Raw genomic sequence first — 144,179 nt, 5'->3', positions numbered from 1 at the left:
AAAAGAAACAACCATGAAATAATTATCTGAAATTTATATTTGGTAACATTTACTTCTAATCTGAAATTAATGCACCGTTAAGGGTATATAAGCAATTTTGTAAATATGGTCATACGACCTATAGAGTCGGCTATTGACATCGTGGTTAGTGTCCAAGCTAGTATCAATTTTGCGTCAGGACGACCTTGAGACATGCATGCCAATAACTTACCATTGTTCATTTTTAAACGCCTACGCCTTGTAATGTCAAAAGTATTAAAACAACAACAAGCCTTGCTCATAAATATTTTCATCTGATTTCAAACACAAAATAATGAACTATTCCGGGGATCACATTCATGTCCACAAGAAATATTTCCAAATTTCACTTCAACACTATCACTTGATATTCCCGCAACAGACAAATAGATGGTTCGCTATATTACATGAAAGTTATTATAATTAGGCATTCGTTTTTGGTGTTATGAGAGACTGAAAATGTACAAAGTAAATTTACTAAAATACAATTGAAAAACAAACAAACATTAAATGGATAATATGCACAGGTAAAAGTACTTTATGGTATATAATATCCTTACGTAAATTTAGATGGCTTTGCAGGTTTTGGCACTTACATGTACAACATTAAGGCCGGCCAGGATAAAACTTAACATCACCATCTTGTAGATTGCCATCAGGCCACTTATCATTACATTTAGTGGAAACATTGTTAATAAAAGATCATTATAAACAGGGCATTAAAGTAGTACATGTATATCATCTTCTACACAGTCGGTAAATTAAAACACATGACTCATTGACGATCACGTTCGTGTAGCACCCAGTTTAAAGTCTAATCGGTGCAACCCCACATCTGAATACTTCATGAGATCTTCAGTTTGGTCTCACGATTCACGACTGACGCATCGGCATATAGGTCGCTGGCGACAAGAACGGCAGCGTTGGACCAATCATAGTTGGACAGACGTTGTGTATTCGGATGTTTCAGGGTTTACCTAGGACTGTTGCAGTGCAGGGTAGAAGGAATGTTGTTATCATAACACAGAAGAACTTTTCGCTAATAGCTCAGTAATGGAGAAGGATTGGATCACTGTGGTTAGCAGAACATCTATGATTTACGCGGTTGGCACTGCCACGATGACAACATCCTGGAGGCACACGTGGTGCAATTTACACGTCCACATAGACGTCGGTTTCTCTTTTTGGACCACAATGGAAGAGTGAGTAAGCATGGTTTAAAATAAACTAAGTTGACATGATACTTTTGATTTGGAGTATGTCTCTGCATTGTCTTGAGAAAAGAAGCGCATTCAGGCGATATTAGTTTTTTGGACCACGCCCTAAAATTAGAAACGGGTGCAATCATATTGTGGAGTGTTTGATTTCAGTCCTTACCCCTGGATATGTAACTGCTGTTGACCATTATTTCCTAAATAGACTTCATTCATTCAGGGCATAGATGCAGTCTGCAAATACATTTCTCACCCATCGAATGGATACCTTCACACAATAACTTTCAATCTGCAAAACCTAAGGGTGATCTTGGACTTGTAGCTTCATTGGTTCAAAGGGGGCACCAGCCACTGAATATACCTTTTCGACTGGAATTTTCAGAGGGTTCTTTGAGTACAGCAAAGTAAACGTATGCCCATAGGTAAATCCAGTTTCTCTATATAAGACAATCGCCGCGTGATTCCCTGAGTATGGATACACAACCATGTCGTCTCCATCATAAAGCGTTCTGAAAGGTTCGTATCTCACCTCATCATTATCAGCGTACGTTGGTCCCAGTTTCCATCCCTCATTGGTTTTCTGAAGAACACCATAACAGATGACGTCACCAGAACTTTTATCTAAGGCTACAAAGACAGTCGCCGCTCTTGCAATGGTGCACCTGTAGAAGTAAGTAGTTCTCTTCTCTGTAGGTATCTTTGCATTGTATTCCTCGACACCATTCAGGGATATATCAGTTCATGGAGGTATGTAAATCCGAGTTTTCAGTGCAGGAGGAAACATCATACTGCTTTTTTCTTGTTCTCAACATCAAAATTTCACAAAAAAAGGTCTGAAAAGTTTAACGTTATTGTGAATAGTAAGTATTAAAACGTTTCTCCGTTGAGGCTTTGATAATGCTGTTCCCACCAACGTCATGACTATCCTCCGGTGGTAATGCATCTTCTCTACCACGCCTAACCCAACTTGAGAAGTCTCGTTGTCGATGACTTCAAAATCGGCAAAACAACCTAGATATGCAAAAATGTCAACAGATTACTTCGTGTAATAGTATGTCATTGTTTGTACAAACGAATAATACATAACATGATAGGTGTAACAGGGGTTTTAACGTCACGTCAAGTTAATTCATTATTAGTGACGTGAATGCACACGCGAGTGGCTTCTTGCTGTCACATGAACTTAAACCGGTTTCATTGTGCTCGTCCAGGATAACATTCAGATGAGCATCTAATCTAATCGAGTCAGTAAGGAATTGAGTCAGGGATGTTACTGTAGGTGTTTACACCAGATATTGACATTATGGTCGGTTATTGATACCAATATGATTTCTTGTGACGTGCACGCCAGAATGTTGCATATAACGTCGTAATGGATACGTCACTTTGATATGGGTGACCGGAAGCTTAACGCCTGAGAATGTCTAGGAATTCTATCCCGCCCCACAGCAAAGCACATGACGCATGTGGTCTCACCTTAGGCAAGTGAGTTTGTTCAAATTTGCCTCTGTTCACCCAGCAGAAAATGGTTATGATATGCCTGCTTTGTTAGCGCTATAGGCATTCACCTCGTGAGTGGAGTTTGGCGCAATAGAAATGCACTTAATATTATTATTATTCATGATAACAGTGACACTATGAAAAATACCAGGTGTGTATACCTTTAATCTGATCTTTGATCTATTAAAATATTTTGCTCACAAATAATCCTGCCGTCGGCTCCCTCAGCTGCCCACCGGCATCAAAAGCTTTATTGAGATATTCGAGGGATAGGTTCCACCCTTCTTTGTTGACCAGCTCAGCCACACGTTTCACGTCAGACCGAAGTGCCAACCGCCTGATGAGATAGCCAGCGATCATCAGTGAGCAGTACATCAGAAAACGTTAGAACTAGCTCTCTTGTTGACAGATAACAGGTGTAACAGTTTTATACTTGGGTGGCATATATATTCAAACAGTTGCTACGTTTAGCAATACACATAAATATGTAGACACTATGATCTCATAGCTATGGCAAGAACTATAGATTCAGCTATAAAATGCCTAAAGACTGAAATCTTAACTCCAAACAGCTTACCACTGCTATTGTATGACTGTTATATGATAATAAAGGTAGGATGCACACATATATTTCTTGCGACTCAGTTGAACGTCGGGTTAACTAGCTCTTTAAAAAATCAGTTACATTTGATAAAACACATTGCTGCATATGATTTGTTTGTTGTGATATGGTGCCCTCAGTAACCTTCTAGCTATATGGCGGTGGGTGTCGTATGTTAAAGTATCAAACATTTGAATATACAGTTAACAAGTACATCATGCTACCTTTACTTCGTGAGCAGGTTTAACCTTACTATCAAGGTTTGTCTCTTTGGATTTGGTGATTAGAAATTATCCGTGTCAATTAAGGTCACAATATTGATTTCGATTTGAAAAATATATTTTGAATCAAATTTAAGCATGTGGCATATTTATTCGTGATAAGTGCAGGAATAAGCTATATTTTGTATTGTCCATTTGTGCTTTATATCAATGCAACTGCTTCTGGTGCATGGAGAGATGAAAGTTGATCATGTGTAGTGTGTTTTCTTTTCACTGTCCTGTGTCCAGTGTCCTATATCCAACCAACTAGGAACCAATCCTGTATAGAGCTTCACTCACCTGAATCCTCCTTGTTCTAGGAGTCACGAATTTATATTGACTGTTCTTTTTACTGCTAGTATGGCAAGCATTTCAAAATGCATGTACATGTATAAGTTCTATCCACAAAAGCACAAATATGTTTCATTTCTCCCCTCTCACTGTTCAAGTAATTAAAAGTAACCCACGGTATGAACTAAACAAGAATGTAAGAGACCCATTGACTGACTGAACAGGTTGTATTACATGTGTTAAAACTGATCCTGTGCCATGACGTAATGGTCGTGAAGCCGAATTTTGTTATTACAGAAAGGAGAATAAGAAAGGTATTTTAAGCAAGTCTCACACACTTCATTAATGTATGCGGCTTGCATTGACCTATATACCTATATATTTGTGCCAGAAAAACAGACGTCTTGCCTTTGTTCTAGATCATCAACACAAGCTCATTCCGGTGATATTATCCCATGAGGAAGAAATATTTTTAACGTCTCACTCGTATACAAATACAATTCATTTCAACATAAAATTTGACCCAATGAAATTGTATACGACCAATCTTGTATTAGATGTATAAGAGACACAAAACTATACACGCAAAAAAAATAAATATTAAAATGCATATATACAATACAATACAATATGAAAAGGTAAAGGTTAATTATACAAAATGATCATTTTAAAAAGAATGATATTACAGGTTCTGGCCGTTTCAAACATCACAATTGGACTTGATAATATATAATGAAATTTACCACAGTCAGATAACATGTTAAAAGTAGGACAGACAGTCATTAAGCAGTCTCTCTTTCACTCTTATACAGTGGACAGTTTAGTAGGGTGTGGATCTCATCTTCAATCTCATCAGGGCAATTAAAACAACGTCTTCCACACAGTGGGATGTTTTCATAGCGTCCCAGTCTCAATCTTAAGTGGGACCACTCCAGTCCGGAACTTAGCAAGGGCACTCCAGTGGCACGAGGCATTTAAGATATTCCTCAGTAGAACATTCAGATTTAGATATTCAGATACGCAACTTATTCCTTCCATTTTGTGTGAAGTCAGATTTAACCCGATTGTTCCACGTCATTACATAGTCGTCAAATACAATTCTTTGCACAGCTCTAGAATTCTTTTTGCAAGAATCTCTATATCACCGTGAAGATTATAAATATAAGATAAATTATTCCTTGTCATAAAATCTCCAATTCCGTTGGTCCAGTTCCGTTTCCATGTATGGTGAGTCTAAATAAGAACGCGTCTGTTAATGTCGTCTGGGTGCATATTACCACTATAATTCTCTACATTCTCCGTATAACACCTGTCACAAGACGATTTGTGTTGGTGCTCATTAACAATGTTATGCCATTGAAGCTCATAAACGTGTCAGTAGATTGGCTGTGTTGTCAATACGTGTTGGAGCAATTGGAGCAAATACTCAAACGAATTGATAAATTAAAAGATTAATATAATCATATTCAAGACGTATGTTACAGAATGTTTAAATGGTGTCCGTGCGCACGCGCGCGTGTGTGTGTGTGTGTGTGTGTGTGTGTGTGAGAGAGAGAGAGAGAGAGAGAGAGAGAGAGCGTTTGGTAACTGCGTAAATGTAAGAAATTCATAAAGTGCTACACAATCATACATCATCAGTGTCCACAATAATAGTTCATTTCATACATAAATTGACTTTAAAGTCAAACAAGATGGGGAAACGCTTTTCCATACTCTGTCACGGTCTTCCTCTCTGCTTGAAGATGTTGTCTCTTGTCTTTAGTCTATGGTGACTTCGGTGAGCATCCACAATTTTACCATCAAGACACCAAAAATAATTAACTTAACAGTAACATCTTCATAAATGTTCCATATTGCTACATTTAGTTTGTTACCTCTTTGTATGGAATATTTAGGAGGGGAGGTTAGATGTAATATGTATATAAATGGTTGAAACATATTTAATCGTGAAGAGGAATGTATTGGTAAACAAGCTAGAAGGTTATGTTTTGATACCTAAATAAATATATAAATAAATAAATATATGAACACCCGATGGGAAAATGCAGTTGATCATTGCACTCCAACATCCAGACCTTTTTGCTATCGTGAATTTGAGACTTTACATCTATAAAGCCGTTCAGAATGTCTGTCAGCGATATTTCTTAAGAGGGCACATTCAGCTCAGGTGAGTGTATCACATCTAACGCAAGTATATCATTTGTAAAATCAGTAAGGCAATCCTGATGATGCCATGCGTTCCTTCAGCAGCAAGGTTGTTGAGAAATCTTACACTCAAGACTACCATATCATTTATATTATAATTAGCAGGGAACTCAATACACAGAGATGTAGAGTATCCCTGCATTTAGTAAGTGTTCAGTATATTGAATTCACGACGTGAGAACAACAGACCGGCTAATTCGATGATCAATGGTTTATTACATGTCATCCGTCCTAGGTCTTAATCAGGCTATGGGGTGGAATATATTCCCCAAGCTGTGGTTGCGCTGAAGAATGACATGTTGCGTGTAATTTCACGAAGCAAGTTAACATTCAAATTTTGTGTTTTTGATTGTTTTGATGTATCTCTGATAATAACGTGTAAGATATTTTCCGCAAATTTGTAAATGCAATGTTTTTGCATGAACTGCAAGTTGAACATAGGCCATCCTGTGTTTTAAGCGGCACAAGGTGGATAATAACTGATCAGTATTTGGTGTTACCACTATTGATCACGATATAAACCAAAACATTATATGAGCTACCAATATGCCAAATATTCCACCACTATCATTACTAGAAACATATATTCCATTACATTCCATTCACTTCTGATTGTTAAGTAATTTCTTTCTCAATATCACTACAGAGTCACAATTCATATTACATATATTACATTATTTTAAGAGAGTTTCGTTCCACGAGATACCCGAAGTAATACAACATATCAATAATGCCCTATGTTCTAGGGTGGGCAGTTCTCTCTGGAGGTCTTGGTATTTCTTTTTCGTTGGGAGTAGTGTCTGGCCAGCACTATATTGCACCATTTTCAGTTTATTGATTTGCGTCTCCAGATCAAAATGAAATTTATCATCTCGAAAGCGTTGGGGTGAGCCTTTCCAACAAGTTACTCTAACCTCCCATGCCAACCTTCCAAACTGTTATTTGTCCTGTGCACATGTTGTTCCATTCCTGAAGGTTATTGTTTAGTTATGTTAAATATAGCAGTACGTGTTAACTGCAACTAGCCCATGTACAACAGGTGTAGTCCCACGAAACCTAAAAATATTACGTTAGGTAGGTACAGTTCATTAGGCTGCATGGGACTTCACGCCTTAATAATTTTATGGGATTATGATTATTGTCAAAAGAAACAGTAAAAATCAAATATAATTGTGAAATATACTGAAAGGTGACCTATCCCATCTGTATGACTGGTTTTATTAGTAACGGTTGGATCGACCACAAGATCTACTGCAACATATATTTCCTGGTGTTATGTGATCACAACACAATCTTTTCTTAACAGCTTGTGCATAGTGAAAGGAACACCCATGCATCTTCACTTCACCGAGCACAGTAGTAAGAGCATCAGCATCCAGTATCCTACCCCTAACAGAGTGATCCTGTCCACTGAACAGTGATCTGTCCCACTCGTATTTCACGCCCCAATTACCTCGTTAATTATGTCATGTGGGCACACTGTAATTAGCCTTTGGGGTTTACTAGGTGTGAATTTGAGGCCCCGTGAACCGTTTTACCATCACCCACCAGTTATCTCTCCTTGTGGATATTTACAAAATTTAAATGTCTTGTAAACATCATCTTTTCAAAATTGTAAATATATTGTAAACATCATCTTTACAAAACAGTTACAAGCTCATAAATGTGCACTTTTTTCCAGTGCTGGTTCTCTTTGTGAACGCCAACTTCCGATGTGCGAGACGGGGTACAGCTTACACCCTGTTCCAGATTTCCTGTGGCAAGCATATATTCATTAAACATATTGGTGCTTCCAAATTGCGCAACCGCCAAATAAGACTTCTGAGACCGGGCCCCAATTCCTCGGAACAGGCTTAAGTCTGAGTTTTGACTTTAGAGTTTTAGCTTAAATTGAGAAAACGCATGAACTGAAACAGGTATTAAACTAAAATATAATAGACAATTGAGCTTGGTGAATTGAATGCCTAAGTTGTTTGGACGTATATATTATAAAATGCATCTGAGTTAAATATTCCACTGTTTGAAATTGTCTCTGTTTCAGACTGAGTAAAAACTGAAGATCGTTTCGAGAATTCGGGGCCTGACAAAGAGTCACCAGTCTCGCAACGTGCCGCGACCTACTTATGAGCCCTACAGCGACAGGTTTTTCACTGCAACGGGTATGAGGCGTATTCTCTTTGATCGCGATTTAGAGATTTGCTTCAAAGTTGGCATTCAGATAAAATGTATGGACTAGACATTTGATTGGTCAAACTGTATCCATTAACGAGCATCTTCCAAACTGAAATATAAGAGTCCTCTGACTGGTCAAAGTTGTGATAATTAGCCATACTCAACAACTGACCAGCGTAAACCCATGATGTCCACGTTGCTCTTGAATTCCCCAAGAGCAAAGTCCAGTGTAAACTTGTGCGACGTCGTCATTGAAACAGGTTATGCATCAATCATTAGGTAGACTTGAGAGTGAGTGAGTGAGTGAGTGAGTGAGTGGGTGGGTGAGTTAAGATTTAAGATCAGCTATATTGTGACTAAAACAGAGTATAGATTTATGATGATTTATTGGTAAAGATAATGATAATGATAACGAGCAGACATTTAACTGAACGATTCAGCACGGCGTAGACAAAATTCGAGGAAGACACATCAGAGAGAAATGTATATTTTGATGATATAATATACAATTATGAAATACACATATCATAATAGTCCGCTTTCGAATTCTAAATTTAATTTCCTGAATCCCAGCAGATGACTAATGATTTGATGCTAGCATATTTGTGAAACATATTACTAAAAGTACTGTAGTGTTCAGCCGTGGATCATTGCATTTTATGGAGAAATAACATTCAGTTACAATGTGTTTGTGCATAATTAATGACTCAGTTATTTGTCCTTGACTATCAACTCCTACAAATGTAAATAATGTGAACTAGAGTTGAGGTGAGGTAACATCTTTTCCCTCTTCTGTCAACCAGATATTCCTTTCCCCTCCTTGAGCATTCATGTAGACATGCAGGAACGTTACATGAAGACATTCTCGAATGGTACATGTAGACATGCAGGAACGTTACATGTAGACATACTGGCGCGTTCATGTAGGCATGCTCGAACGTTACATGTAGACATGTTAGAATGTATATGTAAACAAGCTGGAACGTTCATGTATACATGCTGGAACATTTATGTAGATATACCGGAACATTCATGTCGACATACTAGAACGTTACATGTAGGCATGGTGGAATGTCCATGCAGACAAGCTGGAATGTACATGTAGACATGCTGGATAATTTATGTAAGCATGCTGGACCGTACATATAGACATGCTGGAACGTTAGAGGTAGACACACTGGAACGTTACATGTAGACATGATGGCACATCCATGTAGACATGCTGGAACATTATATCTAAAGTACACAAGTACACATGCTGGGGCGTTCATATGTACATTCTGGAATGTACTTGTAGACATGCTGGAACGTTTATGTTGATATGCTTCAAAGTACATATAGGTATACTTGAACGTTACATGTAGACATGTTGGAACGTACATGTAGACATGCTGGAACGTTGCATGTAGACATGCTGGAATGTACACCTAGACATACTGAAGCGTTCAAGTAGACACCCTGGAACGTTAGATGTAGACAGGCTGGAACGTTACCTGCAGACATGCTGAATCGTAACTTAGAGACATACTGGAATGTACATGTAGACATGCTGGAACGTACATTCTGGATCATTACATCTAGACATGCTCTAGCATTCATTTAAATATACAGGAATGTACAGATAGAGCTGCTGCAGCTTTCATGTAGATATGCCGGAATTTATATGTAGACGTGTTTGATCATTACCTGTAGACTTTTTAAAACGTAGTATGTAGCTATAGGCATGCTGGAAGGTACATGTAGGCATTCTGGAACGATACATGTAGATATTTTGGAAGATACTTGTAGACATGCTACAAAGTCACATGTACACATTCTAGAAAAGTTACATGTATACATACTGTAACTTTCATGTTGACATGCGGGGACGCTTCATGTAGACATGCTGGAATATACATATAGACATGCTGGAACGTACATTCTGAATCATTATATGTAGATATGCTCTAGCATTCATTGAAATATACAGGAATGTACAGATAGAGCTGCTGCAGCTTTCATATAGACATTCTTTGATGTACATGTAATCATGCTAGAGCGTCCATGTAGAGATGTTGAAACAGTGCATGTAGACATTCTGGAATTTTGCATGTAGACATGCTGGAACGTTATATGTACACATGCTGGAATGTTAAATGTAGATATGATGGAACGTTCATGTAGACATGCTTTATCATTACATGTAGATATACTGAAATGGCATGTAGGCATGCTGCAGTCTGACATGTAGTCATGCAGGAACGTTTCAGGTAGACATACTGGAACGTTACATGTAGCCAAGCTGGAGCGTTCATTTACACATGCTAGAACGTTACATTCAGACATGTTGGAGCGTTCATGTAGACACGTTGGAACGTTACATGTAGACATGGTGGAATGTACACGCTGGAAAGTTCTTGTAGACAGAATGAAATGTTACATGTAGACATAATGAAATGTTACATGTAGACATTCTGAAATGTTTATGTAGACATGCTGGAGCATTACATGTAGACATTCTAAAACGTAGACATGTTGGAGAGTTCATGTAGACGTGCTGGATCGATACATGTAGACATGCTGGAACGTACTTGTGGACATGCTGGAATCTATATGTAGACATGCTGGAGCGTTCATGTAGACAAGCTGGAATATTCATGTAGACAAGCTGGAATATTCATGTAGACATGTTGGAACATTCATATAGACATGCCTCAAATTTACATGCAGACATACTGGAATGTGCCTGCAGAGAAGCTAGAATGTACATGAAGACATACTGGAACATTCAGGTAGACATGCTGGAACGTACATGTAGGCATGATGAAAAATCACATAGAAACATTCTGGAAGGTTGCGTATAGCCATGCTGGATTGTTACGTGTAGACATACCGAAACGTTTATGTAGACATGCTGGAACGTTTCATGGAGACATGTTGGGATGTACATGTAGACATTGTTGAATGTACATGCTGCACCATTGCAAGTAGACATACTGTAGAGTTCATGTAAACATACAGGAATGTACGTGTAGACCTGCTGAAAGATTCATGCAGACATGCAGGAACGTACAGGTAGACATGCAGGAACATCCATGTTGACATGCTGGAACGTAAAATGTAGACACCCTGGAACGCTGCACGTAGACATGCTGGAATGTTACATGTAGACATGATTCAGCGTTCATGTCGACATGGTGAAATTGTCATATAGACATGCTGGAACGCTACATGTAGATATATTGGAGCGTACATGTAGACAAAATGGAACGTTCATGCAGACATTCTGGATGGTTACAGTAGACATGCTGAAACGATACGCGTAGACATTCTGAAGCGTTATATGTAAAGATGCTGGAAAGATACATATAGACATGCAGAAATATTACATGTAAACATGTTGGAAGATTCATGTAGACATGCTAGAGGGTTCATGTAGACATGCTGGAATGTACATGTAAACATTCTGGATCATTATATGAAGACATGCTGGAACGTTACATGTAGACATGTTGGGATGTTCATGTAGAGATGCTGGAACGTAACATATAGACATGCTAAAACGTTACATGTAGACATTGTGGAATGCTACGTGTACACTTGCTGAAATGTTATATGTAGACATGCTGGAGAGTCACATGTAGACATGCTGGAACGTTACATATAGACATGTTGGAACGTTACACGTAGGCGTACTGGATCGTTGCATGTAGACATGCTGGAGTGTTCATAGAGACACGCTTTAAGGTTACATGTAGACATGTTTAAACGTACATGTAGACATTATTTAATGTACATCTATATATATTGGAAGGTTACTTGGAGACACGCTGGGATATTCATCAGACTTGCTTAATCGTTACATATAGGCATGCTGGAATGTACATGGAGACATTGTACATACTGGAAAAGCACATGAAGACATGCTGGAGTGTACATGTATATATGCTGAAACGTTACATGTAGACATTCTGGAACGTATATGTAGACATTCTGGAACGTTAAATGTAGAAATGCTGGAACACTCGTGTATACATTGTGGAAGGTTACAAGTAGACATGCTTAACCGTTATATGTAGTCATTCTTTAACGTTACTGAAACGTTACATGTAGACATGCTGAAACGCCACGTTTAGACATACTGGAAAGTTACATGTTGACATGATGGAATCTACCTGTAGACATGCTGCATTGTTCATGTAGACATACTAAAATGTACATGTAGACATGCTGGATCATTATATCAACACATGCTGAAACGTTACATGCAGACATTGTGGAACGTTACATGTAGACATGCTGGAACGTTACGTGTAGACATGCTGGAACATTCATATAGACATGTTGGAACGTAACATGTAGACATTGTGGAAGATGACATGTACACTTGCTGGAATGTTACATGTAGACATGTTGGAACGTACATGTAAACGTGCTTGAACGTTGCATGTAGACATGCTGGAATGTATATGTAAACATGCTAGAATGTATATTCAGACAAGCTGGATCATTACATGTAGACATGCTGCAACATTTATGTAGACTTGGTTGAAAGTACATGTAGGCATGCTGGAGAGTCACATGAAGACATGCTGGAGCGTTGCATGTAGGCACGTTGGAAGGTTACCAGTAGACATGTTTAAACGGATTTGTAGACATTGTGGAATGTACATCTAGAGATGCTGGAACGTTACATGTAGACATTCTGGAACGTTGCATATAGGTATGCTGACACGTTACATGTAACATTCATATAAACATGATTTATATGTAGGCATGAAGAAACATTACACGTACATCAATACATGTAGATATGGTGTAATGTACATGTAGACAAACTGGAACGTTACATGTAGACATGCTGGAACGTTACATGTAGACATGCAGGAATGTACATGTAAACAAAGTGGAACGTTATATGTGTAGCAGTGTCGCATTTTTTTGTAAATAAATTTGGCATAAAGTTAGCATGTTTGGTTATACATACTACCTTAAATGTCAATTGGGTGCTGCAATAACACCCATGTCATCCATGTCATTGTGGTGTCTTTTCTATGTTTACTAGCACTGGCCTCCATCTTGAATTTTCTAAAAATAACCACCAGCTTTTTCGGAATTGGGAATCATCCTAATTCACTTCATTTCCTGTTTTCTGCCCATAACCTTACTTCCTTCTTAGTATTTACCTGTCCTTGATTGGCTCCTTATGGCAACAACTGTTTTTGCCCACCTGTATGTTGCCTCTCAGTGGGTGCCTGCTCCTTTGAGAGACCTTCTCTTTTGTACACGTGAGTCAATCTTCTTCAATGATTCATCCTAAATTAGGTTAGGCATCAGTTAAATTCATTAAATAGCAACATATAGTTAACAGTAAATATTCAAATTTATTAGCTATTAATTACAACATATAAAAACATTAACTTATACAACTGTCTGGTTATTTGTTTCACATGCAGGCTGTTTGAGTTGTGAATCTGACCATGACCATGTGCTTATTTTGTCGACCATGACAGTAATCCCATTACTTGGTACAGTGACAGACTGTCTATGAATTAGTGAATTAAATGTCTGTGATATTGACATAATGTCGTGATATTTAACCATGAGATTGTATTATATATATTTTGGCCATATTGTCCATATGTCCATATATTTTGCTCATCAGTGGGTTCCTGCTCCTTTGGGAGACCTTCTCTTTTGTACAGTTTCCCCACAACACCTCATCACCATTGCAACAAACTGTAGAATGTTGGTTAGACTTTCAGACTTTCATTTTTTTCGGCGTCGTCCAGAGACCCGAAATCACACCCCTGGACCACGGTCGCATATGTATACAAGCTGGAATATTTATATATACATGCTGGAATGTTACATATCGACATGCTGGAATGTACATGTAAACATGCTGCAATGTACATGTAGGTATGCTGGAGCGTACATGTAGACGTTCTGGAACGATACATGTAGACATGCTGGAACATTCATGTAGACACGCTTTATCGTTACATTTAGACATGCTGGAATGTACATGTAGAGATGCTGGAGCAAACTTGGAGTGAGCAAGTGTTGAGGGCGTGTGAAATGTAAATTGACCTCTATATTCTTATGCTTAATTTATGACAATGGAAATTAGGAAATTAAACGGCGTTTTCAACTGTTGCGTTTCCAATAGATTCCAGCACATAATGAGTTTACACTATGTATATGTAAGTGTCAAATGTTCCATACAGTCACATGAACTAAATCACTTATTCAATTTATTGTACAAAATGCAACGTAGTTCCGTCTTTGTGCACAGATGTACACATAAAATATAACATAATGTATTTCACATTGCTGCAATATTGCACCAAATGAGGAATATTTAAAAGTTTTAATAAGATATTATATATAGGTGTCGTCAGTGTCGATTCATGCACTCGTCCATGATAGGAGAGCAAACAGACCAGTAACATGGTCATAATACAATGCTCACCTGAATATTTGAATTTGAGCAGAATAATCTCTGGACGTCTGAAGTATGAATACTAGCATATATGAAAACGAATCGCCGTACAACTAACAAAGTGCAAACTTAGAAACATTACCAACATTCGATTCATTATCAACCTAACATTTCTCACAGGGGGAAGTGTAATTACATTTATACTGGGTACAGGAACACTTGAGACCCTAGGACTGCCTAGTGTTCCTTATGACACGACATCGACGTAGGGGTAGCCTAGTGGTTTGAGCGTTCGCTCGTCACACCAACCATACGGGTTCGATTTTTCATATAGGTAAATTGTTTCAACCTCATTTGAGTCGTTCCCCGCCGTGATGTAGCTGTTATATTGCTAACAGCAGGGTGATACAAAAGTCTCTCACATCGGTGTGAAGGAAGAACCAACTGCAACACCTTTTTGACTGGAATGTTCAGAGGATTCTTTGAGTACATCAAGGTAAAGGTGCGCTGACAGCAAAATCCAGTTTCTCTAAATAAGGCAATCGCCGTGTGATTCTCGACGTATGAATTCACAACCACGACGTCTCCTTCCGAGACTTCATCATAGAGCGTTCTGAAGAGTTTGTATCCCAATTCATCATTATCAGCGTACGTTGGGCCCGGTTTCCATCCCCCATCGGCTTTCCGAAGAACACCATAACCGATGACGTCATTAGAAAATGTATCCACAGCTATGTACACATAGGCTGCACTTGCAATGATGCATTTATGAAAGAAAATAGTTCTCTTGACTGGATGTATCCGTGCATCGTACTCCTCGACAGCTCCAAGGAGGGCACCAGTTACCGGAAATACGCGAAACTTTGTGTCCAGTAAAAGTGGAATCTTGACATTCATCTTTTCCTTTGTCAGCATTTGTATTTCATGTAAGGGTTTGAAACCTTCTTGAAATTTAGGATTCAGCGGCAGGATTGAAATGTTTTTCTCCCTACATTTTGATAGTGATGTTGTTTTCAGTTTCTTCCCGATCATTTGATTGTGATAGTCTTCATCAACGTCGTGACATCCTCCGTGAGAAGCAGTATCGTCGAAGTCAAACACGGTACAACAACATAGACTTATGAAGAAAACACATGTGACTGAATGACTGAATTAACATTTAAAGTAATATCCGTAATTGTTCTTACCTGTGAAGGTCCCGGGGTAGAATAGGCCTTCAGCAACCCATGCTTGCCATAAAAGGCGACTATGCTTGTCGTAAGAGGCGACTAACGGGATCCGGTGGTCAGACTCGCTGACTTGGTTGACACATATCATCGGTGCCCAGTTGCGCAGATCGATGCTCATTTTATTGATCACTGGATTGTCTGGTCCACTCGATTATTTACAGACCGCCTTACCATATAGCTGGAATATTGCTGAGTGTGGCGTAAAACTAAATTCACTCACTCACTCACTCCGTAATTGTTCTGCCGAAGAGAGTAAAGTGAGTGAGTTTAGTTGTACTCCGCACTCAGCTACATGCAAGCCATATTACAGCCATATGTAAATAATCAAGTCTGGACCAGACAATACAGTGATCAACAACATAAACATCAACTACAACTAGGATACGATAACATGTGTCAACCAAGTCAGCGAGGCTGACCACCCGATCACGTTAGTCGCCTCGTACGATAAGCATGGGTTGGTGAAGATCATTTGTAACCAGGACTTTCTTTCGAGAGTTGAACACAATATACATTAATAGTGAACGTAAACATCGTGCAAGTTATAAAATAGACATTGTGACAAGTAGGACCAACCTGTTATTAGACGACAGTCCAGAGCCATTCCTCATAGAAACGGTCTACCGTTCAGTAGCATCTACAGCCAGGTCACCATGCTAGGGACGTCTTTTAGCTGCGTTTTACCCTAGCAGTATGTACAGTATGTATTTAGCCACTTATTGATGGTGAGGAATCGGAGCCAAAAACTGGGTACATGGATCAAAGCTGTGGTAGATGCAGGCGTTGCATGTAACAATACACGAGATGAAAAGTTCATTGCGGCTTCAATTTATTCAAAAATAGTGCATTACTTCCTCTACTGCCACACTCAGCCATCCATCTCATTCCAAATGTGTTTGAATGCAGTCAAGCCGTATGTAACGGCGGAAGTGCGTCAGAGCTGCAGTGAGAGATGTGGCGTTGTCATTGTTATAATTACAAATGTCAGCCTACAAAGTACTGGGGTCAAAACAATATCGAATGACGGGAGTTCGACCGTTGCCACAAAATGATCCCCAAACCATTACGTCGTTGTCCTCTGCGTCCTCTACGTTTGGTTCAGTCTAGCCTGTTTCCTCACTCATCTCATCCCTAGAGTTGAGCACTACGAAACGGAGTCAGGATAGGTCTTGTTTATGGTCGACTGTGTTGGACATGTGTGCAGTGTGCAGACGATTCCTGATGGCCTGTGTCAAATCTGTAACTCTACTAGTGAATATTACAGGCACAAATCGTGGCGGTGGGGTAGAGTTCGCTCGTCACGTCGAAGACCCGGGTTCGAATACTGCTGCCCATTTCTGGTGTTCCCCGTAGTTATATTGCTGGAATATTGCTAAAATGCTGGAATATTGCTACAAGTGGCGTTAGCAATAATTCCGTCAGTACATGCACACATCTGTGGCGCTGATTCGTACGTCATCTTGCCATGACATCACACGCAACGCCCCAGACCTTAGGCGATCTACAACTGCGCCCATTTCTTGCCGACAGTATTGTCCTACAAATTTAATCCAGATCGTGTGCAACTGCTTCAAGGAAGTGTTCACCATTTAGTCGATCCATGGCATGCTCTCGCTGCTGATTTGTGGAGTACTCGCGTACTTATTAAGCGTTTGAAGAGTGCCTTTGTTTTGCCTTTTTTATTGTATGTGTGTTTACTGTCCGAAGCAAGTGCTTAGGGTTGCTTCACGTGATTGTTGCGAATACGTCATGAGAGAGAGAGAGATACAGACAGACAGACAGACGGGCAGACAGAGAGACAGAGAGAGAGAGACAGAGAGAGAGAGACAGAGAGAAAGGAAGAGAGAGAGCATATCGGTTGAAAGTGTGGTAAAGGTTGCGAGAAGGTATTTGAATTCTAGCCAGTTGTTTTCATAAATCTCGCAATATCGCAAACGAGCATTTGTGCTCTTTTATCTAAAGAAGCATATTTTATTCATCGATAATCTGGCCGTCGACTACCTCAGGTCCCCACCAACATGAGGGATTCGCATCAAATGCATTTTTGAGATATTCGAGGGACAGGTTCCACCCTTCTTTGTTGACCAGCTCAGCCCCGTGTTTCATTTCAGAGCCCATCAAACGTCTGATGAGATAGCCAGCCATCGCCAGTGAGTAGACAGGAGTATCTAGCGTGCAGACACCTGCTTCAAATCTGTGAGTGTAATTGAGAATATTATGACCCACGTGATGAAGATAAATATGGTAACAGACCCAAACAGACTCACGTCATTCTAGTCGTTTGATTGGATAACCGTCACCTTGATCACATTAAAAAACTTATGTATGTATGAAAGCAAAACGAAATGTCACTGACATTTAATAACGGAAAACGTAACACTCACTCACTCAATTACCCTGAGTTCTCTCCTCCAGAAATTGGTAGTGCCATGTGCAAATTCAGCTAACAGATGAAAGAAACCATTTTGACTACACAGATGATTTTTCGGTCGTGTTGTCGGTCCGGTGTTCAGACCTCCTTGAGGTGCTTTCTAACACGTTGACCTGCCCACTCATAACACTGTCTACCATTGTTAAAAATATTATGCAAAAACATCTTCAGCATCATTGCTGTCAGCTTTGCATAGACATTAGAAGAAACCACAGACGCCATCAATAAAAACAATATTGTAGATTTTCGACCTTATTTTCAAATACAGAAACCATTATAAAGAAAATAAGCCTCGATTTAACTAAAACGTCATACATTTGGTGCCGTGAAAAAGAGCTCGGGATCACGGAAACCAAATGATATTCGTGACTGAATACAACCAGGCGACCAAAGAGGAGTGGGATAGACTCCCTCATTTAACGTACAGTCTGAGAAACCTTTTCTGCCATCTAAAATTTAAGAAATTATAATTATGAGCTGGCTTGACTAACCTTCGTACTTGTTTTCATACTATACATATATTCTACAGTGTGGTACAGGACAAGAATTATGTAAAGACAACTATAGCATTGCGGAGGCTACAAAATAAAATGAATGCAATCATTCAATTCAGAGATTCTGTTTTCTAGTTTAAACTATCCTATGATTAACTAAAACTATATGGACTTTAGGTTTTGTTTTTACTAACGTCACACTCAGCAATATTCCAGCTGTATGGTGGCGGTCTATAAAGAACGAGTAGGATCCAGACAAGTATATATTGACAATAACATAACCAGTACACACAAATATATTTGTATTCACAATTATCTCTGTTGTGTTTCATTTAATATTTGCACACTTTACGACAGGCAATAATCTGTATTTGTCTCAAAATTCATTATGTTTGAGAGTTTAGTAGGCCATGTAATATGCTGTTAATTAACGTTCAGATATTAAGCTGATGATTTCTTGAGAGCCCCGGGCTAATGGGGTTGGGTGGTCAGGCTCGATGACTTGGTTGACACATGTCAGTTGCGCAGATCGATGCTCATGCTGTTGGATTCCTGGATTGTCTGGTGGTCCAGGCTCCATTGTTTACAGACCACCGCCATTCAGCTGAAATATTGTTGAGTGCGGCGTAAAATTAAACTTACTCACTCATTCACTTGAGAGAACTGGTTCCGAATAATCTCTGTAATCTGCAGTAGAGATATGTGTTGGTGAAGGCGTTCATCGTCAAACAGTGTGGAAGGACAGGGATGTGTCTGAGCTCCATATGTCGAACATTGTCAGACAGATCCATGTAAACATCACAAGGTCAAGTCGTAGTGCAGACTGCTTTCCCCAGAAATGCGTATGGATTCAGAAAAAAATGTTGTTTTTCTATTTTTGATGATTATAAGTGTCATTCTGAGGTAACTGAATATGGATACCAATAATCGAGCTGTAATGCCAATGTGAGAAAAACATATCTTTATAAACCTATCACAACATAGGCAAGTATATCCAAATTACTAGGTTCACAGTGCCCACCCCCCCCCCTCTCTCTCTCTCTGTCTGTCTGTCAGTCTGTCTGTCCCTCTTACAATTCGAACTGGTTCCCAAATGAACATGTAATAATTTCCATAGCATTGAAATGCAGGAGGTGTCAGTACAGTCTAGTTAACGTGTGATAATAATATAAGGAATCTTTGTGGAACCAAACTACTCATTCACCGTGATATATTTCTTTAGATATATTGCGAATGTATAATCGTATTGATTGCACTAAGATCCACATTATCAGAGTGGCGCATATGCATGTCTTTACCTCACTGTTTACACATGCTGTACTGTTGGCCTCATGACCATCTATGCGTAATAAAAAATCAGAATGAAAAAATCTGCCTTTTTATGCGTTCTATTCCTCACATGAGCACAATGGGTAAAGGCAATGTCCACAACCGTGATAATGCTTGAATATTGCTAAATGCGACACCACACTCACCCATATCTATCCACTGAATTCAACTTTTTTTTTCATTCAGGGAACTTAAGAGGCTACAGGCCTTTAGTACAATACATGTGTGCACACACATATAACATTTCAAACAGATTTGCTATTGTTCAATTAAGGATAGGTATACCTATAGAAATTTGACTATTTGTAAATTTGTTGCTTTCAAGAATGCCTCTAATATATATTCACTATGATTGATACGGCAAAATGGTGGAATATATATTGTTCTTGAATTGTGAAAACGGATATAAAATGATCTTCTATGAAAATATGAATATGAAAATATCGTCTAGCACCTCATAACATTCATAGTCTTTTTTTCTGATGGAACATTATTTTATCTGGCTTTTTCCTGTCTTTTTGTTGGATTCATTTGATGTGCATCGTGCTGTTGATGTCCTAAAAGTTTAAAATGCAATGTCGACATCAACGACGTAATGCTCTCTTATTAGGTCTGATTTAAAGGGGCTGTGGGGTAGCCTAATGGTTTCAGCATCTGCTTGTCACGCTGAAGACCTGTGTTCTAATCCCAACACGTGAAGCCCATTTCTGGTGTCCACCACCGTGATATTGTTGGAATATTGCTAAATGCGGCATTAAACCACGATCACTGATTCTACTATAAAAGTTCGGTATAATTTTAGGTGATAGAGGTTGCAAGGCAGGCCAGAAATGCAAGTAAATGTTTTTAAACCTTTGAGTTACAGATTTTGATAAAAATAGATTAAAAACTAATGACATCTCGTCGCCTCGTCTCGTTGACAGGCAGTACTGACACTTACACTATACCGTTACAGACAACGACGAGAGACAACGACGCCACAGTCGAAAAACGCTGTGGTACACGCTGTTCAAGGCTGTTACATATTTCATATATAGTATAAAACAGCGTTGGAACCATCTGTTGTGGCAAGTTTTACCAGCCACCTCCACATCAAAAGGCCTCGGTCAAGCATTGAAATCCATTCAGGTTGTGCTTACCCGAAAAGGGCTGGTGTTTTCAACTATACTATCATGGCAGGAGTTGTGATCAGACGTTTGGTTGGCCGATCTGAAGTGAAATATGTAGCTGTGCTAGCTAAACATGAAGGCTGGAGTAGTTCACTCCCATATCTGCTCAAATGTTTTGATATCGATCACTCGATTTGGTGGGTAGCAGAAAAGAAAGATGGAAGAACCGTTGGTGAGTCAGTTGTCTCTGTGACGAATTGTGCTAATTATTGCTAGGTCTGATTATCAGGAGTGATAATAATGATCTACTGCTGGACGGTACAGCGATGGGAGTAGACCAGGTGAGGTCCTTCAGCAAGTCTGCCCAGAGTCGGCCCTTTGTGGAAAAGCTGTCTGAGAAGCCATTGCATCGTATGTGTATGCAGTGCGTGGAACAGAACAGCAATCCAACCGACTCCTTCACCTGGATGAAGTCGGCTGGTCTCAAATGTGAAACTGAGGGCTTTCTTTTTGCTGCTCAGGACCAGTCACTTCCCACTCGCAATCGCCATAATGCGATTCTTAACCAAAATGTGAACGAAATGTCGTCTTTGTAATGAATTTACAGAGACTGTCCAACACCTTGTCAGTGGATGCCCTTCCTTGGCACAAACACCATATCTTAAAAGACATGATGGCATGGCTCGCTGCTTTTATTATTGTCTCCACCATGTCTGTGGCTTTGACCCCTGGGTCCATCCATGGTACGACCCTTAACATGTCCACGGCGTCCTGGAAAATGATGTTTTTAAAATTCTCTGGAATAGGCCAATATGCAGCCTGAGACGAATTCAGCCAACAAACCTGATCTTGTCCTGTTTGATAAAACCAATGTAATTATTTATATCATTGAATTTTCTGTCCCTTTTGACATCAATATGATTGGCAAGATTCAGGAAAAGCATGATATATATGCGGACCTCGCTTTTGAAATGTCTCGCTTGCATCCCATGTACACTGTCGTTAGGCTACCCATTGTTCACAGTGCCCATGGTTTGGTACCTCCTGATCTCTTGGCGCAGATCAGGAGCGTGCCCGGGTTCTCCATCAGGAGCACAGCCCTTCTGACAATCTGGGTAATGCAGAAGGCTGCAGTGTTGGGGAGCCTCCAAATTATCCGGAAAGGTCTTGGTGAGTTTGACTGGGCAGTGTTTTCTGGGAGAAGTCTCATTCGCTGTCTGGGCTGCGTGTGGAGGGGGCAAGGGCACTGAGCTGATGATGAGCTTTACCAGCCTGACTGTGCCAGGATCACCCGAACCCTCTCTTCTGCATTTCTATCTCAATCTGTAAAACATAAAAATGGCCAGATGATGTACGCCTCTCCGTGGTGGGCCTAGATAGGGCAATTTTATTTATTTTTTTTATCACCCAGCTAAGGCTGATCCCCCGAAGCTTGTTATCTAACGACTTTACAGACAGATAAGGGGAAAATATTCTTTAACTTCCGCAGCCCAGTCAGCCTTCCTCCGGTAGTCAAACTTACTGGAGATGGGACTTGCCCCAGGGGAAGGCACAGAACCCGGCCAAGTATATCTTGGTCAAAACATCTCAAATCCACACTACTTGAGTGTGCGATGGCGGCTGGATGGCCTGATAATCCACGTATTAATGGCAAGTCGCTTAAGCTACATTGGGACAATGCCATGCCCATGTATGCTTAACTGACGGATCAAAATCTCCCAGATCAACACCGGCGGTCTAAACATCTTATGCCCCGTGAGCCAGTTCAACCTAAAACTGGTGCCTATCAGGAACCTTTGCATGAGGAAACTGCTCAAGTGGCAGCAGATCCAAAACATCTGATGGACGTCATCGTGAACCTCTTTCATCTTTCCAGAAACAAACTCTTCCAGCGTCGAGCCAATTGACCCCGACCGAAATTTTGGACCCTCACTCTTCCTCTTCCTAAATTGCTGACCTCCAGAAAACCCTGTGTACATTTTGTTTCACTTTGTTTATGATGAAATATCTGTTACACCTTTGGAAAGACGGAGGCCAATTAAACAAACCAGTCAATCTTTTCCCAAAACTGGAACTGATTTATTAAATGACATTATTTCCTTGAAACATTCTGTCGACTGTTCATTAAATGAAGTAAACTGTTGTGTTTATGTTGCCGCTCGGACCTTGTAAGAACTTCACGAGGTTTCCAAAGAAAGGTCTTCTAATACTAAGAACAATAAACCAAGGGAAAACCGGTTTCAAGTAAAATTAACAGAAACTAGAAAATCGCTTTCCTGGATAGAGTTGTGCCTGATATTACTTTTCTGCAGTTATTACATAGAAATAAAATACATGGATACCATACTACTATGTGTAGCGTGACTGCTACCACTATACCACAGTTATTCCAAGAAACTCTAAGACATGTTTACTTCTGCCATGTGTGGCGTGACTTTCTACAGTTATCACATAGAAATACAATACATGGATACCATTCTACCACGTGTAGCTTGATTTCTACTACTTTACTAAAGTTATTACATGAAACCCTGAATTATGTACAGGATTCTGACATGTGTGGAGTGACTAATTTCTGTATACCACAGTTATTCCTTGAAACACTAAGATATGTATACCGTTCTGGTAAGTGTGGTGTGACTTCTACTACTATTCTCCAGTTAAAAAGTGAAAATAAAATACATTTATACCATTCTTCCACGTGTAGAGAGACATCTGCCACTTTTCTACAGTTATTACATACCAATACAATACATGGATACCATTCCACCATGTGTAGCTTGATTTCTACCACTCTAACACAGTTTTTACATAAAACCGTTATCTATGTATACCATACTGCCATGTTTGACATAACTTCTTTCACTATACCACAATTATTCCATGAAAGACTGAGATATGTATACCGTTCTGCTAAGTGTGGTGTGACTTCTACTACTATTCTGCAGTTAAAACGTGAAAATTAAATACACGTATGCCATTCTTTCATGAGTAGGGAGGAATCTGCCACTTTTCTACGGTTATTACATAGAAATAAAACACATGGATATCATTCTTCAACGTGTAGCCTGATTTCTACTACTATACCACAGTTATTACATAAAAATCTGAATTATGTATACCATTCTGACATGTGGGGAGTGACTGCTTTCAGTATACCATAGTTATTCCATAAAACACTAAGACATGTATATCGTTCTGCTAGCGATACGTCTGCCACTGTTCTACAGATATTACATAGAAATACAATACATGGATACCATTCTACCATGTGTAGCTTAATTTCTACCACTATCCCAAAGCTATTACATAAAACCCTAAATGATGTGTGCCATTCTACTTCTATTCTGCAGTTAATGCATGAAAATAAAATATGTAGGTACCAATCTTGCATGTGTAGCTTGATTTCTACCACTATACCACAGTTATTACATAAAACCGTTATCTATGTATACCATTCTCCCATGTGTGGCGTGACTTCTTTCACTATATCACATGTACAGTTATTCCATGAACCTCTAATCCATGTATACCATTCTGCCATGTGTAGCGTGAATTCTAACACTATACCACAGTTATTACATAAAACCCTAATTTATGTATATCATTCTGCCATGTGTGGCGTGATTTCTAATGCTATATCACACTTATTACATGAAACTCTAAGGCATGTATGCCATTCTGCCATGAGACAGACTCATTCATAATGATGATGCTGACAGAGACAAGATGATCGTCCTGGCAAACAAGAGACATCGTCATCCAACTTGACGATGGAACGTTCCGGTCCTGCCCGACATCTTCAACTAGATTTACATCATCCAAACCCATGTCAACACTACAACGTTTCCCGTAGCATATGCTCTGTGTGTTGACAAGGACAGACAATACATACAACAGACTTTTCCACACAGTGAGAGATGCGCTGCTGCCAAACCAGTCGCTATGTATAGTTTTCATGGACTATAAACTCAAGAAACAGTGTTAAATCCGTATTCCCAAACGCTGAGATAAAGTCCTGTTATTTTCAGGGCGCTCAGATTGAGGAAGGTCAAGGCAGTTGGCGTACGAGAGACTTACTACAACAACGTCGTTGCACACAGATTCGCCAAAAGAGCTGTAGCTCTGCCGCATGTTCCGATCGATTTAGTTGAGGACGTTTTGTTTGAATCCCCGAACAACGCGCCACCACAACATTCTGTCTGAAACTATGCTGATTGTGTAACTGAGCGGTGGACGGAGGTGTCAGTTGTCAAGAATGGCGTAGTACCATTACGAGACGCTGGGTCCATGCACCACATACCACGTTGAAGGGTGGCACAGTAGGTTGAATAGGATTGTTGGCCATCCCCACCCTAATTTGTACCAACACTTTTGCAGGGAGAGCATGCCTATGTAGAGGCAAGATGATATTTTTGTTGAATACAACTGTTGGTATCCTTTGGGTCATCAATCATTAAATACAACTAGTATTAAAGTAGTTTTGACGAAATCTTGTTCTGTCGTGAAAGCGAGGTAGGTGTCGAGCCATCCTATTCCAATTTATCACACGATATTTCGGTTTACGAGTTGGCCATCAGGGCCTGCTGCCACATGCAAACTTTAAAAGCCCACGAATCAAATCTGTAGGCCCAGAATGTGGAAGTCAAACCAGTTAAAACAAGTTAAACTACGGAAATCTGTATTTAAGTAAAGACTGGTTTTGCCATTCCTCTACGCGAAGCTCTGAAATACCAGGAAGAACTGTTAGTTATCGTAACGTGATGAATCATGGGTGGTTCTCGAACGTGAATAAATAGATATGGGAAAGATTCTTTTGAAAAAAAATGACAGATAATTTACTTAGGGACACGATAGGTTCGCCGGCGATTATCTCAAACGCTGTGTGCAAATCTTGAAATCTGTGCATCACACCATCACATGACCCCTGGCAGCAATTGACGGCAATGCAACAATTTGGCATGTCTTTGTTGACGTATAGAAATCAACAAAATGACGAACGTGCTGTATACAACTAGCTGGGAATGCTACCTCATATTACGTCAATTCCGGATTGCTGCAGTGCTCTGGCGACAGCGTTATACCTTGTCCATGGTGTCGTTGGCAGACGAGAGAGAAGCAGACGATGTTTGGGCAGCTCGCTCGGTATGTATTAACCACAAGTTTTAAAGATGTATTATAAGAGCAACTGAAAAAATAAATACAGAACAGTTTTCGATATGGCCGTGATACATTCTATGTATCTCATTCCCAGTAAATAATCCAGTCACGGGGTATTTCGATTGTTCCACGCTTGACTGAGGTGGAAGAACGCATGTCCTCGTCCGTTTCGGGAACCTCCTTACCTGGGCATCATATACATTTTCTCACGTACAGTCTTAATTGTTGTTTGTTCCTCGTCTGTATTACCTTCTTTATACATTGTTCAAACCTCACATGTCATCAACTCTGTCTACACACAGGGAGAAATACAGAACTTTGAATTTATTCCGAAGATACAAATGTAAAGACAATCTTAGTAAGTATGTGGAAGCTAAAGCTAAGTTTAAAAAACTATGTGCTGTAAAGAGGGAAAATCATGAAAAAAGCTTAGCCGAGGATCTGTGTAGAGCGGCTAAGATTGGTGACTGTAAGTCCTTCTGGAATAGTTTAAAACATTCATTAAGGAATAAAGTTAGAGGATGTCCACTGTCACCAGACAATCTTTATAGTTATTTTAAAGATCTCTTTAACCCAAGTAAACCCCAGGCAAATGAGGATTCCGATTAACATGTGTTTGACTTTATATCTAATCACGCTTGTGATGAGTGTGTAAATTCATCCGGTGTGGATCAACTGTTGTCGGATAGTATTTCCGATTATGAAATTACTGAAGCTATACAGAAGCTAAAAGCAGGAAAATCCCCTGGGGAGGATGGCATTCCCCCAGAAGTTTTCAAGATTGGTCAGTCTACTTTACTAACTTTCCTAAAACCTCTATTTTACGCAATATTTGACACTGGAATATTCCCAGAATCATGGAACTCTGCCTTAATTATACCTCTATTTAAGTCAGGCTGTGCAACCGACCCCAACAACTACAGGGGTATATCTCTCTTGAATGTATCAGGAAAAATATTTGTATCAATACTAGATAAGCGCCTGCGAACATGGATAGAATAGAATGATATTCTTACAGAAGCACAAGCGGGGTTCAGACCTGGGTACGCAACTACTGACAACATATTTACCCTCCAGGCTTTATGTTCTAAGTATTTATCAAAACCTAAAGGTCGATTCTTTTGTGCGTTTATTGATTTTAAAAAGGCTTTTGACTTTGTTGACAGAACCAAACTTTTATATCTATTACTTTAGTCAGGTTGCCATGGTAAATTATATAATCTTCTCCACAGTATGTATTCATCTGTAAAATGCTGTGTGAAAGTTGGAAATTGTTACAGAACTAATATGTTTTCTACAAGTACTGGGGTGCGCCAAGGCTGTATTTTAAGCCCCATTCTCTTCATCGTCTTTATAAATGAACTTTGTTCAGAAATTTGCAAATCTTGTAAACATGGTGTTTTTCTATCACAGGACATTGATGATATTATGATGTTATTATTTGCTGATGATGTAAACATGTTTTCCTATACTGTGGTTGGCTTACAGCAGCAACTCAATGTGTTACATCAATTTTGTATAACCTGGGGTTTGAGTGTTAATATTGAGAAAACGGATATCATTGTATTTAGAAATGGAGGTGTATTAAAGAAAGATTAAGTTTGGTATTATGGTAATACACAGCTTAAATGTGTTTCATATTACAAATACTTGGGGTTGATATTCTCTTCCAGACTGAACTGGACAACAGCCTGTAAAAGTTTGGCGACTCAAGCAGCTAAGGCTACACAATCTGTTTACCAGCTTTTAAAAAAAGAAATCAACAAAATGACGAACGTGCTGTATACAACTAGCTGGGAATGCTACCTCATATTACGTCAATTCCGGATTGCTGCAGTGCTCTGGCGACAGCGTTATACCTTGTCCATGGTGTCGTTGGCAGACGAGAGAGAAGCAGACGATGTTTGGGCAGCTCGCTCGGTATTTATTAACCACAAGTTTTAAAGATGTATTATAAGAGCAACTGAAAAAATAAATACAGAACAGTTTTCGATATGGCCGTGATACATTCTATGTATCTCATTCCCAGTAAATAATCCAGTCACGGGGTATTTCGATTGTTCCACGCTTGACTGAGGTGGAAGAACGCATGTCCTCGTCCGTTTCGGGAACCTCCTTACCTGGGCATCATATACATTTTCTCACGTACAGTCTTAATTGTTGTTTGTTCCTCGTCTGTATTACCTTCTTTATACATTGTTCAAACCTCACATGTCATCAACTCTGTCTACACACAGGGAGAAATACAGAACTTTGAATTTATTCCGAAGATACAAATGTAAAGACAATCTTAGTAAGTATGTGGAAGCTAAAGCTAAGTTTAAAAAACTATGTGCTGTAAAGAGGGAAAATCTTGAAAAAAGCTTAGCCGAGGATCTGTGTAGAGCGGCTAAGATTGGTGACTGTAAGTCCTTCTGGAATAGTTTAAAACATTCATTAAGGAATAAAGTTAGAGGATGTCCACTGTCACCAGACAATCTTTATAGTTATTTTAAAGATCTCTTTAACCCAAGTAAACCCCAGGCAAATGAGGATTCCGATTAACATGTGTTTGACTTTATATCTAATCACGCTTGTGATGAGTGTGTAAATTCATCCGGTGTGGATCAACTGTTGTCGGATAGTATTTCCGATTATGAAATTACTGAAGCTATACAGAAGCTAAAAGCAGGAAAATCCCCTGGGGAGGATGGCATTCCCCCAGAAGTTTTCAAGATTGGTCAGTCTACTTTACTAACTTTCCTAAAACCTCTATTTTACGCAATATTTGACACTGGAATATTCCCAGAATCATGGAACTCTGCCTTAATTATACCTCTATTTAAGTCAGGCTGTGCAACCGACCCCAACAACTACAGGGGTATATCTCTCTTGAATGTATCAGGAAAAATATTTGTATCAATACTAGATAAGCGCCTGCGAACATGGATAGAATAGAATGATATTCTTACAGAAGCACAAGCGGGGTTCAGACCTGGGTACGCAACTACTGACAACATATTTACCCTCCAGGCTTTATGTTCTAAGTATTTATCAAAACCTAAAGGTCGATTCTTTTGTGCGTTTATTGATTTTAAAAAGGCTTTTGACTTTGTTGACAGAACCAAACTTTTATATCTATTACTTTAGTCAGGTTGCCATGGTAAATTATATAATCTTCTCCACAGTATGTATTCATCTGTAAAATGCTGTGTGAAAGTTGGAAATTGTTACAGAACTAATATGTTTTCTACAAGTACTGGGGTGCGCCAAGGCTGTATTTTAAGCCCCATTCTCTTCATCGTCTTTATAAATGAACTTTGTTCAGAAATTTGCAAATCTTGTAAACATGGTGTTTTTCTATCACAGGACATTGATGATATTATGATGTTATTATTTGCTGATGATGTAAACATGTTTTCCTATACTGTGGTTGGCTTACAGCAGCAACTCAATGTGTTACATCAATTTTGTATAACCTGGGGTTTGAGTGTTAATATTGAGAAAACGGATATCATTGTATTTAGAAATGGAGGTGTATTAAAGAAAGATTAAGTTTGGTATTATGGTAATACACAGCTTAAATGTGTTTCATATTACAAATACTTGGGGTTGATATTCTCTTCCAGACTGAACTGGACAACAGCCTGTAAAAGTTTGGCGACTCAAGCAGCTAAGGCTACACAATCTGTTTACCAGCTTTTAAAAAAAGAATCCCTTTATTTCATTTAAAATTGCCTGTACCATATTTGATTGTAAAACTTTACCTTTCCTTTTATATGGATCCGAAATTTGGGGAACTAAATATTTTCACTGTTTAGAAAAGGTACACGCTTCATTTTTTAAACATTTCCTAAAGCTTGGAAAATTTGCCTCTAATAAGGCTATCTTGGGTGAAACTGGGCGCTGTAATATATTTGTGTCAAGTAGAATAAGAGTAATAAAATATTGGCTTAAATTATTGAGAATGGAACCATTTAGATACCCAAGGCAAAGTTATATTTTCTTAAAAATGCAGGATGATAACGGCAGGCGAAATTAGACATCAGAGGTTAGACAATTACTTTTTTCAACTGGCTTCTCTTATGTGAGGATATCGCAGGATGTTGGAAATGAACAGAGTTTTCTATGTATGTTTAAGCAACGCCTTGAAGATATTTTTCGACAAGAATGGTTGATGTCACTTAATGACTCCAATTTTTTAGAATTTTATACCTCCCATAAAACTTTGTTAGAGCCTGAATTTTATATCACACACTTGCAAGATAAAGGTCTGATGAGGGCGTTTTGTAAATTACGAATAGGTGTCCATGATCTGAGAGTTAATCATGTACGTAAATCCAAAAGAGACTTGCCAGATCTAAGTGTATCCATTTGTAGACACTGTAATCTAGGGTATATTGAAAATGAATTTCATATATTGTTTGTGTGCACAATGTACTCCGACTTAAGAGCCAAATATCTGCCATTTATTTCATTGCCTGTTACAGATAAGCACACACTGTCCAATCTTATCAATGCTAGAAATATTGATGTTATTAAAGCAACCGCATTGTACTTAAAACATGTATTCAAAGCAAGAACTGTAAATCACAACACGTGAACTGCATAAAATGTACCTGTATTTGTACTGTAGGCCTCAAGGCCCTAAATACTGAATAAACAGAATTGAATTGAATTGAACTCTGTCTATACCATATGCTACGTTACAGTGTTATGCATCGTTCTGTTTTAAGTACACTCTCGTTTAGTGAAAGATACAAATATGGCATCCTTTACTTCCCTCCGTTTTGAAAACAGTATGTACTACTTTACAGTGTTCAATCAAACTTTATTCATACTGATAGCCACAAGTACAAAGTACGCTATATCATAGAAAGGAATAATATAGTCACAACACGTCATATCGCATCAAATGTATCACATCATATAACATCACATTACACATACTTTGTTGTATCACATCATATCATAACACCCCATATCATCATATCATATCATATCTCACATCATACCATACAATATCATGTCATAACACATCGCACAATATCATACCATATCACATCATATCGTTCCGTGTCATATCACACCACCTTATACCATATCATATCATATATACCAATATAAGTACATACTTTCTATACGTTAATATTTCTATTTCGTAGAGACAACGGCTGGTAGATAAATGTTGACAACTTACGGAGAAGGGCATTGTAATCAGTACTCATTAGCAAAGACAATTCAGGATATCCACAATAATACTTTCTTAACTCCCAATAGAATGGACAAATTAAAAGGAAGTGATATGAATCTTCCACACAATAAAAATCACAAAAATGGACAAAGTTTCTCTCTCTACTGTATGGTATCCCCCTGTTTTGATTACCAAGTCATATGAAGAACGCCTAAACCGATCAAATGCCTGTCGAAGTTTCTTGAAAACAGGACTTTCTGTACATAGGTTCTCCTTGAGCCTAAGGATGAGATGAGTGAGGAAACAGGCTAACGTAGAGGACGCAGAGGACAACGACGTAATGGTTTGGGGATCATTTTGTGGCAACGGTCGAACTCCCGTCATTCGATATTGTTTTGACCCCAGTACTTTGTAGGCTGACATTTGTAATTATAACAATGACAACGCTACATCTCTCACTACAGCTCTGACGCACTTCCGCCGTTACATACGGCTTGACTGCATTCAAACACATTTGGAATGAGATGGATGGTTGATTGAGGCAGTAGAGGAAGTAATGCACTATTTTTGAATAAATTGAACTTTTCATCTCGTGTATTGTTACATGCAACACCTGCATCTACCACAGCTTTGATCCATGTACCCAGTTTTTGGCTCCGATTCCTCACCATCAATAAGTGGCTAAATACATGCTGTACATACGTTCACTATTGGCACCCATGAAGAGCCACCTCCTCGTGGTGGGTGCTGGGTAACGCTAAGTGCTCTTCTCCCGTGTGGACCCGGGACAGAATGTGTCCACAGCACCCCATTGCTTGTCGTAAGAGGCGACTAAATTGGGCAACCTGTTTGCCGTGTCGGTGGAGGACGGGATCCTGGTGGTTGAGGGCAGTTGGGCTTTTAACTGTGTTCCATTTGCCCAACACACCACTTCGGCCCTTACTTCACCTAGACGGGTGGTTGAATGGGCCCGATTCAACCAATCGGCTGGTCATGCCAAGCCCTGTGCATAGACTACATGTGTGTCATTGCAGAAATCTCATTTGGAATTATTTGGAAGTTTGGTCTTGGCACTATTGTTAATCTGTAAACTTAAGTATTGTGAATTATGATCATATGAACTTTGCCTAGAGTCTTGTGCCAGAAGGCGATGGCTCAAGGGCCAATCTGGTAGATTAATTTCTTATAATTCTTCTACTAGATTATATCATCCGGGTATCCTTGGTGCTGCAGGCTGGAGGCCCGCTTGCTTTAGCATTGTCCTTGTGATACTCCGTGGTGGGTGGGGAGCTCGGATGATGAACCGAATTAAACTAACCATGGCTTATGAAATTCCACCCAAGAAAACAAAACGTTTACTTGAAACTGACCCTTGTGATACTGACCATAGACCGTCTGCATTGATTGAGTATTGGCCGCGTTTCGTTGTGATTGAGATTCCTGACAAGACACCTTTAAAGCTTAACCCCTTTGCTGTCTCCAAAGGTATTCAAGGTATTGCTGGGGATGTGAAAAATATTAGACGATTACGTTCGGGTGCACTATTAGTTGAATGTAGTAAAAAACAACAATCCACCAACCTGATGAACATCAAATCTTTCGTGGGCATTCCCGTCACAGTGTCTGCTCACAAAACCCTGAACACAAGCAAAGGTATCGTTAGGGATCGAGACCGATTGTTTGACGATATGTCGGAACTTGATATGGGATCAGAAATGAAGGATCAAGGTGTACTCCACGTCAAGCGCTTTTCAACCCGGAGAAACAACGAAACCATCAAAACCAATACGTATCTGTTTACGTTTTCCTCTCCAAATGCACCCAAATCAGTGAAGGCAGGCTACTGTAATATTCAGGTTGATACATACATCCCCAACCCGCTCAGGTGTTTTAAATGCCAGAAATATGGACACGGTGTATCTACCTGCACATTGTCTGTTGTGTGTGCAGAAGATTGTGACAGTGACTTTAGAAAATGTACCAACTGCTCAGGCGACCATTCATCTTCGTCAAAACAGTGCCCAATATGGAAAGAGCAAATGGAAATAAACAGAATAAAATATACCCAAAACATCTCTTTTTCTGAAGCAAAAAAACTGGTGAAGAGATCTGACCATACAGAAAGTTACGCTACAGTCGCAAAACCACCATCTGAGTCCAGATCTAAAATAACAAAATCATCTACAGGCTGCCAAACTACCTTGATTTGGGTCAACTGCGATTCTCCCCAGCTTTTATCCCCTACTACGTCATCTCAGACTGAGGAATCACTTCCTAGTACCTCAAAGTCGTCTTCTGATCATAAATCATCATCTCAGTTATCACTAATATTGTACAGTGGAACTGCAGAGGATTAAGGACTAATTTACATGAATTACAGCTATTAGTCCAAGATTTTATACCTTCAGCGATATGTCTCCAAGAGACATATTTAAAACAAACAGATACATTTAACCTTCGTCATTTTAATGCATATCACTGTTTTGCACCTCCGGGTGATCGGGCCACTGGCGGATCATCCATTCTAGTCAAACAAAACGTTATTCAAAGCCCTGTTTCACTTAATACTAATATGCAGGCTGTTGCTGTGAGAATTACTTTACATGTAGCGTTTACGCTATGCTCTCTTTATATTTCTCCGTCGACGACGTTTGCCAAAACTGATCTTCAAGCTCTATATGATCAGCTCCCGAAGCCCTGTATTATAATGGGAGACTTAAATGGGCACAACCCACTCTGGGGTAGTGTAACTACAAACACTAAAGGTAAATTGTTGGAGGACTTGTGTTCTGACAATGATTTATGTATTTATAATGATGGTTCCAACACATATTTACACCCCGGTACAGGGACTTATTCTGCTCTTGACTTGTCACTCACAAATTCAGAACTACTAAATGAATTTGAATGGTCAGTCCACGATGACCTCTGTGGAAGTGACCATTTTCCTACTGTACTAAAATCTGTAACTCCAACTGATGTTCCTCCATCATCAAGGCGGAATTTTAGAAAGGCTAACTGGGCTTTATATGAAACACTGTGTGCTGAAAAACTTAAACCTGAACGTTTTATTGACGTTCTTGATGCTATTAAATGCTTTTCGGATGAATTGAACTCTATAGCTGATGAGTGTATACCAAATTCCTCTGCAGTTCCCCATATTTGAAAACCATGGTTCAACGATGAGTGCAAACAAGCTAGGAAGGCAAGGAAAAAAGCAGAACATTATTTCCGTCTCCATCCTATGGTGCAAAATTTAAATAAATTTAAAATTGTAAATGCTAAAGCACGGCGTACTTTTAAACAGAACAAACGCCAATCTTGGCAAAATTATGTATCTAAAATAAACTCTCGGACACCCATGTCCAAGGTGTGGAACATGGTCCAGAAAATTAAAGGTAAAGGTACTAAATCTACTGTCCGTAATCTTAAACATGGAGATCAATTGCTTACTGATAAATCAGATATTGCTAATAAACTGGGTGAAACCCTTGCTAAACATTCTTCCTCTTCAAATTATGTACCAAAATTCCAGCAATATCAAAAACAAGAAGAAAAGAAAACTATTAATTTCAATTCCGATAACGGGGAAGATTATAAGGAAACGTTTTCTATTCATGAACTCCATACTGCTCTTGATCAAGCTCATGATACTGCTACAGGAGCTGATAACATACATTATCAACTCCTGAAACATTTACCAGAATCCTGTCAAGAAACTCTCCTACACAGCAAAAATAACTTGGTTTCCGTTCTTGCGGAAACCTGATGGATACTGGGTAATGTAGGTTTCCGCTAGGTTTCAGTTTCAGGAAACGCGCAATGAGAGTTTCCGCATAGTTTCCACAACTGAAACAAACAAGTCTTAGTTTCCGTCATGTTTCCGTCAACTGAAACTGTAGTTGGAAGTTTCCATTTAGTTTCAGTTTACTGAAACCTTTATAGCTGGAGTGAGTAAGTTTCTGGTCTTGCGGAAACCTTGTGGATCTTGGGTAATGTAGGTTTCCGCTAGGTTTCTGTACAAGGAAGATGACAATGAGAGTTCGGTTAGTTTAGAAAGCTGAAACATGTTGTATTATCTTGTTATACTTATTACATATTTATTTGAACAAAAAACAAACGCTGGAAATATTATGATCCAACTGTTTCATTTCTTAGAAAAGCTCACATTTTAATGCAACAGGGCAGTTGCAGTAGTACACAATTCGCTGTATTAAGAAACTGGGGCGCTCAGAGAAGAGTAACAGAATTCTCTGCACACAAGCATTGCTCGGGAAGTAGGCACAGTGAATGAAGACGAGCTAGCCAGTACACAAAGTGCTTTGTTCTTCTGTAGATGTTTGTTGGTGTATGCGAGTCCTGGTTAATATCTGGCGAAACATCTGAATCCGAATCAATCAGGCTCTCACATTGTGGTGCTACTAGCTCGCAAACCTTGAATGTGCTGTTAATATCTTGGTCACTGTCAGTGTCTGGAAAGGAAAAGGACATTCAGTTTGAATCATCAATTCAACTGAGAGACAATTCAATGAATGAAACACAGCAATATATATGATAAGGCAGATAACATGTATTACAAATATTAAATACGTATTACCATTTGCTCACTTTCAGTTATTACAGTTACATGTATGATACATTCATTAAATATATTAAACATGGATAGCAAAGTGACAGTGCAAACTCGATTTTTAGTGAAATCTAAAAATTCTTTGATGACTAACCTGATGAAACATTTGTCATTCACCCGAAAAATCTTTACAAACTAACAAACATCTTGTTACGGAGATGGAGATAACGTGTTTTTCTTGAAACAGACGTCTGGCAGTGAGGACAGAAAAGCCGTATTTCTCCTGGAATTTAAAATATATGTATATATTATGCTTGAATCCATGTACAGTTACACTTTGAGTGAGGTCAAAAAGGTTTGTTGTATGTATTAACATAGTGTCAGCTTCATTATAAAGCTATATGGATGATATTGTTATAAAAGAGATTCCCTTACCGGGCATCATTCTCCGAGTTTGTTGATCCACAATCCATATCTGTAAATCAAATAACTGACACAACGATTCTTTCAGAAATATGAAACTTGAGGTGTGATGATAATGTCAATGCATTGTAGGGCTAACACATGCAACATGTACTGACGGACAAGGTTTTAATGGTTATAAAACAAATATCAAACCATGAAACTGATTAACTGGTACAACTGGATACACAGAACTGACACAGAACATAAGATACTAGATAATTTGATGAACTAATAAATGTATGATGTGACTTGGTTGAAATATTTCTGGAGAACAGATTATATGAATAGATATAACGAAGACATATATGCGGAATATCTCTGGGTACCCATGTTAAAACAAATATTGTAGAAACCAACCATATTTCAGAAACGTATTTCTCGTGATTTTAGGCTGTTTTTCTTGACAATTACTTGTCGCAATGTCCACAAAGAACTGTGTCCCTGCAGCAGAAAGTGCCACGAATAGTCTACAGAAATTATGCATGTACAAATCATAGCCAAAGGTCAGTGGGATTGTGCTTCATTCTTCATTCACATTGACAAAGGAATTAAGGTTTCAAAGAAATTGTGACACATCACCAAATTATATTAGTAATAGTAGTAAAGTTAACTTAAAGGGTAGATAGGGATAGTAGATCTGGGTGTATAACTGAAAAGAACAAACAATGTTGTGAGCACAGTGCGTAAATTACTTACATGGTACGTGGGGGGGGGGGGGGGGGGGGGGGTCCATCCAGCAGAAATATATCCGGATACTACCTTCTCCTGACAGGATTTTAGAAAATAACTTATTTGCCACAATAAAGTTTCCCATGAGTGCTAAATCAGTAGGACTCATGACGCTCGGGCATGTTAAAGTAAGGTGAACATGTTTTCACAATTAATCACTGTTAATAATCACAAGGTCTACATATTGATGCTTGACACTGAGAAAAAGCAATCAGTGACGCTAATGCGATGAAAAGACTGCTAAAACCATAACTGCTCACTGTTGTCACTTTGAGTACTTACATTCAATCCGCTGAATTCCACTTTTCACACTCCCCTTTGATGTCGGCAATGTAAACAAATAAACGAATGGCGACAGGATCACGTCCACGCGAGACTATCTAATTGTTAACAAAACAACTCACAACAGGGTGTACCTTCCTCTTTTGTTGTAGAACGAGGAAATCTACTGTCAAATGGTCACATTAGATTTATTTAAAAAAACACAATGACAAAACTGTCTATTTCCCGGGAGGGGATGAATTACGATCTGCATCAAAAAGATCCGCCATATGTAGTGGTTCACTCATGGGTTTACTGGGTATTGCAAGATGTATTTCACCAATTCAGATATATTTTAAAGAATGATAAAAATTATGGGCTTTTACAATGGCAACATTTCGGTGTAATTTATTAAATGCAATCCTGGATCATTAGTGAAATGAAATTGTTTACCCCCAAATTCGCTCAGAGGGGTCAGATGTGTTTCTGAACTATTTGAGGCAAACACTAAATTCATATAAGAAACTGTTAGCTCTGCGTAGGATACATTTAAAATTTCATGTAATTTTTCAATAATTTAATACATACGTGTTGAGCATAATCATATATATATACCTGTTATATTTAACGTATTTAATTTAATCTTTTAGGCTGTTGTGAGAAAATTCTGGACACGACTGCTCCTGGAGGATCACCCTTGTCTATCGAAGGTATGTGCTCATGTTACTAGGTAATTTCACTTTGAATATTTCATTAATTCACTTCCCTACGTACGTTTTCTCAAAATGAAAAATACATGAAAGTATCATTTGCAAATGGATTTGAATAGCCGGTAAACTAAATCAGTTTAACATTACACCTGTGTGAAATTGCCATCAAACTGACCCCTTGATTTTACAATGCTTAATTGCTGCAAGGTTATGTCATGTGATATAACTAAACTTCTTTTATCATGATCTTTATGTCAGTTGTTCACTTACCGGTTGCATAACTTTGGCAAACAGGATGTACATAGAATTTGCACGAAATAACACAAAGGATGGTTAGCCTTTTTGGAAGTTATTTTAAATCATTTAACTACAAAATGGTAAACTTTCAGAACAATATATGTATTCAAAGTTATAAATCTGCAGTTTACTTGGTTGTATAATTTTCACTGACGATCGTTAATTTTAATAGACATTGTGTTGAATGCATGATTGAATGAAGTGCAAGAAAAATGACATTTGTTTTTATTTCAGTAAAGCCGATGACGAGGACTCGATGAATATAGTAGTCAAAGAAACAAGTGACTATATCACGACCAAGGATGGTCAATAGGATCTTGTGAAGGTAATTTTCACTCACCTGTCTGTCATTATAAATAGTTAATGATTTAAATAATAGTGTAAAGACAGATTTATGGATGTTAACTTCAGTAACCAAGCCAGCATGGCATATATAAATACCTTTGCCTAACAGATGAACTAAAATGTGTGAAACATGCTGTATAGTACTTTAAACATTTATTTTCAGAAGCGCTTTGTAGAGTGGCGGAACAGGCGTGATGATCTCAGTAGACAAGAAACCGGAAAGAAAGTGTCACACAGAACAGCAGCAAAAAAACAAAAAAAACCAAAAAGAATGAAATCCGTAAGTATATCTATTCGAATAATAACATGTAACAATTCTTCTCATTACAATGTGTGACAGATTCTAAGTTCCGGAAATATACATTTAAAATGTTTATGGATTATTGCTTTTTACATTCTTAATATATGTAACACATGATTCAGATCATAATTTCATAAATCATAACATAAGAATCAAGTCAGTTAATGGTGATACATAAACATGTTATTACACTTCAGTGACTTCATGTCACTTCAGAGCAACAGATTGTGTGTCCATAAGAAAATAGGATGTCATTAAATGTGATGAACTGCTTAACTTGTGTTGGGGTGATTAATGAAGTAAATAATTTTTCACGACACTTCCTTTTTAATAATTTGCAATCCATCTTGGCATTATGGTTTATCTGTTGATTGATTTTTGTTTAATTTTCAGAAAATTGCACTGCGCATGAAAAGCCTGAAAACTATTGACTGGCCAGATCGACGAAAGGAAAGGGTTTCAACTATACTTACCTTGGAAATGACTTCACCAGTTCTAAGTGATGAAGAAGATGCCAATTCATTGCTCTCTTACCCCTTTACCTGGGATTCTAAACTCAAGATGTCTGCACTGGACTCAGCCACAATTTTCAACGCCACCACCAAAGCTAAGGCCAACATGAAGACCAGGATGCGGCATCCAACCACAGTGACAGAGATATCCGCTCAAGGATGCCCAAGTGGGCTAGTAAATAGCTAATCGATCACATGAACGTAATTTTATCTGTGATCAATTAAATTTGAATTATTCTCAATGTAAAACTTTAATAGTTTTGATATTCTGATTGTATTTCAATTAATACAATTTTATTCAATCTTAATTTTTGTCTATTTTCCAAGAGACCTTTATTTACTTTAAATACATTTTTTGTACTTTCAGTGTAACCTAAGTTCTTTATTGCATTTTATTTCATTGTTGTATTGTATTGCATGGTGTGTGTTATTATATGTTTAGCATTGACTGACTGGGGTGTGTTTTTCTGTGTCAGCGTGAGGAGGTGCAGGAGGAGTCAAGGGATGCAACTGTTATAGCATGTTTTTAGAAATATTTTTGTCATAAGTGACAAATATTGATCTGTTATCTAGTGCTATATCTTTTTATTATTTATTAGATATATGTTTGATCCATATTTGTCTGAAAATAAAACAGTGAATCTTATTGTATCTTTTGTTTTTCTTTATGTATACGTGATGATTGTACACAAACTCCTTATACTGTCTTTGCCAACCAGGAGTAACAAGAATGTTATATGCAATGACACACATTGAATGACTCCTGTAAACCCGAGTAAATGAAATGCTGTGGAAAGTTTTCTGGCAACAGAAACTCTGCGGAAACCTGATGGAGTCTTGGTAACTGAAACTCTGCGGAAACCTGATGGAGTCTTGGTGACTGAAACCCTGCGGAAACCTGATGGATCTCTAACTTAACTGAAACTCAACGGAAACTTGTTGGAGCATGGGTAACGGATACCGTGCGGAAACCCTTAGAAAGTGGGTAATTGACAGTTTCCGTCATTGCGGAAACTCAGTGTAAAAGAACGGAAACTCACTGGATTCTTGGTGGAAACTTAAGTTTCAGTCCACTTTCCATCAGGTTTCCGCACTGCGGAAACCAGGTTATTTTTGCTGTGCTAAATATTTTTGATGATATTTGGACATCGGGTAACTTTCCTCCTTCATGGCGTGACGCCATAGTAGTACCAATACCTACACCTGGACGTGATCATACGGATCCATCCAATTATCGTCCGATTTCATTAACTAGCTGTGTTTGCAAGACCATGGAACGCATGATAAATAATCGACTTGTTTGGTACTTGGAAACAAATAATCTCATAACAGATATACAGTGTGGTTTCCGCAAAAACAGAAGTACTGTTGATCACTTAGTGCGTTTAGAATCATTAGTTAAAAATGCACTAATTAATAAACAACATGCTGTGTCTATCTTTTTTGATCTCGAAAAAGCATATGACACAACCTGGAAATATGGTGTTTTAAGAGATTTACATGACTTTGGCTTGCGAGGTCGTTTACCTCAATTTATAGCCAACTTTTTAAATGATAGACAGTTTCAAGTTCGAGTGGGTTCTACCCTGTCTGATCATTACACTCAGGATCAGGGTGTTCCACAAGGCAGTATTCTGTCTGTCACACTTTTTAGCATAAAGATAAATAGTTTATCAAAAGTTTTAAACGATTCAATAGATGGATCGTTATTTGTGGATGATTTTAATATTTCTTGTCGTGGGAAAAACATGCATACTATTGAACGGCAACTGCAGTTGTGCTTAAACAAAATAAATAAATGGTGTCTTGAAAACGGCTTTAAATTTTCTAAATCGAAAACTAATTGTATACATTTTTGCAGAACATATAAGCCACATAAAGACCCTGAACTATCTCTAGATGGCACTCCCATCAAAGTTGTAAAGGAGGCCAAGTTCTTGGGCCTAATCTTTGACTCCCACTTAACATTTCTCCCTCACATTAAGTCCCTTAAAACTAAATGCCTGAAGGCTTTTGACTTGTTGAAAGTTGTTTCCAACTCAAAGTGGGGAGGGGATCAAGCAACCCTCTTACATCTATATCGATCACTCGTGCGTTCGAAACTTGATTATGGCTCCATCGTATATGGTGGAGCCTGCAAAAGCAATCTTAAACTTCTTGACTCCGTCCACCATCAAGGCTTAAGACTTTGTCTTGGGTCTTTCAGAACGTCACCTATTGATAGTCTCTACGTTGAGGCCGATGAACCATCTCTTACTCAACGTCGTATAAAACTGTCTTTACAATATATTACTAAATTATATTCTAATGAATCTAACCCTGCCTTTAACTGTGTGTTCAATCCCCTTTATGAGGATTTGTATAACAAAAAATCTTCTCTTGTTCCACCTCTTGGGCACAGAATTAAACCATTTATTTCTTCTGCCGGTATTGAACTGGAAGGTATATCACCTTTCCGTCTTCTTTCTTCTCCTCCTTGGCAATTAGTTAGGCCACAAGTTGACCTAACACTAACTACATTTAGAAAATCAGAAACTAATGACTTACAATATAAACAAGAATATCATCAATTAAAACATAAATATAGCAATTACAAACCCTTAGTTACAGATGGATCCAAGGACGGTGGCGCAGTGGCTTGTGCCACTGTCATTGGATCCAGAACAATATCTTCTAGATTACCCGATAATAGTTCTATTTTTACAGCTGAAGCTAACGCCATATTAACAGCTCTTAAATATATTCAAAGACACCCTAAACGTAAACAATATATAATCTATTCCGATTCTCTTTCTTGCCTTCAGGCTATTAAAAATATTTCTTGTAAACATCCACTTTTAATTCAAATTATTGAATTGTATAATACTCTTGCTACTGGCCAATACGACATCGTCTTCTGTTGGTTACCCAGCCACGTGGGCATTTCTGGTAACGCAATGGCCGATCTTGCTGCCAAGGCGGCACTCAAGAAATCTGTGACACCACTTCTTATTCCATACACTGATTATAAAGCTAACATTAGATCTTATATCCGTGATCTGATGCAGAAGAAGTGGCACACCCAAATGGGTATAAATAAATTACATGAGATAAAACCTTACATTGGTTATACCCACTTGGGTTGTCAGTCCAGATTTGAAGAGGTTATTTTACGACGATGTCGCATTGGCCACACTAGATATACTCATTCATACCTATTGAAAGGTGAGGATCCTCCGTTTTGCATCCCTTGTGATGAGAGAACCACGGTCAAGCATATCCTGCTTGACTGTGTTGAATTCTCCATCATAAGGGACAAATATTTCAATGTCAAAACAATTAAGGACCTTTTTAACACAGTAAGTTCTCATTTAATTCTTGGCTTTTTAAAAGAAATTGATTTCATCACTGAATTTTGATTATTATATTCTGTACATAGCTGCATTTTAATTCATGGTAGTTTAGATTAGTAACTTGAATTGTTAGTGGCTGTACCCTCAAAGGGGGTTGAAGTACCGTAAAATTATTGTCCTCCTGAGAGGGTACGTAAGTCCCTACACATTTCCTGTACGTTTAAACTTCCAGTGTTTTTAATCGTAGCATATGTGTATTTTTAATATTTGGCTAGATGGGACTAAATTGCTAACAGCTGAGGGGATGATGGAAATCCAACTAGGGTCCATGCAGGTAGCAAAGGTACTGTAAGTCCCCATGGCCCCTAGTATGGTGATCTACCTTCAGTTGTTGGCAATCTATAGCCGGATTTTATGTTGTATTGTCCGAATAGTGATATTAGTTTTATCTTTCCACGCTAGTTTTAATTTAAATTGTGATATTCTAGTTCTTTTACTGTCCTTCGCCGACAGATTTTATAATATACATATAATCCTTTTCTTTGTTAAATGTTCTCGTCACAATATGGCTGAAATATTGCCGATGTGACGTTAAATATTAACTAACTCACTTACGTTCACTATTAATGTATATTGCGTTCAACACTCGAAAGACCTGTGAAGGTCTTGGTTACAAATGATCTTCACCAACCCATGCTTATCGTACGAGGCGACTAACGTGATCGGGCGGTCAGCCTCGCTGACTTGGTTGACACGTGTTATCGTATCCTAGTTGTAGCTGATGTTTATGTTGTTGATCACTGTATTGTCTGGTCCAGACTTGATTATTTACATATGGCTCCAATATGACTTGCATGTGGCTGAGTGCGGAGTAAAACTAAACACACTCACTTTACTCTCTTCGGCAGAACAATTACGGAGTGAGTGAGTGAGTGAATTTAGTTTTACGCCACACTCAGCAATATTTCAGCTATATGGCGGAGGTCTGTAAATAATCGAGTCGGGACCAGACAATCCAGTGATCAATAACATGAGCATCGATCTGCCCATCTGGGCACCGATGACATGTGTCAACCAAGTCAGCGAGCCTGACCACCCGATCCCGTTAGTCGCCTCTTACGACAAGCATAGTCGCCTTTTATGGCAAGCATGGGGTGCTGAATGCTTATTCTACCCCGGGACCTTCATGGGTAAGAACAATTACGGATATTACTTTAAATGTTAAATCAGTCATTCAGTCACGTGTGTTTTCTTCATAAGTCTATGTTGTTGTACCGTGTTTGACTTCGACGATACTGCTTCTCACGGAGGATGTCTCGTCGTTGATGATGACTATCACAATCAAATGATCGGGACGAAACTGAAAACAACATCACTATGAAAATGTAGGGAGAAAAACATTTCAATCCTGCCGCTGAATCCTAAATTTCAAGAAGGTTTCAAACCCTTACATGAAATACAAATGCTGACAAAGGAAAAGATGAATGTCAAGATTCCACTTTTACTGGACACAAAGTTTCGCGTATTTCCGGTAACTGGTGCCCTCCTTGGAGCTGTCGAGGAGTACGATGCACGGATACATCCAGTCAAGAGAACTATTTTCTTTCATAAATGCATCATTGCAAGTGCAGCCTATGTGTACATAGCTGTGGATACACTTTCTAATGACGTCATAAGTTATGGTGTTCTTCGGAAAGCCGATGGGGGATGGAAACCGGGTCCAACGTACGCTGATAATAAAGAAGTGGGATACAAACTTTTCAGATCTCTCTATGATGAAGTCTCTAGAGGAGAGCAGTGTTTGATAGAGTTGATGTTAATAGATATATACGTGCCTTTATTGGTCTCAGTCGGTATGGTGACAGTCGCTCATCGTCCCTCCCGTCGATGCAGTGTCTTCGTGGCAGTCGTAACTGCCTCTGGGGGACTTCACGGTCCATTGCTGCCCCAGAATGATGATGCCCAGGGTCCTGAGAGTAAAGATAATGAAGAGTTTAGTGTTTGAAAGAGTTGATGTTAATAGATATATACTTGCCTTTATGGGCTTCTGTCGGTATGGTGGAGGTCGTCCCTCGTCCCTCCCGTCCATGCAGCGTCTTCGTGGCAGTCGTCACTGCCTCTGGGGGACTTCACGCTCCATTTCTGCCCCCAGGATGATGATGTCCAGGGTCCTGAGAGTAAAGATAATAAAGAGTTTAGTGTTTGAAAGAGTTGATGTTAATAGATATATATACTTGCCTTTATGGGCTTCTGTCGGTATGGTGGCAGTCGTCCATCGTCCCTCCCGTCCATGCAGCGTCTTCGTGGCAGTCGCCACTGCCTCTGGGGGACTTCACGGTCCATTTCTGCCCCCAGTATGATGATGTCCAGGGTCCTGAGAGTAAAGGTTATAAAGAGTTTAGTGTTTGAAAGAGTTGATGTTAATAGATATATACACTTGCCTTTATGGCCTTCTGTCGGTATGGTGGCAGTCGTCCACCGTCCCTCCCGTCCATGCAGCGTCTTCGTGGCAGTCGTCAATGCCTCTGGGGGACTTCACGCTCCATTTCTGCCCCCAGGATGATGATGTCCAGGGTCCTGAGAGTAAAGATAATAAAGAGTTTAGTGTTTGAAAGAGTTGATGTTAATACATATATACTTGCCTTTATGGGCTTCTGTCGGCATGGTGGCAGTCGTCCCTCGTCCCTCCCGTCCATGCAACGTCTTCGTGGCAGTCGTCACTGCCTCTGGGGGACTTCACGGTCCATTTCTGCCCCCAGGATGATGATGTCCAGGGTCCTGAGAGTAAAGATAATAAAGAGTTTAGTGTTTGAAAGAGTTGATGTTAATAGATATATACACTTGCCTTTATGGCCTTCTGTCGGTATGGTGGCAGTCGTCCATCGTCCCTCCCGTCCATGCAACGTCTTCTTGGCAGTCGTCACTGCCTCTGGGGGACTTCACGCTCCATTTCTGCCCCCAGGATGATGATGTCCAGGGTCCTGAGAGTAAAGATAATAAAGAGTTTAGTGTTTGAAAGAGTTGATGTTAATAGATATATACACTTGCCTTTATGGCCTTCTGTCGGTATGGTGGCAGTCGTCCATCGTCCCTCCCGTCCATGCAGCGTCTTCGTGGCAGTCGTCACTGCCTCTGGGGGACTTCACGCTCCATTTCTGCCCCCAGGATGATGATGTCCAGGGTCCTGAGAGTAAAGATAATAAAGAGTTTAGTGTTTGAAAGAGTTGATGTTAATAGATCTATACTTGCCTTTATGGGCTTCTGTCAGTATGGTGGCAGTCATCCATCGTCCCTCCCGTCCATGCAGCGTCTTCGTGGCAGTTGTCACTGCCTCTGGGGGACTTCACGCTCCATTTCTGCCCCCATGATGATGATATCCAGGGTCCTGAGAGTAAAGATAATAAAGAGTTTAGTGTTTGAAAGAGTTGATGTTAATAGACATATATACTTGTCTTTATGGGCTTCTGTCGGTATGGTGGCAGTCGTGCATCGTCCCTCCCGTCCATGCAGCGTCTTCGTGGCAGTCGTCACTACCTCTGGGGGACTTCACGCTCCTTTTCTGCCCCCAGGATGATGATGTCCAGGGTCCTGAGGTTAAAAATAACAAAGAATTTATTGTTTGAAAGAGTTGATGTTAATAGATATATACACTTGCCTTTATGGCCTTCTGTCGGTATGGTGGCAGTCGTCCATCGTCCCTCCCGTCCATGCAGCGTCTTCGTGGCAGTCGTCACTGCCTCTGGGGGACTTCACGCTCCATTTCTGCCACCAGGATGATGATGTCCAGGGTCCTAAGTGTAAAGATAATAAAGAGTTTAGTGTTTGAAAGAGTTGATGTTAATAGATATATATACTTGCCTTTATGGGCTTCTGTCGGTATGGTGGCAGTCGCACGTCGTCCCTCCCGTCCATGCAGCGTCTTCGTGGCAGTCGTCACTGCCTCTGGGGGGCTTCACGGTCCATTTCTGCCCCCAGGATGATGATGTCCAGGGTCCTGAGAGTAATGATAACAAAGAGTTTAGTGTTTGAAAGAGTTGATGTTAACAGATATATACTTGCCTTTATGGGCTTCTGTCGGTATGGTGGCAGTCGTCCATCGTCCCTCCCGTCCATGCAGCGTCTTCGTGGCAGTCGTCACTGCCTCTGGGGGACTTCACGCTCCATTTCTGCCCCCAGGATGATGATGTCCAGGGTCCTGAGAGTAAAGATAATAAAGAGTTTAGTGTTTGAAAGAGTTGATGTTAATAGATCTATACTTGCCTTTATGGGCTTCTGTCGGTATGGTGGCAGTCGTCCATCGTCCCTCCCGTCCATGCAGCGTCTTCGTGGCAGTCGTCACTGCCTCTGGGGGACTTCACGCTCCATTTCTGCCCCCAGTATGATGATGTCCAGGGTCCTGAGAGTAAAGATAATAAAGAGTTTAATGTTTGAAAGAGTTGATGTTAATAGATATATACTTGCCTTTATGGCCTTCTGTCGGTATGGTGGCAGTCTTCCATCGTCCCTCCCGTCCATGCAGCGTCTTTGTGGCAGTCGTCAATGCCTCTGGGGGACTTCACGCTCCATTTCTGCCCCCAGGATGATGATGTCCAGGGTCCTGAGAGTAAAGATAATAAAGAGTTTAGTGTTTGAAAGAGTTGATGTTAATAGATATATACACTTGCCTTTATGGGCTTCTGTCGGTATGGTGGCAGTCGTCCATCGTCCCTCCCGTCCATGCAGCGTCTTCGTGGCAGTCGTCACTGCCTCTGGGGGACTTCACGGTCCATTTCTGCCCCCAGGATGATGATGTCCAGGGTCCTAAGTGTAAAGAAAATAAAGAGTTTAGTGTTTGAAAGAGTTGATGTTAATAGATACATACTTGCCTTTATGGCCTTCTGTCGGTATGGTGGCAGTCGTCCATCGTCAATCCCGTCAATGCAGCGTCTTCGTGGCAGTCGTCACTGCCTCTGGGGGACTTCACGCTCCATTTCTGCCCCCAGGATGATGATGTCCAGGGTCCTGAGAGTAAAGATAATAAAGAGTTTAGTGTTTGAAAGAGTTGATGTTAATAGATCTATACTTGCCTTTATGGGCTTCTGTCGGTATGGTGGCAGTCGTCCATCGTCCCTCCCGTCCATGCAGCGTCTTCGTGGCAGTCGTCACTGCCTCTGGGGGACTTCACGGTCCATTTCTGCCCCCAGGATGATGATGTCCAGGGTAATAAGTGTAAAGAAAATAAAGAGTTTAGTGTTTGAAAGAGTTGATGTTAATAGATATATACTTGCCTTTATGGCCTCCTGTCGGTATGGTGGCAGTCGTCCATCGTCAATCCCGTCAATGCAGCGTCTTCGTGGCAGTCGTCACTGCCTCTGGGGGACTTCACGCTCCATTTCTGCCCCCAGGATGATGATGTCCAGGGTCCTGAGAGTAAAGATAATAAAGAGTTTAGTGTTTGAAAGAGTTGATGTTAATAGATACATACTTGCCTTTATGGCCTTCTGTCGGTATGGTGGCAGTCGTCCATCGTCAATCCCGTCAATGCAGCGTCTTCGTGGCAGTCGTCACTGCCTCTGGGGGACTTCACGCTCCATTTCTGCCCCCAGGATGATGATGTCCAGGGTCCTGAGAGTAAAGATAATAAAGAGTTTAGTGTTTGAAAGAGGTGATGTTAATAGATATATACTTGCCTTTATGGGCTTCTGTCGGTATGGTGGCAGTCGTCCATCGTCCCTCCCGTTCATGCAGCGTCTTCGTGGCAGTCGTCACTGCCTCTGGGGGACTTCACGGTCCATTTCTGCCCCCAGGATGATGATGTCCAGGGTCCTGAGAGTAAAGATAATAAAGAGTTTAGTGTCTGAAAGAGTTGATGTTAATAGATATATATTGGTGCCTTTATTTGCTTCTGTCGGTATGGTGGCAGTCGTCCCTCGTCCCTCCCGTCCATGCAGCGTCTTCGTGGCAGTCGTCACTGCCTGTGGGGGACTTCACGCTCCATTTCTGCCCCCAGGATGATGATGTCCAGGGTCCTGAGAGTAAAGACAAAAACGAGTTTAGTGTTTGAAAGAGTTGATGTTAATAGATATATATACTTGCCTTTATGGGCTTCTGTCGGTATGGTGGCAGTCTTCCATCGACCCTCCCGTCCATGCAGCGTCTTCAAGGCAGTCGTCAGTGCCTCTGGGGGACTTCACGCTCCATTTCTGCCCCCAGTATGATGATGTCCAGGGTCCTGAGAGTAAAGATAATAAAGAGTTTAATGTTTGAAAGAGTTGATGTTAATAGATATATACTTGCCTTTATGGCCTTCTGTCGGTATGGTGGCAGTCTTCCATCGTCCCTCCCGTCCATGCAGCGTCTTTGTGGCAGTCGTCAATGCCTCTGGGGGACTTCACGCTCCATTTCTGCCCCAAGGATGATGATGTCCAGGGTCCTGAGAGTAAAGATAATAAAGAGTTTAGTGTTTGAAAGAGTTGATGTTAATAGATATATACTTGCCTTTATGGGCTTCTGTCGGTATGGTGGCAGTCGTCCATCGTCCCTCCCGTCCATGCAGCGTCTTCGTGGCAGTCGTCAATGCCTCTGGGGGACTTCACGCTCCATTTCTGCCCCCAGTATGATGATGTCCAGGGTCCTGAGAGTAAAGATAATAAAGAGTTTAGTGTTTGAAAGAGGTGATGTTAATAGATATATACTTGCCTTTATGGGCTTCTGTCGGTATGGTGGCAGTCGTCCATCGTCCCTCCCGTCCATGCAGCGTCTTCGTGGCAGTCGTCACTGCCTCTGGGGGACTTCACGCTCCATTTCTGCCCCCAGGATGATGATGTCCAGGGTCCTGAGAGTAATGATAATAAAGAGTTTAGTGTTTGAAAGAGTTGATGTTAATAGATCTATACTTGCCTTTATGGGCTTCTGTCGGTATGGTGGCAGTCGTCACTCGTCCCTCCCGTCCATGCAGCGTCTTCGTTGCAGTCGTCACTGCCTCTGGGGGACTTCACGGTCTATTTCTGCCCCCAGGATGATGATGTCCAGCGTCCTGAGAGTAAAGATAATAAAGAGTTTAGTGTTTGAAAGAGTTAATGTTAACAGATATATACTTGCCTTTATGGGCTTCTGTCGGTATGGTGGCAGTCGTCCCTCGTCCCTCCCGTCCATGCAGCGTCTTCGTGGCAGTCGTCAATGCCTCTGGGGGACTTCACGCTCCATTTCTGCCCCCAGGATGATGATGTCCAGGGTCCTGAGAGTAAAGATAACAAAGAATTTATTGTTTGAAAGAGTTGATGTTAATAGATATATACTTGCCTTTATGGGCTTCTGTCGGTATGTTGGTATTCGCCCATCGTCCCTCCCGTCCACGCAGCGTCTTCGTGGCAGTCGTCACTGCCTCTGGGGGACTTCACGCTCCATTTCTGCCCCCAGGATGATGATGTCCAGGGTCCTGAGAGTAAAGATAATAAAGAGTTTAGCGTTTGAAAGAGTTGATGTTTATAGATATATATTTGCCTTTATGGGCTTCTGTCGGTATGGTGGCAGTCGTCCATCGTCCCTCCCGTCCATGCAGCGTCTTCGTGGCAGTCGTCACTGCCTCTGGGGGACTTCACGCTCCATTTCTGCCCCCAGGATGATGATGTCCAGGGTCCTGAGAGTAAAGATAATAAAGAGTTTAGTGTTTGAAAGAGTTGATGTTAATAGATCTATACTTGCCTTTATGGGCTTCTGTCGGTATGGTGGCAGTCGTCCCTCGTCCCTCCCGTCCATGCAGCGTCTTCGTGGCAGTCGTCACTGCCTCTGGGGGACTTCACGGTCTATTTCTGCCCCCAGGATGATGATGTCCAGGGTCCTGAGAGTAAAGATAATAAAGAGTTTAGTGTTTGAAAGAGTTGATGTTAATAGATCTATACTTGCCTTTATGGGCTTCTGTCGGTATGGTGGCAGTCGTCCATCGTCCCTCCCGTCCATGCAGCGTCTTCGTGGCAGTCGTCACTGCCTCTGGGGGACTTCACGGTCTATTTCTGCCCCCAGGATGATGATGTCCAGGGTCCTGAGAGTAAAGATAATAAAGAGTTTAGCGTTTGAAAGAGTTGATGTTTATAGATATATATTTGCCTTTATGGGCTTCTGTCGGTATGGTGGCAGTCGTCCCTCGTCCCTCCCGTCCATGCAGCGTCTTCGTGGCAGTCGTCACTGCCTCTGGGGGACTTCACGCTCCATTTCTGCCCCCAGGATGATGATGTCCAGGGTCCTGAGAGTAAAGATAATAAAGAGTTTAGTGTTTGAAAGAGTTGATGTTATTAGATATATATACTTGCCTTTATGGCCTTCTGTCGGTATGGTGGCAGTCGTCCATCGTCCCTCCCGTCCATGCAGCGTCTTCATGGCAGTCGTCACTGCCTCTGGGGGACTTCACGGTCCATTTCTGCCCCCAGGATGATGATGTCCAGGGTCCTGAGAGTAAAGATAATAAAGAGTTTAGTGTTTGAAAGAGTTGATGTTAATAGATGTATACTTGCCTTTATGGCCTTCTGTCGGTATGGTGGCAGTCGTCCATCGTCCCTCCCGTCCATGCAGCGTCTTCGTGGCAGTCGTCACTGCCTGTGGGGGACTTCACGCTCCATTTCTGCCCCCAGGATGATGATGTCCAGGGTCCTAAGTGTAAAGATAATAAAGAGTTTAGAGTTTGAAAGAGTTGATGTTAATAGATATATATTTGCCTTTATGGGCTTCTGTCGGTATGGTGGCAGTCGTCCATCGTCCCTCCCGTCCATGCAGCGTCTTCGTGGCAGTCGTCACTGCCTCTGGGGGACTTCACGCTCCTTTTCTGCCCCCAGGATGATGATGTCCAGGGTCCTGAGAGTAAAGATAATAAAGAGTTTAGTGTTTGAAAGAGTTGATGTTAATAGATCTATACTTGCCTTTATGGGCTTCTGTCGGTATGGTGGCAGTCGTCCCTCGTCCCTCCCGTCCATGCAGCGTCTTCGTGGCAGTCGTCACTGCCTCTGGGGGACTTCACAGTCTATTTCTGCCCCCAGGATGATGATGTCCAGGGTCCTGAGAGTAAAGATAATAAAGAGTTTAGTGTTTGAAAGAGTTGATGTTAACAGATATATACTTGCCTTTATGGGCTTCTGTCGGTATGGTGGCAGTCGTCCCTCGTCCCTCCCGTCCATGCAGCGTCTTCATGGCAGTCGTCAATGCCTCTGGGGGACTTCACGCTCCATTTCTGCCCCCAGGATGATGATGTCCAGGGTCCTGAGAGTAAAGATAATAAAGAGTTTAGCGTTTGAAAGAGTTGATGTTAATAGATGTATACACTTGCCTTTATGGCCTTCTGTCGGTATGGTGGCAGTCGTCCATCGTCCCTCCCGTCCATGCAGCGTCTTCGTGGCAGTCGTCAATGCCTCTGGGGGACTTCACGCTCCATTTCTGCCCCCAGGATGATGATGTCCAGGGTCCTGAGAGTAAAGATAATAAAGAGTTTAGTGTTTGAAAGAGTTGATGTTAACAGATATATACTTGCCTTTATGGGCTTCTGTCGGTATGGTGGCAGTCGTCCATCGTCCCTCCCGTCCATGCAGCGTCTTCGTGGCAGTCGTCACTGCCTCTGGGGGACTTCACGGTCCATTTCTGCCCCCAGGATGATGATGTCCAGGGTCCTGAGAGTAAAGATAATAAAGAGTTTAGTGTTTGAAAGAGTTGATGTTAACAGATATATACTTGCCTTTATGGGCTTCTGTCGGTATGGTGGCAGTCGTCCCTCGTCCCTCCCGTCCATGCAGCGTCTTCGTGGCAGTCGTCACTGCCTCTGGGGGACTTCACAGTCTATTTCTGCCCCCAGGATGATGATGTCCAGGGTCCTGAGAGTAAAGATAATAAAGAGTTTAGCGTTTGAAAGAGTTGATGTTAATAGATGTATACACTTGCCTTTATGGCCTTCTGTCGGTATGGTGGCAGTCGTCCATCGTCCCTCCCGTCCATGCAGCGTCTTCGTGGCAGTCGTCAATGCCTCTGGGGGACTTCACGCTCCATTTCTGCCCCCAGGATGATGATGTCCAGGGTCCTGAGAGTAAAGATAATAAAGAGTTTAGTGTTTGAAAGAGTTGATGTTAACAGATATATACTTGCCTTTATGGGCTTCTGTCGGTATGGTGGCAGTCGTCCATCGTCCCTCCCGTCCATGCAGCGTCTTCGTGGCAGTCGTCACTGCCTCTGGGGGACTTCACGGTCCATTTCTGCCCCCAGGATGATGATGTCCAGGGTCCTGAGAGTAAAGATAATAAAGAGTTTAGTGTTTGAAAGAGTTGATGTTAATAGATATATACACTTGCCTTTATGGCCTTCTGTCGGTATGGTGGCAGTCGTCCATCGTCCCTCCCGTCCATGCAGCGTCTTCGTGGCAGTCGTCAATGCCTCTGGGGGACTTCACGCTCCATTTCTGCCCCCAGGATGATGATGTCCAGGGTCCTGAGAGTAAAGATAATAAAGAGTTTAGTGTTTGAAAGAGTTGATGTTAACAGATATATACTTGCCTTCATGGGCTTCTGTCGGTATGGTGGCAGTCGTCCATCGTCCCTCCCGTCCATGCAGCGTCTTCGTGGCAGTCGTCACTGCCTCTGGGGGACTTCACGGTCCGTTTCTGCCCCCAGGATGATGATGTCCAGGGTCCTGAGAGTAAAGATAATAAAGAGTTTAGTGTTTGAAAGAGTTGATGTTAATATATATATATACTTGCCTTTATGGGCTTCTGTCGGTATGGTGGCAGTCGTCCATCGTCCCTCCCGTCCATGCAGCGTCTTCATGGCAGTCGTCACTGCCTCTGGGGGACTTCACGCTCCATTTCTGCCCCCAGGATGATGATGTCCAGGGTCCTGAGAGTAAAGGTAATAAAGAGTTTAGTGTTTGAAAGAGTTGATGTTAGTAGATCTATACTTGCCTTTATGGGCTTCTGTCGGTATGGTGGCAGTCGTCCCTCGTCCCTCCCGTCCATGCAGCGTCTTCGTGGCAGTCGTCACTGCCTCTGGGGGACTTCACGGTCTATTTCTGCCCCCAGGATGATGATGTCCAGGGTCCTGAGAGTAAAGATAATAAAGAGTTTAGTGTTTGAAAGAGTTGATGTTAACAGATATATACTTGCCTTTATGGGCTTCTGTCGGTATGGTGGCAGTCGTCCCTCGTCCCTCCCGTCCATGCAGCGTCTTCGTGGCAGTCGTCAATGCCTCTGGGGGACTTCACGCTCCATTTCTGCCCCCAGGATGATGATGTCCAGGGTCCTGAGAGTAAAGATAACAAAGAATTTATTGTTTGAAAGAGTTGATGTTAATAGATATATACTTGCCTTTATGGGCTTCTGTCGGTATGTTGGTATTCGCCCATCGTCCCTCCCGTCCACGCAGCGTCTTCGTGGCAGTCGTCACTGCCTCTGGGGGACTTCACGCTCCATTTCTGCCCCCAGGATGATGATGTCCAGGGTCCTGAGAGTAAAGATAATAAAGAGTTTAGCGTTTGAAAGAGTTGATGTTTATAGATATATACTTGCCTTTATGGGCTTCTGTCGGTATGGTGGCAGTCGTCCATCGTCCCTCCCGTCCATGCAGCGTCTTCGTGGCAGTCGTCACTGCCTCTGGGGGACTTCACGGTCCATTTCTGCCCCCAGGATGATGATGTCCAGGGTCCTGAGAGTAAAGATAATAAAGAGTTTAGTGTTTGAAAGAGTTGATGTTAATAGATCTATACTTGCCTTTATGGGCTTCTGTCGGTATGGTGGCAGTCGTCCCTCGTCCCTCCCGTCCATGCAGCGTCTTCGTGGCAGTCGTCACTGCCTCTGGGGGACTTCACGCTCCATTTCTGCCCCCAGGATGATGATGTCCAGGGTCCTGAGAGTAAAGATAATGAAGAGTTTAGTGTTTGAAAGAGTTGATGTTAACAGATGTATACTTGCCTTTATGGGCTTCTGTCGGTATGGTGGTAGTCGTGCATCGTCCCTCCCGTCCATGCAGCGTCTTCGTGGCAGTCGTCACTGCCTCTGGGGGACTTCACGCTCCATTTCTGCCCCCAGGATGATGATGTCCAGGGTCCTGAGAGTAAAGATAATAAAGAGTTTAGCGTTTGAAAGAGTTGATGTTAATAGATATATACACTTGCCTCTATGGCCTTCTGTCGGTATGGTGGCAGTCGTCCATCGTCCCTCCCGTCCATGCAGCGTCTTCGTGGCAGTCGTCAATGCCTCTGGGGGACTTCACGCTCCATTTCTGCCCCCAGGATGATGATGTCCAGGGTCCTGAGAGTAAAGATAATAAAGAGTTTAGTGTTTGAAAGAGTTGATGTTAACAGATATATACTTGCCTTTATGGGCTTCTGTCGGTATGGTGGCAGTCGTCCATCGTCCCTCCCGTCCATGCAGCGTCTTCGTGGCAGTCGTCACTGCCTCTGGGGGACTTCACAGTCCATTTCTGCCCCCAGGATGATGATGTCCAGGGTCCTGAGAGTAAAGATAATAAAGAGTTTAGTGTTTGAAAGATTTGATGTTAATAGATATATATACTTGCCTTTATGGGCTTCTGTCGGTATGGTGGCAGTCGTCCATCGTCCCTCCCGTCCATGCAGCGTCTTCATGGCAGTCGTCACTGCCTCTGGGGGACTTCACGGTCCATTTCTGCCCCCAGTATGATGATGTCCAGGGTCCTGAGAGTAAAGATAATAAAGAGTTTAGTGTTTGAAAGAGTTGATGTTAATAGATGTATACTTGCCTTTATGGCCTTCTGTCGGTATGGTGGCAGTCGTCCATCGTCCCTCCCGTCCATGCAGCGTCTTCGTGGCAGTCGTCACTGCCTCTGGGGGACTTCACGGTCCATTTCTGCCCCCAGGATGATGATGTCCAGGGTCCTGAGAGTAAAGATAATAAAGAGTTTAGTGTTTGAAAGAGTTGATGTTAATAGATCTATACTTGCCTTTATGGGCTTCTGTCGGTATGGTTGCAGTCGTCCCTCGTCCCTCCCGTCCATGCAGCGTCTTCGTGGCAGTCGTCACTGCCTCTGGGGGACTTCACGGTCTATTTCTGCCCCCAGGATGATGATGTCCAGGGTCCTGAGAGTAAAGATAATAAAGAGTTTAGTGTTTGAAAGAGTTGATGTTAACAGATACATACTTGCCTTTATGGGCTTCTGTCGGTATGGTGGCAGTCGTCCCTCGTCCCTCCCGTCCATGCAGCGTCTTCGTGGCAGTCGTCACTGCCTCTGGGGGACTTCACGCTCCTTTTCTGCCCCCAGGATGATGATGTCCAGGGTCTTAAGTGTAAAGATAATAAAGAGTTTAGTGTTTGAAAGAGTTGATGTTAATAGATATATACTTGCCTTTATGGGCTTCTGTCGGTATGGTGGCAGTCGTCCATCGTCCCTCCCGTCCATGCAGCGTCTTCGTGGCAGTCGTCAATGCCTCTGGGGGACTTCACGGTCCATTTCTGCCCCCAGGATGATGATGTCCAGGGTCCTGAGAGTAAAGATACTAAAGAGTTTAGTGTTTGAAAGAGGTGATGTTAATAGATGTATACTTGCCTTTATGGCCTTCTGTCGGTATAGTGGCAGTCGTCCATCGTCCCTCCCGTCCATGCAGCGTCTTCGTGGCAGTCGTCACTGCCTCTGGGGGACTTCACGCTGCTTTTCTGCCCCCAGGATGATGATGTCCAGGGTCCTGAGGTTGAAGATAACAAAGAATTTATTGTTTGAAAGAGTTGATGTTAATAGATATATACTTGCCTTTATGGGCTTCTGTCGGTATGTTGGTATTCGCCCATCGTCCCTCCCGTCCACGCAGCGTCTTCGTGGCAGTCGTCACTGCCTCTGGGGGACTTCACGCTCCTTTTCTGCCCCCAGGATGATGATGTCTAGGGTCCTAAGAGTAAAGATAATAAAGAGTTTAGTGTTTGAAAGAGTTGATGTTAATAGATATATACTTGCCTTTATGGCCTTCTGTCGGTATGGTGGCAGTCGTCCATCGTCCCTCCCGTCAATGCAGCGTCTTCGTGGCAGTCGTCACTGCCTCTGGGGGACTTCACGCTCCATTTTTGCCCCCAGGATGATGATGTCCAGGGTCCTGAGAGTAAAGATAATGAAGAGTTTAGTGTTTGAAAGAGTTGATGTTAATAGATATATACTTGCCTTTATGGCCTTCTGTCGGTATGGTGGCAGTCGTCCATCGTCCCTCCCGTCCATGCAGCGTCTTCGTGGCAGTCGTCACTGCCTCTGGGGGACTTCACGGTCCATTTCTGCCCCCAGGATGATGATGTCCAGGGTCCTGAGAGTAAAGATAATAAAGAGTTTAGTGTTTGAAAGAGTTGATGTTAATAGATCTATACTTGCCTTTATGGGCTTCTGTCGGTATGGTGGCAGTCGTCCCTCGTCCCTCCCGTCCATACAGCGCCTTCGTGGCACTCGTCACTGCCTCTGGGGGACTTCACGGTCTATTTCTGCCCCCAGGATGATGATGTCCAGGGTCCTGAGAGTAAAGATAATAAAGAGTTTAGTGTTTGAAAGAGTTGATGTTAACAGATATATACTTGCCTTTATGGGCTTCTGTCGGTATGGTGACAGTCGTCCCTCGTCCCTCCCGTCCATGCAGCGTCTTCGTGGCAGTCGTCACTGCCTCTGGGGGACTTCACGCTCCATTTCTGCCCCCAGGATGATGATGTCCAGGGTCTTAAGTGTAAAGATAATAAAGAGTTTAGTGTTTGAAAGAGTTGATGTTAATAGATATATACTTGCCTTTATGGGCTTCTGTCGGTATGGTGGCAGTCGTCCATCGTCCCTCCCGTCCATGCAGCGTCTTCGTGGCAGTCGTCAATGCCTCTGGGGTACTTCACGCTCCATTTCTGCCCCCAGGATGATGATGTCCAGGGTCCTGAGAGTAAAGATAATAAAGAGTTTAGTGTTTGAAAGAGTTGATGTTAATAGATGTATACTTGCCTTTATGGCCTTCTGTCGGTATGGTGGCAGTCGTCCATCGTCCCTCCCGTCCATTCATTGTCTTCGTGGCAGTCGTCACTGCCTCTGGGGGACTTCACGCTCCTTTTCTGCCCCCAGGATGATGATGTCCAGGGTCCTGAGGTTAAAGAAAACAAAGAATTTATTGTTTGAAAGAGTTGATGTTAATAGATATATACTTGCCTTTATGGGCTTCTGTCGGTATGTTGGTATTCGCCCATTGTCCCTCCCGTCCACGCAGCGTCTTAGTGGCAGTCGTCACTGCCTCTGGGGGACTTCACGCTCCATTTCTGCCCCCAGGATGATGATGTCCAGGGTCCTAAGAGTAAAGATAATAAAGAGTTTAGTGTTTGAAAGAGTTGATGTTAATAGATATATACTTGCCTTTATGGCCTTCTGTCGGTATGGTGGCAGTGGTCCATCGTCCCTCCCGTCCATGCAGCGTCTTCGTGGCAGTCGTCACTGCCTCTGGGGGACTTCACGCTCCATTTCTGCCCCCAGGATGATGATGTCCAGGGTCCTAAGAGTAAAGATAATAAAGAGTTTAGTGTTTGAAAGAGTTGATGTTAATAGATATATACTTGCCTTTATGGCCTTCTGTCGGTATGGTGGCAGTCGTCCATCGTCCCTCCCGTCCATGCAGCGTCTTCGTGGCAGTCGTCACTGCCTCTGGGGGACTTCACGCTCCATTTCTGCCCCCAGGATGATGATGTCCAGGGTCCTGAGAGTAAAGATAATAAAGAGTTTAGTGTTTGAAAGAGTTGATGTTAATAGATATATACTTGCCTTTATGGGCTTCTGTCGGTATGGTGGTAGTCGTCCATCGTCCCTCCCGTCCATGCAGCGTCTTCGTGGCAGTCGTCACTGCCTCTGGGGGACTTCACACTCCATTTCTGCCCCCAGGATGATGATGTCCAGGGTCCTGAGAGTAATGATAATAAAGAGTTTAGTGTTTGAAAGAGTTGATGTTTATAGATATATACTTGCCTTTATGGGCTTCTGTCGGTATGGTGGCAGTCGTCCATCGTCCCTCCCGTCCATGCAGCGTCTTCGTGGCAGTCGTCACTGCCTCTGGGGGACTTCACGGTCCATTTCTGCCCCCAGGATGATGATGTCCAGGGTCCTGAGAGTAAAGACAATAACGAGTTTAGTGTTTGAAAGTGTTGATGTTAATAGATCTATACTTGCCTTTATGGGCTTCTGTCGGTATGGTGGCAGTCGTCCCTCGTCCCTTCCGTCCATGCAGCGTCTTCGTGGCAGTCGTCACTGCCTCTGGGGGACTTCACGGTCCATTTCTGCCCCCAGGATGATGATGTCCAGGGTCCTGAGAGTAAAGATAATAAAGAGTTTAGTGTTTGAAAGAGTTGATGTTAACAGATATATACTTGCCTTTATGGGCTTCTGTCGGTATGGTGGCAGTCGTCCATCGTCCCTCCCGTCCATGCAGCGTCTTCATGGCAGTCGTCACTGCCTCTGGGGGACTTCACGGTCCATTTCTGCCCCCAGGATGATGATGTCCAGGTTCCTGAGAGTAAAGATAATAAAGAGTTTAGTGTTTGAAAGAGTAGATGTTAACAGATATATACTTGGCTTTATGGGCTTCTGTCGGTATGGTGGCAGTCGTCCATCGTCCCTCCCGTCCATGCAGCGTCTTCGTGGCAGTCGTCACTGCCTCTGGGGTACTTCACGCTCCATTTCTGCCCCCAGGATGATGATGTCCAGGGTCCTGAGAGTAAAGATAACAAAGAATTTATTGTTTGAAAGAGTTGATGTTAATAGATATATACTTGCCTTTATGGGCTTCTGTCGGTATGTTGGTATTCGCCCATCGTCAATCCCGTCCACGCAGCGTCTTCGTGGCAGTCGTCACTGCCTCTGGGGGACTTCACGCTCCATTTCTGCCCCCAGGATGATGATGTCTAGGGTCCTAAGTGTAAATATAACAAAGAGTTTAGTGTTTGAAAGAGTTGATGTTAATAGATATACACTTGCCTTTATGGGCTTCTGTCGGTATGGTGGCAGTCGTCCCTCGTTCCTCCCGTCCATGCAGCGTCTTCGTGGCAGTCGTCACTGCCTCTGGGGGACTACACGCTCCATTTCTGCCCCCAGGATGATGATGTCCAGGGTCCTGAGAGTAAAGATAATGACGAGTTTAGTGTTTGAAAGAGTTGATGTTAATAGATATATATACTTGCCTTTATGGGATTCTGTCGGTATGGTGGCAGTCGTCCATCGTCCCTCCCGTCAATGCAGCGTCTTCGTGGCAGTCGTCACTGCCTCTGGGGGACTTCACGCTCCATTTCTGCCCCCAGGATGATGATGTCCAGGGTCCTGAGAGTAAAGATAATGAAGAGTTTAGTGTTTGAAAGAGTTGATGTTAACAGATATATACTTGAATTTATGGGCTTCTGTCGGTATGGTGGCAGTCGTCCATCGTCCCTCCCGTCCATGCAGCGTCTTCGTGGCAGTCGTCACTGCCTCTGGGGGACTTCACGGTCCATTTCTGCCCCCAGGATGATGATGTCTAGGGTCATAAGTGTAAAGAAAATAAAGAGTTTAGTGTTTGAAAGAGTTGATGTTAATAGATATATATACTTGCCTTTATGGGCTTCTGTCGGTATGGTGGCAGTCGTCCATCGTCCCTCCCGTCCATGCAGCGTCTTCGTGGCAGTCGTCACTGCCTCTGGGGTACTTCACGCTCCATTTCTGCCCCCAGGATGATGATGTCCAGGGTCCTGAGAGTAAAGATAATAAATAGTTTAGTGTTTGAAAGAGTTGATGTTAATAGATATATATACTTGCCTTTATGGGCTTCTGTCGGTATGGTGGCAGTCGTCCATCGTCCCTCCCGTCCATGCAGCGTCTTCGTGGCAGTCGTCACTGCCTCTGGGGGACTTCACGCTCCATTTCTGCCCCCAGGATGATGATGTCCAGGGTCCTGAGAGTAAAGATAACAAAGAATTTATTGTTTGAAAGAGTTGATGTTAATAGATATATACTTGCCTTTATGGGCTTCTGTCGGTATGTTGGTATTCGCCCATCGTCAATCCCGTCCACGCAGCGTCTTCGTGGCAGTCGTCACTGCCTCTGGGGGACTTCACGCTCCATTTCTGCCCCCAGGATGATGATGTCTAGGGTCCTAAGTGTAAATATAACAAAGAGTTTAGTGTTTGAAAGAGTTGATGTTAATAGATATACACTTGCCTTTATGGGCTTCTGTCGGTATGGTGGCAGTCGTCCCTCGTTCCTCCCGTCCATGCAGCGTCTTCGTGGCAGTCGTCACTGCCTCTGGGGGACTACACGCTCCATTTCTGCCCCCAGGATGATGATGTCCAGGGTCCTGAGAGTAAAGATAATGACGAGTTTAGTGTTTGAAAGAGTTGATGTTAATAGATATATATACTTGCCTTTATGGGATTCTGTCGGTATGGTGGCAGTCGTCCATCGTCCCTCCCGTCAATGCAGCGTCTTCGTGGCAGTCGTCACTGCCTCTGGGGGACTTCACGCTCCATTTCTGCCCCCAGGATGATGATGTCCAGGGTCCTGAGAGTAAAGATAATGAAGAGTTTAGTGTTTGAAAGAGTTGATGTTAACAGATATATACTTGAATTTATGGGCTTCTGTCGGTATGGTGGCAGTCGTCCATCGTCCCTCCCGTCCATGCAGCGTCTTCGTGGCAGTCGTCACTGCCTCTGGGGGACTTCACGGTCCATTTCTGCCCCCAGGATGATGATGTCTAGGGTCATAAGTGTAAAGAAAATAAAGAGTTTAGTGTTTGAAAGAGTTGATGTTAATAGATATATACTTGCCTTTATGGGCTTCTGTCGGTATGGTGGCAGTCGTCCATCGTCCATCCCGTCCATGCAGCGTCTTCGTGGCAGTCGTCACTGCCTCTGGGGGACTTCACGCTCCATTTCTGAACCCAGGATGATGATGTCCAGGGTCCTGAGAGTAAAGATAATAAATAGTTTAGTGTTTGAAAGAGTTGATGTTAATAGATATATATACTTGCCTTTATGGGCTTCTGTCGGTATGGTGGCAGTCGTCCATCGTCCCTCCCGTCAATGCAGCGTCTTCGTGGCAGTCGTCACTGCCTCTGGGGGACTTCACGCTCCATTTCTGCCCCCAGGATGATGATGTCCAGGGTCCTGAGAGTAAAGATAATGACGAGTTTAGTGTTTGAAAGAGTTGATGTTAATAGATATATATACTTGCCTTTATGGGATTCTGTCGGTGTGGTGGCAGTCGTCCATCGTCCCTCCCGTCAATGCAGCGTCTTCGTGGCAGTCGTCACTGCCTCTGGGGGACTTCACGCTCCATTTCTGAACCCAGGATGATGATGTCCAGGGTCCTGAGAGTAAAGATAATAAATAGTTTAGTGTTTGAAAGAGTTGATGTTAATAGATATATATACTTGCCTTTATGGGCTTCTGTCGGTATGGTGGCAGTCGTCCATCGTCCCTCCCGTCCATGCAGCGTCTTCGTGGCAGTCGTCAATGCCTCTGGGGGACTTCACGCTCCATTTCTGCCCCCAGGATGATGATGTCCAGGGTCCTAAGTGTAAAAAAAATAAAGAGTTTAGTGTTTGAAAGAGTTGATGTTAACAGATACATACTTGCCTTTATGGCCTTCTGTCGGTATGGTGGCAGTCGTCCATCGTCCCTCCCGTCAATGCAGCGTCTTCGTGTCAGTCGTCACTGCCTCTGGGGGACTTCACGCTCCATTTCTGCCCCCAGGATGATGATGTCCAGGGTCCTAAGTGTAAAGATAATAAAGAGTTTAGAGTTTGAAAGAGTTGATGTTAATAGATATATACTTGCCTTTATGGGCTTCTGTCGGTATGGTGGCAGTCGTCCATCGTCCCTCCCGTCCATGCAGCGTCTTCGTGGCAGTCGTCACTGCCTCTGGGGGACTTCACGCTCCATTTCTGCCCCCAGGATGATGATGTCCAGGGTCCTGAGAGTAAAGATAACAAAGAGTTTAGTGTTTGAAAGAGTTGATGTTAATAGATATATACTTGCCTTTATGGGCTTCTGTCGGTATGTTGGTATTCGCCCATCGTCAATGCCGTCCACGCAGCGTCTTCGTGGCAGTCGTCACTGCCTCTGGGGGACTTCACGCTCCATTTCTGCCCCCAGGATGATGATGTCTAGGGTCCTAAGTGTAAAGAAAACAAAGAGTTTAGTGTTTGAAAGAGTTGATGTTAATAGATATATACTTGCCTTTATGGGCTTCTGTCGGTATGGTGGCAGTCGTCCCTCGTTCCTCCCGTCCATGCAGCGTCTTCGTGGCAGTCGTCACTGCCTCTGGGGGACTTCACGCTCCATTTCTGCCCCCAGGATGATGATGTCCAGGGTCCTGAGAGTAAAGATAATGACGAGTTTAGTGTTTGAAAGAGTTGATGTTAATAGATATATATACTTGCCTTTATGGGATTCTGTCGGTGTGGTGGCAGTCGTCCATCGTCCCTCCCGTCCATGCAGCGTCTTCGTGGCAGTCGTCACTGCCTCTGGGGGACTTCACGCTCCATTTCTGCCCCCAGGATGATGATGTCCAGGGTCCTGAGAGTAAAGATAATGAAGAGTTTAGTGTTTGAAAGAGTTGATGTTAACAGATATATACTTGAATTTATGGGCTTCTGTCGGTATGGTGGCAGTCGTCCATCGTCCCTCCCGTCCATGCAGCGTCTTCGTGGCAGTCGTCACTGCCTCTGGGGGACTTCACGCTCCATTTCTGCCCCCAGGATGATGATGTCCAGGGTCCTGAGAGTAAAGATAATAAATAGTTTAGTGTTTGAAAGAGTTGATGTTAATAGATATATATACTTGCCTTTATGGGCTTCTGTCGGTATGGTGGCAGTCGTCCATCGTCCCTCCCGTCCATGCAGCGTCTTCGTGGCAGTCGTCACTGCCTCTGGGGGACTTCACGCTCCATTTCTGCCCCCAGGATGATGATGTCCAGGGTCCTGAGAGTAAAGATAACAAAGAATTTATTGTTTGAAAGAGTTGATGTTAATAGATATATACTTGCCTTTATGGGCTTCTGTCGGTATGTTGGTATTCGCCCATCGTCAATCCCGTCCACGCAGCGTCTTCGTGGCAGTCGTCACTGCCTCTGGGGGACTTCACGCTCCATTTCTGCCCCCAGGATGATGATGTCTAGGGTCCTAAGTGTAAAGATAACAAAGAGTTTAGTGTTTGAAAGATTTGATGTTAATAGATATACACTTGCCTTTATGGGCTTCTGTCGGTATGGTGGCAGTCGTCCCTCGTTCCTCCCGTCCATGCAGCGTCTTCGTGGCAGTCGTCACTGCCTCTGGGGGACTACACGCTCCATTTCTGCCCCCAGGATGATGATGTCCAGGGTCCTGAGAGTAAAGATAATGACGAGTTTAGTGTTTGAAAGAGTTGATGTTAATAGATATATATACTTGCCTTTATGGGCTTCTGTCGGTATGGTGGCAGTCGTCCATCGTCCCTCCCGTCAATGCAGCGTCTTCGTGGCAGTCGTCACTGCCTCTGGGGGACTTCACGCTCCATTTCTGCCCCCAGGATGATGATGTCCAGGGTCCTGAGAGTAAAGATAATGAAGAGTTTAGTGTTTGAAAGAGTTGATGTTAACAGATATATACTTGAATTTATGGGCTTCTGTCGGTATGGTGGCAGTCGTCCATCGTCCCTCCCGTCCATGCAGCGTCTTCGTGGCAGTCGTCACTGCCTCTGGGGGACTTCACGGTCCATTTCTGCCCCCAGGATGATGATGTCCAGGGTCCTGAGTGTAAAGAAAATAAAGAGTTTAGTGTTTGAAAGAGTTGATGTTAATAGATATATACTTGCCTTTATGGGCTTCTGTCGGTATGGTGGCAGTCGTCCATCGTCCATCCCGTCCATGCAGCGTCTTCGTGGCAGTCGTCACTGCCTCTGGGGGACTTCACGCTCCATTTCTGAACCCAGGATGATGATGTCCAGGGTCCTGAGAGTAAAGATAATAAATAGTTTAGTGTTTGAAAGAGTTGATGTTAATAGATATATATACTTGCCTTTATGGGCTTCTGTCGGTATGGTGGCAGTCGTCCATCGTCCCTCCCGTCCATGCAGCGTCTTCGTGGCAGTCGTCAATGCCTGTGGGGGACTTCACGCTCCATTTCTGCCCCCAGGATGATGATGTCCAGGGTCCTAAGTGTAAAGAAAATAAAGAGTTTAGTGTTTGAAAGAGTTGATGTTAACAGATATATACTTGCCTTTATGGCCTTCTGTCGGTATGGTGGCAGTTGTCCATCGTCCCTCCTGTCCATGCAGCGTCTTCGTGGCAGTCGTCACTGCCTCTGGGGGACTTCACGCTCCATTTCTGCCCCCAGGATGATGATGTCCAGGGTCCTGAGAGTAAAGATAATAAAGAGTTTAGTCTTTGAAAGAGTTGATGTTAATAGATATATATACTTGCCTTTATGGGCTTCTGTCGGTATGGTGGCAGTCGTCCATCGTCCCTCACGTCCATGCAGCGTCATCGTGGCAGTCGTCACTGCCTCTGGGGGACTTCACGCTCCTTTTCTGCCCCCAGGATGATGATGTCCAGGGTCCTGAGGTTAAAGATAACAAAGAATTTATTGTTTGAAAGAGTTGATGTAAATAGATATATACTTGCCTTTATGGGCTTCTGTCGGTATGGTGGCAGTCGTCCATCGTCCCTCCCGTCCATGCAGCGTCTTCGTGGCAGTCGTCACTGCCTCTGGGGGACTTCACAGTCCATTTCTGCCCCCAGGATGATGATGTCCAGGGTCCTGAGAGTAAAGATAATAAAGAGTTTAGTGTTTGAAAGATTTGATGTTAATAGATATATATACTTGCCTTTATGGGCTTCTGTCGGTATGGTGGCAGTCGTCCATCGTCCCTCCCGTCCATGCAGCGTCTTCGTGGCAGTCGTCAATGCCTCTGGGGGACTTCACGCTCCATTTCTGCCCCCAGGATGATGATGTCCAGGGTCCTAAGTGTAAAGAAAATAAAGAGTTTAGTGTTTGAAAGAGTTGATGTTAACAGATATATACTTGCCTTTATGGCCTTCTGTCGGTATGGTGGCAGTCGTCCATCGTCCCTCCCGTCAATGCAGCGTCTTCGTGTCAGTCGTCACTGCCTCTGGGGGACTTCACGCTCCATTTCTGCCCCCAGGATGATGATGTCCAGGGTCCTAAGTGTAAAGATAATAAAGAGTTTAGAGTTTGAAAGAGTTGATGTTAATAGATATATACTTGCCTTTATGGGCTTCTGTCGGTATGGTGGCAGTCGTCCATCGTCCCTCCCGTCCATGCAGCGTCTTCGTGGCAGTCGTCACTGCCTCTGGGGGACTTCACGCTCCATTTCTGCCCCCAGGATGATGATGTCCAGGGTCCTGAGAGTAAAGATAACAAAGAGTTTAGTGTTTGAAAGAGTTGATGTTAATAGATATATACTTGCCTTTATGGGCTTCTGTCGGTATGTTGGTATTCGCCCATCGTCAATGCCGTCCACGCAGCGTCTTCGTGGCAGTCGTCACTGCCTCTGGGGGACTTCACGCTCCATTTCTGCCCCCAGGATGATGATGTCTAGGGTCCTAAGTGTAAAGAAAACAAAGAGTTTAGTGTTTGAAAGAGTTGATGTTAATAGATATATACTTGCCTTTATGGGCTTCTGTCGGTATGGTGGCAGTCGTCCCTCGTTCCTCCCGTCCATGCAGCGTCTTCGTGGCAGTCGTCACTGCCTCTGGGGGACTTCACGCTCCATTTCTGCCCCCAGGATGATGATGTCCAGGGTCCTGAGAGTAAAGATAATGACGAGTTTAGTGTTTGAAAGAGTTGATGTTAATAGATATATATACTTGCCTTTATGGGATTCTGTCGGTGTGGTGGCAGTCGTCCATCGTCCCTCCCGTCAATGCAGCGTCTTCGTGGCAGTCGTCACTGCCTCTGGGGGACTTCACGCTCCATTTCTGCCCCCAGGATGATGATGTCCAGGGTCCTGAGAGTAAAGATAATGAAGAGTTTAGTGTTTGAAAGAGTTGATGTTAACAGATATATACTTGAATTTATGGGCTTCTGTCGGTATGGTGGCAGTCGTCCATCGTCCCTCCCGTCCATGCAGCGTCTTCGTGGCAGTCGTCACTGCCTCTGGGGGACTTCACGCTCCATTTCTGCCCCCAGGATGATGATGTCCAGGGTCCTGAGAGTAAAGATAATAAATAGTTTAGTGTTTGAAAGAGTTGATGTTAATAGATATATATACTTGCCTTTATGGGCTTCTGTCGGTATGGTGGCAGTCGTCCATCGTCCCTCCCGTCCATGCAGCGTCTTCGTGGCAGTCGTCACTGCCTCTGGGGGACTTCACGCTCCATTTCTGCCCCCAGGATGATGATGTCCAGGGTCCTGAGAGTAAAGATAACAAAGAATTTATTGTTTGAAAGAGTTGATGTTAATAGATATATACTTGCCTTTATGGGCTTCTGTCGGTATGTTGGTATTCGCCCATCGTCAATCCCGTCCACGCAGCGTCTTCGTGGCAGTCGTCACTGCCTCTGGGGGACTTCACGCTCCATTTCTGCCCCCAGGATGATGATGTCTAGGGTCCTAAGTGTAAAGATAACAAAGAGTTTAGTGTTTGAAAGATTTGATGTTAATAGATATACACTTGCCTTTATGGGCTTCTGTCGGTATGGTGGCAGTCGTCCCTCGTTCCTCCCGTCCATGCAGCGTCTTCGTGGCAGTCGTCACTGCCTCTGGGGGACTACACGCTCCATTTCTGCCCCCAGGATGATGATGTCCAGGGTCCTGAGAGTAAAGATAATGACGAGTTTAGTGTTTGAAAGAGTTGATGTTAATAGATATATATACTTGCCTTTATGGGCTTCTGTCGGTATGGTGGCAGTCGTCCATCGTCCCTCCCGTCAATGCAGCGTCTTCGTGGCAGTCGTCACTGCCTCTGGGGGACTTCACGCTCCATTTCTGCCCCCAGGATGATGATGTCCAGGGTCCTGAGAGTAAAGATAATGAAGAGTTTAGTGTTTGAAAGAGTTGATGTTAACAGATATATACTTGAATTTATGGGCTTCTGTCGGTATGGTGGCAGTCGTCCATCGTCCCTCCCGTCCATGCAGCGTCTTCGTGGCAGTCGTCACTGCCTCTGGGGGACTTCACGGTCCATTTCTGCCCCCAGGATGATGATGTCCAGGGTCCTGAGTGTAAAGAAAATAAAGAGTTTAGTGTTTGAAAGAGTTGATGTTAATAGATATATACTTGCCTTTATGGGCTTCTGTCGGTATGGTGGCAGTCGTCCATCGTCCATCCCGTCCATGCAGCGTCTTCGTGGCAGTCGTCACTGCCTCTGGGGGACTTCACGCTCCATTTCTGAACCCAGGATGATGATGTCCAGGGTCCTGAGAGTAAAGATAATAAATAGTTTAGTGTTTGAAAGAGTTGATGTTAATAGATACATATACTTGCCTTTATGGGCTTCTGTCGGTATGGTGGCAGTCGTCCATCGTCCCTCCCGTCCATGCAGCGTCTTCGTGGCAGTCGTCAATGCCTGTGGGGGACTTCACGCTCCATTTCTGCCCCCAGGATGATGATGTCCAGGGTCCTAAGTGTAAAGAAAATAAAGAGTTTAGTGTTTGAAAGAGTTGATGTTAACAGATATATACTTGCCTTTATGGCCTTCTGTCGGTATGGTGGCAGTTGTCCATCGTCCCTCCTGTCCATGCAGCGTCTTCGTGGCAGTCGTCACTGCCTCTGGGGGACTTCACGCTCCATTTCTGCCCCCAGGATGATGATGTCCAGGGTCCTGAGAGTAAAGATAATAAAGAGTTTAGTCTTTGAAAGAGTTGATGTTAATAGATATATATACTTGCCTTTATGGGCTTCTGTCGGTATGGTGGCAGTCGTCCATCGTCCCTCACGTCCATGCAGCGTCATCGTGGCAGTCGTCACTGCCTCTGGGGGACTTCACGCTCCTTTTCTGCCCCCAGGATGATGATGTCCAGGGTCCTGAGGTTAAAGATAACAAAGAATTTATTGTTTGAAAGAGTTGATGTAAATAGATATATACTTGCCTTTATGGGCTTTTGTCGGTATGGTGGCAGTCGTCCCTCGTTCCTCCCGTCCATGCAGCGTCTTCGTGGCAGTCGTCACTGCCTCTGGGGGACTTCACGCTCCATTTCTGCCCCCAGGATGATGATGTCCAGGGTCCTGAGAGTAAAGATAATGACGAGTTTAGTGTTTGAAAGAGTTGATGTTAATAGATATATATACTTGCCTTTATGGGATTCTGTTGGTGTGGTGGCAGTCGTCCATCGTCCCTCCCGTCAATGCAGCGTCTTCGTGGCAGTCGTCACTGCCTCTGGGGGACTTCACGCTCCATTTCTGCCCCCAGGATGATGATGTCCAGGGTCCTGAGAGTAAAGATAATGAAGAGTTTAGTGTTTGAAAGAGTTGATGTTAATAGATATACACTTGCCTTTATGGGCTTCTGTCGGTATGGTGGCAGTCGTCCCTCGTTCCTCCCGTCCATGCAGCGTCTTCGTGGCAGTCGTCACTGCCTCTGGGGGACTACACGCTCCATTTCTGCCCCCAGGATGATAATGTCCAGGGTCCTGAGAGTAAAGATAATGACGAGTTTAGTGTTTGAAAGAGTTGATGTTAATAGATATATATACTTGCCTTTATGGGATTCTGTCGGTATGGTGGCAGTCGTCCATCGTCCCTTCCGTCAATGCAGCGTCTTCGTGGCAGTCGTCACTGCCTCTGGGGGACTTCACGCTCCATTTCTGCCCCCAGGATGATGATGTCCAGGGTCCTGAGAGTAAAGATAATGAAGAGTTTAGTGTTTGAAAGAGTTGATGTTAACAGATATATACTTGAATTTATGGGCTTCTGTCGGTATGGTGGCAGTCGTCCATCGTCCCTCCCGTCCATGCAGCGTCTTCGTGGCAGTCGTCACTGCCTCTGGGGGACTTCACGGTCCATTTCTGCCCCCAGGATGATGATGTCTAGGGTCATAAGTGTAAAGAAAATAAAGAGTTTAGTGTTTGAAAGAGTTGATGTTAATAGATATATATACTTGCCTTTATGGGATTCTGTCGGTGTGGTGGCAGTCGTCCATCGTCCCTCCCGTCAATGCAGCGTCTTCGTGGCAGTCGTCACTGCCTCTGGGGGACTTCACGCTCCATTTCTGCCCCCAGGATGATGATGTCCAGGGTCCTGAGAGTAAAGATAATGAAGAGTTTAGTGTTTGAAAGAGTTGATGTTAACAGATATATACTTGAATTTATGGGCTTCTGTCGGTATGGTGGCAGTCGTCCATCGTCCCTCCCGTCCATGCAGCGTCTTCGTGGCAGTCGTCACTGCCTCTGGGGGACTTCACGCTCCATTTCTGCCCCCAGGATGATGATGTCCAGGGTCCTGAGAGTAAAGATAATAAATAGTTTAGTGTTTGAAAGAGTTGATGTTAATAGATATATATACTTGCCTTTATGGGCTTCTGTCGGTATGGTGGCAGTCGTCCATCGTCCCTCCCGTCCATGCAGCGTCTTCGTGGCAGTCGTCACTGCCTCTGGGGGACTTCACGCTCCATTTCTGCCCCCAGGATGATAATGTCCAGGGTCCTGAGAGTAAAGATAATGACGAGTTTAGTGTTTGAAAGAGTTGATGTTAATAGATATATATACTTGCCTTTATGGGATTCTGTCGGTATGGTGGCAGTCGTCCATCGTCCCTTCCGTCAATGCAGCGTCTTCGTGGCAGTCGTCACTGCCTCTGGGGGACTTCACGCTCCATTTCTGCCCCCAGGATGATGATGTCCAGGGTCCTGAGAGTAAAGATAATGAAGAGTTTAGTGTTTGAAAGAGTTGATGTTAACAGATATATACTTGCCTTTATGGGCTTCTGTCGGTATGGTGGCAGTCGTCCATCGTCCCTCCCGTCCATGCAGCGTCTTCGTGGCAGTCGTCACTGCCTCTGGGGTACTTCACGCTCCATTTCTGCCCCCAGGATGATGATGTCCAGGGTCCTGAGAGTAAAGATAACAAAGAATTTATTGTTTGAAAGAGTTGATGTTAATAGATATATACTTGCCTTTATGGGCTTCTGTCGGTATGTTGGTATTCGCCCATCGTCAATCCCGTCCACGCAGCGTCTTCGTGGCAGTCGTCACTGCCTCTGGGGGACTTCACGCTCCATTTCTGCCCCCAGGATGATGATGTCTAGGGTCCTAAGTGTAAAGATAACAAAGAGTTTAGTGTTTGAAAGAGTTGATGTTAATAGATATACACTTGCCTTGATGGGCTTCTGTCGGTATGGTGGCAGTCGTCCCTCGTTCCTCCCGTCCATGCAGCGTCTTCGTGGCAGTCGTCACTGCCTCTGGGGGACTACACGCTCCATTTCTGCCCCCAGGATGATAATGTCCAGGGTCCTGAGAGTAAAGATAATGACGAGTTTAGTGTTTGAAAGAGTTGATGTTAATAGATATATATACTTGCCTTTATGGGATTCTGTCGGTATGGTGGCAGTCGTCCATCGTCCCTTCCGTCAATGCAGCGTCTTCGTGGCAGTCGTCACTGCCTCTGGGGGACTTCACGCTCCATTTCTGCCCCCAGGATGATGATGTCCAGGGTCCTGAGAGTAAAGATAATGAAGAGTTTAGTGTTTGAAAGAGTTGATGTTAACAGATATATACTTGAATTTATGGGCTTCTGTCGGTATGGTGGCAGTCGTCCATCGTCCCTCCCGTCCATGCAGCGTCTTCGTGGCAGTCGTCACTGCCTCTGGGGGACTTCACGCTCCATTTCTGCCCCCAGGATGATGATGTCTAGGGTCATAAGTGTAAAGAAAATAAAGAGTTTAGTGTTTGAAAGAGTTGATGTTAATAGATATATATACTTGCCTTTATGGGATTCTGTCGGTGTGGTGGCAGTCGTCCATCGTCCCTCCCGTCAATGCAGCGTCTTCGTGGCAGTCGTCACTGCCTCTGGGGGACTTCACGCTCCATTTCTGCCCCCAGGATGATGATGTCCAGGGTCCTGAGAGTAAAGATAATGAAGAGTTTAGTGTTTGAAAGAGTTGATGTTAACAGATATATACTTGAATTTATGGGCTTCTGTCGGTATGGTGGCAGTCGTCCATCGTCCCTCCCGTCCATGCAGCGTCTTCGTGGCAGTCGTCACTGCCTCTGGGGGACTTCACGCTCCATTTCTGCCCCCAGGATGATGATGTCCAGGGTCCTGAGAGTAAAGATAATAAATAGTTTAGTGTTTGAAAGAGTTGATGTTAATAGATATATATACTTGCCTTTATGGGCTTCTGTCGGTATGGTGGCAGTCGTCCATCGTCCCTCCCGTCCATGCAGCGTCTTCGTGGCAGTCGTCACTGCCTCTGGGGGACTTCACGCTCCATTTCTGCCCCCAGGATGATAATGTCCAGGGTCCTGAGAGTAAAGATAATGACGAGTTTAGTGTTTGAAAGAGTTGATGTTAATAGATATATATACTTGCCTTTATGGGATTCTGTCGGTATGGTGGCAGTCGTCCATCGTCCCTTCCGTCAATGCAGCGTCTTCGTGGCAGTCGTCACTGCCTCTGGGGGACTTCACGCTCCATTTCTGCCCCCAGGATGATGATGTCCAGGGTCCTGAGAGTAAAGATAATGAAGAGTTTAGTGTTTGAAAGAGTTGATGTTAACAGATATATACTTGAATTTATGGGCTTCTGTCGGTATGGTGGCAGTCGTCCATCGTCCCTCCCGTCCATGCAGCGTCTTCGTGGCAGTCGTCACTGCCTCTGGGGGACTTCACGCTCCATTTCTGCCCCCAGGATGATGATGTCCAGGGTCCTGAGAGTAAAGATAATGACGAGTTTAGTGTTTGAAAGAGTTGATGTTAATAGATATATATACTTGCCTTTATGGGATTCTGTCGGTGTGGTGGCAGTCGTCCATCGTCCCTCCCGTCAATGCAGCGTCTTCGTGGCAGTCGTCACTGCCTCTGGGGGACTTCACGCTCCATTTCTGCCCCCAGGATGATGATGTCCAGGGTCCTGAGAGTAAAGATAATGAAGAGTTTAGTGTTTGAAAGAGTTGATGTTAACAGATATATACTTGAATTTATGGGCTTCTGTCGGTATGGTGGCAGTCGTCCATCGTCCCTCCCGTCCATGCAGCGTCTTCGTGGCAGTCGTCACTGCCTCTGGGGGACTTCACGCTCCATTTCTGCCCCCAGGATGATGATGTCCAGGGTCCTGAGAGTAAAGATAATAAATAGTTTAGTGTTTGAAAGAGTTGATGTTAATAGATATATATACTTGCCTTTATGGGCTTCTGTCGGTATGGTGGCAGTCGTCCATCGTCCCTCCCGTCCATGCAGCGTCTTCGTGGCAGTCGTCACTGCCTCTGGGGGACTTCACGCTCCATTTCTGCCCCCAGGATGATAATGTCCAGGGTCCTGAGAGTAAAGATAATGACGAGTTTAGTGTTTGAAAGAGTTGATGTTAATAGATATATATACTTGCCTTTATGGGATTCTGTCGGTATGGTGGCAGTCGTCCATCGTCCCTTCCGTCAATGCAGCGTCTTCGTGGCAGTCGTCACTGCCTCTGGGGGACTTCACGCTCCATTTCTGCCCCCAGGATGATGATGTCCAGGGTCCTGAGAGTAAAGATAATGAAGAGTTTAGTGTTTGAAAGAGTTGATGTTAACAGATATATACTTGCCTTTATGGGCTTCTGTCGGTATGGTGGCAGTCGTCCATCGTCCCTCCCGTCCATGCAGCGTCTTCGTGGCAGTCGTCACTGCCTCTGGGGTACTTCACGCTCCATTTCTGCCCCCAGGATGATGATGTCCAGGGTCCTGAGAGTAAAGATAACAAAGAATTTATTGTTTGAAAGAGTTGATGTTAATAGATATATACTTGCCTTTATGGGCTTCTGTCGGTATGTTGGTATTCGCCCATCGTCAATCCCGTCCACGCAGCGTCTTCGTGGCAGTCGTCACTGCCTCTGGGGGACTTCACGCTCCATTTCTGCCCCCAGGATGATGATGTCTAGGGTCCTAAGTGTAAAGATAACAAAGAGTTTAGTGTTTGAAAGAGTTGATGTTAATAGATATACACTTGCCTTTATGGGCTTCTGTCGGTATGGTGGCAGTCGTCCCTCGTTCCTCCCGTCCATGCAGCGTCTTCGTGGCAGTCGTCACTGCCTCTGGGGGACTACACGCTCCATTTCTGCCCCCAGGATGATAATGTCCAGGGTCCTGAGAGTAAAGATAATGACGAGTTTAGTGTTTGAAAGAGTTGATGTTAATAGATATATATACTTGCCTTTATGGGATTCTGTCGGTATGGTGGCAGTCGTCCATCGTCCCTTCCGTCAATGCAGCGTCTTCGTGGCAGTCGTCACTGCCTCTGGGGGACTTCACGCTCCATTTCTGCCCCCAGGATGATGATGTCCAGGGTCCTGAGAGTAAAGATAATGAAGAGTTTAGTGTTTGAAAGAGTTGATGTTAACAGATATATACTTGAATTTATGGGCTTCTGTCGGTATGGTGGCAGTCGTCCATCGTCCCTCCCGTCCATGCAGCGTCTTCGTGGCAGTCGTCACTGCCTCTGGGGGACTTCACGCTCCATTTCTGCCCCCAGGATGATGATGTCTAGGGTCATAAGTGTAAAGAAAATAAAGAGTTTAGTGTTTGAAAGAGTTGATGTTAATAGATATATATACTTGCCTTTATGGGATTCTGTCGGTGTGGTGGCAGTCGTCCATCGTCCCTCCCGTCAATGCAGCGTCTTCGTGGCAGTCGTCACTGCCTCTGGGGGACTTCACGCTCCATTTCTGCCCCCAGGATGATGATGTCCAGGGTCCTGAGAGTAAAGATAATGAAGAGTTTAGTGTTTGAAAGAGTTGATGTTAACAGATATATACTTGAATTTATGGGCTTCTGTCGGTATGGTGGCAGTCGTCCATCGTCCCTCCCGTCCATGCAGCGTCTTCGTGGCAGTCGTCACTGCCTCTGGGGGACTTCACGCTCCATTTCTGCCCCCAGGATGATGATGTCCAGGGTCCTGAGAGTAAAGATAATAAATAGTTTAGTGTTTGAAAGAGTTGATGTTAATAGATATATATACTTGCCTTTATGGGCTTCTGTCGGTATGGTGGCAGTCGTCCATCGTCCCTCCCGTCCATGCAGCGTCTTCGTGGCAGTCGTCACTGCCTCTGGGGGACTTCACGCTCCATTTCTGCCCCCAGGATGATAATGTCCAGGGTCCTGAGAGTAAAGATAATGACGAGTTTAGTGTTTGAAAGAGTTGATGTTAATAGATATATATACTTGCCTTTATGGGATTCTGTCGGTATGGTGGCAGTCGTCCATCGTCCCTTCCGTCAATGCAGCGTCTTCGTGGCAGTCGTCACTGCCTCTGGGGGACTTCACGCTCCATTTCTGCCCCCAGGATGATGATGTCCAGGGTCCTGAGAGTAAAGATAATGAAGAGTTTAGTGTTTGAAAGAGTTGATGTTAACAGATATATACTTGAATTTATGGGCTTCTGTCGGTATGGTGGCAGTCGTCCATCGTCCCTCCCGTCCATGCAGCGTCTTCGTGGCAGTCGTCACTGCCTCTGGGGGACTTCACGCTCCATTTCTGCCCCCAGGATGATGATGTCCAGGGTCCTGAGAGTAAAGATAATGACGAGTTTAGTGTTTGAAAGAGTTGATGTTAATAGATATATATACTTGCCTTTATGGGATTCTGTCGGTGTGGTGGCAGTCGTCCATCGTCCCTCCCGTCAATGCAGCGTCTTCGTGGCAGTCGTCACTGCCTCTGGGGGACTTCACGCTCCATTTCTGCCCCCAGGATGATGATGTCCAGGGTCCTGAGAGTAAAGATAATGAAGAGTTTAGTGTTTGAAAGAGTTGATGTTAACAGATATATACTTGAATTTATGGGCTTCTGTCGGTATGGTGGCAGTCGTCCATCGTCCCTCCCGTCCATGCAGCGTCTTCGTGGCAGTCGTCACTGCCTCTGGGGGACTTCACGCTCCATTTCTGCCCCCAGGATGATGATGTCCAGGGTCCTGAGAGTAAAGATAATAAATAGTTTAGTGTTTGAAAGAGTTGATGTTAATAGATATATATACTTGCCTTTATGGGCTTCTGTCGGTATGGTGGCAGTCGTCCATCGTCCCTCCCGTCCATGCAGCGTCTTCGTGGCAGTCGTCACTGCCTCTGGGGGACTTCACGCTCCATTTCTGCCCCCAGGATGATGATGTCCAGGGTCCTGAGAGTAAAGATAACAAAGAATTTATTGTTTGAAAGAGTTGATGTTAATAGATATATACTTGCCTTTATGGGCTTCTGTCGGTATGTTGGTATTCGCCCATCGTCAATCCCGTCCACGCAGCGTCTTCGTGGCAGTCGTCACTGCCTCTGGGGGACTTCACGCTCCATTTCTGTCCCCAGGATGATGATGTCTAGGGTCCTAAGTGTAAAGATAACAAAGAGTTTAGTGTTTGAAAGAGTTGATGTTAATAGATATACACTTGCCTTTATGGGCTTCTGTCGGTATGGTGGCAGTCGTCCCTCGTTTCTCCCGTCCATGCAGCGTCTTCGTGGCAGTCGTCACTGCCTCTGGGGGACTACACGCTCCATTTCTGCCCCCAGGATGATAATGTCCAGGGTCCTGAGAGTAAAGATAATGACGAGTTTAGTGTTTGAAAGAGTTGATGTTAATAGATATATATACCTGCCTTTATGGGATTCTGTCGGTATGGTGGCAGTCGTCCATCGTCCCTTCCGTCAATGCAGCGTCTTCGTGGCAGTCGTCACTGCCTCTGGAGGACTTCACGCTCCATTTCTGCCCCCAGGATGATGATGTCCAGGGTCCTGAGAGTAAAGATAATGAAGAGTTTAGTGTTTGAAAGAGTTGATGTTAACAGATATATACTTGAATTTATGGGCTTCTGTCGGTATGGTGGCAGTCGTCCATCGTCCCTCCCGTCCATGCAGCGTCTTCGTGGCAGTCGTCACTGCCTCTGGGGGACTTCACGGTCCATTTCTGCCCCCAGGATGATGATGTCTAGGGTCATAAGGGTAAAGAAAATAAAGAGTTTAGTGTTTGAAAGAGTTGAAGTTAATAGATATATACTTGCCTTTATGGGCTTCTGTCGGTATGGTGGCAGTCGTCCATCGTCCCTCCCGTCCATGCAGCGTCTTCGTGGCAGTCGTCACTGCCTCTGGGGGACTTCACGCTCCATTTCTGAACCCAGGATGATGATGTCCAGGGTCCTGAGAGTAAAGATAATAAATAGTTTAGTGTTTGAAAGAGTTGATGTTAATAGATATATATACTTGCCTTTATGGGCTTCTGTCGGTATGGTGGCAGTCGTCCATCGTCCCTCCCGTCAATGCAGCGTCTTCGTGGCAGTCGTCAATGCCTCTGGGGGACTTCACGCTCCATTTCTGCCCCCAGGATGATGATGTCCAGGGTCCTAAGTGTAAAGAAAATAAAGAGTTTAGTGTTTGAAAGAGTTGATGTTAACAGATATATACTTGCCTTTATGGCCTTCTGTCGGTATGGTGGCAGTTGTCCATCGTCCCTCCTGTCCATGCAGCGTCTTCGTGGCAGTCGTCACTGCCTCTGGGGGACTTCACGCTCCATTTCTGCCCCCAGGATGATGATGTCCAGGGTCCTGAGAGTAAAGATAATGACGAGTTTAGTGTTTGAAAGAGTTGATGTTAATAGATATATATACTTGCCTTTATGGGCTTCTGTCGGTATGGTGGCAGTCGTCCATCGTCCCTCCCGTCCATGCAGCGTCATCGTGGCAGTCGTCACTGCCTCTGGGGGACTTCACGCTCCTTTTCTGCCCCCAGGATGATGATGTCCAGGGTCCTGAGGTTAAAGATAACAAAGAATTTATTGTTTGAAAGAGTTGATGTTAATAGATATATACTTGCCTTTATGGGCTTCTGTCGGTATGTTGGTATTCGCCCATCGTCCCTCCCGTCCACGCAGTGTCTTCGTGGCAGTCGTCACTGCCTGTGGGGGACTTCACGCTCCATTTCTGACCCCAGGATGATGATGTCCAGGGTCCTAAGTGTAAAGATAACAAAGAGTTTAGTGTTTGAAAGAGTTGATGTTAATAGATATATACTTGCCTTTATGGGCTTCTGTCGGTATGGTGGCAGTCGTCCCTCGTCCCTCCCGTCCATGCAGCGTCTTCGTGGCAGTCGTCACTGCCTCTGGGGGACTTCACTCTCCATTTCTGCCCCCAGGATGATGATGTCCAGGGTCCTGAGAGTAAAGATGATGACGAGTTTAGTGTTTGAAAGAGTTGATGTTAATAGATATATATACTTGCCTTTATGGGAATCTGTCGGTATGGTGGCAGTCGTCCATCGTCCCTCCCGTCCATGCAGCGTCTTCGTGGCAGTCGTCACTGCCTCTGGGGGACTTCACGCTCCATTTCTGCCCCCAGGATGATGATGTCCAGGGTCCTGAGAGTAAAGATAATGACGAGTTTAGTGTTTGAAAGAGTTGATGTTAACAGATATATAGTTGAATTTATGGGCTTCTGTCGGTATGGTGGCAGTCGTCCATCGTCCCTCCCGTCAATGCAGCGTCTTCGTGGCAGTCGTCACTGCCTCTGGGGGACTTCACGCTCCATTTCTGCCCCCAGGATGATGATGTCTAGGTTCATAAGTGTAAAGAAAACAAAGAGTTTAGTGTTTGAAAGAGTTGATGTTAATAGATATATATACTTGCCTTTATGGGCTTCTGTCGGTATGGTGGCAGTCGTCCATCGTCCCTCCCGTCCATGCAGCGTCTTCGTGGCAGTCGTCACTGCCTCTGGGGGACTTCACGCTCCATTTCTGCCCCCAGGATGATGATGTCCAGGGTCCTGAGAGTAAAGATAATGACGAGTTTAGTGTTTGAAAGAGTTGATGTTAACAGATATATAGTTGAATTTATGGGCTTCTGTCGGTATGGTGGCAGTCGTCCATCGTCCCTCCCGTCAATGCAGCGTCTTCGTGGCAGTCGTCACTGCCTCTGGGGGACTTCACGCTCCATTTCTGCCCCCAGGATGATGATGTCCAGGGTCCTGAGAGTAAAGATAATAAATAGTTTAGTGTTTGAAAGAGTTCATGTTAATAGATATATATACTTGCCTTTATGGGCTTCTGTCGGTATGGTGGCAGTCGTCCATCGTCCCTCCCGTCCATGCAGCGTCTTCGTGGCAGTCGTCACTGCCTGTGGGGGACTTCACGCTCCATTTCTGCCCCCAGGATGATGATGTCCAGGGTCCTAAGTGTAAAGAAAATAAAGAGTTTAGTGTTTGAAAGAGTTGATGTTAACAGATATATACTTGCCTTTATGGCCTTCTGTCGGTATGGTGGCAGTTGTCCATCGTCCCTCCTGTCCATGCAGCGTCTTCGTGGCAGTCGTCACTGCCTCTGGGGGACTTCACGCTCCATTTCTGCCCCCAGGATGATGATGTCCAGGGTCCTGAGAGTAAAGATAATGACGAGTTTAGTGTTTGAAAGAGTTGATGTTAATAGATATATATACTTGCCTTTATGGGCTTCTGTCGGTATGGTGGCAGTCGTCCATCGTCCCTCCCGTCCATGCAGCGTCATCGTGGCAGTCGTCACTGCCTCTGGGGGACTTCACGCTCCTTTTCTGCCCCCAGGATGATGATGTCCAGGGTCCTGAGGTTAAAGATAACAAAGAATTTATTGTTTGAAAGAGTTGATGTTAATAGATATATACTTGCCTTTATGGGCTTCTGTCGGTATGTTGGTATTCGCCCATCGTCCCTCCCGTCCACGCAGTGTCTTCGTGGCAGTCGTCACTGCCTGTGGGGGACTTCACGCTCCATTTCTGACCCCAGGATGATGATGTCCAGGGTCCTAAGTGTAAAGATAACAAAGAGTTTAGTGTTTGAAAGAGTTGATGTTAATAGATATATACTTGCCTTTATGGGCTTCTGTCGGTATGGCGGCAGTCGTCCCTCGTCCCTCCCGTCCATGCAGCGTCTTCGTGGCAGTCGTCACTGCCTCTGGGGGACTTCACTCTCCATTTCTGCCCCCAGGATGATGATGTCCAGGGTCCTGAGAGTAAAGATGATGACGAGTTTAGTGTTTGAAAGAGTTGATGTTAATAGATATATATACTTGCCTTTATGGGATTCTGTCGGTATGGTGGCAGTCGTCCATCGTCCCTCCCGTCCATGCAGCGTCTTCGTGGCAGTCGTCACTGCCTCTGGGGGACTTCACGCTCCATTTCTGCCCCCAGGATGATGATGTCCAGGGTCCTGAGAGTAAAGATAATGACGAGTTTAGTGTTTGAAAGAGTTGATGTTAACAGATATATAGTTGAATTTATGGGCTTCTGTCGGTATGGTGGCAGTCGTCCATCGTCCCTCCCGTCAATGCAGCGTCTTCGTGGCAGTCGTCACTGCCTCTGGGGGACTTCACGCTCCATTTCTGCCCCCAGGATGATGATGTCTAGGTTCATAAGTGTAAAGAAAACAAAGAGTTTAGTGTTTGAAAGAGTTGATGTTAATAGATATATATACTTGCCTTTATGGGATTCTGTCGGTATGGTGGCAGTCGTCCATCGTCCCTCCCGTCCATGCAGCGTCTTCGTGGCAGTCGTCACTGCCTCTGGGGGACTTCACGCTCCATTTCTGCCCCCAGGATGATGATGTCCAGGGTCCTGAGAGTAAAGATAATGACGAGTTTAGTGTTTGAAAGAGTTGATGTTAACAGATATATAGTTGAATTTATGGGCTTCTGTCGGTATGGTGGCAGTCGTCCATCGTCCCTCCCGTCAATGCAGCGTCTTCGTGGCAGTCGTCACTGCCTCTGGGGGACTTCACGCTCCATTTCTGCCCCCAGGATGATGATGTCCAGGGTCCTGAGAGTAAAGATAATAAATAGTTTAGTGTTTGAAAGAGTTCATGTTAATAGATATATATACTTGCCTTTATGGGCTTCTGTCGGTATGGTGGCAGTCGTCCATCGTCCCTCCCGTCCATGCAGCGTCTTCGTGGCAGTCGTCACTGCCTGTGGGGGACTTCACGCTCCATTTCTGCCCCCAGGATGATGATGTCCAGGGTCCTAAGTGTAAAGATAACAAAGAGTTTAGTGTTTGAAAGAGTTGATGTTAATAGATATATACTTGCCTTTATGGGCTTCTGTCGGTATGGTGGCAGTCGTCCATCGTCCCTCCCGTCCATGCAGCGTCTTCGTGGCAGTCGTCAATGCCTCTGGGGGACTTCACGCTCCATTTCTGCCCCCAGGATGATGATGTCCAGGGTCCTAAGTGTAAAGATAATAAAGAGTTTAGTGTTTGAAAGAGTTGATGTTAACAGATACATACTTGCCTTTTTGGCCTTCTGTCGGTATGGTGGCAGTTGTCCATCGTCCCTCCTGTCCATGCAGCGTTTTCGTGGCAGTCGTCACTGCCTCTGGGGGACTTCACGCTCCATTTCTGCCCCCAGGATGATGATGTCCAGGGTCCTGAGAGTAAAGATAATGAAGAGTTTAGTGTTTGAAAGAGTTGATGTTAATAGATATATATACTTGCCTTTATGGGCTTCTGTCGGTATGGTGGCAGTCGTCCATCGTCCCTCCCGTCCATGCAGCGTCTTCGTGGCAGTCGTCACTGCCTCTGGGGGACTTCACTCTCCATTTCTGCCCCCAGGATGATGATGTCCAGGGTCCTGAGAGTAAAGATGATGACGAGTTTAGTGTTTGAAAGAGTTGATGTTAATAGATATATATACTTGCCTTTATGGGATTCTGTCGGTATGGTGGCAGTCGTCCATCGTCCCTCCCGTCCATGCAGCGTCTTCGTGGCAGTCGTCACTGCCTCTGGGGGACTTCACGCTCCATTTCTGCCCCCAGGATGATGATGTCCAGGGTCCTGAGAGTAAAGATAATAAAGAGTTTAGTGTTTGAAAGAGTTGATGTTAACAGATATATAGTTGAATTTATGGGCTTCTGTCGGTATGGTGGCAGTCGTCCATCGTCCCTCCCGTCCATGCAGCGTCTTCGTGGCAGTCGTCACTGCCTCTGGGGGACTTCACGCTCCATTTCTGCCCCCAGGATGATGATGTCTAGGTTCATAAGTGTAAAGAAAACAAAGAGTTTAGTGTTTGAAAGAGTTGATGTTAATAGATATATACTTGCCTTTATGGGCTTCTGTCGGTATGGTGGCAGTCGTCCATCGTCCCTCCCGTCCATGCAGCGTCTTCGTGGCAGTCGTCACTGCCTCTGGGGGACTTCACGCTCCATTTCTGCCCCCAGGATGATGATGTCCAGGGTCCTGAGAGTAAAGATAATAAATAGTTTAGTGTTTGAAAGAGTTCATGTTAATAGATATATATACTTGCCTTTATGGGCTTCTGTCGGTATGGTGGCAGTCGTCCATCGTCCCTCCCGTCCATGCAGCGTCTTCGTGGCAGTCGTCACTGTCTGTGGGGGACTTCACGCTCCATTTCTGCCCCCAGGATGATGATGTCCAGGGTCCTAAGTGTAAAGATAACAAAGAGTTTAGTGTTTGAAAGAGTTGATGTTAATAGATATATACTTGCCTTTATGGGCTTCTGTCGGTATGGTGGCAGTCGTCCATCGTCCCTCCCGTCCATGCAGCGTCTTCGTGGCAGTCATCAATGCCTCTGGGGGACTTCACGCTGCATTTCTGCCCCCAGGATGATGATGTCCAGGGTCCTAAGTGTAAAGATAATAAAGAGTTTAGTGTTTGAAAGAGTTGATGTTAACAGATACATACTTGCCTTTATGGCCTTCTGTCGGTATGGTGGCAGTTGTCCATCGTCCCTCCTGTCCATGCAGCGTTTTCGTGGCAGTCGTCACTGCCTCTGGGGGACTTCACGGTCCATTTCTGCCCCCAGGATGATGATGTCCAGGGTCCTGAGAGTAAAGATAATGACGAGTTTAGTGTTTGAAAGAGTTGATGTTAATAGATATATATACTTGCCTTTATGGGCTTCTGTCGGTATGGTGGCAGTCGTCCATCGTCCCTCCCGTCCATGCAGCGTCTTCGTGGCAGTCGTCACTGCCTCTGGGGGACTTCACGCTCCTTTTCTGCCCCCAGGATGATGATGTCCAGGGTCCTGAGAGTAAAGATAACAAAGAACTTATTGTTTGAAAGAGTTGATGTTAATAGATATATACTTGCCTTTATGGGCTTTTGTCGGTATGGTGGCAGTCGTCCCTCGTCCCTCCCGTCCATGCAGCGTCTTCGTGGCAGTCGTCACTGCCTGTGGGGGACTTCACGCTCCATTTCTGCCACCAGGATGATGATGTCCAGGGTCCTGAGAGTAAAGACAATAACGAGTTTAGTGTTTGAAAGAGTTGATGTTATTAGATATATATACTTGCCTTTAGGGCCTTCTGTCGGTATGGTGGCAGTCGTCCATCGTCCCTCCCGTCCATGCAGCGTCTTCGTGGCAGTCGTCACTGCCTCTGGGGGACATCACGGTCCATTTCTGCCCCAAGGATGATGATGTCTAGGGTCCTAAGTGTAAAAAAAATAAAGAGATTAGTGTTTGAAAGAGTTGATGTTAATAGATATATACTTACCTTTATGGCCTTCTGTCGGTATGGTGGCAGTCGTCCATCGTCCCTCCCGTCCATGCAGCGTCTTCGTGGCAGTCGTCACTGCCTCTGGGGGACTTCACGCTCCATTTCTGCCCCCAGGATGATGATGTCCAGGGTCCTAAGTGTAAAGATAACCAAGAGTTTAGTGTTTGAAAGAGTTGATGTTAATAGATATATATACTTGCCTTTATGGGCTTCTGTCGGTATGGTGGCAGTCGTCCATCGTCCCTCCCGTCCATGCAGCGTCTTCGTGGCAGTCGTCACTGCCTCTGGGGGACTTCACTCTCCATTTCTGCCCCCAGGATGATGATGTCCAGGGTCCTGAGAGTAAAGATGATGACGAGTTTAGTGTTTGAAAGAGTTGATGTTAATAGATATATATACTTGCCTTTATGGGATTCTGTCGGTATGGTGGCAGTCGTCCATCGTCCCTCCCGTCCATGCAGCGTCTTCGTGGCAGTCGTCACTGCCTCTGGGGGACTTCACGCTCCATTTCTGCCCCCAGGATGATGATGTCCAGGGTCCTGAGAGTAAAGATAATGACGAGTTTAGTGTTTGAAAGAGTTGATGTTAACAGATATATAGTTGAATTTATGGGCTTCTGTCGGTATGGTGGCAGTCGTCCATCGTCCCTCCCGTCCATGCAGCGTCTTCGTGGCAGTCGTCACTGCCTCTGGGGGACTTCACGCTCCATTTCTGCCCCCAGGATGATGATGTCTAGGTTCATAAGTGTAAAGAAAACAAAGAGTTTAGTGTTTGAAAGAGTTGATGTTAATAGATATATACTTGCCTTTATGGGCTTCTGTCGGTATGGTGGCAGTCGTCCATCGTCCCTCCCGTCCATGCAGCGTCTTCGTGGCAGTCGTCACTGCCTCTGGGGGACTTCACGCTGCATTTCTGCCCCCAGGATGATGATGTCCAGGGTCCTAAGTGTAAAGATAATAAAGAGTTTAGTGTTTGAAAGAGTTGATGTTAACAGATACATACTTGCCTTTATGGCCTTCTGTCGGTATGGTGTCAGTTGTCCATCGTCCCTTCTGTCCATGCAGCGTTTTCGTGGCAGTCGTCACTGCCTCTGGGGGACTTCACGGTCCATTTCTGCCCCCAGGATGATGATGTCCAGGGTCCTGAGAGTAAAGATAATGAAGAGTTTAGTGTTTGAAAGAGTTGATGTTAATAGATATATATACTTGCCTTTATGGGCTTCTGTCGGTATGGTGGCAGTCGTCCATCGTCCCTCCCGTCCATGCAGCGTCTTCGTGGCAGTCGTCACTGCCTCTGGGGGACTTCACGCTCCTTTTCTGCCCCCAGGATGATGATGTCCAGGGTCCTGAGAGTAAAGATAACAAAGAACTTATTGTTTGAAAGAGTTGATGTTAATAGATATATACTTGCCTTTATGGGCTTTTGTCGGTATGGTGGCAGTCGTCCCTCGTCCCTCCCGTCCATGCAGCGTCTTCGTGGCAGTCGTCACTGCCTGTGGGGGACTTCACGCTCCATTTCTGCCACCAGGATGATGATGTCCAGGGTCCTGAGAGTAAAGACAATAACGAGTTTAGTGTTTGAAAGAGTTGATGTTATTAGATATATATACTTGCCTTTAGGGCCTTCTGTCGGTATGGTGGCAGTCGTCCATCGTCCCTCCCGTCCATGCAGCGTCTTCGTGGCAGTCGTCACTGCCTCTGGGGGACATCACGGTCCATTTCTGCCCCAAGGATGATGATGTCTAGGGTCCTAAGTGTAAAGAAAATAAAGAGTTTAGTGTTTGAAAGAGTTGATGTTAATAGATATATACTTACCTTTATGGCCTTCTGTCGGTATGGTGGCAGTCGTCCATCGTCCCTCCCGTCCATGCAGCGTCTTCGTGGCAGTCGTCACTGCCTCTGGGGGACTTCACGCTCCATTTCTGCCCCCAGGATGATGATGTCCAGGGTCCTAAGTGTAAAGATAACCAAGAGTTTAGTGTTTGAAAGAGTTGATGTTAATAGATATATATACTTGCCTTTATGGGCTTCTGTCGGTATGGTGGCAGTCGTCCATCGTCCCTCCCGTCCATGCAGCGTCTTCGTGGCAGTCGTCACTGCCTCTGGGGGACTTCACTCTCCATTTCTGCCCCCAGGATGATGATGTCCAGGGTCCTGAGAGTAAAGATGATGACGAGTTTAGTGTTTGAAAGAGTTGATGTTAATAGATATATATACTTGCCTTTATGGGATTCTGTCGGTATGGTGGCAGTCGTCCATCGTCCCTCCCGTCCATGCAGCGTCTTCGTGGCAGTCGTCACTGCCTCTGGGGGACTTCACGCTCCATTTCTGCCCCCAGGATGATGATGTCCAGGGTCCTGAGAGTAAAGATAATGACGAGTTTAGTGTTTGAAAGAGTTGATGTTAACAGATATATAGTTGAATTTATGGGCTTCTGTCGGTATGGTGGCAGTCGTCCATCGTCCCTCCCGTCCATGCAGCGTCTTCGTGGCAGTCGTCACTGCCTCTGGGGGACTTCACGCTCCATTTCTGCCCCCAGGATGATGATGTCTAGGTTCATAAGTGTAAAGAAAACAAAGAGTTTAGTGTTTGAAAGAGTTGATGTTAATAGATATATACTTGCCTTTATGGGCTTCTGTCGGTATGGTGGCAGTCGTCCATCGTCCCTCCCGTCCATGCAGCGTCTTCGTGGCAGTCGTCACTGCCTCTGGGGGACTTCACGCTCCATTTCTGCCCCCAGGATGATGATGTCCAGGGTCCTGAGAGTAAAGATAATAAATAGTTTAGTGTTTGAAAGAGTTCATGTTAATAGATATATATACTTGCCTTTATGGGCTTCTGTCGGTATGGTGGCAGTCGTCCATCGTCCCTCCCGTCCATGCAGCGTCTTCGTGGCAGTCGTCACTGCCTGTGGGGGACTTCACGCTCCATTTCTGCCCCCAGGATGATGATGTCCAGGGTCCTAAGTGTAAAGATAACAAAGAGTTTAGTGTTTGAAAGAGTTGATGTTAATAGATATATACTTGCCTTTATGGGCTTCTGTCGGTATGGTGGCAGTCGTCCATCGTCCCTCCCGTCCATGCAGCGTCTTCGTGGCAGTCGTCACTGCCTCTGGGGGACTTCACGCTGCATTTCTGCCCCCAGGATGATGATGTCCAGGGTCCTAAGTGTAAAGATAATAAAGAGTTTAGTGTTTGAAAGAGTTGATGTTAACAGATACATACTTGCCTTTATGGCCTTCTGTCGGTATGGTGGCAGTTGTCCATCGTCCCTTCTGTCCATGCAGCGTTTTCGTGGCAGTCGTCACTGCCTCTGGGGGACTTCACGGTCCATTTCTGCCCCCAGGATGATGATGTCCAGGGTCCTGAGAGTAAAGATAATGAAGAGTTTAGTGTTTGAAAGAGTTGATGTTAATAGATATATATACTTGCCTTTATGGGCTTCTGTCGGTATGGTGGCAGTCGTCCATCGTCCCTCCCGTCCATGCAGCGTCTTCGTGGCAGTCGTCACTGCCTCTGGGGGACTTCACGCTCCTTTTCTGCCCCCAGGATGATGATGTCCAGGGTCCTGAGAGTAAAGATAACAAAGAACTTATTGTTTGAAAGAGTTGATGTTAATAGATATATACTTGCCTTTATGGGCTTTTGTCGGTATGGTGGCAGTCGTCCCTCGTCCCTCCCGTCCATGCAGCGTCTTCGTGGCAGTCGTCACTGCCTGTGGGGGACTTCACGCTCCATTTCTGCCACCAGGATGATGATGTCCAGGGTCCTGAGAGTAAAGACAATAACGAGTTTAGTGTTTGAAAGAGTTGATGTTATTAGATATATATACTTGCCTTTAGGGCCTTCTGTCGGTATGGTGGCAGTCGTCCATCGTCCCTCCCGTCCATGCAGCGTCTTCGTGGCAGTCGTCACTGCCTCTGGGGGACATCACTTTCCATTTCTGCCCCAAGGATGATGATGTCTAGGGTCCTAAGTGTAAAGAAAATAAAGAGTTTAGTGTTTGAAAGAGTTGATGTTAATAGATATATACTTACCTTTATGGCCTTCTGTCGGTATGGTGGCAGTCGTCCATCGTCCCTCCCGTCCATGCAGCGTCTTCGTGGCAGTCGTCACTGCCTCTGGGGGACTTCACGCTCCATTTCTGCCCCCAGGATGATGATGTCCAGGGTCCTAAGTGTAAAGAAAACCAAGAGTTTAGTGTTTGAAAGAGTTGATGTTAATAGATATATACTTGCCTTTATGGGCTTCTGTCGGTATGGTGGCAGTCGTCCATCGTCCCTCCCGTCCATGCAGCGTCTTCGTGGCAGTCGTCACTGCCTCTGGGGGACTTCACGCTCCATTTCTGCCCCCAGGATGATGATGTCCAGGGTCCTGAGAGTAAAGATAATGAAGAGTTTAGTGTTTGAAAGAGTTGATGTTAACAGATATATACTTACCTTTATGGGCTTCTGTCGGTATGGTGGCAGTCGTCCATCGTCGTCCATCGTCCCTCCCGTCCATGCAGCGTCTTCGTGGCAGTCGTCACTGCCTCTGGGGGACTTCACGCTCCATTTCTGCCCCCAGGATGATGATGTCCAGGGTCCTGAGAGTAAAGATAATAAATAGTTTAGTGTTTGAAAGAGTTGATGTTAATAGATATATATACTTGCCTTTATGGGCTTCTGTCGGTATGGTGGCAGTCCCCATTTCTGCCCCCAGGATGATGATGTCCAGGGTCATAAGTGTAAAGATAATAAAGAGTTTAGTGTTTGAAAGAGTTGATGTTAACAGATATATACTTGCCTTTATGGCCTTCTGTCGGTATGGTGGCAGTTGTCCATCGTCCCTCCCGTCCATGCAGCGTCTTCGTGGCAGTCGTCACTGCCTCTGGGGGACTTCACGCTCCATTTCTGAACCCAGGATGATGATGTCCAGGGTCCTGAGAGTAAAGATAATAAATAGTTTAGTGTTTGAAAGAGTTGATGTTAATAGATATATATACTTGCCTTTATGGGCTTCTGTCGGTATGGTGGCAGTCGTCCATCGTCCCTCCCGTCCATGCAACGTCTTCGTGGCAGTCGTCAATGCCTCTGGGGGACTTCACGCTCCATTTCTGCCCCCAGGATGATGATGTCCAGGGTCCTAAGTGTAAAGAAAATAAAGAGTTTAGTGTTTGAAAGAGTTGATGTTAACAGATATATACTTGCCTTTATGGCCTTCTCTCGGTATGGTGGCAGTTGTCCATCGTCCCTCCTGTCCATGCAGCGTCTTCGTGGCAGTCGTCAATGCCTCTGGGGGACTTCACGCTCCATTTCTGCCCCCAGGATGATGATGTCCAGGGTCATAAGTGTAAAGATAATAAAGAGTTTAGTGTTTGAAAGAGTTGATGTTAACAGATATATACTTGCCTTTATGGCCTTCTGTCGGTATGGTGGCAGTTGTCCATCGTCCCTCCCGTCCATGCAGCGTCTTCGTGGCAGTCGTCACTGCCTCTGGGGGACTTCACGCTCCATTTCTGCCCCCAGGATGATGATGTCCAGGGTCCTGAGAGTAAAGATAATAAATAGTTTAGTGTTTGAAAGAGTTGATGTTAATAGATATATATACTTGCCTTTATGGGCTTCTGTCGGTATGGTGGCAGTCGTCCCTCGTCCCTCCCGTCCATGCAGCGTCTTCGTGGCAGTCGTCACTGCCTGTGGGGGACTTCACGCTCCATTTCTGCCCCCAGGATGATGATGTCCAGGGTCCTGAGAGTAAAGACAATAACGTGTTTAGTGTTTGAAAGAGTTGATGTTAATAGATATATATACTTGCCTTTAGGGCCTTCTGTCGGTATGGTGGCAGTCGTCCATCGTCCCTCCCGTCCATGCAGCGTCTTCGTGGCAGTCGTCACTGCCTCTGGGGGACTTCACGCTCCATTTCTGCCCCCAGGATGATGATGTCTAGGGTCCTAAGTGTAAAGAAAATAAAGAGTTTAGTGTTTGAAAGAGTTGATGTTAATAGATATATACTTGCCTTTATGGCCTTCTGTCGGTATGGTGGCAGTCGTCCATCGTCCCTCCCGTCCATGCAGCGTCTTCGTGGCAGTCGTCACTGCCTCTGGGGGACTTCACGCTCCATTTCTGCCCCCAGGATGATGATGTCCAGGGTCCTAAGTGTAAAGATAACCAAGAGTTTAGTGTTTGAAAGAGTTGATGTTAATAGATATATACTTGCCTTTATGGGCTTCTGTCGGTATGGTGGCAGTCGTCCATCGTCCCTCCCGTCCATGCAGCGTCTTCGTGGCAGTCGTCACTGCCTCTGGGGGACTTCACGCTCCATTTCTGCCCCCAGGATGATGATGTCCAGGGTCCTAAGTGTAAAGATAATAAAGAGTTTAGTGTTTGAAAGAGTTGATGTTAATAGATATATACTTGCCTTTATGGGCTTCTGTCGGTATGGTGGCAGTCGTCCATCGTCCCTCCCGTCCATGCAGCGTCTTCGTGGCAGTCGTCACTGCCTCTGGGGGACTTCACGCTCCATTTCTGCCCCCAGGATGATGATGTCCAGGGTCCTGAGAGTAAAGATAACAAAGAATTTATTGTTTGAAAGAGTTGATGTTAATAGATATATACTTGCCTTTATGGGCTTCTGTCGGTATGTTGGTATTCGCCCATCGTCCCTCCCTTCCACGCAGTGTCTTCGTGGCAGTCGTCACTGCCTCTGGGGGACTTCACGCTCCATTTCTGCCCCCAGGATGATGATGTCCAGGGTCCTAAGTGTAAAGATAACAAAGAGTTTAGTGTTTGAAAGAGTTGATGTTAATAGATATATACTTGCCTTTATGGGCTTCTGTCGGTATGGTGGCAGTCGTCCCTCGTCCCTCCCGTCCATGCAGCGTCTTCGTGGCAGTCGTCACTGCCTCTGGGGGACTTCACTCTCCATTTCTGCCCCCAGGATGATGATGTCCAGGGTCCTGAGAGTAAAGATAATGACGAGTTTAGTGTTTGAAAGAGTTGATGTTAATAGATATATATACTTGCCTTTATGGGATTCTGTCGGTATGGTGGCAGTCGTCCATCGTCCCTCCCGTCCATGCAGCGTCTTCGTGGCAGTCGTCACTGCCTCTGGGGGACTTCACGCTCCATTTCTGCCCCCAGGATGATGATGTCCAGGGTCCTGAGAGTAAAGATAATGAAGAGTTTAGTGTTTGAAAGAGTTGATGTTAACAGATATATAGTTGAATTTATGGGCTTCTGTCGGTATGGTGGCAGTCGTCCATCGTCCCTCCCGTCCATGCAGCGTCTACGTGGCAGTCGTCACTGCCTCTGGGGGACTTCACGGTCCATTTCTGCCCCCAGGATGATGATGTCTAGGTTCAAAAGTGTAAAGAAAACAAAGAGTTTAGTGTTTGAAAGAGTTGATGTTAATAGATATATACTTGCCTTTATGGGCTTCTGTCGGTATGGTGGCAGTCGTCCATCGTCCCTCCCGTCCATGCAGCGTCTTCGTGGCAGTCGTCACTGCCTCTGGGGGACTTCACGCTCCATTTCTGCCCCCAGGATGATGATGTCCAGGGTCCTGAGAGTAAAGATAATAAATAGTTTAGTGTTTGAAAGAGTTCATGTTAATAGATATATATACTTGCCTTTATGGGCTTCTGTCGGTATGGTGGCAGTCGTCCATCGTCCCTCCCGTCCATGCAGCGTCTTCGTGGCAGTCGTCACTGCCTGTGGGGGACTTCACGCTCCATTTCTGCCCCCAGGATGATGATGTCCAGGGTCCTAAGTGTAAAGATAACAAAGAGTTTAGTGTTTGAAAGAGTTGATGTTAATAGATATATACTTGCCTTTATGGGCTTCTGTCGGTATGGTGGCAGTCGTCCATCGTCCCTCCCGTCCATGCAGCGTCTTCGTGGCAGTCGTCAATGCCTCTGGGGGACTACACGCTCCATTTCTGCCCCCAGGATGATGATGTCCAGGGTCCTAAGTGTAAATATAATAAAGAGTTTAGTGTTTGAAAGAGTTGATGTTAACAGATACATACTTGCCTTTATGGGCTTCTGTCGGTATGGTGGCGGTTGTCCATCGTCCCTCCTGTCCATGCAGCGTTTTCGTGGCAGTCGTCACTGCCTCTGGGGGACTTCACGGTCCATTTCTGCCCCCAGGATGATGATGTCCAGGGTCCTGAGAGTAAAGATAATGAAGAGTTTAGTGTTTGAAAGAGTTGATGTTAATAGATATATATACTTGCCTTTATGGGCTTCTGTCGGTATGGTGGCAGTCGTCCATCGTCCCTCCCGTCCATGCAGCGTCTTCGTGGCAGTCGTCACTGCCTGTGGGGGACTTCACGCTCCATTTCTGCCACCAGGATGATGATGTCCAGGGTCCTGAGAGTAAAGACAATAACGAGTTTAGTGTTTGAAAGAGTTGATGTTATTAGATATATATACTTCCCTTTAGGGCCTTCTGTCGGTATGGTGGCAGTCGTCCATCGTCCCTCCCGTCCATGCAGCGTCTTCGTGGCAGTCGTCACTGCCTCTGGGGGACATCACGGTCCATTTCTGCCCCAAGGATGATGATGTCTAGGGTCCTAAGTGTAAAGAAATATAAAGAGTTTAGTGTTTGAAAGAGTTGATGTTAATAGATATATACTTGCCTTTATGGCCTTCTGTCGGTATGGTGGCAGTCGTCCATCGTCCCTCCCGTCCATGCAGCGTCTTCGTGGCAGTCGTCACTGCCTCTGGGGGACTTCACGCTCCATTTCTGCCCCCAGGATGATGATGTCCAGGGTCCTAAGTGTAAAGATAATAAAGAGTTTAGTGTTTGAGAGAGTTGATGTTAATAGATATATACTTGCCTTTATGGGCTTCTGTCGGTATGGTGGCAGTCGTCCATCGTCCCTCCCGTCCATGCAGCGTCTTCGTGGCAGTCGTCACTGCCTGTGGGGGACTTCACGCTCCATTTCTGCCCCCAGGATGATGATGTCCAGGGTCCTGAGAGTAAAGATAACAAAGAATTTATTGTTTGAAAGAGTTGATGTTAATAGATATATACTTGCCTTTATGGGCTTCTGTCGGTATGTTGGTATTCGCCCATCGTCCCTCCCGTCCACGCAGTGTCTTCGTGGCAGTCGTCACTGCCTCTGGGGGACTTCACGCTCCATTTCTGCCCCCAGGATGATGATGTCTAGGGTCCTAAGTGTAAAGATAATAAAGAGTTTAGTGTTTGAAAGAGTTGATGTTAACAGATATATACTTGCCTTTATGGGCTTCTGTCGGTATGGTGGCAGTCGTCCATCGTCCCTCCCGTCCATGCAGCGTCTTCTCGGCAGTCGTCACTGCCTCTGGGGGACTTCACGCTCCATTTCTGCCCCCAGGATGATGATGTCCAGGGTCCTGAGAGTAAAGATAATGACGAGTTTAGTGTTTGAAAGAGTTGATGTTAATAGATATACATACTTGCCTTTATGGGATTCTGTCGGTATGGTGGCAGTCGTCCATCGTCCCTGCCGTCCATGCAGCGTCTTCGTGGCAGTCGTCACTGCCTCTGGGGGACTTCACGCTCCATTTCTGCCCCCAGGATGATGATGTCCAGGGTCCTGAGAGTAAAGATAATGAAGAGTTTAGTGTTTGAAAGAGTTGATGTTAACAGATATATACTTACCTTTATGGGCTTCTGTCGGTATGGTGGCAGTCGTCCATCGTCCCTCCCGTCCATGCAGCGTCTTCGTGGCAGTCGTCACTGCCTCTGGGGGACTTCACGGTCCATTTCTGCCCCCAGGATGATGATGTCTAGGGTCATAAGTGTAAAGAAAATAAAGAGTTTAGTGTTTGAAAGAGTTGATGTTAATAGATATATACTTGCCTTTATGGGCTTCTGTCGGTATGGTGGCAGTCGTCCATCGTCCCTCCCGTCCATGCAGCGTCTTCGTGGCAGTCGTCACTGCCTCTGGGGGACTTCACGCTCCATTTCTGCCCCCAGGATGATGATGTCCAGGGTCCTGAGAGTAAAGATAATAAATAGTTTAGTGTTTGAAAGAGTTGATGTTAATAGATATATATACTTGCCTTTATGGGCTTCTGTCGGTATGGTGGCAGTCGTCCATCGTCCCTCCCGTCCATGCAGCGTCTTCGTGGCAGTCGTCACTGCCTGTGGGGGACTTCACGCTCCATTTCTGCCCCCAGGATGATGATGTCCAGGGTCCTAAGTGTAAAGATAACAAAGAGTTTAGTGTTTGAAAGAGTTGATGTTAATAGATATATACTTGCCTTTATGGGCTTCTGTCGGTATGGTGGCAGTCGTCCATCGTCCCTCCCGTCCATGCAGCGTCTTCGTGGCAGTCGTCAATGCCTCTGGGGGACTTCACGCTCCATTTCTGCCCCCAGGATGATGATGTCCAGGGTCCTAAGTGTAAAGATAATAAATAGTTTAGTGTTTGAAAGAGTTGATGTTAACAGATACATACTTGCCTTTATGGGCTTCTGTCGGTATGGTGGCAGTTGTCCATCGTCCCTCCTGTCCATGCAGCGTTTTCGTGGCAGTCGTCACTGCCTCTGGGGGACTTCACGGTCCATTTCTGCCCCCAGGATGATGATGTCCAGGGTCCTGAGAGTAAAGATAATGAAGAGTTTAGTGTTTGAAAGAGTTGATGTTAATAGATATATATACTTGCCTTTATGGGCTTCTGTCGGTATGGTGGCAGTCGTCCATCGTCCCTCCCGTCCATGCAGCGTCTTCGTGGCAGTCGTCACTGCCTGTGGGGGACTTCACGCTCCATTTCTGCCACCAGGATGATGATGTCCAGGGTCCTGAGAGTAAAGACAATAACGAGTTTAGTGTTTGAAAGAGTTGATGTTATTAGATATATATACTTGCCTTTAGGGCCTTCTGTCGGTATGGTGGCAGTCGTCCATCGTCCCTCCCGTCCATGCAGCGTCTTCGTGGCAGTCGTCACTGCCTCTGGGGGACATCACGGTCCATTTCTGCCCCAAGGATGATGATGTCTAGGGTCCTAAGTGTAAAGAAATATAAAGAGTTTAGTGTTTGAAAGAGTTGATGTTAATAGATATATACTTGCCTTTATGGGATTCTGTCGGTATGGTGGCAGTCGTCCATCGTCCCTGCCGTCCATGCAGCGTCTTCGTGGCAGTCGTCACTGCCTCTGGGGGACTTCACGCTCCATTTCTGCCCCCAGGATGATGATGTCCAGGGTCCTGAGAGTAAAGATAATGAAGAGTTTAGTGTTTGAAAGAGTTGATGTTAACAGATATATACTTACCTTTATGGGCTTCTGTCGGTATGGTGGCAGTCGTCCATCGTCCCTCCCGTCCATGCAGCGTCTTCGTGGCAGTCGTCACTGCCTCTGGGGGACTTCACGGTCCATTTCTGCCCCCAGGATGATGATGTCTAGGGTCATAAGTGTAAAGAAAATAAAGAGTTTAGTGTTTGAAAGAGTTGATGTTAATAGATATATACTTGCCTTTATGGGCTTCTGTCGGTATGGTGGCAGTCGTCCATCGTCCCTCCCGTCCATGCAGCGTCTTCGTGGCAGTCGTCACTGCCTCTGGGGGACTTCACGCTCCATTTCTGCCCCCAGGATGATGATGTCCAGGGTCCTGAGAGTAAAGATAATAAATAGTTTAGTGTTTGAAAGAGTTGATGTTAATAGATATATATACTTGCCTTTATGGGCTTCTGTCGGTATGGTGGCAGTCGTCCATCGTCCCTCCCGTCCATGCAGCGTCTTCGTGGCAGTCGTCACTGCCTGTGGGGGACTTCACGCTCCATTTCTGCCCCCAGGATGATGATGTCCAGGGTCCTAAGTGTAAAGATAACAAAGAGTTTAGTGTTTGAAAGAGTTGATGTTAATAGATATATACTTGCCTTTATGGGCTTCTGTCGGTATGGTGGCAGTCGTCCATCGTCCCTCCCGTCCATGCAGCGTCTTCGTGGCAGTCGTCAATGCCTCTGGGGGACTTCACGCTCCATTTCTGCCCCCAGGATGATGATGTCCAGGGTCCTAAGTGTAAAGATAATAAATAGTTTAGTGTTTGAAAGAGTTGATGTTAACAGATACATACTTGCCTTTATGGGCTTCTGTCGGTATGGTGGCAGTTGTCCATCGTCCCTCCTGTCCATGCAGCGTTTTCGTGGCAGTCGTCACTGCCTCTGGGGGACTTCACGGTCCATTTCTGCCCCCAGGATGATGATGTCCAGGGTCCTGAGAGTAAAGATAATGAAGAGTTTAGTGTTTGAAAGAGTTGATGTTAATAGATATATATACTTGCCTTTATGGGCTTCTGTCGGTATGGTGGCAGTCGTCCATCGTCCCTCCCGTCCATGCAGCGTCTTCGTGGCAGTCGTCACTGCCTGTGGGGGACTTCACGCTCCATTTCTGCCACCAGGATGATGATGTCCAGGGTCCTGAGAGTAAAGACAATAACGAGTTTAGTGTTTGAAAGAGTTGATGTTATTAGATATATATACTTGCCTTTAGGGCCTTCTGTCGGTATGGTGGCAGTCGTCCATCGTCCCTCCCGTCCATGCAGCGTCTTCGTGGCAGTCGTCACTGCCTCTGGGGGACATCACGGTCCATTTCTGCCCCAAGGATGATGATGTCTAGGGTCCTAAGTGTAAAGAAATATAAAGAGTTTAGTGTTTGAAAGAGTTGATGTTAATAGATATATACTTGCCTTTATGGCCTTCTGTCGGTATGGTGGCAGTCGTCCATCGTCCCTCCCGTCCATGCAGCGTCTTCGTGGCAGTCGTCACTGCCTCTGGGGGACTTCACGCTCCATTTCTGCCCCCAGGATAATGATGTCCAGGGTCCTAAGTGTAAAGATAACAAAGAGTTTAGTGTTTGAAAGAGTTGATGTTAATAGATGTATACTTGCCTTTATGGGCTTCTGTCGGTATGGTGGCAGTCGTCCATCGTCCCTCCCGTCCATGCAGCGTCTTCGTGGCAGTCGTCACTGCCTCTGGGGGACTTCACGCTCCATTTCTGCCCCCAGGATGATGATGTCCAGGGTCCTAAGTGTAAAGATAATAAAGAGTTTAGTGTTTGAGAGAGTTGATGTTAATAGATATATACTTGCCTTTATGGGCTTCTGTCGGTATGGTGGCAGTCGTCCATCGTCCCTCCCGTCCATGCAGCGTCTTCGTGGCAGTCGTCACTGCCTCTGGGGGACTTCACGCTCCATTTCTGCCCCCAGGATGATGATGTCCAGGGTCCTGAGAGTAAAGATAACAAAGAATTTATTGTTTGAAAGAGTTGATGTTAATAGATATATACTTGCCTTTATGGGCTTCTGTCGGTATGTTGGTATTCGCCCATCGTCCCTCCCGTCCACGCAGTGTCTTCGTGGCAGTCGTCACTGCCTCTGGGGGACTTCACGCTCCATTTCTGCCCCCAGGATGATGATGTCTAGGGTCCTAAGTGTAAAGATAATAAAGAGTTTAGTGTTTGAAAGAGTTGATGTTAATAGATATATACTTGCCTTTATGGGCTTCTGTCGGTATGGTGGCAGTCGTCCATCGTCCCTCCCGTCCATGCAGCGTCTTCGTGGCAGTCGTCACTGCCTCTGGGGGACTTCACGCTCCATTTCTGCCCCCAGGATGATGATGTCCAGGGTCCTGAGAGTAAAGATAATAACGAGTTTAGTGTTTGAAAGAGTTGATGTTAATAGATATATATACTTGCCTTTATGGGATTCTGTCGGTATGGTGGCAGTCGTCCATCGTCCCTCCCGTCCATGCAGCGTCTTCGTGGCAGTCGTCACTGCCTCTGGGGGACTTCACGCTCCATTTCTGCCCCCAGGATGATGATGTCCAGGGTCCTGAGAGTAAAGATAATGAAGAGTTTAGTGTTTGAAAGAGTTGATGTTAACAGATATATACTTACCTTTATGGGCTTCTGTCGGTATGGTGGCAGTCGTCCATCGTCCCTCCCGTCCATGCAGCGTCTTCGTGGCAGTCGTCACTGCCTCTGGGGGACTTCACGCTCCATTTCTGCCCCCAGGATGATGATGTCTAGGGTCATAAGTGTAAAGAAAATAAAGAGTTTAGTGTTTGAAAGAGTTGATGTTAATAGATATATACTTGCCTTTATGGGCTTCTGTCGGTATGGTGGCAGTCGTCCATCGTCCCTCCCGTCCATGCAGCGTCTTCGTGGCAGTCGTCACTGCCTCTGGGGGACTTCACGCTCCATTTCTGCCCCCAGGATGATGATGTCCAGGGTCCTGAGAGTAAAGATAATAAATAGTTTAGTGTTTGAAAGAGTTGATGTTAATAGATATATATACTTGCCTTTATGGGCTTCTGTCGGTATGGTGGCAGTCGTCCATCGTCCCTCCCGTCCATGCAGCGTCTTCGTGGCAGTCGTCACTGCCTGTGGGGGACTTCACGCTCCATTTCTGCCCCCAGGATGATGATGTCCAGGGTCCTAAGTGTAAAGATAACAAAGAGTTTAGTGTTTGAAAGAGTTGATGTTAATAGATATATACTTGCCTTTATGGGCTTCTGTCGGTATGGTGGCAGTCGTCCATCGTCCCTCCCGTCCATGCAGCGTCTTCGTGGCTGTCGTCAATGCCTCTGGGGGACTTCACGCTCCATTTCTGCCCCCAGGATGATGATGTCCAGGGTCCTAAGTGTAAAGATAATAAATAGTTTAGTGTTTGAAAGAGTTGATGTTAACAGATACATACTTGCCTTTATGGGCTTCTGTCGGTATGGTGGCAGTTGTCCATCGTCCCTCCTGTCCATGCAGCGTTTTCGTGGCAGTCGTCACTGCCTCTGGGGGACTTCACGCTCCATTTCTGCCCCCAGGATGATGATGTCCAGGGTCCTGAGAGTAAAGATAATGAAGAGTTTAGTGTTTGAAAGAGTTGATGTTAATAGATATATATACTTGCCTTTATGGGCTTCTGTCGGTATGGTGGCAGTCGTCCATCGTCCCTCCCGTCCATGCAGCGTCTTCGTGGCAGTCGTCACTGCCTGTGGGGGACTTCACGCTCCATTTCTGCCACCAGGATGATGATGTCCAGGGTCCTGAGAGTAAAGACAATAACGAGTTTAGTGTTTGAAAGAGTTGATGTTATTAGATATATATACTTGCCTTTAGGGCCTTCTGTCGGTATGGTGGCAGTCGTCCATCGTCCCTCCCGTCCATGCAGCGTCTTCGTGGCAGTCGTCACTGCCTCTGGGGGACATCACGGTCCATTTCTGCCCCAAGGATGATGATGTCTAGGGTCCTAAGTGTAAAGAAATATAAAGAGTTTAGTGTTTGAAAGAGTTGATGTTAATAGATATATACTTGCCTTTATGGCCTTCTGTCGGTATGGTGGCAGTCGTCCATCGTCCCTCCCGTCCATGCAGCGTCTTCGTGGCAGTCGTCACTGCCTCTGGGGGACTTCACGCTCCATTTCTGCCCCCAGGATGATGATGTCCAGGGTCCTAAGTGTAAAGATAACAAAGAGTTTAGTGTTTGAAAGAGTTGATGTTAATAGATGTATACTTGCCTTTATGGGCTTCTGTCGGTATGGTGGCAGTCGTCCATCGTCCCTCCCGTCCATGCAGCGTCTTCGTGGCAGTCGTCACTGCCTCTGGGGGACTTCACGCTCCATTTCTGCCCCCAGGATGATGATGTCCAGGGTCCTAAGTGTAAAGATAATAAAGAGTTTAGTGTTTGAGAGAGTTGATGTTAATAGATATATACTTGCCTTTATGGGCTTCTGTCGGTATGGTGGCAGTCGTCCATCGTCCCTCCCGTCCATGCAGCGTCTTCGTGGCAGTCGTCACTGCCTCTGGGGGACTTCACGCTCCATTTCTGCCCCCAGGATGATGATGTCCAGGGTCCTGAGAGTAAAGATAACAAAGAATTTATTGTTTGAAAGAGTTGATGTTAATAGATATATACTTGCCTTTATGGGCTTCTGTCGGTATGTTGGTATTCGCCCATCGTCCCTCCCGTCCACGCAGTGTCTTCGTGGCAGTCGTCACTGCCTCTGGGGGACTTCACGCTCCATTTCTGCCCCCAGGATGATGATGTCTAGGGTCCTAAGTGTAAAGATAATAAAGAGTTTAGTGTTTGAAAGAGTTGATGTTAATAGATATATACTTGCCTTTATGGGCTTCTGTCGGTATGGTGGCAGTCGTCCATCGTCCCTCCCGTCCATGCAGCGTCTTCGTGGCAGTCGTCACTGCCTCTGGGGGACTTCACGCTCCATTTCTGCCCCCAGGATGATGATGTCCAGGGTCCTGAGAGTAAAGATAATGACGAGTTTAGTGTTTGAAAGAGTTGATGTTAATAGATATATATACTTGCCTTTATGGGATTCTGTCGGTATGGTGGCAGTCGTCCATCGTCCCTGCCGTCCATGCAGCGTCTTCGTGGCAGTCGTCACTGCCTCTGGGGGACTTCACGCTCCATTTCTGCCCCCACGATGATGATGTCCAGGGTCCTGAGAGTAAAGATAATGAAGAGTTTAGTGTTTGAAAGAGTTGATGTTAACAGATATATACTTACCTTTATGGGCTTCTGTCGGTATGGTGGCAGTCGTCCATCGTCCCTCCCGTCCATGCAGCGTCTTCGTGGCAGTCGTCACTGCCTCTGGGGGACTTCACGCTCCATTTCTGCCCCCAGGATGATGATGTCTAGGGTCATAAGTGTAAAGAAAACAAAGAGTTTAGTGTTTGAAAGAGTTGATGTTAATAGATATATACTTGCCTTTATGGGCTTCTGTCGGTATGGTGGCAGTCGTCCATCGTCCCTCCCGTCCATGCAGCGTCTTCGTGGCAGTCGTCACTGCCTCTGGGGGACTTCACGCTCCATTTCTGCCCCCAGGATGATGATGTCCAGGGTCCTGAGAGTAAAGATAATAAATAGTTTAGTGTTTGAAAGAGTTGATGTTAATAGATATATATACTTGCCTTTATGGGCTTCTGTCGGTATGGTGGCAGTCGTCCATCGTCCCTTCCGTCCATGCAGCGTCTTCGTGGCAGTCGTCAATGCCTCTGGGGGACTTCACGCTCCATTTCTGCCCCCAGGATGATGATGTCCAGGGTCCTAAGTGTAAAGATAATAAAGAGTTTAGTGTTTGAAAGAGTTGATGTTAACAGATATATACTTGCCTTTATGGCCTTCTGTCGGTATGGTGGCAGTTGTCCATCGTCCCTCCTGTCCATGCAGCGTCTTCGTGGCAGTCGTCACTGCCTCTGGGGTACTTCACGCTCCATTTCTGCCCCCAGGATGATGATGTCCAGGGTCCTGAGAGTAAAGATAATAAAGAGTTTAGTGTTTGAAAGAGTTGATGTTAATAGATATATATACTTGCCTTTATGGGCTTCTGTCGGTATGGTGGCAGTCGTCCATCGTCCCTCCCGTCCATGCAGCGTCTTCGTGGCAGTCGTCACTGCCTCTGGGGTACTTCACGCTCCTTTTCTGCCCCCAGGATTATGATGTCCAGGGTCCTGAGGTTAAAGATAACAAAGAATTTATTGTTTGAAAGAGTTGATGTTAATAGATATATACTTGCCTTTATGGGCTTTTGTCGGTATGGTGGCAGTCGTGCATCGTCCCTCCCGTCCATGAAGCGTCTTCGTGGCAGTCGTCACTGCCTCTGGGGGACTTCACGCTCCATTTCTGCCCCCAAGATGATGATGTCCAGGGTCCTGAGAGTAAAGATAACAAAGAATTTATTGTTTGAAAGAGTTGATGTTAATAGATATATACTTGCCTTTATGGGCTTCTGTCGGTATGTTTATTATTCGCCCATCGTCCCTCCCGTCCACGCAGTGTCTTCGTGGCAGTCGTCACTGCCTCTGGGGGACTTCACGCTCCATTTCTGCCCCCAGGATGATGATGTCTAGGGTCCTAAGTGTAAAGATAACAAAGAGTTTAGTGTTTGAAAGAGTTGATGTTAATAGATATATACTTGCCTTTATGGGCTTCTGTCGGTATGGTGGCAGTCGTCCATCGTCCCTCCCGTCCATGCAGCGTCTTCGTGGCAGTCGTCACTGCCTCTGGGGGACTTCACGCTCCATTTCTGCCCCCAGGATGATGATGTCCAGGGTCCTGAGAGTAAATATAATAAAGAGTTTAGTGTTTGAAAGAGTTGATGTTAATAGATATATACTTGCCTTATTGCGTTCTGTCGGTATGGTGGCAGTCGTCCATCGTCCCTCCCGTCCATGCAGCGTCTTCGTGGCAGTCGTCACTGCCTCTGGGGGACTTCACGCTCCATTTCTGCCCCCAGGATGATGATGTCCAGGGTCTTGAGAGTAAAGATAATAAAGAGTTTAGTGTTTGAAAGAGTTGATGTTAATAGATATATACTTGCCTTTATGGGCTTCTGTCGGTATGGTGGCAGTCGTCCATCGTCCCTCCCGTCCATGCAGCGTCTTCGTGGCAGTCGTCACTGCCTCTGGGGGACTTCACGCTCCATTTCTGCCCCCAGGATGATGATGTCCAGGGTCCTGAGAGTAAAGATAATGAAGAGTTTAGTGTTTGAAAGAGTTGATGTTAACAGATATATACTTGCCTTTATGGGCTTCTGTCGGTATGGTGGCAGTCGTCCATCGTCCCTCCCGTCCATGCAGCGTCTTCGTGGCAGTCGTCACTGCCTCTGGGGGACTTCACGGTCCATTTCTGCCCCCAGGATGATGATGTCTAGGGTCATAAGTGTAAAGAAAATAAAGAGTTTAATGTTTGAAAGAGTTGATGTTAATAGATATATACTTGCCTTTATGGGCTTCTGTCGGTATGGTGGCAGTCGTCCATCGTCCCTCCCGTCCATGCAGCGTCTCCGTGGCAGTCGTCACTGCCTCTGGGGGACTTCACGCTCCATTTCTGCCCCCAGGATGATGATGTCCAGGGTCCTGAGAGTAAAGATAATAAATAGTTTAGTGTTTGAAAGAGTTGATGTTAATAGATATATATACTTGCCTTTATGGGCTTCTGTCGGTATGGTGGCAGTCGTCCATCGTCCCTCCCGTCCATGCAGCGTCTTCGTGGCAGTCGTCACTGCCTGTGGGGGACTTCACGCTCCATTTCTGCCCCCATGATGAAGATGTCCAGGGTCCTGAGAGTAAAGATAATAAATAGTTTAGTGTTTGAAAGAGTTGATGTTAATAGATATATATACTTGCCTTTATGGGCTTCTGTCGGTATGGTGGCAGTCGTCCATCGTCCCTCCCGTCCATGCAGCGTCTTCGTGGCAGTCGTCACTGCCTCTGGGGGACTTCACGCTCCATTTCTGCCCCCAGGATGATGATGTCTAGGGTCAAAAGTGTAAAGAAAATAAAGAGTTTAGTGTTTGAAAGAGTTGATGTTAATAGATATATACTTGCCTTTATGGGCTTCTGTCGGTATGGTGGCAGTCGTCCATCGTCCCTCCCGTCCATGCAGCGTCTTCGTGGCAGTCGTCACTGCCTCTGGGGGACTTCACGCTCCATTTCTGCCCCCAGGATGATGATGTCCAGGGTCCTGAGAGTAAAGATAATAAATAGTTTAGTGTTTGAAAGAGTTGATGTTAATAGATATATATACTTGCCTTTATGGGCTTCTGTCGGTATGGTGGCAGTCGTCCATCGTCCCTCCCGTCCATGCAGCGTCTTCGTGGCAGTCGTCAATGCCTCTGGGGGACTTCACGCTCCATTTCTGCCCCCAGGACGATGATGTCCAGGGTCCTGAGAGTAAAGATAATGACGAGTTTAGTGTTTGAAAGAGTTGACGTTAATAGATATATATACTTGCCTTTATGGGATTCTGTCGGTATGGTGGCAGTCGTCCATCGTCCCTGCCGTCCATGCAGCGTCTTCGTGGCAGTCGTCACTGCCTCTGGGGGACTTCACGCTCCATTTCTGCCCCCAGGATGATGATGTCCAGGGTCCTGAGAGTAAAGATAATGAAGAGTTTAGTGTTTGAAAGAGTTGATGTTAACAGATATATACTTACCTTTATGGGCTTCTGTCGGTATGGTGGCAGTCGTCCATCGTCCCTCCCGTCCATGCAGCGTCTTCGTGGCAGTCGTCACTGCCTCTGGGGGACTTCACGCTCCACTTCTGCCCCCAGGATGATGATGTCTAGGGTCATAAGTGTAAAGAAAATAAAGAGTTTAGTGTTTGAAAGAGTTGATGTTAATAGATATATACTTGCCTTTATGGGCTTCTGTCGGTATGGTGGCAGTCGTCCATCGTCCCTCCCGTCCATGCAGCGTCTTCGTGGCAGTCGTCACTGCCTCTGGGGGACTTCACGCTCCATTTCTGCCCCCAGGATGATGATGTCCAGGGTCCTGAGAGTAAAGATAATAAATAGTTTAGTGTTTGAAAGAGTTGATGTTAATAGATATATATACTTGCCTTTATGGGCTTCTGTCGGTATGGTGGCAGTCGTCCATCGTCCCTCCCGTCCATGCAGCGTCTTCGTGGCAGTCGTCACTGCCTGTGGGGGACTTCACGCTCCATTTCTGCCCCCATGATGATGATGTCCAGGGTCCTGAGAGTAAAGATAATAAATAGTTTAGTGTTTGAAAGAGTTGATGTTAATAGATATATATACTTGCCTTTATGGGCTTCTGTCGGTATGGTGGCAGTCGTCCATCGTCCCTCCCGTCCATGCAGCGTCTTCGTGGCAGTCGTCACTGCCTCTGGGGGACTTCACGCTCCATTTCTGCCCCCAGGATGATGATGTCTAGGGTCAAAAGTGTAAAGAAAATAAAGAGTTTAGTGTTTGAAAGAGTTGATGTTAATAGATATATACTTGCCTTTATGGGCTTCTGTCGGTATGGTGGCAGTCGTCCATCGTCCCTCCCGTCCATGCAGCGTCTTCGTGGCAGTCGTCACTGCCTCTGGGGGACTTCACGCTCCATTTCTGCCCCCAGGATGATGATGTCCAGGGTCCTGAGAGTAAAGATAATGAATAGTTTAGTGTTTGAAAGAGTTGATGTTAATAGATATATATATACTTGCCTTTATGGGCTTCTGTCGGTATGGTGGCAGTCGTCCATCGTCCCTCCCGTCCATGCAGCGTCTTCGTGGCAGTCGTCAATGCCTCTGGGGGACTTCACGCTCCATTTCTGCCCCCAGGACGATGATGTCCAGGGTCCTGAGAGTAAAGATAATGACGAGTTTAGTGTTTGAAAGAGTTGACGTTAATAGATATATATACTTGCCTTTATGGGATTCTGTCGGTATGGTGGCAGTCGTCCATCGTCCCTGCCGTCCATGCAGCGTCTTCGTGGCAGTCGTCACTGCCTCTGGGGGACTTCACGCTCCATTTCTGCCCCCAGGATGATGATGTCCAGGGTCCTGAGAGTAAAGATAATGAAGAGTTTAGTGTTTGAAAGAGTTGATGTTAACAGATATATACTTACCTTTATGGGCTTCTGTCGGTATGGTGGCAGTCGTCCATCGTCCCTCCCGTCCATGCAGCGTCTTCGTGGCAGTCGTCACTGCCTCTGGGGGACTTCACGCTCCATTTCTGCCCCCAGGATGATGATGTCTAGGGTCATAAGTGTAAAGAAAATAAAGAGTTTAGTGTTTGAAAGAGTTGATGTTAATAGATATATACTTGCCTTTATGGGCTTCTGTCGGTATGGTGGCAGTCGTCCATCGTCCCTCCCGTCCATGCAGCGTCTTCGTGGCAGTCGTCACTGCCTCTGGGGGACTTCACGCTCCATTTCTGCCCCCAGGATGATGATGTCCAGGGTCCTGAGAGTAAAGATAATAAATAGTTTAGTGTTTGAAAGAGTTGATGTTAATAGATATATATACTTGCCTTTATGGGCTTCTGTCGGTATGGTGGCAGTCGTCCATCGTCCCTCCCGTCCATGCAGCGTCTTCGTGGCAGTCGTCAATGCCTCTGGGGGACTTCACGCTCCATTTCTGCCCCCAGGATGATGATGTCCAGGGTCCTAAGTGTAAAGATAATAAAGAGTTTAGTGTTTGAAAGAGTTGATGTTAACAGATATATACTTGCCTTTATGGCCTTCTGTCGGTATGGTGGCAGTTGTCCATCGTCCCTCCTGTCCATGCAGCGTCTTCGTGGCAGTCGTCACTGCCTCTGGGGGACTTCACGCTCCATTTCTGCCCCCAGGATGATGATGTCCAGGGTCCTGAGAGTAAAGATAATAAAGAGTTTAGTGTTTGAAAGAGTTGATGTTAATAGATATATATACTTGCCTTTATGGGCTTCTGTCGGTATGGTGGCAGTCGTCCATCGTCCCTCCCGTCCATGCAGCGTCTTCGTGGCAGTCGTCACTGCCTCTGGGGTACTTCACGCTCCTTTTCTGCCCCCAGGATTATGATGTCCAGGGTCCTGAGGTTAAAGATAACAAAGAATTTATTGTTTGAAAGAGTTGATGTTAATAGATATATACTTGCCTTTATGGGCTTTTGTCGGTATGGTGGCAGTCGTCCATCGTCCCTCCCGTCCATGCAGCGTCTTCGTGGCAGTCGTCACTGCCTCTGGGGGACTTCACGCTCCATTTCTGCCCCCAAGATGATGATGTCCAGGGTCCTGAGAGTAAAGATAACAAAGAATTTATTGTTTGAAAGAGTTGATGTTAATAGATATATACTTGCCTTTATGGGCTTCTGTCGGTATGTTGGTATTCGCCCATCTTCCCTCCCGTCCACGCAGTGTCTTCGTGGCAGTCGTCACTGCCTCTGGGGGACTTCACGCTCCATTTCTGCCCCCAGGATGATGATGTCTAGGGTCCTAAGTGTAAAGATAACAAAGAGTTTAGTGTTTGAAAGAGTTGATGTTAATAGATATATACTTGCCTTTATGGGCTTCTGTCGGTATGGTGGCAGTCGTCCATCGTCCCTCCCGTCCATGCAGCGTCTTCGTGGCAGTCGTCACTGCCTCTGGGGGACTTCACGCTCCATTTCTGCCCCCAGGATGATGATGTCCAGGGTCCTGAGAGTAAATATAATAAAGAGTTTAGTGTTTGAAAGAGTTGATGTTAATAGATATATACTTGCCTTATTGCGTTCTGTCGGTATGGTGGCAGTCGTCCATCGTCCCTCCCGTCCATGCAGCGTCTTCGTGGCAGTCGTCACTGCCTCTGGGGGACTTCACGCTCCATTTCTGCCCCCAGGATGATGATGTCCAGGGTCTTAAGAGTAAAGATAATAAAGAGTTTAGTGTTTGAAAGAGTTGATGTTAATAGATATATACTTGCCTTTATTTTTCTTCTGTCGGTATGGTGGCAGTCGTCCATCGTCCCTCCCGTCCATGCAGCGTCTTCGTGGCAGTCGTCACTGCCTCTGGGGGACTTCACGTTCCATTTCTGCCCCCAGGATGATGATGTCCAGGGTCCTGAGAGTAAAGATAATGAAGAGTTTAGTGTTTGAAAGAGTTGATGTTAACAGATATATACTTGCCTTTATGGGCTTCTGTCGGTATGGTGGCAGTCGTCCATCGTCCCTCCCGTCCATGCAGCGTCTTCGTGGCAGTCGTCACTGCCTCTGGGGGACTTCACGGTCCATTTCTGCCCCCAGGATGATGATGTCTAGGGTCATAAGTGTAAAGAAAATAAAGAGTTTAATGTTTGAAAGAGTTGATGTTAATAGATATATACTTGCCTTTATGGGCTTCTGTCGGTATGGTGGCAGTCGTCCATCGTCCCTCCCGTCCATGCAGCGTCTCCGTGGCAGTCGTCACTGCCTCTGGGGGACTTCACGCTCCATTTCTGCCCCCAGGATGATGATGTCCAGGGTCCTGAGAGTAAAGATAATAAATAGTTTAGTGTTTGAAATCGTTGATGTTAATAGATATATATACTTGCCTTTATGGGCTTCTGTCGGTATGGTGGCAGTCGTCCATCGTCCCTCCCGTCCATGCAGCGTCTTCGTGGCAGTCGTCACTGCCTCTGGGGGACTTCACGCTCCATTTCTGCCCCCAGGATGATGATGTCCAGGGTCCTGAGAGTAAATATAATAAATAGTTTAGTGTTTGAAAGAGTTGATGTTAATAGATATATATACTTGCCTTTATGGGCTTCTGTCGGTATGGTGGCAGTCGTCCATCGTCCCTCCCGTCCATGCAGCGTCTTCGTGGCAGTCGTCACTGCCTCTGGGGGACTTCACGCTCCATTTCTGCCCCCAGGATGATGATGTCTAGGGTCATAAGTGTAAAGAAAATAAAGAGTTTAGTGTTTGAAAGAGTTGATGTTAATAGATATATACTTGCCTTTATGGGCTTCTGTCGGTATGGTGGCAGTCGTCCATCGTCCCTCCCGTCCATGCAGGGTCTTCGTGGCAGTCGTCACTGCCTCTGGGGGACTTCACGCTCCATTTCTGCCCCCAGGATGATGATGTCTAGGGTCATAAGTGTAAAGAAAATAAAGAGTTTAGTGTTTGAAAGAGTTGATGTTAATAGATATATACTTGCCTTTATGGGCTTCTGTCGGTATGGTGGCAGTCGTCCATCGTCCCTCCCGTCCATGCAGCGTCTTCGTGGCAGTCGTCACTGCCTCTGGGGGACTTCACGCTCCATTTCTGCCCCCAGGATGATGATGTCCAGGGTCCTGAGAGGAAAGATAATAACGAGTTTAGTGTTTGAAAGAGTTGATGTTAACAGATATATACTTGCCTTTATGGGCTTCTGTCGGTATGGTGGCAGTCGTCCATCGTCCCTCCCGTCCATGCAGCGTCTTCGTGGCAGTCGTCACTGCCTCTGGGGGACTTCACGCTCCATTTCTGCCCCCAGGATGATGATGTCCAGGGTCCTGAGAGTAAAGATAATAAATAGTTTAGTGTTTGAAAGAGTTGATGTTAATAGATATATATACTTGCCTTTATGGGCTTCTGTCGGTATGGTGGCAGTCGTCCATCGTCCCTCCCGTCCATGCAGCGTCTTCGTGGCAGTCGTCACTGCCTCTGGGGGACTTCACGCTCCATTTCTGCCCCCAGGATGATGATGTCCAGGGTCCTAAGTGTAAAGATAACAAAGAGTTTAGTGTTTGAAAGAGTTGATGTTAATAGATATATACTTGCCTTTATGGGCTTCTGTCGGTATGGTGGCAGTCGTCCATCGTCCCTCCCGTCCATGCAGCGTCTTCGTGGCAGTCGTCAATGCCTCTGGGGGACTTCACGCTCCATTTCTGCCCCCAGGATGATGATGTCCAGGGTCCTAAGTGTAAAGATAATAAAGAGTTTAGTGTTTGAAAGAGTTGATGTTTACAGATATATACTTGCCTTTATGGCCTTCTGTCGGTATGGTGGCAGTTGTCCATCGTCCCTCCTGTCCATGCAGCGTCTTCGTGGCAGTCGTCACTGCCTCTGGGGGACTTCACGCTCCATTTCTGCCCCCAGGATGATGATGTCCAGGGTCCTGAGAGTAAAGATAATAAAGAGTTTAGTGTTTGAAAGAGTTGATGTTAATAGATATATATACTTGCCTTTATGGGCTTCTGTCGGTATGGTGGCAGTCGTCCATCGTCCCTCCCGTCCAGGCAGCGTCTTCGTGGCAGTCGTCACTGCCTCTTGGGGACTTCACGGTCCATTTCTGTCCCCAGGATGATGATGTCCAGGGTCTTGAGAGTAAAGATAATAAAGAGTTTAGTGTTTGAAAGAGTTGATGTTAACAGATATATATACTTGCCTTTATGGGCTTCTGTCGGTATGGTGGCAGTCGTCCATCGTCCCTCCCGTCCATGCAGCGTCTTCGTGGCAGTCGTCACTGCCTCTGGGGTACTTCACGCTCCTTTTCTGCCCCCAAGATGATGATGTCCAGGGTCCTGAGAGTAAAGATAACAAAGAAATTATTGTTTGAAAGAGTTGATGTTAATAGATATATACTTGCCTTTATGGGCTTCTGTCGGTATGTTGGTATTCGCCCATTGTCCCTCCCGTCCACGCAGTGTCTTCGTGGCAGTCGTCACTGCCTCTGGGGGACTTCACGCTCCATTTCTGCCCCCAGGATGATGATGTCTAGGGTCCTAAGTGTAAAGATAACAAAGAGTTTAGTGTTTGAAAGAGTTGATGTTAATAGATATATACTTGCCTTTATGGGCTTCTGTCGGTATGGTGGCAGTCGTCCCTCGTCCCTCCCGTCCATGCAGCGTCTTCGTGGCAGTCGTCAATGCCTCTGGGGGACTTCACGCTCCATTTCTGCCCCCAGGATGATGATGTCCAGGGTCCTGAGAGTAAAGATAATGACGAGTTTAGTGTTTGAAAGAGTTGATGTTAATAGATATATATACTTGCCTTTATGGGATTCTGTCGGTATGGTGGCAGTCGTCAATCGTCCCTCCCGTCCATGCAGCGTCTTCGTGGCAGTCGTCACTGCCTCTGGGGGACTTCACGCTCCATTTCTGCCCCCAGGATGATGATGTCCAGGGTCCTGAGAGGAAAGATAATAACGAGTTTAGTGTTTGAAAGAGTTGATGTTAACAGATATATACTTGCCTTTATGGGCTTCTGTCGGTATGGTGGCAGTCGTCCATCGTCCCTCCCGTCCATGCAGCGTCTTCGTGGCAGTCGTCACTGCCTCTGGGGGACTTCACGCTCCATTTCTGCCCCCAGGATGATGATGTCCAGGGTCCTGAGAGTAAAGATAATAAATAGTTTAGTGTTTGAAAGAGTTGATGTTAATAGATATATATACTTGCCTTTATGGGCTTCTGTCGGTATGGTGGCAGTCGTCCATCGTCCCTCCCGTCCATGCAGCGTCTTCGTGGCAGTCGTCACTGCCTCTGGGGGACTTCACGCTCCATTTCTGCCCCCAGGATGATGATGTCCAGGGTCCTAAGTGTAAAGATAACAAAGAGTTTAGTGTTTGAAAGAGTTGATGTTAATAGATATATACTTGCCTTTATGGGCTTCTGTCGGTATGGTGGCAGTCGTCCATCGTCCCTCCCGTCCATGCAGCGTCTTCGTGGCAGTCGTCAATGCCTCTGGGGGACTTCACGCTCCATTTCTGCCCCCAGGATGATGATGTCCAGGGTCCTAAGTGTAAAGATAATAAAGAGTTTAGTGTTTGAAAGAGTTGATGTTTACAGATATATACTTGCCTTTATGGCCTTCTGTCGGTATGGTGGCAGTTGTCCATCGTCCCTCCTGTCCATGCAGCGTCTTCGTGGCAGTCGTCACTGCCTCTGGGGGACTTCACGCTCCATTTCTGCCCCCAGGATGATGATGTCCAGGGTCCTGAGAGTAAAGATAATAAAGAGTTTAGTGTTTGAAAGAGTTGATGTTAATAGATATATATACTTGCCTTTATGGGCTTCTGTCGGTATGGTGGCAGTCGTCCATCGTCCCTCCCGTCCAGGCAGCGTCTTCGTGGCAGTCGTCACTGCCTCTTGGGGACTTCACGGTCCATTTCTGCCCCCAGGATGATGATGTCCAGGGTCTTGAGAGTAAAGATAATAAAGAGTTTAGTGTTTGAAAGAGTTGATGTTAACAGATATATATACTTGCCTTTATGGGCTTCTGTCGGTATGGTGGCAGTCGTCCATCGTCCCTCCCGTCCATGCAGCGTCTTCGTGGCAGTCGTCACTGCCTCTGGGGTACTTCACGCTCCTTTTCTGCCCCCAAGATGATGATGTCCAGGGTCCTGAGAGTAAAGATAACAAAGAAATTATTGTTTGAAAGAGTTGATGTTAATAGATATATACTTGCCTTTATGGGCTTCTGTCGGTATGTTGGTATTCGCCCATTGTCCCTCCCGTCCACGCAGTGTCTTCGTGGCAGTCGTCACTGCCTCTGGGGGACTTCACGCTCCATTTCTGCCCCCAGGATGATGATGTCTAGGGTCCTAAGTGTAAAGGTAACAAAGAGTTTAGTGTTTGAAAGAGTTGATGTTAATAGATATATACTTGCCTTTATGGGCTTCTGTCGGTAAGGTGGCAGTCGTCCCTCGTCCCTCCCGTCCATGCAGCGTCTTCGTGGCAGTCGTCAATGCCTCTGGGGGACTTCACGGTCCACTTCTGCCCCCAGGATGATGATGTCCAGGGTCCTGAGAGTAAAGATAATGACGAGTTTAGTGTTTGAAAGAGTTGATGTTAATAGATATATATACTTGCCTTTATGGGATTCTGTCGGTATGGTGGCAGTCGTCAATCGTCCCTCCCGTCCATGCAGCGTCTTCGTGGCAGTCGTCACTGCCTCTGGGGGACTTCACGCTCCATTTCTGCCCCCAGGATGATGATGTCCAGGGTCCTGAGAGGAAAGATAATAACGAGTTTAGTGTTTGAAAGAGTTGATGTTAACAGATATATACTTGCCTTTATGGGCTTCTGTCGGTATGGTGGCAGTCGTCCATCGTCCCTCCCGTCCATGCAGCGTCTTCGTGGCAGTCGTCACTGCCTCTGGGGGACTTCACGCTCCATTTCTGCCCCCAGGATGATGATGTCCAGGGTCCTGAGAGTAAAGATAATAAATAGTTTAGTGTTTGAAAGAGTTGATGTTAATAGATATATATACTTGCCTTTATGGGCTTCTGTCGGTATGGTGGCAGTCGTCCATCGTCCCTCCCGTCCATGCAGCGTCTTCGTGGCAGTCGTCACTGCCTCTGGGGGACTTCACGCTCCATTTCTGCCCCCAGGATGATGATGTCCAGGGTCCTAAGTGTAAAGATAACAAAGAGTTTAGTGTTTGAAAGAGTTGATGTTAATAGATATATACTTGCCTTTATGGGCTTCTGTCGGTATGGTGGCAGTCGTCCATCGTCCCTCCCGTCCATGCAGCGTCTTCGTGGCAGTCGTCAATGCCTCTGGGGGACTTCACGCTCCATTTCTGCCCCCAGGATGATGATGTCCAGGGTCCTAAGTGTAAAGATAATAAAGAGTTTAGTGTTTGAAAGAGTTGATGTTTACAGATATATACTTGCCTTTATGGCCTTCTGTCGGTATGGTGGCAGTTGTCCATCGTCCCTCCTGTCCATGCAGCGTCTTCGTGGCAGTCGTCACTGCCTCTGGGGGACTTCACGCTCCATTTCTGCCCCCAGGATGATGATGTCCAGGGTCCTGAGAGTAAAGATAATAAAGAGTTTAGTGTTTGAAAGAGTTGATGTTAATAGATATATATACTTGCCTTTATGGGCTTCTGTCGGTATGGTGGCAGTCGTCCATCGTCCCTCCCGTCCAGGCAGCGTCTTCGTGGCAGTCGTCACTGCCTCTTGGGGACTTCACGGTCCATTTCTGCCCCCAGGATGATGATGTCCAGGGTCCTGAGAGTAAAGATAATAAAGAGTTTAGTGTTTGAAAGAGTTGATGTTAACAGATATATATACTTGCCTTTATGGGCTTCTGTCGGTATGGTGGCAGTCGTCCATCGTCCCTCCCGTCCATGCAGCGTCTTCGTGGCAGTCGTCACTGCCTCTGGGGGACTTCACGCTCCATTTCTGCCCCCAGGATGATGATGTCCAGGGTCCTGAGAGGAAAGATAATAACGAGTTTAGTGTTTGAAAGAGTTGATGTTAACAGATATATACTTGCCTTTATGGGCTTCTGTCGGTATGGTGGCAGTCGTCCATCGTCCCTCCCGTCCATGCAGCGTCTTCGTGGCAGTCGTCACTGCCTCTGGGGGACTTCACGCTCCATTTCTGCCCCCAGGATGATGATGTCCAGGGTCCTGAGAGTAAAGATAATAAATAGTTTAGTGTTTGAAAGAGTTGATGTTAATAGATATATATACTTGCCTTTATGGGCTTCTGTCGGTATGGTGGCAGTCGTCCATCGTCCCTCCCGTCCATGCAGCGTCTTCGTGGCAGTCGTCACTGCCTCTGGGGGACTTCACGCTCCATTTCTGCCCCCAGGATGATGATGTCCAGGGTCCTAAGTGTAAAGATAACAAAGAGTTTAGTGTTTGAAAGAGTTGATGTTAATAGATATATACTTGCCTTTATGGGCTTCTGTCGGTATGGTGGCAGTCGTCCATCGTCCCTCCCGTCCATGCAGCGTCTTCGTGGCAGTCGTCAATGCCTCTGGGGGACTTCACGCTCCATTTCTGCCCCCAGGATGATGATGTCCAGGGTCCTAAGTGTAAAGATAATAAAGAGTTTAGTGTTTGAAAGAGTTGATGTTTACAGATATATACTTGCCTTTATGGCCTTCTGTCGGTATGGTGGCAGTTGTCCATCGTCCCTCCTGTCCATGCAGCGTCTTCGTGGCAGTCGTCACTGCCTCTGGGGGACTTCACGCTCCATTTCTGCCCCCAGGATGATGATGTCCAGGGTCCTAAGTGTAAAGATAACAAAGAGTTTAGTGTTTGAAAGAGTTGATGTTAATAGATATATACTTGCCTTTATGGGCTTCTGTCGGTATGGTGGCAGTCGTCCATCGTCCCTCCCGTCCATGCAGCGTCTTCGTGGCAGTCGTCAATGCCTCTGGGGGACTTCACGCTCCATTTCTGCCCCCAGGATGATGATGTCCAGGGTCCTAAGTGTAAAGATAATAAAGAGTTTAGTGTTTGAAAGAGTTGATGTTTACAGATATATACTTGCCTTTATGGGCTTCTGTCGGTATGGTGGCAGTTGTCCATCGTCCCTCCTGTCCATGCAGCGTCTTCGTGGCAGTCGTCACTGCCTCTGGGGGACTTCACGCTCCATTTCTGCCCCCAGGATGATGATGTCCAGGGTCCTGAGAGTAAAGATAATAAAGAGTTTAGTGTTTGAAAGAGTTGATGTTAATAGATATATATACTTGCCTTTATGGGCTTCTGTCGGTATGGTGGCAGTCGTCCATCGTCCCTCCCGTCCAGGCAGCGTCTTCGTGGCAGTCGTCACTGCCTCTTGGGGACTTCACGGTCCATTTCTGCCCCCAGGATGATGATGTCCAGGGTCTTGAGAGTAAAGATAATAAAGAGTTTAGTGTTTGAAAGAGTTGATGTTAACAGATATATATACTTGCCTTTATGGGCTTCTGTCGGTATGGTGGCAGTCGTCCATCGTCCCTCCCGTCCATGCAGCGTCTTCGTGGCAGTCGTCACTGCCTCTGGGGTACTTCACGCTCCTTTTCTGCCCCCAAGATGATGATGTCCAGGGTCCTGAGAGTAAAGATAACAAAGAAATTATTGTTTGAAAGAGTTGATGTTAATAGATATATACTTGCCTTTATGGGCTTCTGTCGGTATGTTGGTATTCGCCCATTGTCCCTCCCGTCCACGCAGTGTCTTCGTGGCAGTCGTCACTGCCTCTGGGGGACTTCACGCTCCATTTCTGCCCCCAGGATGATGATGTCTAGGGTCCTAAGTGTAAAGGTAACAAAGAGTTTAGTGTTTGAAAGAGTTGATGTTAATAGATATATACTTGCCTTTATGGGCTTCTGTCGGTAAGGTGGCAGTCGTCCCTCGTCCCTCCCGTCCATGCAGCGTCTTCGTGGCAGTCGTCAATGCCTCTGGGGGACTTCACGGTCCACTTCTGCCCCCAGGATGATGATGTCCAGGGTCCTGAGAGTAAAGATAATGACGAGTTTAGTGTTTGAAAGAGTTGATGTTAATAGATATATATACTTGCCTTTATGGGATTCTGTCGGTATGGTGGCAGTCGTCAATCGTCCCTCCCGTCCATGCAGCGTCTTCGTGGCAGTCGTCACTGCCTCTGGGGGACTTCACGCTCCATTTCTGCCCCCAGGATGATGATGTCCAGGGTCCTGAGAGGAAAGATAATAACGAGTTTAGTGTTTGAAAGAGTTGATGTTAACAGATATATACTTGCCTTTATGGGCTTCTGTCGGTATGGTGGCAGTCGTCCATCGTCCCTCCCGTCCATGCAGCGTCTTCGTGGCAGTCGTCACTGCCTCTGGGGGACTTCACGCTCCATTTCTGCCCCCAGGATGATGATGTCCAGGGTCCTGAGAGTAAAGATAATAAATAGTTTAGTGTTTGAAAGAGTTGATGTTAATAGATATATATACTTGCCTTTATGGGCTTCTGTCGGTATGGTGGCAGTCGTCCATCGTCCCTCCCGTCCATGCAGCGTCTTCGTGGCAGTCGTCACTGCCTCTGGGGGACTTCACGCTCCATTTCTGCCCCCAGGATGATGATGTCCAGGGTCCTAAGTGTAAAGATAACAAAGAGTTTAGTGTTTGAAAGAGTTGATGTTAATAGATATATACTTGCCTTTATGGGCTTCTGTCGGTATGGTGGCAGTCGTCCATCGTCCCTCCCGTCCATGCAGCGTCTTCGTGGCAGTCGTCAATGCCTCTGGGGGACTTCACGCTCCATTTCTGCCCCCAGGATGATGATGTCCAGGGTCCTAAGTGTAAAGATAATAAAGAGTTTAGTGTTTGAAAGAGTTGATGTTTACAGATATATACTTGCCTTTATGGCCTTCTGTCGGTATGGTGGCAGTTGTCCATCGTCCCTCCTGTCCATGCAGCGTCTTCGTGGCAGTCGTCACTGCCTCTGGGGGACTTCACGCTCCATTTCTGCCCCCAGGATGATGATGTCCAGGGTCCTGAGAGTAAAGATAATAAAGAGTTTAGTGTTTGAAAGAGTTGATGTTAATAGATATATATACTTGCCTTTATGGGCTTCTGTCGGTATGGTGGCAGTCGTCCATCGTCCCTCCCGTCCAGGCAGCGTCTTCGTGGCAGTCGTCACTGCCTCTTGGGGACTTCACGGTCCATTTCTGCCCCCAGGATGATGATGTCCAGGGTCCTGAGAGTAAAGATAATAAAGAGTTTAGTGTTTGAAAGAGTTGATGTTAACAGATATATATACTTGCCTTTATGGGCTTCTGTCGGTATGGTGGCAGTCGTCCATCGTCCCTCCCGTCCATGCAGCGTCTTCGTGGCAGTCGTCACTGCCTCTGGGGGACTTCACGCTCCATTTCTGCCCCCAGGATGATGATGTCCAGGGTCCTGAGAGGAAAGATAATAACGAGTTTAGTGTTTGAAAGAGTTGATGTTAACAGATATATACTTGCCTTTATGGGCTTCTGTCGGTATGGTGGCAGTCGTCCATCGTCCCTCCCGTCCATGCAGCGTCTTCGTGGCAGTCGTCACTGCCTCTGGGGGACTTCACGCTCCATTTCTGCCCCCAGGATGATGATGTCCAGGGTCCTGAGAGTAAAGATAATAAATAGTTTAGTGTTTGAAAGAGTTGATGTTAATAGATATATATACTTGCCTTTATGGGCTTCTGTCGGTATGGTGGCAGTCGTCCATCGTCCCTCCCGTCCATGCAGCGTCTTCGTGGCAGTCGTCACTGCCTCTGGGGGACTTCACGCTCCATTTCTGCCCCCAGGATGATGATGTCCAGGGTCCTAAGTGTAAAGATAACAAAGAGTTTAGTGTTTGAAAGAGTTGATGTTAATAGATATATACTTGCCTTTATGGGCTTCTGTCGGTATGGTGGCAGTCGTCCATCGTCCCTCCCGTCCATGCAGCGTCTTCGTGGCAGTCGTCAATGCCTCTGGGGGACTTCACGCTCCATTTCTGCCCCCAGGATGATGATGTCCAGGGTCCTAAGTGTAAAGATAATAAAGAGTTTAGTGTTTGAAAGAGTTGATGTTTACAGATATATACTTGCCTTTATGGCCTTCTGTCGGTATGGTGGCAGTTGTCCATCGTCCCTCCTGTCCATGCAGCGTCTTCGTGGCAGTCGTCACTGCCTCTGGGGGACTTCACGCTCCATTTCTGCCCCCAGGATGATGATGTCCAGGGTCCTGAGAGTAAAGATAATAAAGAGTTTAGTGTTTGAAAGAGTTGATGTTAATAGATATATATACTTGCCTTTATGGGCTTCTGTCGGTATGGTGGCAGTCGTCCATCGTCCCTCCCGTCCAGGCAGCGTCTTCGTGGCAGTCGTCACTGCCTCTTGGGAACTTCACGGTCCATTTCTGCCCCCAGGATGATGATGTCCAGGGTCCTGAGAGTAAAGATAATAAAGAGTTTAGTGTTTGAAAGAGTTGATGTTAACAGATATATATACTTGCCTTTATGGGCTTCTGTCGGTATGGTGGCAGTCGTCCATCGTCCCTCCCGTCCATGCAGCGTCTTCGTGGCAGTCGTCACTGCCTCTGGGGGACTTCACGCTCCATTTCTGCCCCCAGGATGATGATGTCCAGGGTCCTGAGAGTAAATATAATAAAGAGTTTAGTGTTTGAAAGAGTTGATGTTAATAGATATATACTTGCCTTATTGCGTTCTGTCGGTATGGTGGCAGTCGTCCATCGTCCCTCCCGTCCATGCAGCGTCTTCGTGGCAGTCGTCACTGCCTCTGGGGGACTTCACGCTCCATTTCTGCCCCCAGGATGATGATGTCCAGGGTCTTGAGAGTAAAGATAATAAAGAGTTTAGTGTTTGAAAGAGTTGATGTTAATAGATATATACTTGCCTTTATTTTTCTTCTGTCGGTATGGTGGCAGTCGTCCATCGTCCCTCCCGTCCATGCAGCGTCTTCGTGGCAGTCGTCACTGCCTCTGGGGGACTTCACGTTCCATTTCTGCCCCCAGGATGATGATGTCCAGGGTCCTGAGAGTAAAGATAATGAAGAGTTTAGTGTTTGAAAGAGTTGATGTTAACAGATATATACTTGCCTTTATGGGCTTCTGTCGGTATGGTGGCAGTCGTCCATCGTCCCTCCCGTCCATGCAGCGTCTTCGTGGCAGTCGTCACTGCCTCTGGGGGACTTCACGCTCCATTTCTGCCCCCAGGATGATGATGTCCAGGGTCCTGAGAGTAAATATAATAAAGAGTTTAGTGTTTGAAAGAGTTGATGTTAATAGATATATACTTGCCTTATTGCGTTCTGTCGGTATGGTGGCAGTCGTCCATCGTCCCTCCCGTCCATGCAGCGTCTTCGTGGCAGTCGTCACTGCCTCTGGGGGACTTCACGCTCCATTTCTGCCCCCAGGATGATGATGTCCAGGGTCTTGAGAGTAAAGATAATAAAGAGTTTAGTGTTTGAAAGAGTTGATGTTAATAGATATATACTTGCCTTTATTTTTCTTCTGTCGGTATGGTGGCAGTCGTCCATCGTCCCTCCCGTCCGTGCAGCGTCTTCGTGGCAGTCGTCACTGCCTCTGGGGGACTTCACGTTCCATTTCTGCCCCCAGGATGATGATGTCCAGGGTCCTGAGAGTAAAGATAATGAAGAGTTTAGTGTTTGAAAGAGTTGATGTTAACAGATATATACTTGCCTTTATGGGCTTCTGTCGGTATGGTGGCAGTCGTCCATCGTCCCTCCCGTCCATGCAGCGTCTTCGTGGCAGTCGTCACTGCCTCTGGGGGACTTCACGGTCCATTTCTGCCCCCAGGATGATGATGTCTAGGATCATAAGTGTAAAGAAAATAAAGAGTTTAATGTTTGAAAGAGTTGATGTTAATAGATATATACTTGCCTTTATGGGCTTCTGTCGGTATGGTGGCAGTCGTCCATCGTCCCTCCCGTCCATGCAGCGTCTCCGTGGCAGTCGTCACTGCCTCTGGGGGACTTCACGCTCCATTTCTGCCCCCAGGATGATGATGTCCAGGGTCCTGAGAGTAAAGATAATAAATAGTTTAGTGTTTGAAAGAGTTGATGTTAATAGATATATATACTTGCCTTTATGGGCTTCTGTCGGTATGGTGGCAGTCGTCCATCGTCCCTCCCGTCCATGCAGCGTCTTCGTGGCAGTCGTCACTGCCTCTGGGGGACTTCACGCTCCATTTCTGCCCCCAGGATGATGATGTCCAGGGTCCTGAGAGTAAAGATAATAAAGAGTTTAGTGTTTGAAAGAGTTGATGTTAATAGATATATATACTTGCCTTTATGGGCTTCTGTCGGTATGGTGGCAGTCGTCCATCGTCCCTCCCGTCCAGGCAGCGTCTTCGTGGCAGTCGTCACTGCCTCTTGGGAACTTCACGGTCCATTTCTGCCCCCAGGATGATGATGTCCAGGGTCCTGAGAGTAAAGATAATAAAGAGTTTAGTGTTTGAAAGAGTTGATGTTAACAGATATATATACTTGCCTTTATGGGCTTCTGTCGGTATGGTGGCAGTCGTCCATCGTCCCTCCCGTCCATGCAGCGTCTTCGTGGCAGTCGTCACTGCCTCTGGGGGACTTCACGCTCCATTTCTGCCCCCAGGATGATGATGTCCAGGGTCCTGAGAGTAAATATAATAAAGAGTTTAGTGTTTGAAAGAGTTGATGTTAATAGATATATACTTGCCTTATTGCGTTCTGTCGGTATGGTGGCAGTCGTCCATCGTCCCTCCCGTCCATGCAGCGTCTTCGTGGCAGTCGTCACTGCCTCTGGGGGACTTCACGCTCCATTTCTACCCCCAGGATGATGATGTCCAGGGTCTTGAGAGTAAAGATAATAAAGAGTTTAGTGTTTGAAAGAGTTGATGTTAATAGATATATACTTGCCTTTATTTTTCTTCTGTCGGTATGGTGGCAGTCGTCCATCGTCCCTCCCGTCCATGCAGCGTCTTCGTGGCAGTCGTCACTGCCTCTGGGGGACTTCACGGTCCATTTCTGCCCCCAGGATGATGATGTCTAGGGTCATAAGTGTAAAGAAAATAAAGAGTTTAATGTTTGAAAGAGTTGATGTTAATAGATATATACTTGCCTTTATGGGCTTCTGTCGGTATGGTGGCAGTCGTCCATCGTCCCTCCCGTCCATGCAGCGTCTCCGTGGCAGTCGTCACTGCCTCTGGGGGACTTCACGCTCCATTTCTGCCCCCAGGATGATGATGTCCAGGGTCCTGAGAGTAAAGATAATAAATAGTTTAGTGTTTGAAAGAGTTGATGTTAATAGATATACATACTTGCCTTTATGGGCTTCTGTCGGTATGGTGGCAGTCGTCCATCGTCCCTCCCGTCCATGCAGCGTCTTCGTGGCAGTCGTCACTGCCTCTGGGGGACTTCACGCTTCATTTCTGCCCCCACGATGATGATGTCCAGGGTCCTGAGAGTAAAGATAATAAAGAGTTTAGTGTTTGAAAGAGTTGATGTTAATAGATATATATACTTGCCTTTATGGGCTTCTGTCGGTATGGTGGCAGTCGTCCATCGTCCCTCCCGTCCATGCAGCGTCTTCGTGGCAGTCGTCACTGCCTCTGGGGGACTTCACGCTCCATTTCTGCCCCCAGGATGATGATGTCTAGGGTCATAAGTGTAAAGAAAATAAAGAGTTTAGTGTTTGAAAGAGTTGATGTTAATAGATATATACTTGCCTTTATGGGCTTCTGTCGGTATGGTGGCAGTCGTCCATCGTCCCTCCCGTCCATGCAGCGTCTTCGTGGCAGTCGTCACTGCCTCTGGGGGACTTCACGCTCCATTTCTGCCCCCAGGATGATGATGTCCAGGGTCCTGAGAGTAAAGATAATAAATAGTTTAGTGTTTGAAAGAGTTGATGTTAATAGATATATATACTTGCCTTTATGGGCTTCTGTCGGTATGGTGGCAGTCGTCCATCGTCCCTCCCGTCCATGCAGCGTCTTCGTGGCAGTCGTCAATGCCTCTGGGGGACTTCACGCTCCATTTCTGCCCCCAGGATGATGATGTCCAGGGTCCTAAGTGTAAAGATAATAAAGAGTTTAGTGTTTGAAAGAGTTGATGTTAATAGATATATATACTTGCCTTTATGGGCTTCTGTCGGTATGGTGGCAGTCGTCCATCGTCCCTCCCGTCCATGCAGCGTCTTCGTGGCAGTCGTCACTGCCTCTGGGGTACTTCACGCTCCTTTTCTGCCCCCAGGATTATGATGTCCAGGGTCCTGAGGTTAAAGATAACAAAGAATTTATTGTTTGAAAGAGTTGATGTTAATAGATATATACTTGCCTTTATGGGCTTTTGTCGGTATGGTGGCAGTCGTCCATCGTCCCTCCCGTCCATGCAGCGTCTTCGTGGCAGTCGTCACTGCCTCTGGGGGACTTCACGCTCCATTTCTGCCCCCAAGATGATGATGTCCAGGGTCCTGAGAGTAAAGATAACAAAGAATTTATTGTTTGAAAGAGTTGATGTTAATAGATATATATACTTGCCTTTATGGGCTTCTGTCAGTATGGTGGCAGTCGTCCATCGTCCCTCCCGTCCATGCAGCGTCTTCGTGGCAGTCGTCACTGCCTCTGGGGTACTTCACGCTCCTTTTCTGCCCCCAGGATTATGATGTCCAGGGTCCTGAGGTTAAAGATAACAAAGAATTTATTGTTTGAAAGAGTTGATGTTAATAGATATATACTTGCCTTTATGGGCTTTTGTCGGTATGGTGGCAGTCGTCCATCCTCCCTCCCGTCCATGCAGCGTCTTCGTGGTAGTCGTCACTGCCTCTGGGGGACTTCACGCTCCATTTCTGCCCCCAAGATGATGATGTCCAGGGTCCTGAGAGTAAAGATATCAAAGAATTTATTGTTTGAAAGAGTTGATGTTAATAGATATATACTTGCCTTTATGGGCTTCTGTCGGTATGTTGGTATTCGCCCATCGTCCCTCCCGTCCACGAAGTGTCTTCGTGGCAGTCGTCACTGCCTCTGGGGGACTTCACGCTCCATTTCTGCCCCCAGGATGATGATGTCTAGGGTCCTAAGTGTAAAGATAACAAAGAGTTTAGTGTTTGAAAGAGTTGATGTTAATAGATATATACTTGCCTTTATGGGCTTCTGTCGGTATGGTGGCAGTCGTCCATCGTCCCTCCCGTCCATGCAGCGTCTTCGTGGCAGTCGTCACTGCCTCTGGGGGACTTCACGCTCCATTTCTGCCCCCAGGATGATGATGTCCAGGGTCCTGAGAGTAAATATAATAAAGAGTTTAGTGTTTGGAAGAGTTGATGTTAATAGATATATACTTGCCTTATTGCGTTCTGTCGGTATGGTGGCAGTCGTCCATCGTCCCTCCCGTCCATGCAGCGTCTTCGTGGCAGTCGTCACTGCCTCTGGGGGACTTCACGCTCCATTTCTGCCCCCAGGATGATGATGTCCAGGGTCTTGAGAGTAAAGATAATAAAGAGTTTAGTGTTTGAAAGAGTTGATGTTAATAGATATATACTTGCCTTTATTTTTCTTCTGTCGGTATGGTGGCAGTCGTCCATCGTCCCTCCCGTCCATGCAGCGTCTTCGTGGCAGTCGTCACTGCCTCTGGGGGACTTCACGCTCCATTTCTGCCCCCAGGATGATGATGTCCAGGGTCCTGAGAGTAAAGATAATGAAGAGTTTAGTGTTTGAAAGAGTTGATGTTAACAGATATATACTTGCCTTTATGGGCTTCTGTCGGTATGGTGGCAGTCGTCCATCGTCCCTCCCGTCCATGCAGCGTCTTCGTGGCAGTCGTCACTGCCTCTGGGGGACTTCACGGTCCATTTCTGCCCCCAGGATGATGATGTCTAGGGTCATAAGTGTAAAGAAAATAAAGAGTTTAGTGTTTGAAAGAGTTGATGTTAATAGATATATACTTGCCTTTATGGGCTTCTGTCGGTATGGTGGCAGTCGTCCATCGTCCCTCCCGTCCATGCAGCGTCTCCGTGGCAGTCGTCACTGCCTCTGGGGGACTTCACGCTCCATTTCTGCCCCCAGGATGATGATGTCCAGGGTCCTGAGAGTAAAGATAATAAATAGTTTAGTGTTTGAAAGAGTTGATGTTAATAGATATATATACTTGCCTTTATGGGCTTCTGTCGGTATGGTGGCAGTCGTCCATCGTCCCTCCCGTCCATGCAGCGTCTTCGTGGCAGTCGTCACTGCCTCTGGGGGACTTCACGCTCCATTTCTGCCCCCAGGATGATGATGTCCAGGGTCCTAAGTGTAAAGATAACAAAGAGTTTAGTGTTTGAAAGAGTTGATGTTAATAGATGTATACTTGCCTTTATGGGCTTCTGTCGGTATGGTGGCAGTCGTCCATCGTCCCTCCCGTCCATGCAGCGTCTTCGTGGCAGTCGTCAATGCCTCTGGGGGACTTCACGCTCCATTTCTGCCCCCAGGATGATGATGTCCAGGGTCCTGAGTGTAAAGATGATAAAGAGTTTAGTGTTTGAAAGAGTTGATGTTAATAGATATATACTTGCCTTTATGGCCTTCTGTCGGTATGGTGGCAGTCGTCCATCGTCCCTCCCGTCCATGCAGCGTCTTTGTGGCAGTCGTCACTGCCTCTGGGGGACTTCACGCTCCTTCTCTGCCCCCAGGATTATGATGTCCAGGGTCCTGAGGTTAAAGATAACAAAGAATTTATTGTTTGAAAGAGTTGATGTTAATAGATATATACTTGCCTTTATGGGCTTTTGTCGGTATGGTGGCAGTCGTCCATCGTCCCTCCCGTCCATGCAGCGTCTTCGTGGCAGTCGTCACTGCCTCTGGGGGACTTCACGCTCCATTTCTGCCCCCAAGATGATGATGTCCAGGGTCCTGAGAGTAAAGATAACAAAGAAATTATTGTTTGAAAGAGTTGATGTTAATAGATATATACTTGCCTTTATGGGCTTCTGTCGGTATGTTGGTATTCGCCCATTGTCCCTCCCGTCCACGCAGTGTCTTCGTGGCAGTCGTCACTGCCTCTGGGGGACTTCACGCTCCATTTCTGCCCCCAGGATGATGATGTCTAGGGTCCTAAGTGTAAAGATAACAAAGAGTTTAGTGTTTGAAAGAGTTGATGTTAATAGATATATACTTGCCTTTATGGGCTTCTGTCGGTAAGGTGGCAGTCGTCCCTCGTCCCTCCCGTCCATGCAGCGTCTTCGTGGCAGTCGTCACTGCCTCTGGGGGACTTCACGCTCCATTTCTGCCCCCAGGATGATGATGTCCAGGGTCCTGAGAGTAAAGATAATGACGAGTTTAGTGTTTGAAAGAGTTGATGTTAATAGATATATATACTTGCCTTTATGGGATTCTGTCGGTATGGTGGCAGTCGTCAATCGTCCCTCCCGTCCATGCAGCGTCTTCGTGGCAGTCGTCACTGCCTCTGGGGGACTTCACGCTCCATTTCTGCCCCCAGGATGATGATGTCCAGGGTCCTGAGAGGAAAGATAATAACGAGTTTAGTGTTTGAAAGAGTTGATGTTAACAGATATATACTTGCCTTTATGGGCTTCTGTCGGTATGGTGGCAGTCGTCCATCGTCCCTCCCGTCCATGCAGCGTCTTCGTGGCAGTCGTCACTGCCTCTGCTGGACTTCACGCTCCATTTCTGCCCCCAGGATGATGATGTCCAGGGTCCTGAGAGTAAAGATAATAAATAGTTTAGTGTTTGAAAGAGTTGATGTTAATAGATATATATACTTGCCTTTATGGGCTTCTGTCGGTATGGTGGCAGTCGGCCATCGTCCCTCCCGTCCATGCAGCGTCTTCGTGGCAGTCGTCACTGCCTCTGGGGGACTTCACGCTCCATTTCTGCCCCCAGGATGATGATGTCCAGGGTCCTAAGTGTAAAGATAACAAAGAGTTTAGTGTTTGAAAGAGTTGATGTTAATAGATATATACTTGCCTTTATGGGCTTCTGTCGGTATGGTGGCAGTCGTCCATTGTCCCTCCCGTCCATGCAGCGTCCTCGTGGCAGTCGTCAATGCCTCTGGGGGACTTCACGCTCCATTTCTGCCCCCAGGATGATGATGTCCAGGGTCCTGAGAGTAAAGATAATAAAGAGTTTAGTGTTTGAAAGAGTTGATGTTAATAGATATATATACTTGCCTTTATGGGCTTCTGTCGGTATGGTGGCAGTCGTCCATCGTCCCTCCCGTCCAGGCATCGTCTTCGTGGCAGTCGTCACTGCCTCTTGGGGACTTCACGGTCCATTTCTGCCCCCACGATGATGATGTCCAGGGTCCTGAGAGTAAAGATAATAAATAGTTTAGTGTTTGAAAGAGTTGATGTTAATAGATATATATACTTGCCTTTATGGGCTTCTGTCGGTATGGTGGCAGTCGTCCATCGTCCCTCCCGTCCATGCAGCGTCTTCGTGGCAGTCGTCAATGCCTCTGGGGGACTTCACGCTCCATTTCTGCCCCCAGGATGATGATGTCCAGGGTCCTAAGTGTAAAGATAATAAAGAGTTTAGTGTTTGAAAGAGTTGATGTTAATAGATATATATACTTGCCTTTATGGGCTTCTGTCGGTATGGTGGCAGTCGTCCATCGTCCCTCCCGTCCATGCAGCGTCTTCGTGGCAGTCGTCACTGCCTCTGGGGTACTTCACGCTCCTTTTCTGCCCCCAGGATTATGATGTCCAGGGTCCTGAGGTTAAAGATAACAAAGAATTTATTGTTTGAAAGAGTTGATGTTAATAGATATATACTTGCCTTTATGGGCTTTTGTCGGTATGGTGGCAGTCGTCCATCGTCCCTCCCGTCCATGCAGCGTCTTCGTGGCAGTCGTCACTGCCTCTGGGGGACTTCACGCTCCATTTCTGCCCCCAAGATGATGATGTCCAGGGTCCTGAGAGTAAAGATAACAAAGAATTTATTGTTTGAAAGAGTTGATGTTAATAGATATATATACTTGCCTTTATCGGCTTCTGTCAGTATGGTGGCAGTCGTCCATCGTCCCTCCCGTCCATGCAGCGTCTTAGTGGCAGTCGTCACTGCCTCTGGGGTACTTCACGCTCCTTTTCTGCCCCCAGGATTATGATGTCCAGGGTCCTGAGGTTAAAGATAACAAAGAATTTATTGTTTGAAAGAGTTGATGTTAATAGATATATACTTGCCTTTATGGGCTTTTGTCGGTATGGTGGCAGTCGTCCATCGTCCCTCCTGTCCATGCAGCGTCTTCGTGGCAGTCGTCACTGCCTCTGGGGGACTTCACGCTCCATTTCTGCCCCCAAGATGATGATGTCCAGGGTCCTGAGAGTAAAGATATCAAAGAATTTATTGTTTGAAAGAGTTGATGTTAACAGATATATACTTGCCTTTATGGGCTTCTGTCGGTATGTTGGTATTCGCCCATCGTCCCTCCCGTCCACGCAGTGTCTTCGTGGCAGTCGTCACTGCCTCTGGGGGACTTCACGCTCCATTTCTGCCCCCAGGATGATGATGTCTAGGGTCCTAAGTGTAAAGATAACAAAGAGTTTAGTGTTTGAAAGAGTTGATGTTAATAGATATATACTTGCCTTTATGGGCTTCTGTCGGTATGGTGGCAGTCGTCCATCGTCCCTCCCGTCCATGCAGCGTCTTCGTGGCAGTCGTCACTGCCTCTGGGGGACTTCACGCTCCATTTCTGCCCCCAGGATGATGATGTCCAGGGTCTTGAGAGTAAAGATAATAAAGAGTTTAGTGTTTGAAAGAGTTGATGTTAATAGATATATACTTGCCTTTATTTTTCTTCTGTCGGTATGGTGGCAGTCGTCCATCGTCCCTCCCGTCCATGCAGCGTCTTCGTGGCAGTCGTCACTGCCTCTGGGGGACTTCACGCTCCATTTCTGCCCCCAGGATGATGATGTCCAGGGTCCTGAGAGTAAAGATAATGAAGAGTTTAGTGTTTGAAAGAGTTGATGTTAACAGATATATACTTGCCTTTATGGGCTTCTGTCGGTATGGTGGCAGTCGTCCATCGTCCCTCCCGTCCATGCAGCGTCTTCGTGGCAGTCGTCACTGCCTCTGGGGGACTTCACGGTCCATTTCTGCCCCCAGGATGATGATGTCTAGGGTCATAAGTGTAAAGAAAATAAAGAGTTTAGTGTTTGAAAGAGTTGATGTTAATAGATATATACTTGCCTTTATGGGCTTCTGTCGGTATGGTGGCAGTCGTCCATCGTCCCTCCCGTCCATGCAGCGTCTTCGTGGCAGTCGTCACTGCCTCTGGGGGACTTCACGGTCCATTTCTGCCCCCAGGATGATGATGTCCAGGGTCCTGAGAGTAAAGATAATAAAGAGTTTAGTGTTTGAAAGAGTTGATGTTAACAGATATATATACTTGCCTTTATGGGCTTCTGTCGGTATGGTGGCAGTCGTCCATCGTCCCTCCCGTCCATGCAGCGTCTTCGTGGCAGTCGTCACTGCCTCTGGGGGACTTCACGCTCCATTTCTGCCCCCAGGATGATGATGTCCAGGGTCCTGAGAGTAAAGATAATGAAGAGTTTAGTGTTTGAAAGAGTTGATGTTAACAGATATATACTTGCCTTTATGGGCTTCTGTCGGTATGGTGGCAGTCGTCCATCGTCCCTCCCGTCCATGCAGCGTCTTCGTGGCAGTCGTCACTGCCTCTGGGGGACTTCACGGTCCATTTCTGCCCCCAGGATGATGATGTCTAGGGTCATAAGTGTAAAGAAAATAAAGAGTTTAGTGTTTGAAAGAGTTGATGTTAATAGATATATACTTGCCTTTATGGGCTTCTGTCGGTATGGTGGCAGTCGTCCATCGTCCCTCCCGTCCATGCAGCGTCTTCGTGGCAGTCGTCACTGCCTCTGGGGGACTTCACGGTCCATTTCTGCCCCCAGGATGATGATGTCCAGGGTCCTGAGAGTAAAGATAATAAAGAGTTTAGTGTTTGAAAGAGTTGATGTTAACAGATATATATACTTGCCTTTATGGGCTTCTGTCGGTATGGTGGCAGTCGTCCATCGTCCCTCCCGTCCATGCAGCGTCTTCGTGGCAGTCGTCACTGCCTCTGGGGGACTTCACGCTCCATTTCTGCCCCCAGGATGATGATGTCCAGGGTCCTGAGAGTAAAGATAATAACGAGTTTAGTGTTTGAAAGAGTTGATGTTAATAGATATATATACTTGCCTTTATGGCCTTCTGTCGGTATGGTGGCAGTTGTCCATCGTCCCTCCCGTCCATGCAGCGTCTTCATGGCAGTCGTCACTGCCTCTGGGGGACTTCACGGTCCATTTCTGCCCCCAGGATGATGATGTCCAGGGTCCTGAGAGTAAAGATAATAAAGAGTTTAGTGTTTGAAAGAGTTGATGTTAATAGATATATATACTTGCCTTTATGGGCTTCTGTCGGTATGGTGGCAGTCGTCCATCGTCCCTCCCGTCCATGCAGCGTCTTCGTGGCAGTCGTCACTGCCTCTGGGGGACTTCACGCTCCATTTCTGCCCCCAGGATGATAATGTCCAGGGTCCTGAGAGTAAAGATAATAACGAGTTTAGTGTTTGAAAGAGTTGATGTTAATAGATATAAATACTTGCCTTTATGGGCTTCTGTCGGTATGGTGGCAGTCGTCCATCGTCCCTCCCGTCCATGCAGCGTCTTCATGGCAGTCGTCAATGTCTCTGGGGGACTTCACGCTCCATTTCTGCCCCCAGGATGATGATGTCCAGGGTCCTGAGAGTAAAGATAATAAAGAGTTTAGTGTTTGAAAGAGTTGATGTTAATAGATATATATACTTGCCTTTATGGCCATCTGTCGGTATGGTGGCAGTCGTCCATCGTCCCTCCCGTCCATGCAGCGTCTTCGTGGCAGTCGTCACTGCCTCTGGGGGACTTCACGCTCCATTTCTGCCCACAGGATGATGATGTCTAGGGTCCTAAGTGTAAAGAAAATAAAGAGTTTAGTGTTTGAAAGAGTTGATGTTAATAGATATATACTTGCCTTTATGGCGTTCTGTCGGTATGGTGGCAGTCGTCCATCGTCCCTCCCGTCCATGCAGCGTCTTCGTGGCAGTCGTCACTGCCTCTGGGGGACTTCACGGTCCATTTCTCCCCCCAGGATGATGATGTCCAGGGTCCTGAGAGTAAAGATAATAAATAGTTTAGTGTTTGAAAGAGTTGATGTTAACAGATATATATACTTGCCTTTATGGGCTTCTGTCGGTATGGTGGCAGTCGTCCATCGTCCCTCCCGTCCATGCAGCGTCTTCGTGGCAGTCGTCACTGCCTCTGGGGGACTTCACGGTCCATTTCTGCCCCCAGGATGATGATGTCCAGGGTCCTGAGAGTAAAGATAATAAAGAGTTTAGTGTTTGAAAGAGTTGATGTTAATAGATATATATACTTGCCTTTATGGCCATCTGTCGGTATGGTGGCAGTCGTCCATCGTCCCTCCCGTCCATGCAGCGTCTTCGTGGCAGTCGTCACTGCCTCTGGGGGACTTCACGCTCCATTTCTGCCCACAGGATGATGATGTCTAGGGTCCTAAGTGTAAAGAAAATAAAGAGTTTAGTGTTTGAAAGAGTTGATGTTAATAGATATATACTTGCCTTTATGGCGTTCTGTCGGTATGGTGGCAGTCGTCCATCGTCCCTCCCGTCCATGCAGCGTCTTCGTGGCAGTCGTCACTGCCTCTGGGGGACTTCACGGTCCATTTCTGCCCCCAGGATGATGATGTCCAGGGTCCTGAGAGTAAAGATAATAAAGAGTTTAGTGTTTGAAAGAGTTGATGTTAACAGATATATATACTTGCCTTTATGGGCTTCTGTCGGTATGGTGGCAGTCGTCCATCGTCCCTCCCGTCCATGCAGCGTCTTCGTGGCAGTCGTCACTGCCTCTGGGTTACTTCACGCTCCATTTCTGCCCCCAGGATGATGATGTCCAGGGTCCTGAGAGTAAAGATAATAAAGAGTTTAGTGTTTGAAAGAGTTGATGTTAATAGATATATATACTTGCCTTTATGGCCATCTGTCGGTATGGTGGCAGTCGTCCATCGTCCCTCCCGTCCATGCAGCGTCTTCGTGGCAGTCGTCAATGTCTCTGGGGGACTTCACGCTCCATTTCTGCCCCCACGATGATGATGTCCAGGGTACTATGTGTAAAGATAACAAGGAGTTTAGTGTTTGAAAGAGTTGATGTTAATAGATATATACTTGCCTTTATGGGCTTCGGTCGGTATGGTGGCAGTCGTCCATCGTCCCTCCCGTCCATGCAGCGTCTTCGTGGCAGTCGTCACTGCCTCTGGGGGACTTCACGCTCCATTTCTGCCCCCAGGATGATGATGTCCGGGGTCCTGAGAGTAAAGATAATAAAGAGTATAGTGTTTGAAAGAGTTGATGTTAATAGATATATACTTGCCTTTATGGGCTTCTGTCGGTGTGTTGGCAGTCGTCCATCGTCCCTCCCGTCCATGCAGCGTCTTCGTGGCAGTCGTCACTGCCTCTGGGGGACTTCACGCTCCATTTCTGCCCCCAGGATGATGATGTCCAGGGTCCTGAGAGTAAATATAATAAAGAGTTTAGTGTTTGAAAGAGTTGATGTTAATAGATATATACTTGCCTTTATGGGCTTCTGTCGGTATGGTGGCAGTCGTCCATCCTCCCTCCCGTCCATGCAGCGTCTTCGTGGCAGTCGTCACTGCCTCTGGGGGACTTCACGCTCCATTTCTGCCCCCAGGATGATGATGTCCAGGGTCCTGAGAGTAAAGATAATAACGAGTTTAGTGTTTGAAAGAGTTGATGTTAATAGATATATATACTTGCCTTTATGGGCTTCTGTCGGTATGGTGGCAGTCGTCCATCGTCCCTCCCGTCCATGCAGCGTCTTCGTGGCAGTCGTCACTGCCTCTGGGGGACTTCACGCTCCATTTCTGCCCCCAGGATGATGATGTCCAGGGTCCTGAGAGTAAAGATAATAAAGAGTTTAGTGTTTGAAAGAGTTGATGTTAATAGATATATATACTTGCCTTTATGGCCATCTGTCGGTATGGTGGCAGTCGTCCATCGTCCCTCCCGTCCATGCAGCGTCTTCGTGGCAGTCGTCACTGCCTCTGGGGGACTTCACGCTCCATTTCTGCCCACAGGATGATGATGTCTAGGGTCCTAAGTGTAAAGAAAATAAAGAGTTTAGTGTTTGAAAGAGTTGATGTTAATAGATATATACTTGCCTTTATGGCGTTCTGTCGGTATGGTGGCAGTCGTCCATCGTCCCTCCCGTCCATGCAGCGTCTTCGTGGCAGTCGTCACTGCCTCTGGGGGACTTCACGGTCCATTTCTGCCCCCAGGATGATGATGTCCAGGGTCCTGAGAGTAAAGATAATAAAGAGTTTAGTGTTTGAAAGAGTTGATGTTAACAGATATATATACTTGCCTTTATGGGCTTCTGTCGGTATGGTGGCAGTCGTCCATCGTCCCTCCCGTCCATGCAGCGTCTTCGTGGCAGTCGTCACTGCCTCTGGGTTACTTCACGGTCCATTTCTGCCCCCAGGATGATGATGTCCAGGGTCCTGAGAGTAAAGATAATAAAGAGTTTAGTGTTTGAAAGAGTTGATGTTAATAGATATATATACTTGCCTTTATGGCCATCTGTCGGTATGGTGGCAGTCGTCCATCGTCCCTCCCGTCCATGCAGCGTCTTCGTGGCAGTCGTCACTGCCTCTGGGGGACTTCACGCTCCATTTCTGCCCCCAGGATGATGATGTCCAGGGTACTATGTGTAAAGATAACAAGGAGTTTAGTGTTTGAAAGAGTTGATGTTAATAGATATATACTTGCCTTTATGGGCTTCGGTCGGTATGGTGGCAGTCGTCCATCGTCCCTCCCGTCCATGCAGCGTCTTCGTGGCAGTCGTCACTGCCTCTGGGGGACTTCACGCTCCATTTCTGCCCCCAGGATGATGATGTCCGGGGTCCTGAGAGTAAAGATAATAAAGAGTATAGTGTTTGAAAGAGTTGATGTTAATAGATATATACTTGCCTTTATGGGCTTCTGTCGGTGTGTTGGCAGTCGTCCATCGTCCCTCCCGTCCATGCAGCGTCTTCGTGGCAGTCGTCACTGCCTCTGGGGGACTTCACGCTCCATTTCTGCCCCCAGGATGATGATGTCCAGGGTCCTGAGAGTAAATATAATAAAGAGTTTAGTGTTTGAAAGAGTTGATGTTAATAGATATATACTTGCCTTTATGGGCTTCTGTCGGTATGGTGGCAGTCGTCCATCCTCCCTCCCGTCCATGCAGCGTCTTCGTGGCAGTCGTCACTGCCTCTGGGGGACTTCACGCTCCATTTCTGCCCCCAGGATGATGATGTCCAGGGTCCTGAGAGTAAAGATAATAACGAGTTTAGTGTTTGAAAGAGTTGATGTTAATAGATATATATACTTGCCTTTATGGGCTTCTGTCGGTATGGTGGCAGTCGTCCATCGTCCCTCCCGTCCATGCAGCGTCTTCATGGCAGTCGTCAATGTCTCTGGGGGACTTCACGCTCCATTTCTGCCCCCAGGATGATGATGTCGAGGGTCCTGAGAGTAAAGATAATAAAGAGTTTAGTGTTTGAAAGAGTTGATGTTAATAGATATATATACTTGCCTTTATGGCCATCTGTCGGTATGGTGGCAGTCGTCCATCGTCCCTCCCGTCCATGCAGCGTCTTCGTGGCAGTCGTCACTGCCTCTGGGGGACTTCACGCTCCATTTCTGCCCACAGGATGATGATGTCTAGGGTCCTAAGTGTAAAGAAAATAAAGAGTTTAGTGTTTGAAAGAGTTGATGTTAATAGATATATACTTGCCTTTATGGCGTTCTGTCGGTATGGTGGCAGTCGTCCATCGTCCCTCCCGTCCATGCAGCGTCTTCGTGGCAGTCGTCACTGCCTCTGGGGGACTTCACGGTCCATTTCTGCCCCCAGGATGATGATGTCCAGGTTCCTGAGAGTAAAGATAATAAAGAGTTTAGTGTTTGAAAGAGTTGATGTTAATAGATATATATACTTGCCTTTATGGGCTTCTGTCGGTATGGTGGCAGTCGTCCATCCTCCCTCCCGTCCATGCAGCGTCTTCGTGGCAGTCGTCACTGCCTCTGGGGGACTTCACGCTCCATTTCTGCCCCCAGGATGATGATGTCCAGGGTCCTGAGAGTAAATATAATAAAGAGTTTAGTGTTTGAAAGAGTTGATGTTAATAGATATATACTTGCCTTTATGGGCTTCTGTCGGTATGGTGGCAGTCGTCCATCGTCCCTCCCGTCCATGCAGCGTCTTCGTGGCAGTCGTCACTGCCTCTGGGGGACTTCACGCTCCATTTCTGCCCCCAGGATGATGATGTCCAGGGTCCTGAGAGTAAAGATAATAAAGAGTTTAGTGTTTGAAAGAGTTGATGTTAATAGATATATACTTGCCTTTATTTTTCTTCTGTCGGTATGGTGGCAGTCGTCCATCGTCCCTCCCGTCCATGCAGCGTCTTCGTGGCAGTCGTCACTGCCTCTGGGGGACTTCACGCTCCATTTCTGCCCCCAGGATGATGATGTCCAGGGTCCTGAGGTTAAAGATAACAAAGAATTTAGTGTTTGAAAGAGTTGATGTTAATAGATATATACTTGCCTTTATGGCCTTCTGTCGGTATGGTGGCAGTCGTCCATCGTCCCTCCCGTCCATGCAGCGTCTTCGTGGCAGTCGTCACTGCCTCTGAGGGACTTCACGCTCCATTTCTGCCCCCAGGATGATGATGTCCAGGGTCCTGAGAGTAAAGATAATAAAGAGTTTAGTGTTTGAAAGAGTTGATGTTAATAGATCTATACTTGCCTTTATGGGCTTCTGTCGGTATGGTGGCAGTCGTCCATCCTCCCTCCCGTCCATGCAGCGTCTTCGTGGCAGTCGTCACTGCTTCTGGGGGACTTCACGCTCCATTTCTGCCCCCAGGATGATGATGTCCAGGGTCCTGAGAGTAAAGATAATAAAGAGTTTAGTGTTTGAAAGAGTTGATGTTAATAGATATATACTTGCCTTTATTTTTCTTCTGTCGGTATGGTGGCAGTCGTCCATCGTCCCTCCCGTCCATGCAGCGTCTTCGTGGCAGTCGTCACTGCCTCTGGGGGACTTCACGCTCCATTTCTGCCCCCAGGATGATGATGTCCAGGGTCCTGAGGTTAAAGATAACAAAGAATTTAGTGTTTGAAAGAGTTGATGTTAATAGATATATACTTGCCTTTATGGCCTTCTGTCGGTATGGTGGCAGTCGTCCATCGTCCCTCCCGTCCATGCAGCGTCTTCGTGGCAGTCATCACTGCCTCTGAGGGACTTCACGCTCCATTTCTGCCCCCAGGATGATGATGTCCAGGGTCCTGAGAGTAAAGATAATAAAGAGTTTAGTGTTTGAAAGAGTTGATGTTAATAGATCTATACTTGCCTTTATGGGCTTCTGTCGGTATGGTGGCAGTCGTCCATCCTCCCTCCCGTCCATGCAGCGTCTTCGTGGCAGTCGTCACTGCTTCTGGGGGACTTCACGCTCCATTTCTGCCCCCAGGATGATGATGTCCAGGGTCCTGAGAGTAAAGATAATAAAGAGTTTAGTGTTTGAAAGAGTTGATGTTAATAGATATATACTTGCCTTTATTTTTCTTCTGTCGGTGTGTTGGCAGTCGTCCATCGTCCCTCCCGTCCATGCAGCGTCTTCGTGGCAGTCGTCACTGCCTCTGGGGGACTTCACGCTCCATTTCTGCCCCCAGGATGATGATGTCCAGGGTCCTGAGGTTAAAGATAACAAAGAATTTAGTGTTTGAAAGAGTTGATGTTAATAGATATATACTTGCCTTTATGGCCTTCTGTCGGTATGGTGGCAGTCGTCCATCGTCCCTCCCGTCCATGCAGCGTCTTCGTGGCAGTCGTCACTGCCTCTGAGGGACTTCACGCTCCATTTCTGCCCCCAGGATGATGATGTCCAGGGTCCTGAGAGTAAAGATAATAAAGAGTTTAGTGTTTGAAAGAGTTGATGTTAATAGATCTATACTTGCCTTTATAGACTTCTGTCGGTATGGTGGCAGTCGTCCATCCTCCCTCCCGTCCATGCAGCGTCTTCGTGGCAGTCGTCACTGCTTCTGGGGGACTTCACGCTCCATTTCTGCCCCCAGGATGATGATGTCCAGGGTCCTGAGAGTAAAGATAATAAAGAGTTTAGTGTTTGAAAGAGTTGATGTTAATAGATATATACTTGCCTTTATGGGCTTCTGTCGGTATGGTGGCAGTCGTCCATCCTCCCTCCCGTCCATGCAGCGTCTTCGTGGCAGTCGTCACTGCCTCTGGGGGACTTCACGCTCCATTTCTGCCCCCAGGATGATAATGTCTAGGGTCCTAAGTGTAAAGAAAATAAAGAGTTTAGTGTTTGAAAGAGTTGATGTTAATAGATATATACTTGCCTTATTGCGTTCTGTCGGTATGGTGGCAGTCGTCCATCGTCCCTCCCGTCCATGCAGCGTCTTCGTGGCAGTCGTCACTGCCTCTGGGGGACTTCACGCTCCATTTCTGCCCCCAGGATGATGATGTCCAGGGTCCTGAGGTTAAAGATAACAAAGAATTTAGTGTTTGAAAGAGTTGATGTTAATAGATATATACTTGCCTTTATTTTTCTTCTGTCGGTATGGTGGCAGTCGTCCATCGTCCCTCCCGTCCATGCAGCGTCTTCGTGGCAGTCGTCACTGCCTCTGGGGGACTTCACGCTCCATTTCTGCCCCCAGGATGATGATGTCCAGGGTCCTGAGGTTAAAGATAACAAAGAATTTAGTGTTTGAAAGAGTTGATGTTAATAGATATATACTTGCCTTTATGGCCTTCTGTCGGTATGGTGGCAGTCGTCCATCGTCCCTCCCGTCCATGCAGCGTCTTCGTGGCAGTCGTCACTGCCTCTGAGGGACTTCACGCTCCATTTCTGCCCCCAGGATGATGATGTCCAGGGTCCTGAGAGTAAAGATAATAAAGAGTTTAGTGTTTGAAAGAGTTGATGTTAATAGATCTATACTTGCCTTTATGGGCTTCTGTCGGTATGGTGGCAGTCGTCCATCCTCCCTCCCGTCCATGCAGCGTCTTCGTGGCAGTCGTCACTGCTTCTGGGGGACTTCACGCTCCATTTCTGCCCCCAGGATGATGATGTCCAGGGTCCTGAGAGTAAAGATAATAAAGAGTTTAGTGTTTGAAAGAGTTGATGTTAATAGATATATACTTGCCTTTATTTTTCTTCTGTCGGTATGGTGGCAGTCGTCCATCGTCCCTCCCGTCCATGCAGCGTCTTCGTGGCAGTCGTCACTGCCTCTGGGGGACTTCACGCTCCATTTCTGCCCCCAGGATGATGATGTCCAGGGTCCTGAGGTTAAAGATAACAAAGAATTTAGTGTTTGAAAGAGTTGATGTTAATAGATATATACTTGCCTTTATGGCCTTCTGTCGGTATGGTGGCAGTCGTCCATCGTCCCTCCCGTCCATGCAGCGTCTTCGTGGCAGTCATCACTGCCTCTGAGGGACTTCACGCTCCATTTCTGCCCCCAGGATGATGATGTCCAGGGTCCTGAGAGTAAAGATAATAAAGAGTTTAGTGTTTGAAAGAGTTGATGTTAATAGATCTATACTTGCCTTTATGGGCTTCTGTCGGTATGGTGGCAGTCGTCCATCCTCCCTCCCGTCCATGCAGCGTCTTCGTGGCAGTCGTCACTGCTTCTGGGGGACTTCACGCTCCATTTCTGCCCCCAGGATGATGATGTCCAGGGTCCTGAGAGTAAAGATAATAAAGAGTTTAGTGTTTGAAAGAGTTGATGTTAATAGATATATACTTGCCTTTATTTTTCTTCTGTCGGTATGGTGGCAGTCGTCCATCGTCCCTCCCGTCCATGCAGCGTCTTCGTGGCAGTCGTCACTGCCTCTGGGGGACTTCACGCTCCATTTCTGCCCCCAGGATGATGATGTCCAGGGTCCTGAGGTTAAAGATAACAAAGAATTTAGTGTTTGAAAGAGTTGATGTTAATAGATATATACTTGCCTTTATGGCCTTCTGTCGGTATGGTGGCAGTCGTCCATCGTCCCTCCCGTCCATGCAGCGTCTTCGTGGCAGTCGTCACTGCCTCTGAGGGACTTCACGCTCCATTTCTGCCCCCAGGATGATGATGTCCAGGGTCCTGAGAGTAAAGATAATAAAGAGTTTAGTGTTTGAAAGAGTTGATGTTAATAGATCTATACTTGCCTTTATAGACTTCTGTCGGTATGGTGGCAGTCGTCCATCCTCCCTCCCGTCCATGCAGCGTCTTCGTGGCAGTCGTCACTGCTTCTGGGGGACTTCACGCTCCATTTCTGCCCCCAGGATGATGATGTCCAGGGTCCTGAGAGTAAAGATAATAAAGAGTTTAGTGTTTGAAAGAGTTGATGTTAATAGATATATACTTGCCTTTATGGGCTTCTGTCGGTATGGTGGCAGTCGTCCATCCTCCCTCCCGTCCATGCAGCGTCTTCGTGGCAGTCGTCACTGCCTCTGGGGGACTTCACGCTCCATTTCTGCCCCCAGGATGATAATGTCTAGGGTCCTAAGTGTAAAGAAAATAAAGAGTTTAGTGTTTGAAAGAGTTGATGTTAATAGATATATACTTGCCTTATTGCGTTCTGTCGGTATGGTGGCAGTCGTCCATCGTCCCTCCCGTCCATGCAGCGTCTTCGTGGCAGTCGTCACTGCCTCTGGGGGACTTCACGCTCCATTTCTGCCCCCAGGATGATGATGTCCAGGGTCCTGAGAGTAAAGATAATAAAGAGTTTAGTGTTTGAAAGAGTTGATGTTAATAGATATATACTTGCCTTTATTTTTCTTCTGTCGGTATGGTGGCAGTCGTCCATCGTCCCTCCCGTCCATGCAGCGTCTTCGTGGCAGTCGTCACTGCCTCTGGGGGACTTCACGCTCCATTTATGACCCCAGGATGATGATGTCCAGGGTCCTGAGAGTAAAGATAATAAAGAGTTTAGTGTTTGAAAGAGTTGATGTTAATAGATCTATACTTGCCTTTATTGGCTTCTGTCGGTATGGTGGCAGTCGTCCATCGTCCCTCCCGTCCATGCAGCGTCTTCGTGGCAGTCGTCACTGCCTCTGGGGGACTTCACGGTCCATTTCTGCCCCCAGGATGATGATGTCCAGGGTCCTGAGAGTAAAGATAATAAAGAGTTTAGTGTTTGAAAGAGTTGATGTTAATAGATATATACTTGCCTTTATGGGCTTCTGTCGGTATGGTGGCAGTCGTCCATCGTCCCTCCCGTCCATGCAGCGTCATCGTGGCAGTCGTCACTGCCTCTGGGGGACTTCACGCTCCATTTCTGCCCCCAGGATGATGATGTCTAGGGTCCTAAGTGTAAAGAAAATAAAGAGTTTAGTGTTTGAAAGAGTTGATGTTAATATATATATACTTGCCTTATTGCGTTCTGTCGGTATGGTGGCAGTCGTCCATCGTCCCTCCCGTCCATGCAGCGTCTTCGTGGCAGTCGTCACTGCCTCTGGGGGACTTCACGCTCCATTTCTGCCCCCAGGATGATGATGTCCAGGGTCCTGAGAGTAAAGATAATAAAGAGTTTAGTGTTTGAAAGAGTTGATGTTAATAGATATATACTTGCCTTTATTTTTCTTCTGTCGGTATGGTGGCAGTCGTCCATCGTCCCTCCCGTCCATGCAGCGTCTTCGTGGCAGTCGTCACTGCCTCTGGGGGACTTCACGCTCCATTTCTGCCCCCAGGATGATGATGTCTGGGGTCCTATGTGTAAAGAAAATAAAGAGTTTAGTGTTTGAAAGAGTTGATGTTAATAGATATATACTTGCCTTTATGGCGTTCTGTCGGTATGGTGGCAGTCGTCCATCGTCCCTCCCGTCCATGCAGCGTCTTCGTGGCAGTCGTCACTGCCTCTGGGGGATTTCACGCTCCATTTCTGCCCCCAGGATGATGTTGTCCAGGGTCCTAAGTGTAAAGAAAATAAAGAGTTTAGTGTTTGAAAGAGTTGATGTTAATAGATATATACTTGCCTTATTGCGTTCTGTCGGTATGGTGGCAGTCGTCCATCGTCCCTCCCGTCCATGCAGCGTCTTCGTGGCAGTCGTCACTGCCTCTGGGGGACTTCACGCTCCATTTCTGCCCCCAGGATGATGATGTCCAGGGTGCTGAGAGTAAAGATAATAAAGAGTTTAGTGTTTGAAAGAGTTGATGTTAATAGATATATACTTGCCTTTATTTTTCTTCTGTCGGTATGGTGGCAGTCGTCCATCGTCCCTCCCGTCCATGCAGCGTCTTCGTGGCAGTCGTCACTGCCTCTGGGGGACTTCACGCTCCATTTCTGCCCCCAGGATGATGATGTCTAGGGTCCTAAGTGTAAAGAAAATAAAGAGTTTAGTGTTTGAAAGAGTTGATGTTAATAGATATATACTTGCCTTTATGGCGTTCTCTCGGTATGGTGGCAGTCCTCCATCGTCCCTCCCGTCCATGCAGCGTCTTCGTGGCAGTCGTCACTGCCTCTGGGGGACTTCACGCTCCATTTCTGCCCCCAGGATGATGATGTCCAGGGTCCTGAGGTTAAAGATAACAAAGAATTTAGTGTTTGAAAGAGTTGATGTTAATAGATATATACTTGCCTTTATGGCCTTCTGTCGTTATGGTGGCAGTCGTCCATCGTCCCTCCCGTCCATGCAGCGTCTTCGTGGCAGTCGTCACTGCCTCTGGGGGACTTCACGCTCCATTTCTACCCCCAGGATGATGATGTCCAGGGTCCTGAGAGTAAAGATGATAAAGAGTTTAGTGTTTGAAAGAGTTGATGTTAATAGATATATATACTTGCCTTTATGGGCTTCTGTCGGTATGGTGGCAGTCGTCCATCGTCCCTCCCGTCCATGCAGCGTCTTCGTGGAAGTCGTCACTGCCTCTGGGGGACTTCACGCTCCATTTCTGCCCCCAGGATGATGATGTCCAGGGTCCTGAGAGTAAATACAATAAAGAGTTTAGTGTTTGAAAGAGTTGATGTTAATAGATATATACTTGCCTTATTGCGTTCTGTCGGTATGGTGGCAGTCGTCCATCGTCCCTCCCGTCCATGCAGCGTCTTCGTGGCAGTCGTCACTGCCTCTGGGGGACTTCACGCTCCATTTCTGCCCCCAGGATGATGATGTCCAGGGTCCTGAGAGTAAAGATAACAAAGAGTTTAGTGTTTGAAAGAGTTGATGTTAATAGATATATACTTGCCTTTATTTTTCTTCTGTCGGTATGGTGGCAGTCGTCCATCGTCCCTCCCGTCCATGCAGCGTCTTCGTGGCAGTCGTCACTGCCTCTGGGGGACTTCACGCTCCATTTCTGCCCCCAGGATGATGATGTCTAGGGTCCTAAGTGTAAAGAAAATAAAGAGTTTAGTGTTTGAAAGAGTTGATGTTAATAGATATATACTTGCCTTATTGCGTTCTGTCGGTATGGTGGCAGTCGTCCATCGTCCCTCCCGTCCATGCAGCGTCTTCGTGGCAGTCGTCACTGCCTCTGGGGGACTTCACGCTCCATTTCTGCCCCCAGGATGATGATGTCCAGGGTCCTGAGAGTAAAGATAATAAAGAGTTTAGTGTTTGAAAGAGTTGATGTTAATAGATATATACTTGCCTTTATTTTTCTTCTGTCGGTATGGTGGCAGTCGTCCATCGTCCCTCCCGTCCATGCAGCGTCTTCGTGGCAGTCGTCACTGCCTCTGGGGGACTTCACGCTCCATTTCTGCCCCCAGGATGATGATGTCTAGGGTCCTGAGTGTAAAGAAAATAAAGAGTTTAGTGTTTGAAAGAGTTGATGTTAATAGATATATACTTGCCTTTATGGCGTTCTGTCGGTATGGTGGCAGTCCTCCATCGTCCCTCCCGTCCATGCAGCGTCTTCGTGGCAGTCGTCACTGCCTCTGGGGGACTTCACGCTCCATTTCTGCCCCCAGGATGATGATGTCCAGGGTCCTGAGGTTAAAGATAACAAAGAATTTAGTGTTTGAAACAGTTGATGTTAATAGATATATACTTGCCTTTATGGCCTTCTGTCGATATGGTGGCAGTCGTCCATCGTCCCTCCCGTCCATGCAGCGTCTTCGTGGCAGTCGTCACTGCCTCTGGGGGACTTCACGCTCCATTTCTGCCCCCAGGATGATGATGTCCAGGGTCCTGAGAGTAAAGATAATAAAGAGTTTAGTGTTTGAAAGAGTTGATGTTAATAGATATATACTTGCCTTTATGGGCTTCTGTCGGTATGGTGGCAGTCGTCCATCGTCCCTCCCGTCCATGCAGCGTCTTCATGGCAGTCGTCACTGCCTCTGGGGGACTTCACGCTGCATTTCTGCCCCCAGGATGATGATGTCTAGGGTCCGAAGTGTAAAGAAAATAAAGAGTTTAGTGTTTAAAAGAGTTGATGTTAATAGATATATACTTGCCTTATTGCGTTCTGTCGGTATGGTGGCAGTCGTCCATCGTCCCTCCCGTCCATGCAGCGTCTTCGTGGCAGTCGTCACTGCCTCTGGGGGACTTCACGCTCCATTTCTGCCCCCAGGATGATGATGTCCAGGGTCCTGAGAGTAAAGATAATAAAGAGTTTAGTGTTTGAAAGAGTTGATGTTAATAGATATATACTTGCCTTTATTTTTCTTCTGTCGGTATGGTGGCAGTCGTCCATCGTCCCTCCCGTCCATGCAGCGTCTTCGTGGGAGTCGTCACTGCCTCTGGGGGACTTCACGATCCATTTCTGCCCCCAGGATGATGATGTCTAGGGTCCTAAGTGTAAAGAAAATAAAGAGTTTAGTGTTTGAAAGAGTTGATGTTAATAGATATATACTTGCCTTATTGCGTTCTGTCGGTATGGTGGCAGTCGTCCATCGTCCCTCCCGTCCATGCAGCGTCTTCGTGGCAGTCGTCACTGCCTCTGGGGGACTTCACGCTCCATTTCTGCCCCCAGGATGATGATGTCCAGGGTCCTGAGAGTAAAGATAATAAAGAGTTTAGTGTTTGAAAGAGTTGATGTTAATAGATATATACTTGCCTTTATTTTTCTTCTGTCGGTATGGTGGCATTCGCCCATCGTCCCTCCCGTCCACGCAGCGTCTTCGTGGCAGTCGTCACTGCCTCTGGGGGACTTCACGCTCCATTTCTGCCCCCAGGATGATGATGTCCAGGGTCCTGAGGTTAAAGATAACAAAGAATTTAGTGTTTGAAAGAGTTGATGTTAATAGATATATACTTGCCTTTATGGCCTTCTGTCGATATGGTGGCAGTCGTCCATCGTCCCTCCCGTCCATGCAGCGTCTTCGTGGCAGTCGTCACTGCCTCTGGGGGACTTCACGCTCCATTTCTGCCCCCAGGATGATGATGTCCAGGGTCCTGAGAGTAAAGATAATAAAGAGTTTAGTGTTTGAAAGAGTTGATGATAATAGATATATACTTGCCTTTATGGCCTTCTGTCGGTATGGTGGCAGTCGTCCATCGTCCCTCCCGTCCATGCAGCGTCTTCATGGCAGTCGTCACTGCCTCTGGGGGACTTCACGCTCCATTTCTGCCCCCAGGATGATGATGTCTAGGGTCCTAAGTGTAAAGAAAATAAAGAGTTTAGTGTTTGAAAGAGTTGATGTTAATAGATATATACTTGCCTTATTGCGTTCTGTCGGTATGGTGGCAGTCGTCCATCGTCCCTCCCGTCCATGCAGCGTCTTCGTGGCAGTCGTCACTGCCTCTGGGGGACTTCACGCTCCATTTCTGCCCCCAGGATGATGATGTCCAGGGTCCTGAGAGTAAAGATAAGAAAGAGTTTAGTGTTTGAAAGAGTTGATGTTAATAGATATATACTTGCCTTTATTTTTCTTCTGTCGGTATGGTGGCAGTCGTCCATCGTCCCTCCCGTCCATGCAGCGTCTTCGTGGGAGTCGTCACTGCCTCTGGGGGACTTCACGATCCATTTCTGCCCCCAGGATGATGATGTCTAGGGTCCTAAGTGTAAAGAAAATAAAGAGTTTAGTGTTTGAAAGAGTTGATGTTAATAGATATATACTTGCCTTATTGCGTTCTGTCGGTATGGTGGCAGTCGTCCATCGTCCCTCCCGTCCATGCAGCGTCTTCGTGGCAGTCGTCACTGCCTCTGGGGGACTTCACGCTCCATTTCTGCCCCCAGGATGATGATGTCCAGGGTCCTGAGAGTAAAGATAATAAAGAGTTTAGTGTTTGAAAGAGTTGATGTTAATAGATATATACTTGCCTTTATGGGCTTCTGTCGGTGTGGTGGCAGTTGTCCATCGTCCCTCCCGTCCATGCAGCGTCTTCGTGGCAGTCGTCACTGCCTCTGGGGGACTTCACGCTCCATTTCTGCCCCCAGGATGATGATGTCCAGGGTCCTGAGAGTAAAGATAACAAAGAGTTTAGTGTTTGAAAGAGTTGATGTTAATAGATATATACTTGCCTTTATGGGCTTCTGTCGGTGTGGTGGCAGTTGTCCATCGTCCCTCCCGTCCATGCAGCGTCTTCGTGGCAGTCGTCACTGCCTCTGGGGGACTTCACGCTCCATTTCTGCCCCCAGGATGATGATGTCCAGGGTCCTGAGAGTAAAGATAATAACGAGTTTAGTGTTTGAAAGAGTTGATGTTAATAGATATATATACTTGCCTTTATGGGCTTCTGTCGGTATGGTGACAGTCGTCCATCGTCCCTCCCGTCCATGCAGCGTCTTCATGGCAGTCGTCACTGCCTCTGGGGGACTTCACGCTCCATTTCTGCCCCCAGGATGATGTTGTCCAGGGTCCTGAGAGTAAAGATAATAAAGAGTTTAGTGTTTGAAAGAGTTGATGTTAATAGATATATATACTTGCCTTTATGGCCATCTGTCGGTATGGTGGCAGTCGTCCATCGTCCCTCCCGTCCATGCAGCGTCTTCGTGGCAGTCGTCACTGCCTCTGGGGGACTTCACGGTCCATTTCTGCCACCAGGATGATGATGTCCAGGGTCCTGAGAGTAAAGATAATAAAGAGTTTAGTGTTTGAAAGAGTTGATGTTAATAGATATATATACTTCCCTTTATGGCCATCTGTCAATATGGTGGCAGTC

Source organism: Haliotis asinina, chromosome 4 (genome assembly GCF_037392515.1).
Source record: "Haliotis asinina isolate JCU_RB_2024 chromosome 4, JCU_Hal_asi_v2, whole genome shotgun sequence".
NCBI classification, from domain to species: Eukaryota; Metazoa; Mollusca; class Gastropoda; order Lepetellida; family Haliotidae; genus Haliotis; species Haliotis asinina.
The sequence above is the reverse complement of the archived record's forward strand: the minus strand, read 5'-3'. Positions refer to the sequence as shown.